Genomic DNA, 144,179 nt, shown 5'->3' on the forward strand with positions numbered 1-144,179 from the left:
GCTGTGATTTACTCTCTGGAGTCTTAAGACTCTAGACATTTGGCACCAGTATTCCAAATGGCTATGTTGCATTTTGGAAAGCAAGTCTTTGACTTCAACACCTATACATACAAACACAGGGGCCCCACTACACAATAAAACTCTAAGAAAAAGCATGAAATTAAACATGCACAACTCAACTCACAAAACCCCAACAGCAGACCCTCAGAGAACATCCCGTCCCGGCCGTCGTCAATACCTGCAAGTACACTCGGACAAGAGACAGGGAAGAAAGAAAAAAAACTGCAAAAGAAAAAAAGAGAGGGTTAGTCTGTGCACTAATGAACTTGATTTCAACATCAAATCAAAGAGTTTCCTTCCAAAACGCCATAATGCATTCTTCGTCACTTTTTGGGAAGAATTTTCCTGGAGTCAGCTTTTCTGCTGTGATTTACTCTCTGGAGTCTTAAGACTCTAGACATTTGGCACCAGTATTCCAAATGGCTATGTTGCATTTTGGAAAGCAAGTCTTTGACTTCAACACCTATACATACAAACACAGGGGCCCCACTACACAATAAAACTCTAAGAAAAAGCATGAAATTAAACATGCACAACTCAACTCACAAAACCCCAACAGCGGACCCTCAGAGAACATCCCGTTCCGGCCGTCGTCAATACCTGCAAGTACACTCAGACAAGAGACAGGGAAGAAAGAAAAAAAAAACTGCAAAAGAAAAAAAGAGAGGGTTAGTCTGTGCACTAATGAACTTGATTTCAACATCAAATCAAAGAGTTTCCCTCCAAAACGCCATAACGCCATTCTTCGTCACTTTTTGGGAAGAATTTTCCTCGAGAGTCAGCTTTTCTGCTGTGATTTACTCTCTGGAGTCTTAAGACTCTAGACATTTGGCACCAGTATTCCAAATGGCTATGTTGCATTTTGGAAAGCAAGTCTTTGACTTCAACACCTATACATACAAACACAGGGGCCCCACTACACAATAAAACTCTAAGAAAAAGCATGAAATTAAACATGCACAACTCAACTCACAAAACCCCAACAGCGGACCCTCAGAGAACATCCCGTCCCGGCCGTCATCAATACCTGCAAGTACACTCGGACAAGAGACAGGGAAGAAAGAAAAAAAAACTGCAAAAGAAAAAAGAGAGGGTTAGTCTGTGCACTAATGAACTTGATTTCAACATCAAATCAAAGAGTTTCACTCCAAAATGCCATAATGCCATTCTTCGTTACTTTTTGGGAAGAATTTTCCTCGAGAGTCAGCTTTTCTGCTGTGATTTACTCTCTGGAGTCTTAAGACTCTAGACATTTGGCACCAGTATTCCAAATGGCTATGTTGCATTTTGGAAAGCAAGTCTTTGACTTCAACACCTATACATACAAACACAGGGGCCCCACTACACAATAAAACTCTAAGAAAAAGCATGAAATTAAACATGCACAACTCAACTCACAAAACCCCAACAGCGGACCCTCAGAGAACATCCCGTCCCGGCCGTCATCAATACCTGCAAGTACACTCGGACAAGAGACAGGGAAGAAAGAAAAAAAAACTGCAAAAGAAAAAAAGAGAGGGTTAGTCTGTGCACTAATGAACTTGATTTCAACATCAAATCAAAGAGTTTCCCTCCAAAACGCCATAACGCCATTCTTCGTCACTTTTTGGGAAGAATTTTCCTCGAGAGTCAGCTTTTCTGCTGTGATTTACTCTCTGGAGTCTTAAGTCTCTAGACATTTGGCACCAGTATTCCAAATGGCTGTGTTGCATTTTGGAAAGCAAGTCTTTGACTTCAACACCTATACATACAAACACAGGGGCCCCACTACACAATAAAACTCTAAGAAAAAGCATGAAATTAAACATGCACAACTCAACTCACAAACCCCAACAGCGGACCCTCAGAGAACATCCCGTCTCGGCCGTCGTCAATACCTGCAAGTACACTCGGACAAGAGACAGGGAAGAAAGAAAAAAAACTGCAAAAGAAAAAAAGAGAGGGTTATTCTGTGCACTAATGAACTTGATTTCAACATCAAATCAAAGAGTTTCCCTCCAAAACGCCATAACGCCATTCTTCGTCACTTTTTGGGAAGAATTTTCCTCGAGAGTCAGCTTTTCTGCTGTGATTTACTCTCTGGAGTCTTAAGACTCTAGACATTTGGCACCAGTATTCCAAATGGCTATGTTGCATTTTGGAAAGCAAGTCTTTGACTTCAACACCTATACATACAAACACAGGGGCCCCACTACACAATAAAACTCTAAGAAAAAGCATGAAATTAAACATGCACAACTCAACTCACAAAACCCCAACAGCGGACCCTCAGAGAACATCCCGTCCCGGCCGTCGTCAATACCTGCAAGTACACTCGGACAAGAGACAGGGAAGAAAGAAAAAAACTGCAAAAGAAAAAAAGAGAGGGTTAGTCTGTGCACTAATGAACTTGATTTCAACATCAAATCAAAGAGTTTCCTTCCAAAACGCCATAATGCATTCTTCGTCACTTTTTGGAAGAATTTTCCTCGAGTCAGCTTTTCTGCTGTGATTTACTCTCTGGAGTCTTAAGACTCTAGACATTTGGCACCAGTATTCCAAATGGCTATGTTGCATTTTGGAAAGCAAGTCTTTGACTTCAACACCTATACATACAAACACAGGGGCCCCACTACACAATAAAACTCTAAGAAAAAGCATGAAATTAAACATGCACAACTCAACTCACAAAACCCCAACAGCGGACCCTCGGAGAACATCCCGTCCCGGCCGTCGTCAATACCTGCAAGTACATTCGGACAAGAGACAGGGAAGAAAGAAAAAAAAACTGCAAAAGAAAAAAAGAGAGGGTTAGTCTGTGCACTAATGAACTTGATTTCAACATCAAATCAAAGAGTTTCCCTCCAAAACGCCATAACGCCATTCTTCGTCACTTTTTGGGAAGAATTTTCCTCGAGAGTCAGCTTTTCTGCTGTGATTTACTCTCTGGAGTCTTAAGACTCTAGACATTTGGCACCAGTATTCCAAATGGCTATGTTGCATTTTGGAAAGCAAGTCTTTGACTTCAACACCTATACATACAAACACAGGGGCCCCACTACACAATAAAACTCTAAGAAAAAGCATGAAATTAAACATGCACAACTCAACTCACAAAACCCCAACAGCGGACCCTCAGAGAACATCCCGTCCCGGCCGTCGTCAATACCTGCAAGTACATTCGGACAAGAGACAGGGAAGAAAGAAAAAAAAACTGCAAAAGAAAAAAAGAGAGGGTTAGTCTGTGCACTAATGAACTTGATTTCAACATCAAATCAAAGAGTTTCCCTCCAAAACGCCATAACGCCATTCTTCGTCACTTTTTGGGAAGAATTTTCCTCGAGAGTCAGCTTTTCTGCTGTGATTTACTCTCTGGAGTCTTAAGACTCTAGACATTTGGCTCCAATATTCCAAATGGCTATGTTGCATTTTGGAAAGCAAGTCTTTGACTTCAACACCTATACATACAAACACAGGGGCCCCACTACACAATAAAACTCTAAGAAAAAGCATGAAATTAAACATGCACAACTCAACTCACAAAACCCCAACAGCGACCCTCAGAGAACATCCCGTCCCGGCCGTCGTCAATACCTGCAAGTACACTCGGACAAGAGACAGGGAAGAAGAAAAAAAACTGCAAAAGAAAAAAAGAGAGGGTTAGTCTGTGCACTAATGAACTTGATTTCAACATCAAATCAAAGAGTTTCCCTCCAAAATGCCATAATGCCATTCTTCGTCACTTTTTGGGAAGAATTTTCCTCGAGAGTCAGCTTATCTGCTGTGATTTACTCTCTGGAGTCTTAAGACTCTAGACATTTGGCACCAGTATTCCAAATGGCTATGTTGCATTTTGGAAAGCAAGTCTTTGACTTCAACACCTATACATACAAACACAGGGGCCCCACTACACAATAAAACTCTAACAAAAGCATGAAATTAAACATGCACAACTCAACTCACAAAACCCCAACAGCGGACCCTCAGAGAACATCCCGTCCCGGCCGTCGTCAATATCTGCAAGTACACTCGGACAAGAGACAGGGAAGAAAGAAAAAAAACTGCAAAAGAAAAAAAGAGAGGGTTAGTCTGTGCACTAATGAACTTGATTTCAACATCAAATCAAAGAGTTTCCTTCCAAAACGCCATAATGCATTCTTCGTCACTTTTTGGGAAGAATTTTCCTGGAGTCAGCTTTTCTGCTGTGATTTACTCTCTGGAGTCTTAAGACTCTAGACATTTGGCAAAAGTATTCCAAATGGCTATGTTGCATTTTGGAAAGCAAGTCTTTGACTTCAACACCTATACATACAAACACAGGGGCCCCACTACACAATAAAACTCTAAGAAAAAGCATGAAATTAAACATGCACAACTCAACTCACAAAACCCCAACAGCGGACCCTCAGAGAACATCCCGTCCCGGCCGTCGTCAATACCTGCAAGTACACTCGGACAAGAGACAGGGAAGAAAAAAAAAAAACTGCAAAGAAAAAAGAGAGGGTTAGTCTGTGCACTAATGAACTTGATTTCAACATCAAATCAAAGAGTTTCCCTCCAAAACGCCATAACGCCATTCTTCGTTACTTTTTGGGAAGAATTTTCCTCGAGAGTCAGCTTTTCTGCTGTGATTTACTCTCTGGAGTCTTAAGACTCTAGACATTTGGCACCAGTATTCCAAATGGCTATGTTGCATTTTGGAAAGCAAGTCTTTGACTTCAACACCTATACATACAAACACAGGGGCCCCACTACACAATAAAACTCTAACAAAAAGCATGAAATTAAACATGCACAACTCAACTCACAAAACCCCAACAGCAGACCCTCAGAGAACATCCCGTCCCGGCCGTCGTCAATACCTGCAAGTACACTCGGACAAGAGACAGGGAAGAAAGAAAAAAAAACTGCAAAAGAAAAAAAGAGAGGGTTAGTCTGTGCACTAATGAACTTGATTTCAACATCAAATCAAAGAGTTTCCTTCCAAAACGCCATAATGCATTCTTCGTCACTTTTTGGGAAGAATTTTCCTGGAGTCAGCTTTTCTGCTGTGATTTACTCTCTGGAGTCTTAAGACTCTAGACATTTGGCAAAAGTATTCCAAATGGCTATGTTGCATTTTGGAAAGCAAGTCTTTGACTTCAACACCTATACATACAAACACAGGGGCCCCACTACACAATAAAACTCTAAGAAAAAGCATGAAATTAAACATGCACAACTCAACTCACAAAACCCCAACAGCGGACCCTCAGAGAACATCCCGTCCCGGCCGTCGTCAATACCTGCAAGTACACTCGGACAAGAGACAGGGAAGAAAGAAAAAAAAACTGCAAAGAAAAAAAGAGAGGGTTAGTCTGCGCACTAATGAACTTGATTTCAACATCAAATCAAAGAGTTTCCTTCCAAAACGCCATAATGCATTCTTCGTCACTTTTTGGGAAGAATTTTCCTCGAGTCAGCTTTTCTGCTGTGATTTACTCTCTGGAGTCTTAAGACTCTAGACATTTGGCACCAGTATTCCAAATGGCTATGTTGCATTTTGGAAAGCAAGTCTTTGACTTCAACACCTATACATACAAACACAGGGGCCCCACTACACAATAAAACTCTAAGAAAAAGCATGAAATTAAACATGCACAACTCAACTCACAAAACCCCAACAGCGGACCCTCGGAGAACATCCCGTCCCGGCCGTCGTCAATACCTGCAAGTACACTTCGGACAAGAGACAGGGAAGAAAGAAAAAAAACTGCAAAAGAAAAAAAGAGAGGGTTAGTCTGTGCACTAATGAACTTGATTTCAACATCAAATCAAAGAGTTTCCCTCCAAAACGCCATAACGCCATTCTTCGTCACTTTTTGGGAAGAATTTTCCTCGAGAGTCAGCTTTTCTGCTGTGATTTACTCTCTGGAGTCTTAAGACTCTAGACATTTGGCACCAGTATTCCAAATGGCTATGTTGCATTTTGGAAAGCAAGTCTTTGACTTCAACACCTATACATACAAACACAGGGGCCCCACTACACAATAAAACTCTAAGAAAAAGCATGAAATTAAACATGCACAACTCAACTCACAAAACCCCAACAGCGGACCCTCAGAGAACATCCCGTCCCGGCCGTCGTCAATACCTGCAAGTACACTCAGACAAGAGACAGGGAAGAAAGAAAAAAAAACTGCAAAAGAAAAAAAGAGAGGGTTAGTCTGTGCACTAATGAACTTGATTTCAACATCAAATCAAAGAGTTTCCCTCCAAAACGCCATAACGCCATTCTTCGTCACTTTTTGGGAAGAATTTTCCTCGAGAGTCAGCTTTTCTGCTGTGATTTACTCTCTGGAGTCTTAAGACTCTAGACATTTGGCTCCAATATTCCAAATGGCTATGTTGCATTTTGGAAAGCAAGTCTTTGACTTCAACACCTATACATACAAACACAGGGGCCCCACTACACAATAAAACTCTAACAAAAAGCATGAAATTAAACATGCACAACTAACTCACAAAACCCCAACAGCAGACCCTCAGAGAACATCCCGTCCCGGCCGTCGTCAATACCTGCAAGTACACTCGGACAAGAGACAGGGATGAAGAAAAAAAACTGCAAAAGAAAAAAAGAGAGGGTTAGTCTGTGCACTAATGAACTTGATTTCAACATCAAATCAAAGAGTTTCCCTCCAAAATGCCATAATGCCATTCTTCGTTACTTTTTGGGAAGAATTTTCCTCGAGAGTCAGCTTTTCTGCTGTGATTTACTCTCTGGAGTCTTAAGACTCTAGACATTTGGCTCCAATATTCCAAATGGCTATGTTGCATTTTGGAAAGCAAGTCTTTGACTTCAACACCTATACATACAAACACAGGGGCCCCACTACACAATAAAACTCTAACAAAAAGCATGAAATTAAACATGCACAACTCAACTCACAAAACCCCAACAGCAGACCCTCAGAGAACATCCCGTCCCGGCCGTCGTCAATACCTGCAAGTACACTCGGACAAGAGACAGGGATGAAAGAAAAAAAAATGCAAAAGAAAAAAAGAGAGGGTTAGTCTGTGCACTAATGAACTTGATTTCAACATCAAATCAAAGAGTTTCCCTCCAAAATGCCATAATGCCATTCTTCGTTACTTTTTGGGAAGAATTTTCCTCGAGAGTCAGCTTTTCTGCTGTGATTTACTCTCTGGAGTCTTAAGACTCTAGACATTTGGCACCAGTATTCCAAATGGCTATGTTGCATTTTGGAAAGCAAGTCTTTGACTTCAACACCTATACATACAAACACAGGGGCCCCACTACACAATAAAACTCTAACAAAAAGCATGAAATTAAACATGCACAACTCAACTCACAAAACCCCAACAGCAGACCCTCAGAGAACATCCCGTCCCGGCCGTCGTCAATACCTGCAAGTACACTCGGACAAGAGACAGGGAAGAAAGAAAAAAAAACTGCAAAAGAAAAAAAGAGAGGGTTAGTCTGTGCACTAATGAACTTGATTTCAACATCAAATCAAAGAGTTTCCTTCCAAAACGCCATAATGCATTCTTCGTCACTTTTTGGGAAGAATTTTCCTGGAGTCAGCTTTTCTGCTGTGATTTACTCTCTGGAGTCTTAAGACTCTAGACATTTGGCAAAAGTATTCCAAATGGCTATGTTGCATTTTGGAAAGCAAGTCTTTGACTTCAACACCTATACATACAAACACAGGGGCCCCACTACACAATAAAACTCTAAGAAAAAGCATGAAATTAAACATGCACAACTCAACTCACAAAACCCCAACAGCGGACCCTCAGAGAACATCCCGTCCCGGCCGTCGTCAATACCTGCAAGTACACTCGGACAAGAGACAGGGAAGAAAGAAAAAAAAACTGCAAAGAAAAAAAGAGAGGGTTAGTCTGTGCACTAATGAACTTGATTTCAACATCAAATCAAAGAGTTTCCCTCCAAAACGCCATAACGCCATTCTTCGGCACTTTTTGGGAAGAATTTTCTTCGAGAGTCAGCTTTTCTGCTGTGATTTACTCTCTGGAGTCTTAAGACTCTAGACATTTGGCACCAGTATTCCAAATGGCTATGTTGCATTTTGGAAAGCAAGTCTTTGACTTCAACACCTATACATACAAACACAGGGGCCCCACTACACAATAAAACTCTAAGAAAAAGCATGAAATTAAACATGCACAACTCAACTCACAAAACCCCAACAGCGGACCCTCAGAGAACATCCCGTCCCGGCCGTCGTCAATACCTGCAAGTACACTCGGACAAGAGACAGGGAAGAAAGAAAAAAAAAACTGCAAAAGAAAAAAAGAGAGGGTTAGTCTGTGCACTAATGAACTTGATTTCAACATCAAATCAAAGAGTTTCCCTCCAAAATGCCATAATGCCATTCTTCGTTACTTTTTGGGAAGAATTTTCCTCGAGAGTCAGCTTTTCTGCTGTGATTTACTCTCTGGAGTCTTAAGACTCTAGACATTTGGCACCAGTATTCCAAATGGCTATGTTGCATTTTGGAAAGCAAGTCTTTGACTTCAACACCTATACATACAAACACAGGGGCCCCACTACACAATAAAACTCTAAGAAAAAGCATGAAATTAAACATGCACAACTCAACTCACAAAACCCCAACAGCGGACCCTCAGAGAACATCCCGTCCCGGCCGTCGTCAATACCTGCAAGTACACTCGGACAAGAGACAGGGAAGAAAGAAAAAAAAACTGCAAAAGAAAAAAAGAGAGGGTTAGTCTGTGCACTAATGAACTTGATTTCAACATCAAATCAAAGAGTTTCCCTCCAAAACGCCATAACGCCATTCTTCGTCACTTTTTGGGAAGAATTTTCCTCGAGAGTCAGCTTTTCTGCTGTGATTTACTCTCTGGAGTCTTAAGACTCTAGACATTTGGCACCAGTATTCCAAATGGCTATGTTGCATTTTGGAAAGCAAGTCTTTGTCTTAAACACCTATACATACAAACACAGGGGCCCCACTACACAATAAAACTCTAAGAAAAAGCATGAAATTAAACATGCACAACTCAACTCACAAAACCCCAACAGCAGACCCTCAGAGAACATCCCGTCCCGGCCGTCGTCAATACCTGCAAGTACACTCGGACAAGAGACAGGGAAGAAAGAAAAAAAACTGCAAAAGAAAAAAAGAAAGGGTTAGTCTGTGCACTAATGAACTTGATTTCAACATCAAATCAAAGAGTTTCCCTCCAAAACGCCATAACGCCATTCTTCGGCACTTTTTGGGAAGAATTTTCCTCGAGAGTCAGCTTTTCTGCTGTGATTTACTCTCTGGAGTCTTAAGACTCTAGACATTTGGCTCCAGTTTTCCAAATGGCTATGTTGCATTTTGGAAAGCAAGTCTTTGACTTCAACACCTATACATACAAACACAGGGGCCCCACTACACAATAAAACTCTAAGAAAAAGCATGAAATTAAACATGCACAACTCAACTCACAAAACCCCAACAGCGGACCCTCAGAGAACATCCCGTCCCGGCCGTCGTCAATACCTGCAAGTACACTCGGACAAGAGACAGGGAAGAAAGAAAAAAAACTGCAAAAGAAAAAAAGAGAGGGTTAGTCTGTGCACTAATGAACTTGATTTCAACATCAAATCAAAGAGTTTCCCTCCAAAATGCCATAACGCCATTCTTCGTCACTTTTTGGGAAGAATTTTCCTTGAGAGTCAGCTTTTCTGCTGTGATTTACTCTCTGGAGTCTTAAGACTCTAGACATTTGGCACCAGTATTCCAAATGGCTATGTTGCATTTTGGAAAGCAAGTCTTTGACTTCAACACCTATACATACAAACACAGGGGCCCCACTACACAATAAAACTCTAAGAAAAAGCATGAAATTAAACATGCACAACTCAACTCACAAAACCCCAACAGCGGACCCTCAGAGAACTTGCCCCTTTCCTTATTTTGTTCCCTTTTGTTTGTACTTTTACTTTTGCTGGACAGCCCCATAAGATTTTGTCAAGGTCTTCGGGCAGCATAAACACTGCTAATAGTGCAACCCCCCCCCCCCTTCCACTATTCCTGATCCTCAATACTTTGTTTATATTTAGGGGATAGAGTGAATTATCTGTTGTCGCCACACATTGTTAAAATAATAACACTGAACATATAAATAAAAACTATAAAATAGGCACCCAATTTCCAATTAAATGTTTTTAACTTTCAGGGCAGCACAAACACTATTAATAGTGCACCCCCTTCCATTGTCCCTGATCCTCAATACTTTGTTTATATTTCAACTTTTTATCAATAGCTCTCATTGGTTTTGCACACAAATTTCAATTGTGTTCTATTGGTCAATCGTGGACCCTATTTTAGTTCCTCAACCCTTTGGCCCTAGCCCACGACTGCCGGTGTTTGTACTCACAACTGTGCAAGCTAGGACACGAGGCGCAAAGTAAATTAAATTCGAACTTTCATCCAAGAGTACGACGATAATGCACCCCCTAAATAAAGTACCGAAGTACTGATAATGCATACGCTCCATTGCAAAATAGAGCACCCGTAGGGCCCGATTTCATCCAAATAATACAGAAATACAAGCTAACAGTCCTGTACATGGCTTCTACTCTACTTTTCCACAAAACCTTCAGTTCATAGGTCACAAAATGCTCTAATACCGGAGAATTTGAGGGCATGCAAATCGTGATTTGGCCGGCGTAGGCAATTTGGGCCTATTTACAGTCTGCACCCTGAATGACTTCACGCGACCAAGCCCATACTGCGAGGGCGCTCTCGTAGAGAACTCTTATAGGTTTTTCTTTACATTGATCTACCGAAGTTTTGGTAGATAAATTGTCATGCAGACCCGAATAAGGCGATTTGGTAGATAAATTGTCATACAGACCCGAATACAAAAGTTCCACTTGACCCGAAAGAGTAAAAAAATATAGAAAAATTCCAGATGTAAGACCAAATTGTTTGGTTCAGTCAGTGCAGGCAACGCAAAATGAACGCAATCTTGCAACTTGTTTTTCGAGAAAAAGTGGTTTAGGCCTACTAGTGTGGAAATCACCAGGGTCAAAAATAATTGATCAGGTTTTCGATGCGGATGCAAAAATAGTTTAACTTAATACGTGGTAACTTGGCAGTTCCATTTCCACCCCTCTGTATGCTAGGGGATAGAGTGAATTATCTGTTGTTGCCACACATTTTTAAAATAATAACACTGAACATATAAATAAAAACTACAAGCACCCAAATTCCAATTAAATGTTTTTATCTTTCAGGACCATTGTCTTTCAACATGTGTTTTCATTGAGAAACCTCTTCTTCTTACCTTACTTATCCTCTTCGTGCCGGCTGGCACATAAGGCCTCCACACTCTTCTTCCACTGTCTCCTGTCTTTTGCTTTATTCCTTTTGCTTTTGAGAAACCTCTTCATGTTGTGAAAAAAAATGATAACGAGTGGAAAATGGAACAAGTGGAATCTCTATATACCAAACGTTAAAAAAAATGTGATCGGAGATCAAACCGATTGATCGGCTCGGCTGTCTGCATACACGCACACTTGTACAATGACGGCACAAAACTTGGTGGTTTGGAATATCACAGTTGCGTCTTGGTATGAAACACCCCCCTCCCCATCCCCCCAATCTTGTTCCCGTCATTAATTCATGTTTAAAGGAATATTACTGCTGCTATTCTCCAGTTTCTGACGAGTTCCACTTCGAACGTTCAAATGTTTAAATTAAATGACCCCTGCCAGAGCTTGAACATGCGACGCCAATAACACACAAGGAACACCATGCATACTTTGATCAATTTTCGGTGACTGACCACCAAGTGCTATAGTGACACTTTTCCGAAAATTTGGGACTCTTAATACTGTGTATGAGAGTCCCAAAACTTAAGGTATTGAAAACATGCAAAACAAGAAAATAGACTGGCACCTGAAACAACCAGTCCAACACTGCTTCAGTACTGCATCAATCAACTGTGCCAAAAGAATTTAAGAAACATGTGGCATGAAGCGGGAACTAGTCTCAATGTACTACACATTTCTCCATAGTCAAGCCACCAGACTAGTTACACTGAATGAAGAGGTCAGTCTTTTCAAATAGTTGGACCATGGTTGGACATGTACCAGTCTAGCATTTAGCCCCATTTTGAAATCACTTAACTTCCCTCTCATGTGCAAAATATTGAAGAAAAGTCTCCTTTAAAAATAGAATTGAGTCTGCAAACTAGATTGGTGAAATACTGAAGACATTCTCTTTGCCCCAGTGGCATTTTTGGAGAAATTTGCTGGCTAAACTGTGGGTAAAGTGGGCCTGATTTAGTTTTGCACATTTCAGAGCACTCCAGAGCCCTGTCTGTAGTGACACAAAGAAGCTTCTACCGTTACTTGAAAACTCACTGACCAAAAAAATCAAAAATAGGGGAAAATGCGACGACAAGACTGTTTTCATGAAATGCCCCTCTGATATCCTCAGAACTGCACACGGTGTTAAACCCACATTTAAAGGGTGCATGGAGGTCTACACGAAGTATACATAATTATTACCCAGCACCATGGAAAGAATATTGCATCCCGACACCAACTTTGTCATTAAGAAATATCTTATCTCAATGAACATTGGTCATTTCAAAAATATTGAAAATAAATCTGAAATTTAGAAAATACTCTGAAAATCAGCTCTTCATAGACTTTGTACACACCAAAAGAAGTACATGCACATTCTTTGTCAAGCAATGTTCGGACTTGAAATTCAATTACACTTTACGTACAGTACACAAAAGGTTGATATTTTTTTGGACTGGTTTTCAGACATTTCTGTCTTAATGTGCGTCGGTGATTTTCAATCCTGGAATAAGAATGTTGTAACCTGATGCTGGTTTTTTCTTCATATATCATCTCAATGAAGGTCAGTCGTTGCAAAAATGATGATAAGACATGAATCTCGGACTGAGAAACATTTTCCAATTTTGTTAGAAAAGACTTATATTATAAGAAAATGTTCACTTTCCATGGATTTTGTACACAATAAAGTTGCGTCAGGTTGCAACATTCTTTCCTCAATCCTTAGTTTACCATTCAGAATATGAGGATAATCATGACTGTAAAATCCTTCTAATAGGTCGGGGATAAGCACATGTGTAGGTGATTGATTTCATATTCAAATCCAAGATGGCGTTTCCCGCGATGTGGAGTGACGTTTTCGTCCAGGCTGTTTGTCAAAGACCAAATAAAACATCAACCAAAGCATTACGATCAAAACTTACCGGCAAGAATATTGGCCATCATATTACCGGGTATAGTGAGCAAGGTTACAAACACTGCACGCAAACACGGAGAAAATGGCGGCGAAACTCGAAAACAGGTCTCAGCAGGAAACGCTATGCAGCGTGAAACTGGGAAGGAAACAATAGACCAAATTACTTATTATTCAGAGTAATTGACATACCTTGTGATGTGTTACCCGTTCACAATACAATCTCGCGTCAAAAGACAGACCAAAACAAGACGTGACTGCGTTTTACTTCACAATTATTGATGGAATGTAACTTAACTTATTTACATTTTACAAGGAGATCTCTCACACAATGTATTACCAATGCATGCCTGGACAAAAAAAAACTGGGCATAATTCCAGTCGGGGGGGGGTGTATATAACTATTTATCGGACTTGTCAAACCCATCTGGTGTAGGCTTCTGTGAGAAAAAAAAGAAGGGGATTCATATTTTTGGACAGGCTGGATACTCGGGAAGGATATAATAACGCAGTCGGGCGGTACGATAAAAAAAAGTTGGGTCAAGGTTCCAATAAAAAAAAAATCTTAGAAGGGGAGGGTTAACTTATTTTTTAGGTAGGCTGAATTCTGGGAATGAATATAATCACAAAGAAAAAAACTTCTGGTGCAGGTTGTGATGAGAAAAAAAGTTAAGACGGAAGGGATTAACATTTATTTTTGGTAGGCTGGATACTCTGATTAGAAATAATATTGCGGTCCGCGAATTATTTTTTTTCCCAAACAACCTCCGCATTACATGTGCATGATTGCTAGCTCGGCGTCCTGTACGATACTGTTATGATACGTACACAGGTATATATATGGCCTATTATTACCATGAATTTCCAGAATTTGTCAAGCAATGCGATCATGAGCTCAGTTGGAAAGGATCCGCGAGGGATGCCCGCGGTATGGGTTCGGATCACCATTTTAACCCGATTTTTTTTTCTAATCTGAGACTTTGGAGGATTTTTTAAAGGGAAATAAAGTCTGAATTTCATCACGTTCGAAACCATTTGTTTTTCTCCTTCTGATGTTATATTTTTTTCTCATGTTTTAAGAGAAGTCCAAAACGTCATAGCGTATACACTCAATACGGATGTTGTTTGGGGAAAAAAATCGCCGGCCGGGCAGGGAAGGGGAAATGTGGTTTAAACTCGAATAGAAAGCCAGAATTGTGCTTGTGGACGAACACAGCTGTTTCGGCTGTTTAAAATGATTCTGTAACATATGTGATGACGATGCTTCAAATTTCATCGACAACACATGATGTCACTAAATATCAACACTATACACCAAGTACAACTGAATCGGACCTTTAGTTCTCTAGATTAGCCCCAGCAAAGTTGTCCTTTTAGGCGAGGTCACATGACATGTGATGACGTCATCACGACGTCACTCAAATTTACATCTATATTTTCCTTTTCCAAAAAAAACGACTTGTAGGCCTACTCTAGAAGATATAGGGCTTAGAAACAGGCACCTTTAATGTGGCGTAACTTGACAGGCTTATGACGCCATCGTGACGCCGGAGAATCGTTGGGGACCATCTGCGGGTGTTGGTCTATGTGTAAAGGCCTACTCAATCTGATTTACAGATGTGTATTACAGAAGTATATTAGTGGAACAAAAACGTGTACAAATCCATAGGAGAGAACACCACCGGCCAATTTCCTAAAATGTTCAGTCACTTCTGAAAATCGGTCATTCATTTTCGTCTGAATTTGAGAATCGCTCTGAACACGCGTTCAGAGCATTCGATTCCATTTCAGTTCAATCAATTGCGTGATTGAGCAGCACCTTAGTTTATGCTCATTCAGATTCGTTTACAAAACTTTCGCTTTTAGAGGGCGTTTTTAAACATTGGCCATTCTATTTCACTTTTAGCTTAATGTTATGTGATGCAATCTGCTATTTTGAATGAGAAAATGTACTTTTGAGTGCACATTCACGAACTCTGCGCGAAGAGGTGTGCTTGCCTAAATGAATGCACAGGTAACGGAATTGGCCGTAGGCTGTTTCTCAAAACCGACTGCACGGACAATGAAAACGATTGTGCATTCATATTCAGACGAAAATGAGAGAGTAATTTTTAGAAGTATTTGAGCATTTCAGGAAATCGGCCGGGAAAATAACCTATATATCAATTTAAAAAAATATTTTTATATGAATGACCAAAACCATGAAAATGATTGGCCATAAACGAAGAAACGAAAAGCATGGTAAGGCCAAAAAAAAATAAGTCTCCAGTTTCTGGTATGCGCGCGCGTCGCCGTAGCCATGCGCGTCGGCAAAATGAAAAAGTTTTTTTCAATGAAAGATGATGTCTCAAAACCACCAAACTCACTGGTTTGACTGGAATCCTGCTGCTGCACAATTTGAACGTGTTTTTAGATGGGGTTATGATCGAAAATAAGCTTTATGTGGCCTCTCTTGACTCCCATATATTTGCACTATGTTTAGTCGGGCACCATTTTGCAGTCATCCGCCGACATTTGAAGCAAAAAAAAGGCAAGCTCCATACCAGAAACCGGAGACTTTTTTTGCCTAATACGTTATAAGCGCACCGATGTTCGCTAATTTGAATGCGTCAACCGTCACAGGTTGAGACTTAAATTAGGAATGCTACAAATTAAGTCTTGAATGCATCAAAACGAAAAAGAAAGTCCTAAAACGAAAACGAACATTCAGTGCATGCAAAAATTTGGCTGCATTGAATGCCCCCCAATTGAAAAAAGAACCCCAATTTAATCACGTGTGGAAAAAAATCACGCGAAATTGAATGGCTGATAATGAAAATGATTACAAAAATTTCGAAAATTGCCCCAGGAAAACCTATATTTCAAAAAAAACAGTTATGCATATTTTGGGTTGAAAATAGTGATGAAAAAAATAGACCTTTAAGAAACGGCGAACGGTACAAACTGCGAGCCGGCAAAAACGATTTCACCGTGCGCGGAGGCGACATTGGGGCCGTATGCTGTTATAGTTAGTTACCCAGACCTCATACTAGGGCGGGCGGGCACGCCTTCGGCATTCATGTGCGTCAATCGGTCGGGGGGGAGGGGGTCGAGACGGGAAAGGACATGTCTCCCCCCCCCCCCCTCCTTTTTTTAATGCCACCGGGTTTTCATATCGTTTGTGTCCCCCCCCCCCCCCCCCCCCACACACACACACACTTTTTTCGTCCCCGAATAAATTAGCCAACAGTTTGATTTTATACATAGCTCAGGATATGTGTAGCTGATTCAATGACTCTCAACTCGAAAACGATATGTAATTAATGATGATCTTTTGCTAAAAAAGGCCGCAACGCTTCTCAAACTGAGAGGGGGGCAACACCAAAAAGGGGCACTTCCTCAGAAAAATCCGTGGGCACCCTCCGTCGGTACGGTGTGAAAGTGGAGGAAAAGAATATATATGGTCCCGTTCATTTCGCTATATTAATATGACGAGGAATGAAATAATCATGTTGTCCATCTTGCTCTTTGTCTTTCCTGGTCCTAGCTCCATATGTAGCTACAGGCCATATTGCGAGCGATAGGGGCACTGTTGCTTTTTAATGGTCATTTATGTGACCATTTTATTCGCGTGACTAGTTTTTCATCTTGGGGGCACAATTGATTTAAGTTGCGAGCGGGGCACTATCTTTCGAGGCGCAACTTCCATCTTGAGAAGTTGCACAAAAAAGCGAGAGGGGTACTTGTGTGTTTGAGGTGCAGTTTTGCGTTTATACAAGAGAGGAGACAATTTTATGTGTAGCGCGGTCATATGCTTTCATACGTTTGCGTTTGAGGGGGCAGTTTTGTTTTCATCTCGAGGCACATGATTAATAACCACGAGAGGGGCACTATTATTGGCCTGGAAAAATCCCCCCGGTTCCGCCGCCCCTACCCACGCTGTTAAGTTATAGGCTTTGCGCTACGCGCTCGCAATACTTTAAATCACATTATGTCCTCCCCCCCCCCCCCCCCTTGGGCGCCACATTTCACGCCCCTTCCCCCCCCCCTTGGAAAATCCTTGATCCGCCCCTGATTATTTTCTTACAGAAATATCAAACTGTATGATACAATCATGCAGGAAATTCCTCCCTGGCCACCCCCCCCCCCCCCCCCCCCCCCGACTCGGTGACAATGGCTCCAATTAATACGTCAGGGCATCTAGTCAGGGAACCAGACTGCGTGCAACAATGGCGACTTCGGTAGCTTCTGCGCATTCGGCAGGAGGTTTGTCTTTTTATGTTATTGAAAAAAATCATGATATTGGTGTATATTATTTGATTTTATTATATCAATGCATAGTAAAACCTCTTTCAAGTCTTATATCATGAAGGTTCTGTAAATAAGGCAAGAAAAAGGCAAGAAGAGAGACGATAGATGTGTGTCCCAAGGCCAGGATTGCCGTTCCATGGCTCTACTGAGTGGAGCGTTGAATTGATTGCAGGTCAACTCGCCCCCTGGCCGACTCGCCTCTTACCGACTCGCCCCTTACCGACTCGCCCCCTGACCGACTCGCCCCCTGACCGACTCGACCCTTACAAGCTCGCCCCCTGGCTGACTCGCCCCCTAGCTGACTCGCCCCCTCGCCAACTCGCCTCCAAGCCGACTCGCCCCCTGACCGACTCGCCCCCTGACCGACTCGCCCCCTGACCGACTCGCCCCCTGGAAAATGATGCACCGTACGGGGACATCGTAAAAAAAAAAATAATAAAGACAGTGGAGGGAAAGACAGATGGTCCAGCAAATCAGCTTCGTTATCTGAGTTTATTGCCCAATTCAAAATTTGGTTCTGAAAGTTCCATTTCTGAGCCTCTTTTATAACTTTTTCAAAACCGTTCGGTATGTTTGATAAGAACACCACTAAACCAAAAAAATGAAAAACATTTTTTTGATTTTTCAAATATACATTATTTTTTCCGAAAAATATTTTTAATGAAACTGAGGACCCAGAGTCGAGATTTACAATTATAACGTTATGTCATTGACAAACGGTGAACGCGGGTATACCTGCCGCGCGCCGGGTACCTGTAGCTGTTGCGCGCCGGCACCCACCGGTACCTGCCGTGCCCGCCGGCAGTCACCGTGAACGCTACTACGCGCACATGGCCAACGGGCCCTATGCCACGGGCACTCCGCGAAAAATCACGCTGCGCTATATCGGTAAAGTTGTGCTAAGGTGTTTCCAACCCAAATTCTTAATAAAAGGATCAATAGTTTTTTGCATTGGTATCGGAAATCCTTCAAACTTGCGTTTGAGTAATTTGGCTCCATTAAGTTTCACGTTGCGACTGGGCAATGTGCTCCACTGTCTTTATTTTTATTTCACGAAGTCCCCGTACGGTGCATAATTTTCAAGGGGGCGAGTCGGTCAGGGGGCGAGTCGGTCAGGGGGCGAGTCGGTCAGGGGGCGAGTCGGCTAGGAGGCGAGTTGGCAAGGGGGCGAGTCGGCTAGGGGGCGAGTCGGCCAGGGGGCGAGCTTGTAAGGGGTGAGTCGGTCAGGGGGCGAGTCGGTCAGGGGGCGACTCGGTAAGGGGCGAGTCGGTAAGGGGCGAGTCGGCCAGGGGGCGAGTTGACCTGACACCGTTGAATTACAGGTACCCCTCCATACAAACGCTCCACCGATTTGCCATACTTTGGTGACACTGCGCAATAGTCGTAGCCTTGTTGCCATTTTGTGATTGGACGATGAACGACATTCGTTTGATGGTGTCTTCATATCTCCAGTGCATGGTAGCTATGCTGCAAGCGTGGTTGCACGCACCTGGGATCCGCACTCGGGTATACCATACAATACAATCATTTTAGTGACGGTCTGTTATCATAAATGAACATCATAAAAAAAAAAAGAATTTCAATAGAAATAGAAATGCATGAAAGTGAATACGGAATTGAAGTGTTAACTAATTAGTTCTTCCGGTCGCATCATCAGTCCTTTTAGATATTATAGGGAGGTATTTTTTAAAAACTTCTTAACTATTTTCAAATTAAAACAATGATTGAAAAGAAAAGCAGGGATCAATTTAATACGCATAATATGCACATAAAATTAAGAAATTTACATTCGTAAAAATATTTTTTTTTCAAAGAAAGCACGAGTAAAGATGAATAAAATAAGTTGTTTTTAAAGAGAGAAGTAATTCTTCCATTCTCAAAGTTTACGCACAGAATTAATGTCCAACGAATCATTGCAGATATCTTGCAATGTTCATTTAAATATCGAGATATATACACAGTAGGGTTTTGTGAAATGATTAAAAGTTTTTCCTTTCCCCCTTTCTGTATCATTATGTGAACGAAATGTGTCACAGAAAAACCTGGTCTTGTACATGCGGCGCCCGTACGTGTACATGTACATGGTACCGTACGCCGTACTTGCGTTCATGTGCATCAACGTCGTTATTATTGTCCAATCACAAAATGGCAACAAGGCTACGACTATTGCGCAGTTTTGTGACACCGTCACAGTAGCATAGTCACAAACCCACGCGAGGACAAAAAGACCCAAAAAAAAAAACGGTAAAGAGAATACAAATGAGAGAGACAGTTATCCTGGATTGATCTATACATTCTTGACATTCCATGAGACCCCTTATATTGTTCCCAAACAGCGAAAAATTTGAAAAAAAAAAACAGCAAAATAGTCTGAAAACTTACAGCTCAATGTGTTTGCAGGGAGGCTCAGTTCTTGAATCGACTTGTCGAATGAGGGCGTCTGACGTGACGTCACCGTCGTTGCTCGATTGAAGAAAAACAAGTCGCGCTTTATCCACGACTGTTTTGTGTAATGATACGTGCTCCTTGGGTGTGTTCAAAGCCCATACTGTCGTACGGCGCAGCGCGGATCGGAGCACGTATTATTACACGAAACAGTCGTTGATAAAGCGCGACTTGTTTTTCTTCAATCGAGCAACGACGGTGACGTCACGTCAGACGCCCTCATTCGACAAGTGGATTCAAGAACTGAGCCTCCCTGCAAACACATTGAGCTGTAAGTTTTCAGACTATTTTGCTGTTTTTTTTCAAATTTTTCGCTGTTTGGGAACAATATAAGGGGTCTCATGGAATGTCAAGAATGTATAGATCAATCCAGGATAACTGTCTCTCTCATTTGTATTCTCTTTACCGTTTTTTGGGGGGTCTTTTTGTCCTCGCGTGGGTTTGTGACTATGCTACTGTGACGGTGTCACCAAAGTATGGCAAATCGGTGGAGCGTTTGTATGGAGGGGTACCCGTAATTCAACATTCCACTCAGTAGAGCTAGATTGTCGTACGTGTAGGCCTACAGTTCATGCCATGCCTCGTTATGTCGTTAATCAGTTAATATAGCACACGTACACGTGTGATGACGGAAATGGGTCAACTCGTACCCGAGTCAACTCGTACCCGAGTCAACTCGTACCCGAGTCAACTCGTACCCCAAAATTGATACCCCAGTCAAGTCGTACCCGAGTAAGGTCGTACCCGAGTCAAGTCATACCCCAGTCAACTCGTACCCGAGTTAAGTCGTACCCGAGTTGACTCGTACCCGAGTCAACTCGTACCCGCAGCTCAAAATAGTTGCCTATTTTCGAAAAGAAAATCAGTGAAACGAACGGAAGATCGGAGGGATATGGTGGTCGTACCGTGCACGGTGACATCGTTTTTGCCTGGCCTGTGCGCGCACTTGCCGGTCAACGTGGTCTTACCGTGCACAGTGACATCGTTTTTTGCCGGGCCTGTGCGCGCACTCATCAGCCAACGGGGTCGTACCGTGCACGGTGATATCGTTTTTGCCGAGCCTGTGCACAGTTAGCCCGACTGCGTCTGGCCGTACAGTACTATCGCAAGCTCTGTAGTACGGCCAGACGCCAAATGCTTCCACAGAGACTGAATTTTTTGGGCCGCTGATGTAGCGATTTTGCTACAGATTTCGATCGAGATTATCTTTTCATCCAGGACACAAATTTCCAAAGTTAAGGTTCTTAGTCGTAGAGCAACTCATACCTTTTCGAAAAAACGTTCTTTGGTCTCAATATTTTCATCCATCTGGCCAAAAAACGACTTTCAGTCGCCATCTTCCACAAATATCGTCCCGAAAATGCTCCCCATGCGATTTCAAAATGGCGGCTGCGCTGTAATGTATGCATTATGCGAGCACGCTTGGGCAAGATAATGAATATACATTATTTAGATCATGACCTCGTGTTTGTATGGCCAGCCGCGCCGAGTGTCCGACAAACGTCATAAACTATGATGCATATTCATTATCTTGCCCGAGCGCGCTCGCATAATGCATACATTACAGCGCGGCCGCCATTTTGAAATCGCATGGGGGAGCATTTTCGGGACGATATTTGTGGAAGATGACGACTGAAAGTCGTCTTTTGGCCAGATGGATGAAAATATTGAGACCAAAGAACGTTTTTTCGAAAAGGTATGAGTTGCTTTACGACTAAGAACCTTAACTTTGGAAATTTGTGTCCTGGATGAAAAGATAATCTCGATCAAAATCTGTAGCAAAATCGCTACATCAGCGGCCAAAAAAATTCAGTCTCTGTGGAAGCATTGGGCGTCTGGCCGTACTACAGAGCTTGCGATAGTACTGTACGGCCAGACGCAGTCGGGCTAGTGCACAGTGACATCGTTTTTGCCGGGCCTGTGTGCGCTCTCATCGGCCAACGTGGTCGTACCGTGCACGGTGATATCGTTTTTGCCGGGCCTGTGCGCGCTCTCATCGGCCAACGTTGTCGTACCATGCACGGTGATATTTGTGCCATGTGCAGTTATTATTCAATAAATGATGCCAAAAATGGAGTGAGTGAACGTTGAAAAATATTACTTTTACATTACAAAATTCATTTTTTAATAGCGACTTTTTAAATACTAAATTCGTAAAAAGAAAACTATGCCCTTGAAACACGTTCGGTTCGACCGAACAAAAGAGACGTAAAAGTTCGCACAGTCACTCCGCAATCTCAGTGATCCAGGGTCTCTGAAAAAAGAAAAGAAATAACATCATTTCTAAGAGAAAATACTACACAAATTTTAAAATAACACATCTGATGATCTGGATGAAAAGTGAAATTTACCGTTTATCAGCGAGGGCTCCGTCGACTCGCAAGTACTGATACCACACTGATGCCGTTTTGAAAATGTTCTCCGCGCGGTACCCGTCGCGATGAAGCCCTTGCCGATGAACGGTACATTTTCCCTTTTCATCCAGATTGTGAGCAACATTTGATACCACCGCCTTCAACTAATCCTTGAACTTTATTTGTATTTCTGGCGGCGTAACTACTATTTCTCAGTTGCCGTTTTAGAGGGTAAAATCGGGAGTTTTTGTTAACCATCCATCCGTACTTCCAAACTAAAAAAGGAGGGGAGTACGAGTTGACCTGGGTGCGAGTTGACTCAGGTACGAGTTGGCTCGGGTACGAGTTGACTCGGGTACGAGTTAACTCGGGTACGAGTTGACCCAAAATCGTGATGACGGTCTGTGTACAGTCGGTAACCGATCACTTCGGCACCTTGCCAACTCGGCATCATGGAGAAAGGAGGGAGCCAAATCTACCTAGGTAAAAGTGTCCCCCCGGACACATTTACCGGGAAGTAAATTGCAGAATACCCCGCCACTCGGGAATACACCCCTAAAATCTCCGGCTACGAGTACGAGGTTGGAATGGAAAAGAAACAATTCAAGTCCATGCCAGCTACGCGGATACTGAGTTGGGGTCCATTATTTGAGCATGAAGCAACACAAAAAGAATGGGAGTTGCTGAAAAAAATTCTAAGTCCAAACCAACCACCCTAGCACTTGATCAACTTTGCACCTTCACAATACAACCAGTTTTGCTTTATTTCGCAAAATTATTGCACTATTTCACAAAATTACTGCATACAAGCCTATTTCACCAAACTATATTTCGCAAACCAGCTCCTTTTATTAAATAATAATTAATCTCGCGGGAAAGACCATCACCAATTTTTCCCTTCAGTGACCTATCAGCCATCAGAATGTCCTAAAAAGTCAAATTTAGCAGGGAAAATATTGAAGTATTTACTGAGAAACACTTACAGAAAGTTTCAGACCAGTCTCATACTGGGTTGGTGCATAGGGTGACAAGTGATGGCCAGATATGGGAATCTTTCCATATCGAGAATCAAAAGTATTGCCTTCGTTATCTTCGAAAGTTAAAAGTGTAGTGCTTGACGAGAATGTCGCACTTTGCCGCTGACCAATAAGGCGCAGCGTGTTTTCGCGTGGGGCAGACCAGGCTATTGTACACACAATCACTGGTCAACGTGACCATCTGTTGAACAGTTAAATCACTTGTGCCGCCGCGGCGTAGCCTGCATGTGATTGCTAAAGCAGTTTTTTTTTTTTTTCAGATTAGCTAATGTTTGTTGTATTTTGAAATGCACTTTCAAAGAAAATGTGACTTTCCTACCTCTTTTTGCCGTCAGAGACGTGAGACCTGTACGTTGTAGTTCTCCCAGTACGCATGAAAACCCGACACAATGAAAGCCTGATGCTGATTGGCTGATAGAAAAACCTAGAAAAAGTTTTTGTTATCATCCAATCAGCATCGAGCTTTTAATTCGGGCGATTCACAATGCAGTGCGCCACCAAGAGTTTGCCACGGAGAAATAATTTTTCCTAGTGCATTGGTCGAAAAATTCGCAACGCGGGACATTTGAAATTGTTAGTTTTTCCGGCCAGAAAGTTCATAAGCATATGATTCAAGTATCTGTTTGCCCTTTTCTTTTTGTTTTATCAATATGGAGTTTTTTGTAAGGCGGCAGAATGCTTTGCCCCAATCTTTAACAAATTAGCTCAAGTTTTCTACTGACACTCGTTCAAATGGGCCATGTTTTGTCGACCGTAAACTTGAAAAACAAACTGTCCGTGGCAAACTCTTGGTGGTGCACTGCATTGTGAATCGCCCGAATTGCATCTAGCTGTTATTGCATCTAGCTTTCAAAGTTGCCATCTTGAGCCTGTTTTCTGGTTGTTGTCGTTGTCTTTTCCCCCATAATTTCCCTCAAAGTCCTGCCCTCTTCACACGAAATTAAACCTGTCAATATTCAAGAAGGTGTCATTACCAGCTGTTCATATGTGTCAAGAAATATCAAAATGTCACTTTTGAGTGTCATTTAGTTTGCTCTATATAGGAACGGAGTCCTAAAGATAGGATTACTCCAGCCCACCTTTCAGCCATCAGAAAGCGATAACATGTCCTAAAAAGTCAAATTTAGCAGGGAAAATATTGAAGCATTTGATTTACTGAGAAAACCTTAGAACTGTTTACAGACCAGTATCATACTAGTAGGGTTTGTGCACAGGGTGTCAAGTGATGTCCAGGTATGGAACTCTTTCCCCTACTCCTTTTCACTGAATTTTGCTTTATATGTGAATCTTTAGGGTTTAAGTAAGTAAGAGGACTAACAGGTTGGCTTGAAATTTCCATCGGCTCATGACTTGGGGACATTCAGCAGTAGGAAGATCTCCCCGTGTCATGAACCTCCCTAGTCCAAAAATTTGCTACTCTCAATAGTGGTGTATGAGAGTCCCAAACTTGCAAAACATGCAATTTAAGAAAATAGATTGTGAAAAATATTGAAGAAAAGTCTCCTTTAAAAATTGACTTGAGTCTTCCAACTGGGTTGGTGAAATACTGAGGACCTTTTTTTGGCCACATCAAAAACTTTCGAGAAATTTGCTGGCTTAAGAGTGAGTAAAATTAGCCAGATTTTGTTTTGCGTATTTTGAGCACACATGGTCCAACACTGGAGCCTCCCCATGTCATGAACCTAAAATGGTTAACAGTGCACTTGAAAAGAAAATTAGACGTGTGGACATCATAACATCCTCCATGATGTCATTGTCATCTACTAAACTAACAAAAAATACTTCTGTCTTTTCTTTTTAAACTAGAGGGCCTAGATGCTGAAAAAAACAGATTCCAAGTGGAGCTTGAGTTCGTCCAGTGTCTTGCTAATCCACATTATTTGAATTGTAAGTATTCCAGACCATAACGTTCAGACTGTTTGACTGTTGACCAACTTGACTGGCAACTTCTTGTCAGTCAGTCAGTCACTGTACACCTTTCAACCTTTGGCAGGACATCCATCGATACAAGTTGACGTTTTGACACGCAGACCAATCAAGCCTCAAGTCAACATCAACTCTGCTAAAACTGACCAGGTCACTTTTCCCGAGACGATAAGTCCAGTGCGGACAGTGCGAGTCGGTAAAAGCTGCTCGGGAAAGCGTACATCCGGCGTACATCATGCATACAGAGACCGCACGAACCAGCACGTGCAGTGGCCGAATATTTTGTAGAAACACGCTGCTGTGTATCACCAAGTCCGAGCAGTAAAATCTCGTTAAAAATATATTTCAACGGAGAAATACATACACAGAGAAGAGAGATCACGTTCTGAGAATTAATTTGCAGAAATTCTCTTTCACCAACGATGTATGTTAGGTATTTTCTCGGATCCAAATTCGTCCTGTTACGCTACTGTAAAGTTATGCACGGTACATCATGGTCCGGTACCGTACGTAGGCCGTAGTCTCTGGTTCCGGTCCCACATCATAGCCTTGATTCTGTTAGCATGTAATGGGAACCAACGAATACCGAAAATATAATAAATAAAATAGAAATATAGGCTTTTTCGTCAAGATTTAGCGTGTCAAGATGAAATAATATCATGTTAACGATTATGTTGTGCATGCAAATGGCGTGTGTAATATTACTGTGCGTATCGGCGGCTGAAAATGTGATCGGCAATTTGTTTTCTGTGTACGGTGAGTCATTATACTGATACTCTGACACTGACAGCTCGGTTACTTCTCCCACGCGGTCAGGGTAAAATTTCCTGTGTCGAAAGTCCAAGTGCGGACAGTGGTCATATTTGACCGTTTCTCATTTTACCATCGTCTCAGTAAAACCTTCCAAACAAAAAGTCCAGTGCGGACACGGCTTGTAACTGGTGACAGCATTTCCAGCCAGATTAAGTTTACACATTGGCTATGGGTGAATTGTAAAGTAATTGTCAACATGGCTGGTGCTGTGCAGACCGATGGTCATGGTAGACTTGGTCTGTTGTTCATGTTTGCTGTACAGTGCACAGCGGAACTGCAGACATACATATAGGATTTGGCTACTGCTGGATGCATCCAGTCAGATCAGATTACCAGATACAAGGGTCTGACACCACAGTTACCATCAACTGCATGTTTCATTTTTTGCCAAAACTGTTTGTTGTGGAAAACTATTGAGATGCATAAATTTTTGGAAATTTTCACCAGCCAAACAACCCCAGTATCACCGACCTGACAACATAAGAATGTCCATACTGGTACCTACAAGTTGTGCTTTTACATAGGTGCCTCTACAGCATCATTCATCAGTACGAATGGTACTGCAGAAATAAGTAAATCATATTAATAAATACCTTGGAGAGTTGATGGTTTCTGATTGGTCGAGACTCGATCACGTGGCCGGGCATTAACGGTGATAATGGACCGGCTTCAAAGAACAAGCGAATAAATGGCCCCTGAACCAGCATTGATGCAGCCCCGTTCAGCCCCATGCAAGCCAATGATTGGTCCAAATATAGTAACAGTCCTGCGGTAGCTTGTAACAATAGAGCACTGCACATGCGCTCAACCCCCATCGCGTGAGACTGACGCACGCGTACGCAACACAGTTGCTAGGGATGCGTGCGTGCACGCGCGTAAGGAAGTTTTGAAACGACATCGTGCAGCAGTGCAGTATATACTGAGGATGTTTACGACGAAAGCATAGATCTACAATTTATTTTCTTTGAACACTTCACTCACCGACATATTTACCTTTCCTAAACCAAGCATCTTTGTAATTCCGGACACAAGGAATGTGTAAACGAGATTTCAGCTTCCTCCATCAGGTAAAGATATGAAAACATTGTTGTAATTTGTTTCGCTACGGCAGCAGTTTCTGTTGAGTTTACGTCGTTATAGCTGTTAAACTAAAATATGGCCCATGAACATGAACACAAAAAAGTCTGGAAATATCGCCGAAAGAAAGTCACAAAATTGGAGCATTTTAACTGTTTATTTCGTTAAAAAGGTATTTATTAATGGGAATAACAGTGTGAGGATCCGGTCTTCACTGCGTGATAATGACCGGGTATGGGGGTGACCGCTGTTAATGGACCTCGACTTCGTCTCGGTCCATTAACAGCTGTCACCCCCACACCCGTTCATTATCACACAGTGAAGACCGGCTCCTCACACTGTTATTCCCTTAGTAAAGACCGGCTCAGCAAATCACTTTCCACTCTATAAAATAATTGATTAACCAAGCTCAGGCTGTTCACACCCCCTAGGCAACCACAGCCCCACCAAGCCAACTACTCGGCATCCAGTTGACCAGCAGTGGCAGACACACAAAGGTTCCATGAACCACAGAAATAGGAAGACATAATTGTCTCAACAGACGACTGTTGTGATGTAGTAAGGGAACTCGGAAAGAAATAGCGGCACAATTCTATTCTTATAAGTGCTTATTACGTTTTATATTGAAATTATTGACAAAGACCAATCCAATGATACTATATTGTTCTAAATAGCCAATGAGAAGACAGGAGTGTGGCCATACATATTTTGTGTTTTGTGTGCTTTAATATGACAACATTCTTATGTGACAACCTGTCTTTTCAGTCAAGCACACAGCAGTCAACTGTCGAGTTACCACAATGGTTCAGTTGTCTCAATAGTCAAAGTGGCTCAAGTATTTGATCTCTGTTACAAACCATGTTTTGTTTTTTATAGTACCATTTTTCTCTGCCCAAATTCCATCTGTGCCTGCCCCAAGTGGAACATACATGTTACACATTTAGGCACACGTTATAATAAGGGAATAACAGTGTGAGGAGCCGGTCTTCACTGTGTGATAATGAACGGGTGTGGGGGTGACAGCTGTTAATGGACCGAGACGAAGTCGAGGTCCATTAACAGCGGTCACCCCCACACCCGGTCATTAGACCGGATGTGAAGACCGGATACTCACGCAGTGAAGACCGGATACTCACACTGTTATTCCCATTAATAAATACCTTTTTAACGAAATAAACAGTTAAAATGCTCCAATTTTGTGACTTTCTTTCGGCGATATTTCTAGTTTTTTGTGTTCATGTTCATGGGCCATATTTTAGCTTAACAGCTATAACGACATAAACTCAACAGAAACTGCTGCCGTAGCGAAACAAATTACAACAATGTTTTCATATCTTTACCTGATGGAGGAAGCTGAAATCTCGTTTACACATTCCTTGTGTCCAGAATTACAAAGATGCTTGGTTTAGGAAAGGTAAATATGTCGGTGAGTGAAGTGTTCAAAGAAAATAAATCGTAGATCTACGCTTTCGTCGTAAACATCCTCAGTATATACTGCACTGCTGTACGATGTCGTTTCAAAACTTCCTTACGCGCGCGCACGCGCGCATCCCTAGCAACTGTGTTGCGTACGCGTGAGTCAGTCTCACGCGATGGGGGTTGAGCGCATGTGCATTGCTCTATTGTTACAAGCTACCGCAGGACTGTTACTATATTTTGACCAATCATTGGCTTGCATGGGGCTGAACGGGGCTTGATCAATGCTGGTTCAGGGGCCATTTATTCGCTTGATCTTTGAAGCCGGTCCATTATCTCGACCAATCAGAAACCATCAACTCTCCAAGGTATTTATTAATATGTATTACTACACCTCATAAATGTTCATGATCAAATTGGAGCATGTTATTTGCTGTTTTCGCTGTCTGGGAAGTAAAAATGATACGCGCCCAGCAAACCATGCATGTACTACCACACCTACTTTGTATCTGTACTCTGTATGTAACCAACATTTTGTTTCCTTGCTTACAGTTATTGCACAACGTGGATATTTCAAAGATACCAAGTTTGTCAACTACCTGAAATATTTGCAGTACTGGAAAGAGCCCCAGTTTGCCAAATACCTCAAGTAAGTTTGTTTGTTTAAAATCCAAGGGTTCACTGGATTCATTGTTTCTTTCTGCATACCTTGATTGTCAGGGTTTTCATGGCTTGGTCTGTTACTCTTTCTCAACAAATGTTAACTCTTTGCACACAGCAATCCGTTATAGGCTGTAAATGGCACTGTCTATAGATAAGCCTATGTATCAGCTCCAGCATCAGTGTGTATTTTAAAGGCAATTAGTTCCTTACTCCATGAGTTAGGGGAGCTTTGAGGATATTCCCCTGGAAAATTGTTAGAATGAGGATGGTACTGACAAATCTCAAAGAAGCATTTAAACTGAGGGCCTAGGTGCTCCATTTTGTTGTGAGAATGAAGGGGAAATAGCCCCTAATGTAATACAAAGGCTTAGCATTGAGAGCCTGAACTGTGATGCAAAGTTGAAGTTTGTCTTGCAATGTTCTCGCACAGTTGGAAGATTCATACCTGCTTCTTTAAAGGTAGAGTACCGTAATTTTCGGAATATAAGCCGCGCGGCGTATAAGCCGCAGCATAAAAAAATCTGCAAATTAAGATTTGAAGTCGGCGTGTAAGCCGCACCGGCGTATAAGCCGCACCGACCGCAGCGGTTTCAATTTTGTAAGGCCTCCAAATGCTAGTCAAAATGCTCTGAACCATTTCCATTTATACTAAAAGGGCCACAAAAGTTATAAAATATCAAGTTATTTACAATCGATACTCATACAAACAAATGTGGAAATAAATTGATGATGAAAAATAAACACCGGGAATTGCTGCTGGCTGCCCCATCATGCCCGTCCTGGCCTGCGCCGCGCCGGCGAATGACAACATTTTCCCTCAGCACGTGAGAGAGTATGCAACCCACCGTGTGTTGTCTGGACTGGAGCGCTACGTACGTACAAATCTTGCTTTGTGGCAGCAGATGCTGATTTGTTTTGTCCTAAGAATAAACAGTTTCGTTTTTACCTCAAAACTTATCGATTTTGGGATTACCAACAAGTAGTAACGTTAAAAATTCAAGTTTCGATCGTAACTTTCTTCAAAAATAGTCAAAACGATGCTGACATTTTTATGGACGAATCCATTAATTTTGTAAGGGGTGATTTAGTCCCTGTTTTGAGTTTTACATCGCTTCTTGAATACATTTCAAGAAAAAGAATTATATTGTGACATTGAACAACTGATTATCGAATATAGAAATGTTTCGAACACCATAAAAAGTATTGGTCGTCTTTTTTTCTTTTTTTAAACAGCAGAAATATTGGTAATTATTGTTCCCAAGAAAGTACACCCCTTTATTACCACAAATGGTGTGGTCCGCTAGGGGAAATCATGCTGCATGGCAGCACTCGTACTATCATGTACGGCTTGTCGCATAGCGTCGATCGGAGACAGCTTTCACCGTACTTTTCACCGCTCGGTACCTTTACGTGGGACGTGGTTTTGGTTTGTTAATGACTTTCTTAATTGATAATTCATTTCAGCAACAGATCTCTTCTTATACCAGTACATTAAATACACATGTGAATCTCATTTTTATTCTTCAAGGCTCTGCGTATAAGCCGCCCTGTGTATAAGCCGCAGTAAACATTTTCATGGGTAAAATCAACGTATAAGCCGCGGCTTATATTCTGAAAATTACGGTATATCATTTGTCATTTGTGCGTTTTTTTCGTTTGAAGCAACAAAAGTACTCAAAATAAAGAAGGGCACTTGACAGCTAACCTGATGAAGTTTTAGCTCAATGAATGCACATATATTCCAAGAAAACAATATTCTAGGATCACGATTTCAATTCAAAAGTTGCCAAGTCATGTTTTGATCATGAATTGTGCCCGAAATCAGCGTCGGGACACGTTCTCATTCAGCCGATCAGCAATTGCAGCTACGCAATGTCACGCACTGAACAAATGAATAATAGCAACTGCATGCACATGTGCATCGTGTCAACGCTTTGCGCATAACGGACTACTAACAGAAATTTCCTTTGGAAGTGAACTTCTTTTATTGTTTTCTTGAAAATGACAGCATGCCAGAAAGAATCATTTCCCAGGGAGTTTAGTGCCATTACTATTTTCAAACCAAGTATGCTATTCAACAATAATGTTGTCAGTGACTTTTTGGATAGCTGCACATAACATACTCTACCTTTAAAAATGAAAAGTCATCCAAGGTTTGGGCATCACTTGATTGTATCGTTTAAGTCGTAGATGGTTTTAAATGTGTGAGTCTGAATTCGCCTGATCTACTTTTGATATATAAACCCAAATACAAATATGACACACAATGAATTCAATACAATATGTAACAAAAATTGCTTATAGATATTCCCCTGACTGTTCTTTTAGTCTATTTTTCACTGGCTTTTCACAACATTACCATTCACTGTTACAGTTCCCAAGGCTAGTACCATATTATATTTATCAAACTTTTTCCCTTGCCTTGCCTCTCTGTGGCACTCCCTCTTTGAATCTTGCTTCCTTTCTGCCTATAATGTTTCACAATTACCTACTTTCACAGTGACTTCTTCCATTCTTTTCTGTACTTTCTAGTTTGAAACCCATACCTTTGAGAGGCCCTGGACTTGTGTTAGGGCAACTTCCATAAAAACATAATGTGCTTATGTAGATGTCAAGACTGATGTGATATATACATATACATGTACATGTAAAGAGCTGTGTATGCTCTTTCTAGTAAATGCATTTGAAAAACGTATCAGTGAAAAGTGTCCTCAAGACCAATTTTTTTGATTTTGTTGCAAGTAGTTAGATGGATTCAGGTCTATGTAGACTAATTCGGTGATGGCCATTATCTGTGGTGGCACCAGGGCCGTGGGAGTCGTGTCTCCGGTAGTGCGCATGCACCCCGGTCTCCTTCGACCAATAGGTCTCTCTCAAAGGCAGCCATCTCTGTAGGAGAACTGCAACTGCGTATTTTACACAATCAAACACGCGCGCTTGTTGTCGAAATGTGAGTACGAAGTACAACTCAGCCGATGCGCGTTATGCAAGTTGACGCTCAAAGTGCTGATGCACGTGGCTGGTCTGTAGGAAATGACGTCATTTGAGAGAGACCTATAGGGTTGCCAAAATGCATGCTCATCTTGTCTTTAAGAACATGTGCGGTGTATGCGTGTGCAACGTACCACTGCAGTAACAGCTTTAATTTTGTTCGGCGAATTAAACTTCAGACCACTGATTATCCTAGACATGGAGCTTGATGACCGTTAAAAAAACATAGGATTGTAAGGGCGTCAGTGCATGGGCTCCGTGCACAAGTACCCCCTCAGCGGCAAGAAGGAGAGAGTTGGGGGAGACCACTGCGAGAGACATTGTATTGCTGACATTGACAACACCTGATGCTCACGCGAAAACACCATGGCTTATGTGCACATTCATTTTAATAAAAATTGTTGGTACCTTGCGCGAACCACTACGCACATATGGTACATGTATGTCCAATCCACTGGGCTCTCAAAAGTACAAGTGTTGGATTTAGTTGGATCCAGGATGCTTCCTTGGAAAACAACATTGGGAAATTGGGTTTGTTGAGTTGATTGACTTCACAAATAATGTGCCTTTTCTCATTACAATTGACAGATACCCCCAGTGTCTTCACTTTCTTGAATTGCTGCAATATGAACATTTTCGCAAGGAGCTGGCCAACGCCCAATGTGCACAGTTTATTGATGACCAGCAACTATTGCACTGGCAACACTACACCAGGAAACGCATGCGACTGCAGCAGGCTGCAGCTGAACAGTTTCAACAGCAACAGCAGCAACAAAAGCAGCAGCAGATACAGCAACATTCAAGACAGCCACAGCAGCAGCAGCAGCAACAGCAGCAACAACAAGATCAGAAACCACTACAGCTGGTCCAACAGAATCAGCAGAATCAGAAATGAAGAATTCAGTTCGGACGCATGGTTTCTGTTGCCTGAGGTTTCAAAGACAGGATCGTGGTCATCGGTGAAGCTAAGCCTGACACAGACGGGATGCGGATGTGTCTCAGAATTGACCATGAAATCTGCTGCTTCTTATGGGAATAAGGAGAACACCGCTATACCAAACACCACTATACCGAACATTCGTCTATACCCAACATCACCCTTGGCTCCCGAGCAATTGTTGTTCGAAAATGTCAAGTGCTAAAACCTCAAATCTATGGTGTAAATCAAGGACTGTTTGGGCCATTTTCAATTCCCAAACGTCAAACGGCCAGTGCTTACATCAGGCTTTATGTTGAAGAGTGACAGGTGGCTATTATTTCTCCAAGGAATAGAAGGAAAAAGCCACCAAAACCCTCCTGTAGGTTTAAGTTGAATTGTGGACAAGATTCGCGACTCCCCGTACGGAATGAGAAATGCCACTACACACTACAACAATTGTCAAAAGAGGGCGCCGTTGATGTGTAAAAACATCAAGCCATCAAGCCTCAACCATCAGAGCACCGGCAGCTTAAAATCGCTATACCGAACGATGGCTATTATGAACAATTTCTGTGGATCCCGCGATGTTCGTTAGCCGCGGTCCACTGTACTGATACTTTACTTTCCACCAACATGTAAAAATCCAAGATATTAAAGTCATAAATTCTGTATTGGATTTGCATATCATTGGAGAGAGAAGAAAAAGAGCTTGCTTATATTTTACTCCGCTTGCTGCAGGAAATCTGACAAAACTGAAGTTCAACAGAATCTGTTTCAAGAGAGTAATTGCCAGTAATACTTTGCATATTTGCACACACTTGCACAGCAAATAAGATGGTCTTGAGTTGTCTGATCATGCCAAACAGTTGCTCCATTTTGTTCATTGTATAAACAGGTATCATACCTTCAGTATTGACATTTTGTTAGAACTGCCCATTCCAAGCTCAAATGTGTCTCATTATTTGCTCATTTTTCACAGAACTATTCCATGAATATTTTAGTCGTTAACTAGAAGTAGAACTTCTATCTGCAGTTTGTAATTCCCAGAGGATAGTCAAGGCAAATCCTAGGATGATAATAATCTGCATTAAGGAGTACATGTGTAGGCAATGATTCATGTGGTTGGAAAGTCTTCTGTACCTGATTTCATGAAACTCATTTCAATTTACAATGCATCACATGCCGACCAGCGTTGGTAAAATACCAGTTTTCTTGAAAATGTCAGCACACCAGGAGCCACGATTTTACAGGGTGCTTTAGACTGTCATTCCCTATAAAACATACAGTAAGATATTTTGTGATAATTTTGTTTTTTGATGTTGAAAATGTTGTATCTTCCCTTAAACCTACCGGTAATGATTGTTGAATTGCAAAAAAAAGTTGAAATTTGTAAAGTCATTTGTAAACGTGGGCCATTTTTTTTCTTGTGGAATGCGTTTCTTTCATCCCTGTTTGTCTTCCTGTCTTCATTACAATCTTACAGTCTTTAGGCACTGCAAATAGAAATGATAGAGGGTTGTCTATGTTTACCTTGTAAACTTAAGATTTTTATCTCAACATAAACAACATTGCTAGTCTAATTTTCCTTTTTTTGAAATTGTACAAACTGTAATAATTGTAAAGACAAGTTGTGAACTTGTGCATTGTAATAAACTAATAATGGAATTGTTGCTTTCTATGACCCTGTGTGTGAAGTGAAAATTGTTCCAGGTAGAATGTCCAAATGTAACTGGATGCACTTTTGCCGAGGGGGGGGGGTACATAAACCTTAGGGAAACGTAAGACTTTATTTAAAGGGAGTGTACAACATTTGCTTTTGCTGCAATTTTCAGAAATAAATGGATTTGGAAGATTTAGTATGTTAAAGCAAATATTGTTAAAATGATTTGTTTTACGTTTGGGCTTGTAGATGCTAGAAAAACCAAGAAAATCATTCATGTTCTTGTAGTCTGACTCCCTGACCCCACTTAAGATGAAACGGAGAATTTATAGACTTTGGGGAATTGTAAGGTCAGAGAATCAGTCCAGCAGGCTTGTGTAATCAATTGCAAAGAAAACACAAAATAACTAATTATGAAAAAATAGGAGGAGTTTTTGAAAACAAGCCAGTTTTCTCCAACGCTGGTCGGCCGACCAGCGTTGGAAAAATACCATTTTTCTTGAAAATGTCTGAACACCAGGAGCCACGATTTTACAAGATGCTTTAGACTGTCATTCCCTAACAATCCAGTAAGGTATTTTGTGATAATTTGATCATTTCATTTTGTGATGTTTGCAAATGTATCTTCCCTTTAAGGGAGTTGTCTTGTTTTTTTGATGCATCAGTCTGTAACTGGCTTTTGCTTTTATAAGTTGCTTGCTATTTATCTAGCACTACAAAACTCATTTTCTTGAATGAGACCTATATAACACAACATCTACCTGTTTTGTAAACTAAACACGGGCATATTGTATATACTTTACAAATTTTGAATTATTTGCAACCTGACAATGAATACCTGTCTTTTTCGTGCACTACGACTTTTGTGCGACCCAAGTAAAAGTGTATTTTTTCAGAGGATTGAAAACTCCCAAAAAGAACCCCCAAAAAGTAGATTTAAGGAAACATGACAGAAATTGAAAGTTTGTAATAGGGGTACTCAGTGTAGCACCTCTTCAGAAACGCTCATTGACCAATGGTTTGGTTCATCATGTTTTTATACATGATACCGAGCCTCTTGTCGGTGGAGAGTTGTTTTGTATCATGACAAATGAAAACCTTTTGGTGCCATTCCTTTCTCCATGATCATGGTGGATGGTTTAATAAATAAACATTATTAAGCTGGCGATGTCTTTAAACTGTTCGTTTTGGCACCCAGCATCAGCCTCGGGTAATTATGACAGAATGTGGGCGGCTTGGGCAGGGTGACCTTTAGGTAATAGCAAAATTCTGCTAAATGCACCTTAAAAAAATTAATCTGCTAGATTCAACAAAAATCTGCCAAATCATTACACGACAACACTTAATATATTGACATGGAGATGTAATAAAATTTTCATAAAATCGTAAAATTTTCTTTAAACAATTTAAAAAGTAAAATTTTCTTTTAACATATTAAATTTATCTTTTTTTTTTAATTTGTAAATGTCCATTTTTTTTTCTAGCCTGGCTTGCAATTGTCTGAAAGTACTTTACTGTGATACTTGCTTATACACGTAAAAGAAACCTGAAATTGTAGCCTTTTTTCAAAACTAATTAGGGTCATTTTTCAAATCTGTCAAAAAACAATCGTATTTTTCTGTCAAATCACCAATTGTACAAAACTCTGCTGGAAATCTGCTTTAAAAAAATTATTCTGCTAAATTTTCTGTCGAACTCGTTTTTTGTTGAAAAATTCTGTCACATTTAGCAGAAATTCGGCTAAAACGGACAGCATCGATTTGGGTACTGAAAAGATTACCGCTGGTTCCTTCATTGCACACGTACACCGCCAGCCTGCATGCATGGTACCCGTACCCATACCGGTGTCACGGTCTCGCTTCTCCGGCGTGCTAGCTTCTCCAAAAGGAAAATTTCGCTTCAACACGCATGCACAAAATTGCGCAGTAGTGTACATTTTCGTCACTGTATTAGTGTGCCGAGTTCCTCGGGGTTGTACTTGTGCACGTAAGATCTTATTTGTATGAATGGTTACAGGGTATCAGTCGAATCCAGAATTTTCGTGGCACGCACTATTAACTCCCAATAACAAAAAAAGACTTGAAATGCACATTTATTTTAAGCCATGGTTGCAATAATAAAGACAAAATGGACCACGAACGAGCAAGGAACACGGACCAAGGAGTTCGTTCTTAATTATTCCTCCATGAACACACACACATGCATGACGCTGGGAACACCAATCAGAATGCTTGCAAGACCATGGAATGACTTGACCCACAGGAAGTGTTACATAACACATTCTTAGGTGTCCTTCACTGTGTTATTAATGGGCTTGGTAGACTTCAACAGCCCTAGGAAAAGTAAGCACAGTGGACACATGAGCATGAATCGTGCTCATGTAACGTGCACTATAACGTGCTCAATTATCCGCCGAATCCACCCGGAGAAGCTAGCACGCCGGAGAAGTGAGACCGTGACACCGGTCCGTGTAACAGTGACTTGCACCTTGCATATGCGCATGCACAAGTGTACGACGTAGATCAACAAACATGATAAACCAAACACTGACTGATGCTGACGATTAACGACGAACATGACGAAACCTCTTCTGTCATGCTCAATAAATGCTTTTTATCAGGAACTGCTTTTCAAAGAAGGCCACCGGTACAATGTATTGAGCACTTACCCAATGTCAATTGAGTTATAAACCACAATCGTCGTAACTGTCGTACCCCTAACAAGAGCTCAGTCAGAGGAAGGAAGGTAAATCTAACTGTATGTCCTACCGCACGGACATGACGGATCTAGCGTACATCTTCATGCCCATTGAAAAGTTGAAATATCAAACATACAAATCTAAATCGTGGGCATAGGCCCCCTAGTTTTTTCAGTGACCTATCAAAGTATCAGCTATCAATATCAATTTGTCCTAAAAAAGTCAAATTTACTTACATGTAGCAAAAACTATCAAAGTATAGAAAACGCTTAGAAATTTTTGGTAATCCTTACTTTTAGGACCCCGTTCCTATGAAGGGAAAGACTCACCAAGTTGACTAAATAAATGACACTCAAAATTGACATTCTGATATTTCTTGACACAGCTGAACATGGGCGTCGCGAGGGGGGGGGGGGCAAGGGGGGCACTTGCCCCCCCCCCCTGGAAAAGTAACACAAAAAAAGAAGCGCGAAGACAAAGTGGTGTAAATTTAATGAGTTGATGGGGGGGGGGGCAAAATGTCCCTGCCCCCCTCTAAAACGGATAAATCGAGAATGTGTTGAGAAATACAAGCATTTTTTGGCAAAAAAAATTTTTTGCCCCCCCTGTAGAAAAAATCCTGGCGACGCCCATGCATCTGAACAATTGGCAATGACACCTTCTTGAATATCAGTAGGTTTAATTTTGTGGAAAGAGGGCAGGGCTTTGATTTATGAGGGAAATTGAGGGGAAAAAGACGACGATGACAACCAGAAAACAGACTCAAAAACCAAGATGGCAAACGTGAAAGCTCGATGCAATGAAAGCTCGATGCTGATTGGCTGATAAAAAATAAACATCTTATTTATTTTTTTCAGCAGCCAATCAGCATCGGGCTTTCATTATGTAGCGCTTTCACTCGTGTTACTACAACATGCACGTCTGACTGCAAAAAAGGTAGGAAAGTCACATTTTCTTTGAAAGTGCTTTCAAAATTACAACTAACATTAACAATAGTAACATGAGTTTATATGAAGAAAAAAGACTGCATTAGCCTGCAAAAGTCATTTTGGTACTGGACAGTCATCTGCGAAAGTCAGTTTTGAACCGAACTCGTAAAAAAATAGAGGTGTCCTAAAGATAAGGATTACCAAATTTTCAGACCAGTCTCATATGGTATGTGCACGGGTGACAAGTGATGGCCAGATATAGGAGTCTTTCCATGTTTTTCCCCTTTGATTTGTGGCTCTGAGTCTGACACGTCTAAAGGATTTTTTAACGTAGTGTAGTGCGTGGCAATAGTTATCAGGTTATGGTAGACCTGTGAACATGGCGTCAATAAACGATGATGCCACGTACGTTTACGGGTCTATCGTTGCTGCAGCTATGTTAGCTTGAAGCTACAGCTATGTAATTGGAAAGAATGGTCATGATGGTGCAACCATGGGTGCAACCTGACGCTACTTCAGCGGTTGTGCACAAAGTCTGTGGAGAGTCAAGAACATTTTCTAAGTACATGTATTTCTTAACAAAATTGAAAATGTTTCTCAGTCTCAGATTCATGTCTTATCATCATTTTTGCAATGACTGACCTTCATTGAGATGATTATGAAAAAAAAAAGCAGCGTCAGGTTGCAACATTCTTTCCATGCAATTTTCAACCCTTCTACCTTTATCGTCAGACCCCATAAAGCTACGCGGTCATAATTCTACGCTACGCACTCACCTTCAATTTGTGTGTGACAATGTGCGCATGTTGCAAACGTTACCTGAACAGATTTTGGAGGGTAGAGGATACTTACGGCAGTTAAAAATGTTAAAAAACGGTGATCATTGCAAATCTATAATCATTTGTATCATTGTTATGCCCCAACTACGACATTGATCTAACTATACCTGGGCTGTCTCAAACTGTAGTTGGGAACAGTTCCAACTGCGAAAGAGTACATGAACGCCTAGTTGAGAAATCCCAACAATCCGTTCGTTAGTGTGACGTTGTCTCAACTTTGCCATTCAAACAGTGTGGCATTGCAAGAATGGAACCGAAAGTTAATGCAACTTGAATGTTTAGCCAGTGGGCGCTTGAAAGGCCAAACAAAAAAATACCTTTGATTTGGGTCACATGATTAGGAAAAAATTGGGTCGGTTGGTTGGCATGACATTTTATTTATTTTATTTTTCTGGAGCCAACACATGTGAGGAACCATACATGTTTAAGTAGTCCCCAGTGTCGACATTCTCTATGCTTCTCCGTAGGTCGTCAGGTTGGCCTCTATCTTGCGCGTATGCGGCAATATTAATTGAAAAATCGTCGTCAACTTCCCCATTGTTTTTCACGAAGAATTCCCTGATTGTCATTTTGAGATTTCACTGGAAGAATTTCCTCTTTGTTTTTGGAAAATGTTTACATTCTTGGATGTCTTGGGCAAATAGCAGTCTTGCACGTGTATGACATGTATGAGAGCCGAACCAAAGGTATTTTTGTTTGGCCTAAACAGTGGTGCATCCGCATATGTACGATGGAGTCACAAACGAACCAGATAGTTGGGATTTCCCAATTGCCCGGTTCGAGTTGGTACCGCCCCAACTACAGATGGGACTGGCCCAACTATAGTTGGTACCGTGACCCTTGTTACTATTAGGGCATAACATTGTCAGAACATCAATAGAGGGTCTAAGCAAGCTACCCAGTCCTATTTCTACACACTCACCTTAAATTTGCGTTTGGCATCGCGCGCGCATTCAAAGTGTTACTTGCGCAGATAATGGAGGGTCGAGGATATAAGTTATAACTACATGTAATGTTTGTAGTTGAAACGGATAAGGTACTGGTAGGCCCCCTAAACCACATGGGACAGTCAGTATGTGCGGAAGGGTGACTGCTCGACAAAAATGTATGTTCCAATACCTCTATGTTCCGATACCCCTTATGTTCCAATACCTCTATGTTCCGACAATCTGCACATTAGATTGTGTTACTCCCGGTTAGGGTTAGGGCTAGGGATATGAATATGTGCAGTCAGAACATATACATGTGTCAGAACATAGGGGTGTCAGAGCATAGGGGCCGAATGTGGGACTGACTCCAACTGGTCTTAAACATAATGTTTTATACCGGCCAAGCTATGAATATTTTTTCCCAATAATAAGTAATTCTGTAATTTTCAGGTGTAAAATGGGCTTAGTGATTATCAAGTGAAAAACAGTCCTGAATTCCATTTCCTCAACCAATGCATGCATTGGTGTGTGGCTCACAATATGGAAAAAGTCAAATATTTGTGCAACACTTATGGGATGTTCATCTGAACATGCCCACATAATGTACGTATGTACAGGGTACATGTATGTAATATAATAAATTGTGGGATCAAACCAAACAAATGTGTGGCTTGACTGCGGGTCTGCTGTGTGCAGTTCACTCCAAGACTTATTTTAATATTTTTTTTCTTTACTTTTTCCAACGAGTTGTACAACATGTTTTTGCTGTATTGTTTTAAACCAAATCCTACATTTTATTATACAGTATTTCATCTTTTCTTTAGCTTGGGAATCCCAGTTCTAACGCTTATCTGAAAATTGTGAATTGTTCAGTTTGCAGTGATTATCAGTTTAGCAACACTTATCAATTGCATGCAGTTTATGCAATTGGTTTGTGTTGTCAGACATTGCTGATTGCTTTAAACTACATGTACATGTGTTCTGCCTTCATACAGACAGAAGTACATACAAATGCATAACGAGGTGTTACATACATGTACATGTACAAATGTGTGTATTGATTATCTCTGACCAAAGGCCATGTTGCTGCACAGACAATACATTGTACATGTCCTGGCGATACATGTACATGTATGTAAATGTGCGGAAATCCCCATGAGGAGAAATACATGCAGTTCTTTTATGGAATTCTAACAATAGTGATCTATCTGGGTGGCAGCTGTAGACTTGACTCTGTCTGGCAATTGCTACATGTTTGACCCGTGTCTAGATATTATTACAGTCGATTTCCTAGTTCCAGATTTTTCCTAGTTTCGGATCGCTTCAAATAAAAACCTACCTCTTTTGGATTAGTCTCCAAAAAAAAATTTTCTGACAAAGTGCATATTGAAAAGGAAAATGTAAGCTTCTTGATACACAAGTTTGGCAGTGTATCTTTTGGATACAATCTTTAGAACAGGAATTTTGGCCAGATTTCCGACTTGCACTTTGACATGTTTGGACGGTTTGCAGAAAATCGCGGGAGCTGGGAATTATTGGTACAGCTATTGATCTAACAATGCTATACTGCATTGAAAATATTTGTAATCAGACTAACCAAGGTCTGGACATTGCTCATTTGAAAGGCCTGCATGCATGCTCTTTGTGATAATACAGTATGTGATGTATGCATACTACTGCACTAAAGGACACACATGTAAGGTATTATGTACAGACGAATGCTATTGGTTTATTAATGAATTGAATTGTCCTGTTTTCTTTATATTTGTAATAGGCTACACTTGATCAAAAGCGGGCTTGTTAACAATCATGACTTTATCTTAAAACAAATCAGGTTTGTTTTCTTAATTAGCTTCAGATATTTTCAGCATATTTATTTGTCTTTGGTTCTTAGGTTTCCTTCCATGGGTTCAGCTGCTGGAAAACAAGCACAGGGGTCAGAAGCATTCAGCGGCACTATCTCTCAGACCACATCCTCACGCCCCCAGAGCAGAACCCAGCAGACACCCCAGGGCAGATCACATAGCACACCCCAGAGCAGACAACCTGACATATCCCAGGGTAGACAGCCAAAGGCACCCACAGGAAGATCCCATAGCAAACCCCAGAGCAGACAACCTAACGCTCCCCGGGCTAGCTCACAGGACCCAGGTCATAGCAGCAGGAACTTGTCCTTCATATCACTTGACGAAGACGAGGAGGTCAGCATGGTGTGTGAATCCTGCTCTGCCAATTTCACTATCTTTAAGAGAAAGGTGAGAGTCTGTTCATGTCTTGACTGTGGCAATCCACAAACACAGCTGCACAGAGTCATGTTGTCAGTAATGGCAGAAACATAGTGTTTCATGATTGTTAAGTCTCTTAACAGCGAGTAAGCACAATACATGTACATGTACCTCCCCCATTACTAGGGATCACAAGGACTATCTGCACTTGGAATAGTTTATGACAGCTCCAGCAGCATTCACTTTGCTGCGGTAACATCTGTCCAGAAAGTAATATTTATGATATTCTAAAGAGTGAATGAGGTTTCTGTATCCGGTTCGTTAGTAAAAACGTCATACATGTGCATGCACCACTGATAACTAGCGCCCATTGGATAAACACTCGAGGTGCGTTAACTTCCGTTTCCAATCGTGCTATGCTACAACGTGTGAAGTACCCATGGTTGAATGGAGATGACGTCACACTAACGAACCGGATACAGCTATGTACATGTATACTCCACAGGGGGTCTGGATAGATTGGGACATTCTTTATTAGGGCTGTGCATTTTCGAATAATTTATTACTAAATTATTCTAACTTGAATTTGATGGAATATTCAAATATTCCAAATGCTCTGATCAAGTTTAACATGCGCTACATGTAGCTATTATAATAGCCTTGGTCAAGGCGTTCGTCATTCGTCTGTACGCGGTAAACGATCGGCGGCATATCCTCGTTATGCAGTGCATTAAAAATACAGCGCGAACAGTGACCTCATGCGGCCACTATTTTATGCAAATCATTTGGATCCAGACAATTGCCTTGGTCCAATCATCCGCAAAAGCTTATGCTTTTCTTTATTTTGGGCTAGATTTCCAGCGCATGACCTCATATGTGAATACAAATAAGTGTAGACGGGGCTAATATGTGAAGTGTCCAATCACACCTTAGTAAATCTCGACGTCATCAAATCGTTTGCAGCTATTCGCCCTTTGTGGACGTGTCAGAAACCACATTTTTTTGTGCATTGGTGCTGTGTGTAATGTAAGACATCGACACACAACGTGTGTGTATGTATTATGTACAGTACATGTCTCGCGAACTATATGCAAGTTTCCCCGCAACAATCGACCAATAAGAAAATAAGTTTTAAGGTCAGCTTAGGCTATTAGCATAATGAGCACCACCCCCAAAACCTTACATGGACGATTGGACCAAGGTGTTCGTCTGGATCCAAAAGATTTGCATAAAATAGTGGCCGCATGAGGTCGCTGTTCGCGCTGTATTTTTAATGCACTGCATAGCGAGGATATGCCGCCAATCGTTTACCACGTACGGACGAAAAATCAAACGCCTTGACCAAGGCTACTATTTTACAAGGCTACTATTGACTACAAGACTACTATGTGGGGCGCTGTGGTCCAATGGTTACGGTGTTCGACTCGTGTGCCGTGGTGCATGGGTTCGAATCCTGACCGTGGGACATGGTGCTTGTGCTCTTGAGCAAGGCACTTTACCATTATTGCTTCGTCCTTTGGATGGGACGTAAAGCCGTAGGTCCCGTGTGTTGTGTAATGCACGTTAAAGAACCCAGTTACACATCGCTAAGAGAAGGGGTTTGCCCCGGTGTTTCTGGCAGTGGCTGCAATGTGCGCCGCAGCACCTTGTAAACCATTATAAGGTGCTACATAATGGGTCTCATATTTCTCATAAACTTTATTTACCTTTCTTTAATAATTGACATAATTTCCAGCGCCTTGAGTACTTAATTGTTGGTAGATACATCTACGTGTGCTATATAAGACTCCGTTATTACTATTATAATTAACGTAATCTAAAGATGAGGTAGTGCAATGATATTTGACCGATTGTAAGACAAAATACAGGGTTAGTAAAAAAAAAAAAAGGAACCCAAACCCCCAAAAAAAATTGTTTTAAAAAAAATGTGTAGCACCAAAAATAATAATGACTGGGAAGCCAATTTCATAAGCTACTTTTGGATAAAGAAATTACTTAAATTACTCAATCTGTTCAAAGAATATCACTATTTAAACACAATGACCCTAAAACCCGTCTCGTCAAAAAAAAATGTTACTGTTTGAAAAAACACAGAAAATGACACAGAATACTTGTTTCAACAACTGTTACCAACTTTGATACACAATATCTTTATTAACAACCCAGGTTAAGCAAACAATATTATTTATAAAATCTACTTTTTCAGGCATTTTCTGTAGAAATCCATGAGCTGACATAACGTTAGCTCATTGACCAGCTCAGCCAGCTGTCATGTACTAAATTAACAAAAAGCCCATTTGACAGAGAGTTAAGACCAGCAAACACTAAAACTCCTGGCAACCCTTGATACTGAAGCAGCTGTATTACTGAAGCTTTTGCCTTACATGAGATCACCGTGTTGTTTGGCTCATGGATATGAACAATTACATTATCATGAAAACAAAAAGGGTCTATTTCACCCCAAGAAAATGTCAATACAAAGATTGTTATGAAGTAAAATTGAAAACAGGTGCATTTCAACTATTCTTTTTCAAAATTTCTACTGCATGATCCTTTAACCCCGACTCCCTAGGCCTTTTCACAGGGATGTAGCCTCAATCCTGCAAATTCCTAAATTAGGCCTATTTCTTGAATATGGTCCGTGGAGGGGTGACCACTGCCTGAATCTTGCGCCAGTGACTGTCAATGTGTTGAGGCTTGGCCAGTGACATCCTGGAGCAGTACGGAGGATTTCAAGCATAATCCAGGCCTATATTTATGCATGGCTGAGCAAAACAACACAAGGTCCGGCCCAAGACCTTGACAAAGTGCATCGTATGAAATCAGTAACACACTTTTGCCATGTAACTTAATTCCCCAAATTCCTCAAAGAGGATTTTGAAGGATTCAGGGCGGGTAGGGTTAATCACTCGACACACAGATGTACGTGTAGCAGTTGATAACCCATTTGCAGACAGAAGATGGAATTTTGTTTTGGAATACACTATATAAACTTTGATCAACAATGATATACTGATTCTCTGTCTGATGTTTCCTATATGATCCGCAAACTTTGTAAACATTTCCCTCCTTACCCTTTTTCCACTTAGAATCGATGCCTGGACTGTTCCAAGTTGTTCTGTACTAACTGCATGCGTAAAGAGCCCCGCAAGTGCTGCAAGATATGTCACATGTTCATGGGCTCAAAGGATCGGAGTCAACTGATGCAGTTCAAGGTTAAAGATTGCTTGGAATATAGAGAATATCTGATTTGGATAGAATTTATCCCTGATATAGGACATGTTTATGTGAACAGAAGTTGTATCATTGTTGTCTTTATCCCTGTCATTGTTATTAGCTTATTGACTATGAGTTGTGTTTTTTCCTCCTTGTCACCTCTGTCCTGTTTTTCCTAATGTCTTGTTTTGTCATCTTTGGCATCCGTATTCAACCCAGTTCATCTTGATAACAATCATTGTCAATAAATGTCATTATTGTCGTAGTGTCAATTGGATTGAAGTTATCATTCATCAGTGATGTCTCAGTCATTAACTCTAACGTACCTGAATCCATCAAAATCCACACCCCTGATTTAGGGGATTTTGGCAGATTCAGGATACCTCCATATTGAAAAAGTTGGGGGATTTTGATGGATTCAGGACATGAAGCCTAGGGGTACTGTAGGATATTGATGGATTCAGGATAGCTCCATATTGAGCAGTTGGGGGACTTTGATGGATTCAGGATCTCAACAGATTTACTCCCGGCTAACTGGTGGATTTTGATGGACTCACTGGCCACCAAAATTTGTTTGCATGGCAAAATTGATGGATTTTGGTGGATCCAGGATACTTTCTAGCAAATATACCCAAGGGGTTAGGGTTAATGTATTCAATGTTGTCATTGACATTGTCCCTGTCCTCACCACTCTTATCCTTCTCTTCTTCATCTCAAATTTCTCTACCACTGGTATCACTATCATTGCTACTTTGGATTTTTCATTGTTAGGATTTTGTTGTGATTCTTTTGTTAGGTGAAGGACCTGCGTCAGTATTTAGCTGCCCGTGACATCAACACGGTGGCCTGTCGAGAAAAGGGTGAATTGGTCGACTTGGTTGTGCAGTACTTAGCCACGCGTAATGGCGGTGCATTCATGGTGACTGTGAATAACTTAGAGGATGCATCAGAGCCCACATCGACAACCCCTACTACTAGTCAGCCTGAGACCAGTCATGTAGGATCAGGTAGAACCGACTCCCAAGGTCCTCGGGCACAAAGCGGGGATGCTGCAGTGCAGGCAAGCCAAGAACAACTCAACCGTAACCATGTGAGTAGATGTCATCATCTCTTGCATACAGACAGATGTTTGTTTGGGTTTGCTGCCTGCTACAGTTGCCAAATCTCTGAACGCAGAGAGGGGCTGTCATCTTTTGACAAGTTCTCTCTTTTTTATGCCATTATTGTTCTTATTTATAAAACACATTTCTTTCACCAAAAATGAACATTCGATCTGCCCTGAAAATGTACACGTAATCGGTTTTAATTTCAACAATATTGAAAACCAATGCACATTCTTTGTTCATGAAGTGAAATTGGGTATCTAGCCCCATGTAAAGTGTCTGAACCTTTTAAACCCTTCAAATGCACACAAGATGTTGGATTTCATTATCAGCATTCCAGACTCCTACCGGTCTTAAACAGAGTGTTTAATAATAATAATAATAATAATTAAAATTTATAAAGCGCCGGTATCCGCCAAGCACATATTTATTCCCATTCATAAATACCTTTTCGGGCAAAAAAACAAATCTTTTCAGTCAAGAAATCAAAACAAGTCAAAAACTAGACGTTGCCAACCATTTTGTTCAACAATTTTACTTCATGGTTATGAAACACCCCTCTGACTATAATATGGAATGTCCCTCTACAACTCCTTACCTTATAAGGAGATTGGCGTGCGCGTCGCACGTACTGCGCAAAGTCGCGCAAAACACAGCTGGGCTGGTGTAATGTGAATTTAATGTGAAATACTGATTCACTGGTAGTATTGCGCTTGACTACGTGAGGAATGTTAACGTTCAACCAATGAAACGTTAAAAGGCACCGGATTTTTGGGAGTCCAAATTTCATGTGACACTGGAAAAGTGTTTAAGACCAGCCAGCCATGTCTTTATCATCCGCGTTTAAGACCGGTCACATGACGGGCTCTTGACCAAAGGGTAAATTGTTTTAGGTATTTATGAATTAAAAACAAAAATCACCAGTGGACACGTACCCAACTGAGTTTTGATTCTCTCCTCAGGATGCACCAGACATAGGTGTGACAAGAAACACCTGGGTGGAAGGATCCAGTAGCAGTGAGTCAGAGACTGAGCGTAGTCCCATTGCTAGCTTCTCAAGCCCTGAGGAGGAACCAAGTAGTGCTACTACTACTCCTCCAGAACAATCCAAACAAGTAAGGAACAAAACCTTCAAATTAGAGTAATATGACTTGTGACTTAGACGCAGCCCTTTTTTTAATCTGCCTAACTGGGGACAGGGCTCACGGTTTGAGGACTCAGTGCGCCTGTACAACAAAGATATTGTGTTCATGCGTGTTTGGGGGATTTGCTAGACTTGATAACAAGTCGTTAGATAGTCGTATTTTGTACGTGAACTTCAGTCGAACTCAAGCGGCACGGTTGGTATTATTATTATTATTATTATTATTATTATTAAACAAAACGAACCAGGTAGAGTGGGAAAAGTGCAAGCACGATAAGTTGCTTTATTGAGCAACCCCCACACACCTGAAGCGTCGACGAAGAAAACAAAATCAAGAGACAACAATAAAAAAAAAATTTAAAACCGAGAAAACAAGAACACGTGTATAAGACTAGTAAGTAATCGATATTTTGCATGCGTTGAGCCATTACTGGTTACTGTACGCAAAACAATTACTGACTTGGCACCAAGTCTAGGGATTTGCAAGCAGCTGCAGTACAAGGATTGTGTTAGGGAGAAAGGCCCTAGTCAAAAGGAAACCCTCCAATGAATGAGTGGGATGGTATATTGTTGTATTGGACCGCTTCTTTTAATGAGTTTACATAGTATGTTATAGCTTTAAAATGAACAGAATTCAGTCAAATCAAACAAAATTAGATGGACAAACGTTTGATTGTAGCAAAATCTTTGTCAAAGGCAAAAATTCAGTCAATGAGATGCATGCATGGCAATAAATGGCACTAGTGCTGACAATGAAAAATCTTCAAAAATTCAACCTTTTAACAAATTGACCTGTCCCACTTTTGACTCTACCAAACATTTCACCTTACATTTTATTCTAACAGCCACCAGTAAGACATCGAACCTCTATCAGTGATCTCAAGACAATAGATGATATAGCTGACCTGAGTGTACGACAGCTCAAAGAAATACTAACGCTGAACTTCATCAATTACAAAGGCTGTGTGGAACGCTGGGAACTGGAAGAACGAGTCAGGAGACTTTATAGTGAGAAAGAGGGCTACAAGAGCAAAGGTTAGTCTGGGGACTAAAGGATGGCTGGCTGGTTGGTTGGTTGGTTGGTTGGCTGGTTGGTTGGCTGGCTGACTGGCTGGTTGGCTGGCTGGCTGGTTGGCTGGCTGGCTGGTTGGCTGGCTGGCTCCCGTGCTGATTGGCTGGATGGCTTGCTTGTCTATTTGCTGGTTGGCTGGTTTGCTGGCTGGTTTGCTGGCCGGTTTGCTGGCTGATTGGCTGGCTGGCTGGCTCCCCTGGCTGAATGGCTCCCCAGTTGGCTGGTTGGCTGGCTTTTTGGCTGGCTAGCTGGTTGAACTATAGCTGCTTGGAAATTTGAAGTTGTTCTTAATTTCAACTTGATCTTTACTTTGTTTCTTCTTTTGAATGATATTCGTTTCTTTTTTTTGTTGCACAGAACAAGCTTCTGCTGTAGCTAGTACTGATTCCAATGGTGAGTAGACTGTCTATGATTTGTATGCAATCAGGAAATATCAAAGGAAATTGAATGCTTTGAACCGATCCTTTTTCTGTACTAGGATTGCCAGTGATGTGTTATTGCTGTGCATGCTCAATGCACCTGATAGCCTTGTAACTCTGACTGCAGAACAAATTGCTTGAATTACTGTCAATGGAATCAATACAATGCACACTGAACATTGAACCGATATCATCTCCTGTTGTTGCCACTTTCAGTGGAGATATCAAAAAGTGTTCAAATTTGAAGTTTATGTGTTGTATTCAGGGGCGTAAATCCCCCATATGTTGACCAGGGGGATGGCCTATTGAATCATCCCCCCCCCCCACTTTTTCGTGATGAGAAAAAAAATGCGGATTTTGAGGTATTTTTCGAACATTCCAGCAACCAAAATATATTCAATAGCACTGAAAAGTGGAGAAGCAAAGTACAAAAGTTTTTATAATGCGCCGTTTTGATGTGAGAGTGAGTATACATATTAATATACATGTATATCCTGAAGAGCGCCCCCTTGTGTAATGTGGTGTCCAGCCCCCCCCCCCCTCCTCCATCCCCCCCCCCCCAATGCATCCCCCCCCCCCAACCAATCCCCCATCCCCCCCCCCCCCCCCAGCCCAACTCGCCAGCACAGATTTACGCCACTGGTTGGGTTCCAGACAATGACCTGCCATTACATATCTGAACCACTTGGTCTCAAAGTGTTGAATCAGATCAATTAAATTGCTGTCAGTTAAAGAGATGGAATTTGAGATTGTGATGATGTCAGCTGTATAATTAACAATGTATTAGCAGGCAGTGATCAAGCAAAGCTTGAATTCACATTACCAGTGCGGTGGTATTGAAAGCTCTTTTCTTTCACTTGTTTTCTCACAGAACCCAAACCAGCTACATTGGAGCATGATGAAATCGAAATATGCAAGATCTGTATGGACTCTCCTATCGATTGTGTGCTGTTAGAGTGTGGTCACATGGTCACATGTACAAAGTGTGGCAAACAGTTGGCTGAATGCCCCATGTGTCGTCAGTATATCATCCGCGCAGTGCATGTCTTTCGCTCATAGAACACATTGGTCAATTGCCTATGGATATTTCCATTGCCTTGCGAATGGTATGTACAAACATCACTGTTTATGTCAACAGATTTGGCCACCACTTGCAATACAGGTGGTAAAATATAACTAGCGTAGGTAGAAACTGTCGTATGATTTAATGCATCGGACGCTGTCAGACATTCTTTGCCATTTGTTGTCACTTAAAGATAATATGAATGTATGATTGATGATCTTGATAGGCTTCTGTGTAGATACAAGATATTGGATGGTGCAAAGCAAGGTGGTGGTTGTAATTTTTGGTTTAAACAAATCGCAGCACACATTTTTCTTTTGAGTTTACAGTCTTCTCCTGAAATAAAATGATTTTAAAAAAATTTTATTTCGGCTGCAAAAAGAGCTTCATTGTTGCATATTTCCTGAAAGTCAATCATGGAATATAAAGAAATGTATTTTTTTATAAAAGTTTACGATGTCAACGATAATTGAGAAAACTAACCCAGTAATAACAAAGTTCTTTTTGATATGCCAACCAACAATCATGGCACTTGGTGATTTTATTGTTCAGCTCATAAGGCAAAAAACATAATATAATTCTACTTCCGGTTACCCGACCGACCTTATTTTTACGGCACGACCCTAAAATTGTTATCGGCAAGTTAAAAAAAAACTGATTGTCTTTTCTGTCTCTCAGAAACGCCTCTCAACAAACTTTTCACGTAGAAAACGCTTGTATTTATTTGTTTGCTTACTTACATTTGCTATTTTTGATAAGAACTTTCCGTTGTTTTTACAAGTTCCCTTCGATTGGGCACGATTGCAAATTTCCTGCACGATTTGCTGTGATGAAAACACGTGCGTAGCAATGCTGTACTGGATCCAGCCGCGTCCTGCACTTGCCAAAAAAAGGCATGATGGAAATGTCCAACCTACCTGCCCTATTTTTGAAAAGTTTATAATCAGAAGCAGAAGTACTTTTTTTTTTGGCCCAAGTGAAATTCTTTGTGGAAAGTTTGAGTAGATCATGGGCGTGTACATATACGTGTATTACCAGTGCCTACATGTGGTTCTTGATAAACACATTATGAACAAAATAACAAAAAAAATTCTTTGTTGCTTGTCGCCAAAAGTTGTATGCTTTATGTTTTATATTTGTGACAGTACTCTATATTTAAAAACAGGAAATTCCCAAAGCCCTATTTGATACACATGTGCATGCTCTCTGTCTTTAAACTATCCGATTAAAAGGGCCAATAAGGCACGGTACATATACCTGACTTAATGGAGGTAATACAAGGATATTCCATACTGTTAGCCAGCATTTGCCTCCAAGAGGCTACATTTAATACTAATAGTTAATGGTCGACATCCTGAATATATTGGCCAGCGAGTCATCATCCGTCCATCATTCATATCATTGTTTTCGTGTGGTACTACACAGATCGTAACTGTATTTTGAAGCTTTGTTGATGAAACCATTGTCATCCAAAAAAATTAATTAAAATTCATGTGAGGTGCATGGCAAAAAGAATCCACAAACATATGTTGAGTTTTGACCATAGTGTAGGTAAAGTAGCATGTATTTCTCTGAAAGCAACTTTTCTGGAGCCCCTTGATTAATACCACCATCACCTCTAGTTTTCAAATAGACGGTTTCTTTTTTGAATGAAGGTGTTGTTAAATTGCTGTGCCCTAAGGTCTTACATTGCATTAATTGGGACGATACAAAGACTGGCTCTATGGGCTCTGTGTGTGAACAAGGGGGGGGGGGGGAATCTTCTGAGCTCCAGCCATCTAATTTCATTCTGAATGTGCACAAAGCCATAGCATCTCTGCGTGAGTGTCGGGCGCCGTCGGCAATGCACTTGAATGTCTCTCCCAGTGGTCTCCACCAACTCTCCCTTCTTACCGTTGAGGGGGTACTTGTGAACAGAGCCCATATGTCATGTCTGGACTTGAAGCGGACCTGTAAAATGAAAGTTCCATTGAGTTCCAGATCCAAGTGAAATGTTTCTGGATATAATTGCTTAAACGTGTTATAGGATCAAATATATATGTGTATGAAGAAAAACTTTGATTTTCAAATACCTAATTGCAATGTATGTTTTAAATGGTAATTAGTTGTTCCCTGATCACTGCATTTTTTCCTTGTATCCCTAGTTAATAAAATTGATCAACCAAACACACAGGCACCAAGCAATTTTGAACACAAGCCTGAATAGAAATGCTTGATTAATCATATGTTTGCGGGGCATAGGGCTTGTTTGCCTGACCTGCTTCGCAGGCGAGAAGCGGCTTCTTGCCCGCTTTGCAGGGGAGTCTGCAATGCCGCCTCGCCGGGCAATCAACTTGTGAACACATAGATATATACACACTTTTTTTTCACTTCATAGTACAATGCTGATTGTTAACAGCAAACAAACAACCAAAAAAAAAACAAGAAAAAAACACCAAGTTGCTGCATTTATTGATTTAAATGGTTGGTGAGAGTGTTGAAATTATGGGTTTCACTGATTTAAATGTTTATTTTAGTGTGGTATATGTACTCAGATATTATTACATCTAACTTATTAAGCAATTCTTTGTTTGCACACAGACAAAATACAAAATATATGCAGCCATTGAAACCAATTCTGTTACGGAACTGTGCATAATATCTAAGTCTTCTGTTTGAGTCGTTAACAGAACAATTTACTTTTGAATATCCTGGATCAAAACATCTGAAGCAAAAAATGTTGCAACCTGACGCCACTTCTGCGATTGTGTACAAAGTCTATGGAGAGTCCAGAAAATTTTCTAAGTATTTCTTAACAAAATTGGAAATGTTTTTCAGTCCACGATTCATGTATTATCATCATTTTTGCAATGAAAGACCTTCATTGAGATGTTATATGAAGAAAAAAGTGGCGTCAGATTGCAACAATTTTTTTCCCAACTGAAAATTGCCCTGAAACTCTAACTCAGCAATACTTTCCAAGATTTTGTACGAGTCTTTTAGTGCCTGTGTGCGTTCTATGCTGAGACAGATTATGACCTTGATCACAAGTTTTAATGTTTGTGATACTGTACCGAATACATAGAAATTGTGGTTTATTTTGTAAATTGGAAACTTTATACAGATTTACCATGATGTCTTGTGCCTTGTACATGAATATTCATCAACTCTAATACCTACAGTAGGCTAATTATAAACACTTAAAAATGTAAACATATTGTTAAAAGGAATGTCATTTGAAGTTGTTCGGTATGTACATCTGAAAGGTTTATTGCTGTATCAATGTTTTGTTCCAATGCATTTGTTGGGTACCTAGCCTGTAAAGGCTGCCATGTTCAATTTGCTTAACTAACATGAATTGATGTGTTGGAATATATTTGGGATTGTGGCATGGTTGTTTGCTACGCATGTGACAGCGACACATTCTTTGTCCATCAACAAGATTGGGACACAAAGTTCCATGAAAAATAATGGTGCTATGGCGTATGCAGTCCTGAAACCATCAAGATCAATTAATTGCAAGTGTTGGGTTTTGGCAGATTGAGACAGGAGAATTGGGATGATATGTCCATCAATCATACAGACATACCCACTTTTATGTATATACATGTACAGTAACACAAACACACGGTTTTGCTTGATTTTGTTTTGTTTTCACAATCCCTGCCTTATACGTGGGAAATCAATGTTTTTATTCCTTGCGCAAAAGTTATGTTACAAATGTGAAAGCATCGGTTAATTACTATGTCATGACAAATCTTGTTTGAATGAGTGGCAATTTCCTTGGGAAAAAAATTGAACTGATTTTATTTTGAAAATGTAGTTTCAATCTTATCTTCAACATTTGTAGACTTGTTCCATTCATTTTCTCTGAATTGAATGAGTAGTCAAAGTTGTCCCATCTTCTGATCATTACACTGTGTCGTAATATTTCTTTAAAACCTAATAATATTGTACTAAATAATTTTTTCAGTATATGGGAATATAATTATATTTGTAACAAAAAAGCAACACACTCAATCTTAGTGTCTTCTTTTCGGTGTTTTTTTTTGGTTTTTTTTATTTATAATCACGTCTTTAAAGGGAATATACAACATTTGCAAACATCGAAAAATAAAACTACCAAGATTTTACGAAATACTTTACTAGGATGTTGATAAATGACAGTGGAAAGCATCCTGTAAAATTATGGCACCTGGTGTGAAGTAATTTTCAAGAAAATAGTATTTTTGTATAAATTGCCAACGGTGGTCGGCCAACCACCGTTGGAAAAACCTGACTATTTTTCAACTACTGATCCAAATTTACCATTTTTTCAGTCCAAATTTTGTTTGCTATTGGTTGCATGTTTATGAATGAGTGCAGGTAGGCAGGCTAGACTGGTTCCCTTACCTTACAATTTTCCGGCATCTATAAATATTGATCTATTTCATCTTGAGTGGAGTCAGGGAACCAGACTGCTTAAACATTTTTGTTTTTCTTGGTTTTTCCAGCATTTTCGAACACAAAACTTCAAACAAGTTAGTGTAACAATATTTGATCTATTATACTAACCCCTCAAATAGTTCATTTCTAAAAATTACAGCAAAAGCCAATGATGTACATTCCCTTTAACTCTTGCTTTCATCCAAACTTTGGTGTTTTCGTTTCCCGTCATCCAGCAAGCAATTCAAATAATAATCTTAAACAGTTTTCGTAAAAACACCACCAAAAGCAATGATTATTAAAAAAAAAATTCGATTATGCCTAATCAATAATCCATACAAAAATGTAAAAACAAGACCAGCCAAGAAAAGCTACAAAGGAAAGCTGGTCCCAGAGTGCACACAATTCCAATCAATCGATAGAAATGGCCGACTCTAAGGTGGTAAATAAGCGCCCTCTCTTGTTCGCGCACGGAGCCCATGCATACATTGGAAGCCTTTTCATGCATCTGGTTTACACAATGTTACGGGGTAATACACAATGGCACAGCTAGCCACGCTCTCTTCAGCCAACAACCACCCAACTCTCAAGTGACACCGAGTTTGGCAGTCAGTGAGTCAGTAGCCTTTAGCCAAGGCCATCGTGCTTTAATAATTAACCGGCATTATTAGACGGAGCGGCGAAGCCGCGAAGTGACCGGAGCAGAGACCACACGCACGAGTGGCGAACGCTGGCTTGCCATCGCTTCGCTTTTTCGCGGCTTCGCCGCTCTAAGCCACGGTGGCCTTGGCGAAAGGCTAGTGAGTCAGTCACTTAGATGCATGGATGTGCAAAGAGGACGATAGGCTGGCCCTCTGAGACCAGCAAAAAAAAGAGGGCGCTATCAGAAGCCAATTTGCGCTGTATCTAAACTTGCTGTGTATTAACGTTAATTGTATTGACAAGGTCTACCTTGTCAATAATTATTCGGAAGATAAGTTTCACGATTACATATTTGAGACACCTATTTTCTAAACCTAGATGAAAATAGGTGTAAAAATTAACAAAAAGTGATAACGTTAGGGGGGCCTATTTAGAGAGTTAATGGATGAGAACTACTTAGGCCCCATTTGGCAAAAAAAAATCACAAATTCAGTCAAACGGTTCATTTTTATTACACACTGCTCTTCACATCTTGCCCATTGAGAATTAATCCAAGAGCATCTCATATTTTCACACTTATCACCTAAAAATTCATCAGGTTGCAAAGGCCAGGATGACTTAATTAGTTTGATAACGTTTAACATTTTCGTCTGTTGGCATGGAAAAGTCACTATACCCAAGTTAGAATGAGTTTCATCCTACATACTTAGTCTGTAATACTCTTCCCTTGTACGCATTATTTCTTGCAGCACTGAAACGCGGCTTGGCAAGCTTCCCGACATTCTCGCCTGAACTCTCCGTTAGACAGTACATATATGAAGGGATTCAGCGCTAGGATCACGTAACACAAGTGATCCACTGCCCATAACGCTACATAAAGTCTGCTGTTCTTTGAGAAATCTCCATCATACACTGCCTCCACCACACTGAATGACACGGGCAGATACCAAGAAATCAAATGGATGATGGTGGTACAAATCAGCATGGCTGAAATCTTGGCTACTAAGTGTTGCTGCGGGCCGCTGCAATTACAGCGCTGTTGGGATCTAGGAGATAAAGTCATTGGAGTCTCAGCCTCATTGGTCAACACCGTGTCCTCTTTGGCGCAGATAGTTGAAACTCCTGGTACTGCACTGACTGCTTTGGGGGTAGTTTCTTGCGCCGAGTGTTGGGCGCTGCTTGTTCCTGGCGAATCGTGATTCAATTTGACGATTGAATTCTTATCCGTCGAAATGGCTACCAGTTGCGAAATGGTGTGAGCCCTGCCGTTGTCATTTGCCCCATGAGTACTTGAGAGTCTCGGCATTGCATGGATTTGTGGCGGTTGGGGTCCATTCTTTGCTCTCATCTTACTCGATACACGGCATGTACATTGCCGCATTCTGACTCGGGCTCGGTCCCGAACCCGCTTGCAGATTCGTACATACAAAACAACTACTAGTATCGGAATAAAAGTGAACAGAGCTATGTCCAGGTATATGGTATTTTCTTTCCAGGAATCGACTTTAAAAGTTCCGTAAATGTCTACAGCAATCCACACCAGAGTTGTAATTCCTAAGAGTCCCACTACAAGTTTCGCCTTAGCGAGCGTAAGCGACCGTCTATGAGGGCGACAGATAGCCTGGAAGCGGTCGACTGCAACGAACGATATGACACCTGCCGAACATTTTGTCAATCCTCCCACCACCTGATCTGTGATGACACCTTCGACATCTTGGCAATTTCGGCACTCACTGGGATCGTACAGGGAAATATACATGATCAAAATCAACTCACAAACGATACTAACACCGATAGCTAAATCGCTGACCAGTAGAGCTTTTATTAGAAATTTGAATGTCGTTTGTCGTCCAAACCGGCTAAAAACCCTCAAAAGGAAACAGTTGATCGGTATGATTATTACAAAGCAAACGAACAGAATTATAGCTACCGTTTTCCGGACACTTAGTAGCGTCTCGTCCATCTCCATTCCCTTTTATTTGCTTACCAAACGTTTACAGAGTGTCAAAAAATTGCACTTCATCCAAAATGTGTGATGACTGATATGATGGCTATTGTCACTAGAAAGATCGCAGTGGAAATTGGTCATAGGCGATAGTAGGAGCAAGTGTGGTTGAAAAAAGTGAACGAGTCGCGTTTCACACCAAAAGACGTTGTGATGGTGTAAAAGTAGCTGTATGGATGAGCAGATCAAACCAACGATCGGAAGATTGCCGTATAGATACTGCTTGACCAAGAGTCTTCCTGCATATACACATCTTCCTTGATCAGGGAGGCGTACCACTAACTATCCGACGCAACTTTCTGCTCCAGCAAAGACATGGGCGTATACCTTGCAAATGGTTGCTGTGTCGCATTTGAAATGATAGATTTGTACTCAAAACCACGACTGCTGCATCAAACACTTCAAAATGTCAGCCCTTGATCATGCCAAGAGCTTTAATTACGCGTGTCTGCCAGGTATACGTCTTTGTGATGTTTGCATATGATTAAGACTGACAAATTACCGTTTGTAATTTGGTTGACATAAAAAAAAGTGGATTGCACTTTCGGTAAAAGGTCAGCATTGTCATCGATTTTGAAGATAAAGTTTACTTGGGATACATGCGCAGATTATATTTTTGACCAGGATTTAGTGAATAAAGTGCCCGTCACGTATACAGTTAAGCCCCAGTCCCACATTCACGGTTTGGAGCTACGGGTCTCCACGGTTTGACATTCGTGATAAACCGTGGGAGCTTCCTTGGGTATTCGTGGAGGGGCTACGGACGTTTTAAACTGTTCATGACGTGGTGAACCGTCATGAAAATTAATCCGCAGTGCAACCATTTTTGCAGAATTTTGCCCGAGATCTGCCAAGAAAATCCATTCTGTCAAATTGTCTGTCAAACTCGTTTTTCAACAAAAATCTGTCAAAGTTAGCCGAAAATTGGCTTAAACGGTCGCTATGGTGGCAAAACAAAGGTTGTTTATATAGTGTTGTTAATAATTATGTACATGTAGATTGCTTAGCTAGATCGAGCCTACGTGAGAATTATAACAAGCTTGAGCTGGCAAATTCCGCTCGAGCAGCTCAACCATGCAAAGTCCCAATTGTTAAACTCCAAAATCACGTCTGATGGCACCCCGACATTCCCGCCGAAACTCCTTATTGGACAAACCATAAATGAACGGATTCAAAGCCACATTCACATAACACAGATGATCTAATACCCACATAGCAATGTGCATTGTGCTGTTTGGTGGCGGTTCGTGTATAACTAACACCAAATCGTATGCCAGTGATGGACACCAAGATATGATATGAATTACTGTAGTTAGGATTAACATCATGGATATCTTGGCAACATTTTCTTCATTAACTCTACAGTCAGAACACCTTTGTGTCCTAGTTGACGTTTCTTTTAGATGTCGCATCTTCGAGTTGTCCATGTTCATGGTGTTTTGTGTGGAAGTTGATGGTCCAGCTGCTTGTGTTGGAGAAGCGTTGGTGTTGTCCATGTTTGAGGTGTTTTGTGTGGTATTGTCAACACAAGTTGAAGGCCCAAGGGCTTCTGTTAGTGAAGAGTTGATAGACTCTTGAAGGGAATGAATCGATGAGGAACCTACGAGTTTGTCACGGGCTGATATAACCTGGATGGTTGGCGTGGCCCATCCCAATACTGCAACATTGTCGGCATTTTCCATACTTAAGTTGCCATCCAAATGACTGTTTGCATGTCTTGTAGATGCAATGATTTCTAGGTTGCTTATAGGTTGTTTTCTCCGAAGAGCCACGATTGAGGTACACGTGCGGCAATTCCGTTTATTGGCGCGCACTTTGGCTCGGTTTCGCACCTGTACACAGATTCTAATGTACACGCAGGCTACCAGGATCAAAATGATGGCGAATACAGCTGAAGTGATAAACACAGCGACTCTCTGCCATAACTCACTTTTTATTGTTCCGACGGTGTCACAAACAATCCAGACCAATGATGCGATTCCTATGAGCAGGACAACACGCCTGATCTTTGCGATGGTCAGCGATCGTCTGTGAGGTCGGCATATCGCCTCATAACGATCGGCAGCAATTGCTGCGATTACTACCGCCGCACACATGGATTGTCCCTTGATTGTCTGAGTAAGAATCATATTAATCATAACACCATCTCCGATGTTTAAATGTGCAACCAAGCACATGTAGACGATTACTCCGAGTCTACTAATGCTAGTTAGGCAAATAACCAGATCAGTTATCAATAGTGTCTTGATCAGGAACTTGAAAGTTGTCTGCCGACCATACTGTCTGTGCACTCTAAACATGTAGGCGTTGACTGGGATGCTTATGATGTATACACCAATAAGGACGATTGCCACGATCATTTTTATCTCCAATACTGCTTGTTCATCTTGCATCTCCATGATAATTGACGGCTGAGGTATCAATCAGTTCCACAATACTGTTCTTGGTTGTATGGTGTCAAAATGGGATGCAGATGACAAAGACGAGGGATCTCCTAGTTAGGAGTTTGCGCAGTATTCGACGGATGCAGATAAAGTCTTCTCGAAACTTAATCTGCAAAATCAATGTTCGCTAATGCAGAGAAATTTTCCGTCACAGAAATAAGTCATGCCTCCTCATGTCATTTTGAATTGTGAATGTTTCCCTCTCTGAACGAGTTGAAATGGCAATGTCTCTCCAACGATTTTACAACGTGTTGTGACAAAACAATTATGCCGCGGTCGTGCTGAATATGATTCAAACTGACATTTAACCAGTTTTATACTCCCGACCTGAGAATATTGCCACTTTTGATGTCATTTCATTTGATCATTTAGGGACACTGTTCTGCTTAATGATCCACTTTCAGAATATACAACCCGGGGCAATATTGCTTTCTTAAGCGAGCATTCGCATCCAAGACAATTATTATTGTGTAATTACATCCAAGACAGGTATCAGGGTTTGAAAACTGATTGCAGTTTGTGATTGATGCGTTGTTGTAAAGCCACAAAAACGATTGCAATAAAACCTCATCAACTCTTAATCACCTCTCTCGAGTTTTTCAACGTTCATTACACTACTCTGCCAAAGAAAAATTGCATATGAAGACTGATGGTTAGATTGGTCTATTAGCTCCATCCTGGTGTAATGTACATACAATAATGACATGGTAGGGGTAGTTGGGCCATCAAAATGATATCATTTGTCATATTCTTTAATAAGCAAGTAATGGTCATCAGCCTTTATCTTGACTGAAGTGCACTTTGCAATAACCCGGAGAACTGCTTGACATAAGCAGTGATCAACAGAAATGCTATAAAGAGATAGATTTCACTTTACTCTACCAGTACTGTCAACATCCATGTAGTTGTTGGTTTTTCTCTGAATGAAGTTTCAAGTTGCAGTTTCAAGTTTCTTAAACTGAATTGAATTGAACTGATTGGTTTATTAGACCCGACAAATAGTGGCCCAAGGCCAGATTACCTGCATTTACAATATATTTAAAAAAAAACCAATTCTATAGGTTTTCCCGGCTATTTAAAACATTTTCTTTCAAATTCACTAACTCTGACATTCAATTTTGTCCAAGCAAAAAGAATGACACGCTTTTGCCAAAATCAAGTTAGTCATTCAATTTCAATGTTTGGTCACCCTCATAAGTCATCGTGTCGAGAATATTCGTCATTACAGATCAAATTCGTCTAGGCTGTTGTGGAATGGCAGCATTCAGAGATCGAAGTGAAGAATATCTTTATTTATCTTTATTAATGAATTACGGTTTAATTAAGAGGGACTTTAAACAAACAACTTTGACTTAGCAAAGAACAAAGCATACGTTACTTGACAATGCAAAAATGTCCCACATCTATAACTACAAACTAGTCGAAAATGCGTTTTGAAAAAGGGGCTAATTCCACATGCGATTATCTCGGGATGACCTTTTTGTAGGATATTGAGGTTTTTGTCACTTCGTGAAAACACCGTCGAAATGTCAAACGGCACAAATCGATAACCCATAAATCCCCGTGTAATGTGCCTAAAATCGCTCTCTATTCTTTGCTGTGTCTGTGAGATCGAACATCAATTACTTTTTGTCAACTAATTAAATTGAATGTCATCAATTACGTGAACGCTATGAACGAGTTTCAAAGGTCACTCTAAGAGACACATCTTTAGAAAAAAAACATGAATGATTGAACACAGCATTATTATTCAGCAATTTCAGCATTTATTCATAACAAATCAAACAAATGTAGTGAACAAAGCCACACAATTCAAGTAAAACCCAAAATTTGAATAAATCTAAATAAAATTTGAATATGAAAGTGCAAACACTTTTTATTCATTATCAATAAATTATAATCCTTTGGTGTAATCATCTTCTAGCATAATTGCATAATTTTTAAATCAAAATACATGTACTGCATTGCTGGTAGCCTGATAAACGGTTCCAAGCAAAATGCATGAATATTCATTGTTCCCTGTCATAATCGCCTCAAGTCTAACCCACCGTATTTCGGTTTAAGGAAAGACTGTCATTGAGACAGGAACATGATAGAGGGCGCTAGACCAGTCACCTGCCCAGACTGAATACAATCAAATGAGCTCAGGATTTAATCGCCTTGTCAATGACTCATCATGACTGGCAACTATTCAGTAATTATTGTCAATATGGACACATCCTGTCCGAATATCTGATGATATGATTCAATAATACAATAGACTTGTAGCTTTGCGTGGTGTGAGCATAAACTACTTGATCCAGAGCTACCTGCAACCTTAATGTGTCTGTAAAGCAGCTGTAATGACTGGCTTAACACCCTACAATCATGCAGATTACTTTTCTTATTTTACAAAAAAAAGAGACTCCCTCCTCCTATCTCCCACCACACCTCTAAACTTTTAAAATGTTTTTCCAAATTCCTGATGCATAATTTATGACAGCTTTTCACCATTTAATCGAGACGATGATGTTCCAAAGGGTACATAATTACAAAAAAGACTAAAAATCCACAGTGCCCATGAAACTGTCTGTGGCTGCTGAGTGTTCCCAAAACCCAGAGTGCACAGCAGATCTGTTATTGAATGGAGCAATATCAAATGTTCATTGTAATAAAGGGATACCATTTCACTGTTTCATGGGGAAAAATGTGGGGAAAATAGTAGTTCAAGAATGGTTTGATAATTCCGTCTGACAGCTACGTTGACTGATTTTGTAGGAGTCATGATTGGATGTTGATATTTTCATTTAAGAGGCCATCAAGATGTTTACATAGTGTGAAAAGACGTCAATAAATCAACCAATGCTATAGACCAAAACATGTCATATTTGGCAGCCCTTCTGGTCCACAGGAAACTAGGAAAGGAACACAAATCACATATTCCACAGAGCAATAGTTTGAATTCAATATTCTTTGGTTGATTACATATGACATAATACCAATTTCACTATGAAAACTAGAGGTGGGTTGATGAGAGAAGGGAGTGGCTTAACCTCAACATCCTGTGACTGTAGGGTCTAGTCCTGACCGCTTTGTGATATGAAGCTTGACAAGCTCCTCTGCACAGGTTGGGTGAACACCCACAGTGGATGCTAGCTGCCTGTAGCTCACACCACATCTGCCAAATACACAGACATAACTAATATTGATTTCTCTTCTCTAGGCATGATTTGATATGACCAAGGGATGCAAATGTTATTACCTTTGATGACTGTTTGAGTCAATAAAAAGTAACAATAGGAGGAGTAACGTACTGTTTTACCAGTTTTGTATTCTTCACTTTAACACCCCTACGCATTTCTAATTTTGAAGTTAAATATTTGGGTCATAATGCAAATCTGCATTCCAGGCATGTTGGCATGTGGTCTATTCCAGCTGTGTTGTGCAAAGCAGAGAAGAAAGCATATTCATGTGTCTCTGAGAATGATGCAGTTGATGCAGCCATGGTACATGAGGGGATGCACTCCACACAGTCCATTAGGTCACTATACTATTGATCAGTCTATAAAAATGACTGTTAACAAAAAGAATTGTTGACTGCTGTGATATGGGATACATCTTTTTAACCCCATCGGTGTGCACAGTATCCTTGGTGCACACCCCTCGGGTGTTAAAAATGCCATATCCCACATCACAGCAGTCAATAATTGTTAAATGTTATGAGGCACAGTGAGGCAAGGTAAGGGCAGGCCATAGACCTTTATCATGCTGCCACCATTTCAGTCATGTTCCCTGTATCCAATAACAGTAATGAATGATGTTTTTATGCAAAAAGGAATCAGACTATTTTTCCTTCCAGCCTCGCTTTAGTTACGTTGATTTGAATAGGGAAAAATCACGATGGTCGCAACATGATAATGGTCTATTACGCAGGGTCGCACAGGCTGGACATGAGTGTAGTACGATTAGGAGGGGCATTCCTAGGTGCGGCAGTGTAGGCTGTGGAAAGTGGGAGGGGCAGTGAATGAGAGGTGGGGTGGGGCAGGGCTGGGCAGGATCGTGCAGGTTGGTCAGACCATTTGGCAAATTCTCACCATACATCAACTTACTTGATGGCTACTGCAAAACCCTGTATTATCTCTCCAGCATTGGGTCCTACTATGTGCAATCCCAGGATCCTTTGCTCTCCTTCCCGTAAACATATTGCCTGCATGGACAATAAGACAATGAAAAAAACTCATTTTTTAAGAAATCTTTCCTAACTTATGCTGGTAAACTGGGCGGGGACTTGGGGAGAGTTTTTTTGTTTTTGTTTTTTAAACTTGTCTGCGCTTGGCCTAGTGATGTACATGTACAAACACTACTAGCACGGTGCCGTTTGTGCACAGCAAACATCCTTTAGCAGGATATGCATCTGATATGATAAGCATACACATCTCACATGTTGTATATATGTTGACATGAACCACCATCTCAGGTCAGGGAACAGGCCTGCTACTCTTAGTGCAATGGTACAGCATTTGCCACTTCAACAAAGTAAACTTAGTTTCCTTAGATAAATAAAAACACACGATTGGTGGCACTAAAATATTTGTGAATTGTACTTATTACGAGAGGCTGCAAATAGGTATAGTAGGACTCCTGTATAGTTACCTTGATATAGCACTGGTCAGATGACCTGTCAGCTACAGAATATTCCAATGGTTTGTAGAATGCATGGTAGATCTGAACAATGAAAATCACAATAAAACTTTATTGAAAATGCAGATATGTATGTAAAAGCAACAAGATATTCCAAACATTTGTAGAATGTATAATCCATCTGTAAAACATGAAAGCATGGCAACATACAAATTGTAGTGGACTGAATATAAGAATTTTTTCTCTAGAAATGGAAAAATGTCAGATCAGATTTTGTATCAGTATTTTTCAGTTTTTAAAAGTTGATAAATCATATTGACACCACTCTTACAATGAGCCATCAGGCAAACAGGGAAATAACCTGTATATGAGGAATATTGTTTGATAAGGCTGACAATTTGTGCATGCATGCATATTTGGACAGGATTTCAAGGGGATGACCTCTGAAACCATATCCCATAATACCTTAGTCTTCCTATTTATTATTACCTCAAGGTCATCTTCTTGATATCTCTGTATGGCATCTTCTTCTGATAGTCCCACTGTACCATACTCCAATGGTGTGAAGACAGTGGTTGCAACCTACAAACAAAAAACAGTTACGTTACATTGCCAGGCAATATACCTCAAATATTACCTGAAGGTCATGAATGTGGCTGACTCAATACTATCTGTATAATCATTTGTCTATCTTTGCTGGAATTGAGAATTGGGCCAGGTTCGTAAAAATAAAACTACCGAGCGTTCAGACACCGTTTATTGTACAGCAAGTTCAACTCAAAGTGGTTTATATCGGTTTTTAAGGTCACGTAGAACTTCTGTCTCAGCCAAAACAGCACGCTAAAAGAGGCTGCACATTTCTTCCAGTTTTTTTACCAGTTTGCTACAAGTGGTCGGAGCCTCTCACCATCGCAGAGATGCCACAGGGTCTGCTTGAAAAAACCAGAACTTTATTTTTTGTGACACCTTTCGTGGTGCAAAAAGACGAAATTCTGACGGAAAAAGTTGGATGTTCAAAACCAGTGTTCGAAACTACACAAACGGATATTTTGCACTCCAGGTTTATTGCATCAACTTGCCCGCACATCATGCCAGTCAAGTGAAAATACATGAGATGTTAACGTTGCAACATTGACCAATCAGTGCCATGGTTTTCCTGGTAGTTGAATATATATGAATATTATGGTAATTACTCTCCGGTTAGCAGTTGTTGCGTTGATATCTTCAAGTTCGTCATCGTGTGTGCGAATGAGCACGATGTTAAACTAAGGCCATGTGGTAAAAAAACTTGCAGAGATTGGACTTGAAGTTGGATTTTTGTCGTGAATGTTTGATGATACGAGAATTAAGAGATTCACGGGTGCTTTGTGCACACCATGTAGCCCACTGTATGTTGTTTGTTTAATACAAAAAGGCACCACTGAAAAGGCATTACGTAACTCCGCGTCACTGCGCTGCCTAAAACAGGAAGGGTTTTAGCTAAAACTGTTCATACATCGTACTAGGAGATTAACTCGTTCTGGTTATGCGCTAAACCCTCCCTCCGAGGGGGTTTAACTTGTTGTTTAAGCGGCGAGTTGAACTCGATTTGGTCTAAATATAAAACCATTCATACATCATTTTAGCAATACAGTTACACCGAATCAAGTTCAACCAGTGTTTTATGGGAACTTAAAACAATTTCTGAACAACCCCTTGAACCTATACTGTGGCTCAGCAGATAATAACTCCCCCACCCCCCCCCCCCCCCACCCCCCGGCATGGACTCATATACACACCTTTTCATAATCCATGACCTCTGACCTTCCTCCAAACAGTCGATGTGCTAGCAGCTTACCAGCTTTAATGGCAACCGGTGTCAGCTCATTACAACCCTGTCCAGAGAAAAGAGCAAGTTCCTAACTGTGCTTATTCATTATTAGCTAGCAACTAATACTTGATTAGCTTCAAAGGAAGGAAAATATGTTACCAGTTTTATTTCAATACTCAACCAAACAAATGACACAAAAAACACAAGACTTTCATTAATTAATGCGAAACCAGTTTTTAAAATAAAAAGAAGTTTGAAACTGTAAATTGATACATGTACACAAAGTAAAATCTCACCAAATGCAACTCAGAACTAGACTCCTTCAAATAAAGATGGCATGGTATTTCAATAAACATTTCCCATCTTCTTACCTCCAATATATCGCCAATGGCGTAGATGTGTGGTACAGAGCTTTGCTCATTTCTACCCAGGATCTTGCCATTGGAATGAAGCTTTACACTTGTGTTTTCCAGACCAAGTTTTGTTGTTTGAGGATCTCTTCCTGCATGAATTGACCCAAGACAAAATGATTCACATTAATAAGTTGGGCATAGCGACCAGCAGTCTGGGAAGGTCGATCGTTATTGTTAGTATAAATACAGTAAACTCCGGCCAAGTCGGCACTCTCGGGACCCGGAAATTTGTGTCGACACCTGCTGTAAGTCGTCATTTTGCCGACTTTAAATGAATGGGCTATATGCAGATATGATTCACTGCACCAATTGGCTTCGATTAACGCTGGTTTAACTTCTTAATGCTTGAGTTGTTTCCAGCAAATTAATCCTTGAATATTATCCTCATGGGCTGGGGTATTGATAGTGGAGACCACGTTTACATAATAGTAATACCTGTACGTGTACATCAGTTACAAATTAAATGCGTGCATGGTGTTGACTGCATCATTCAATAAGACGACCCCCAAAATGGACAGAGCGCATGCGTGCAGGAATAGAGGGGGTACTGGTATTGATATGCTCACGATGCAGTACTGGGGAAACCCCTTAGCTTGGCTGTGCAGCGACACCGTACCGGTGCAGCGATCACGGACTGTGCCAATAAAACAGACATCAGTTAAAGCAGTGTGTGACTTTCCACTCGACAGCTCTTGCCAACCGCAGTGCAGGAAGTCGATGCCAATGCCGACTTACACAAAGGATTTTGTAATGCTTTTTATGGATAGGGGACCGAGAGTAACACGATGACTTGAGTGAAACTTATAAAAGCCGACTTGGAAATAAATATTTCAATGGAAATGCATCACAGACAATCGGGACTTTAGTCAGACAGCCGACTTGAGCGATTTGGCGAGCTGTACGATGTCGACTTGGCCGGAGTTTACTGTACAACCAAATCAGCTCTGCCCTACTTGCTGATCATTGTAGGATATTCAGCAGTTGGTATTTTTTTCCCAATCATATTTTTAAATGTTCAAGCTTCAAAGTTTCCTTAGTCACAATTTCAATTGCTTTTGTGTACATGTATTCAATCAAAATTGTTCAAAAATCCACTGATGTATTCCCACTATTTCTACATTGAGTCACACGTTACATTCATTGTACTAAAATGAAAAACTGGCCTTTTTTATACCTATAGCAAAGAGTACAGTGTCAAATGTGTCCATCTCTTCATGTCCCCTGCAGTCACTCCATCTGACTGATATTGTTCCATCATTGTTTCTTTCAAGACTCTTGGGTGTAGACTGCCAAAGAAATTCAATGCCGGTATCCTCCATGTAGCCGGTGACCAAACCTGCCATTTGCTTAATGCATGCAGCAAACGAGAAAAAAAGAAACAAATGCACTTCCAGAACTACAGTGTTGCCACAGTTCTTGGTGTGTCAACGTGGTACTAATACTTAAAAATCAGGGCGAATCCCTGCACCAGTAATGTATGGGTGTGTCAATATGCTTCACAAGGGCAGAATAAGGTTGTGCATACCCACGCTTGGGCATGTCAATGTGTTTCCATCACAGAAATAATAGGTGTACTATCAATAATGCACATATGGCTCTGTATTAGTCATCAAGCGTGGATCAATGTTTGTCCAATCAAGCAGAGTAAAGGCAAAGGGTGTGGCACTGCAGGAGTCTGGTGATCTGAAACCTCAGACAGTACGCGTGTGTTAGCATAAGTATAGGGGCTTGACAGGGCTCGCGAAATCACCTGCCGGACGTCCCGGGACAACCAAAATATTTTGTCGGACAACCAAAAGTTCTAGGTCAACCACTTTTTTTCACCAATACTCACACATTTTTACACTTTATTTTTGTCCATGGGATTTTCAAAAAGTTCCAGCTGTGCACAGCGTCGAACAAGAATCATCAACATTTTTAACTCGGCTGCTGCGCTATTGCCATTTGATGTTGGTAATCTACGCATAATGCGCATAAACCAATAATGGATACCAGCCAAAACAAAACAGCGGTAAATCTCAATCTGTCCATACAGTCCGGCTACATCATGCACTAACGTTTGCGTAAGTAATGTGTGTAGGCAGCAAATGCAATCCTATGTGTACGTGTGTTCCAATACTATTATGACCGGACCACTGAACACCATGTACCAGCGCGGCGCAGAGTGCGGATACTGTACACAAGCACGCAGCCACGGTCGGCCACTGCTGGCCACACACACTTACAAAATGGCGATAGCGCAGCAGCCAAGTACAAACTATTTTGGTTGTCCCGGAATGTCGGACAGCCAATTTTGCAAGCCCTGAGCCACTTCAAGTAAAGCAGCCATAACACTATTAGGATTTGGCCTGCTGTTTGGGGCAATATTAAAAGTTCTTTATTGGGCAACTAAAATTTAAATTCGGGCAACCAGATTTTAAGCACCCCTGCCCGAAGGGCAACTACATTTGTAAACATTTTGCGAGGCCTGCTTGATACAAGTGACTAATGATGGGATCCGCCGCTCCTTCATGTAAAACTATTCACAATTCCAACCAACCTGGTCAAAACCTCGGAGGCATATGGACCGCACCATCACTGTGACAGGTAAATCAAGCCCCTTCAGGAAACCAGCACACTCTAAAGCAACATCTGAGTATTCATAGGTTAAGCTTGATTGCAGCTTGTAGTGTGGAAGCTAAATCGCGTATACATGTCTTTCAGATACTGAGCAATATAATTAACTTACCTAATGCTTATAACAAGAAGTCATTGGCAGGCTGATAAAGCACATAATAAACTACATGTGATCTTAACCGTTTGTATCTTTGCATTATGAATGTGAAGGAAAGTGGTTCCATTCCTCATTGTGCATTTGGAGTCATTTTCTTGGTTGAATTGTTTCACAAAGTCAGATCATCTGCTTCTACTTTTTCTTTGTTACTTTATTTCAGTTTCCTCTTTTATAAACTAATACATTTTTCATGAGTTGCATGACTGAAATACAGACAACCAATTAGAGGTTGTAATGAAGTCAATTCTCTTGTTTAATAGCCGTGGCACTTTTAAGGATACAGCTTCCACCTATAACAAGCCTGTGGAAACAGAACATACAAAAAAAACCACAAATTAATGTCAAAAGAATGTCTACATACAAACCTATTCAAACCAATAGAAGACAAGTAAAGACTAATGAAAAGGAATGTGTATTAAATAATTTGTAGAATTTTAGTTCTTCTGAACTCACGTTTTTCCAGGTGATTTTGTTAATGAGAAGAGGTCATCACTAGTCATGCTATGCTCCACTGCCCCAGGAACCTGGGCAAAAAGGGGAAAATGAGATTAGTACGGTCATGTACTGCTTCGGAGGCATGGGCTCCACGGGCCAACAAAAGAGGGTGCGTTTTTACAACTTTTGAGAGCCCCATGGACGGGACACACAGCATGTGCGTACTGTACTGTACTGGTTCATGCTCGAAGTATGCACAACTTTCTGAATGTGCCAAAGCTATTAGCCACAGGCATCGTCGGCACGCGAATACGTTAGAATTTAACTTGCGATGGTCTCCCAGACTAATCCCCATCCCAAATAACTTTGGATCATTCGAAATACACAGTGGATGGACCAGGAACCAGCCTAGGTCTCCCCCAACTCTCCTTTTCTGGCCGTTGTAGGAGTACATGTACTTGTGCACGGACACATACTATTTAAAATCAAAATGCTGCAAACTGATAACTATGTATACAATTAAAAGACTTAAACATATTTACCCTACATCATTGTATCTCCTTCCTCTAATCAACAACACCCTAGACAACTATCAGCAGTTGGCTACAGCAATCACTTACATTTGTTGGGTATCTTGGTCGCATTCCTGTTGCAAGGACTATATTACCAGCAGTCAACGTCCTCTGTGGAACACAAATACTGAAAAGTGTCTTCATGTGAGCCAGAATTTCACCTCTCAGTATTTCAGAAATACCGACTTTGAGAAATCAGGCAATGCCACATTTAACAATTGTTTGTTATACCTCTGTCTTGGATTCTTTGGATTTTGATGTAAAAATCACAAAAACAACCAGCAGTAAACGCAACAATCAAACGCCAACTCACATGCATGTCGCATGCTCGAAACAGCTGATCGTGTTCTAGTTCGCTGCTCCCACTCATGCGTGAAAACATGGTGAAAATATCGTGGGTACCAACGATATAAGCGTTTCACACCGTACCGTACGTACAAAGTCATAGCACACTCCCTGTGGGATATCACGTACGTGGTTTTCCCCAGGGAGTGTGCCATGACTTTTTATAAACTTAACGCGTGATAGTTCTAGGCCAATTAAAAATACAGTATTCAATACAGAGGTATAACAAATATGGTTCCTAGCCATGACCAAAGACCTGGAGGACAACATCTTAATACATTTCCACAATTTCAAGAGAAAACATTTTGCAAGATGCCTGCAATGCAGCTGGGAAACTCCAGACTTGACAAGCAGTTTGCATGATTATCCGGTTCATAAGTGTGACGTCATTTTAACTTAAACCACACCCACTGCACACAGAGTATCATGGAATCATCGGAACCGGAAGTAGTGCAAGGTGGCGTGTTCAGCCAATGGGCGCCAGTGGTGCGTGTGCGTGTATGACGCAGTCACATATGAACCGGATACTTTCATTCAAAGCAACTGATTCTTACCTCATCTCCATTTCTCATGACAGCCTTGACAGTGTGCTCATCTACAAAGGTGCCTTTTGCATTTAGATATTCAACTCTCCTGCGAAAAGTTTGGAACATTTCCTTCATAAATGCAGTGCTTTTTGACAAAAATGTAGGTGTACAACACTGCTGAGAAAATTGGATTTCTTGGAGAAAAATTGTTGTCTTGTTATCAGTTTACGTCAGTTTATCAGTGTTTCAATTTGTGCTCCATACTTTCAATCTAAGAGATGTCTATAATAAGTTATAATTACATGTACTTGTCTTACTGAGACTTACTTGTCTTTAAGTTGCACTCGATGACCCCAGTTCAGTGACCTGACATGATTCTGCACTGCTTCCACCATCTCTTCCCTGAAAGCATTTTGAATAACATAGAAATATAGGTAAAACAATTTTTTTTAAATGCAGTAAGAATAATGTTGCATTTACAAATTGCGAACACCACCATGTATTTGATGGAATTTTACAAATTCACCCAAGGCAAATGGGGTAAAGTTTTGAGACAAACTGGTGCCTACATGTACAAAAATCACAAGCATTACAATACAATGAGCCTCTGGTTACCTCTAAATGTAACCAGAATCCAGACACAAGTCCAACACTGTTCTAGAAGATGATCAGAGCACTTGAATTGAATGGTTGTATGTTTACCTATCTCTACCACAAAAAGGAAACAGTTAAGTTTTACAAAAATGCATTCGGGAGAACTGACTAAGAGCCAACAACAAAGTTATAAAGAATGTAAACATGGTCAAGACCAATCACGGCACAGAATCACTGTACACTCATGGATGCCCCATTGATGACACAAGTGCCAGCTATTGATCAGAAGAAACGTCATGGAGTAGCTGCTTTGTAAATTACCTAGCACTGGTTCTTCTTGGTACCACACAAACACACAAAAGAGTTTTGATTTCACATGGTGCCAGGCAAACTTACAATTATCACTAACTTCACCAAGTCAACCTTCAAATCTTAACTAGCACAATAATCTTACCAATACTAGGGAGCTTTCAGTGCACAGTGATTGAGTACTAGGATTTGGTGTATTAGGATCTGTCCTATGGTTTACCAGGAGTGGTTGATGTCGGTAGGAACCTTCCATCCATAGTGTCTAGAATCCTCAATGGCTTCTCCTAGTAATGAAGCCTGATGCATTAGCTTCTTGGGAATACATCCAACATTAACACAAGTACCTCCCAGACCCCACTGAGTACCTGCATTCAAACAACAGACAGGAATCGTTATCCACCAGTCCCACCACCATTGGGAATTAATTAATAAAAGTGGCTTTACTGTAACCAATTATTAATGACATTTCAAAGTAATAAGGTTGGAAAGTCTTCAAAAAAGTATATGTATTATTTTACTAACATTACATTGCTCTTTTTTTCGTTCTGACTTGGATTTGATACAAAGACACTGCCATCCAAAAGTACTATTGAGTGATAAGACATCTGCACTAGAAAGCAGGAGGTCATGGGTTCGAGTCCTACCCGAGTGATTGTTTCGAACTTTCACTCGGGAGGTAACACACTGAGTATACAGTGTTTATATGTCGGTGAAGGGCAAAACCTAATTTGATTTACTATTAAAGGTTCATCAAAACTGGTAAATAATTCTGGTCCGGTCCAGTCCACACAATAATAGCTATGCACAAATCTAATCTAAATGTGAAGAAGAAATAGCGACAGAAATATTGACTTAAATGTATCAATGCCATCTGGCAATGATATGACTCAAAACAAATAGGTCTCGTAATACATGTATAATCCTTATTTACACACAGCAAAGATTTTCTAGTTTACTCATCAAAAAATATCTATCACTTATCACAAACAAATGTAGGATGTTTCAACGTTACCATTTGGCGTTGGTTCCACATAATCCAAAACAACAATCTTTTTGTTGTAAGAAGCAGCTAAAAAAAAATAACAGTACTTGTTTTTAAATCAAGCTAATTGTTACATCCATTGTGGTCAGTTTTACAATACACACAATAAATATTCATAGTCTTTAATAACTAATCACAAAATACATGATGTTGTGGTCACATAATGCCAACTTGATAAGCAAACTTTACTAATGTAAATGTATCTTGAAATATGGATGGTTCAAAACAGTTGAAATTTACTGTTTAACCATCCTATGCAAACATACATTCTGTGCAAACTTCAGTCACAATCAAACATGTGACTGTGTTCAACAGTTAAGAGCTTCCTGCAGGATTGACTAACTGTGACAGTTCATGTAACTTGATACAGCTATGCTTTGAATCTAGGCAATTGACAAGTCAGCTGTGCCTACCACTTGCCTGCTTTTGTAAGTTGACTGAATTTGAATAGTCACAGTGCTTGCTTGAAGTATGATCTGACTGTTGACAACTAGACAGTGTAAAAGGCATGGCAAGGAAGAGGATTTGTTTGACTGTCTGTGACTGTTCATACAGCGAGAGGGTTTTAGTAAGGTTAAAATAATAAAAGAAAGATGTATGGCTATCTGATTTGCCTGTCCGGTGCCTGTCAGCATGGTGCTACAGATGGCACGGTCTGATGATATTAATATGGCATTCCCAGTCACAGCATCAAGGTGTACAGGTATAGAAATGAGACATCATTGCGGTACACTCACCTTCTTTGGCACAAGCCAGTCCCCCTGATCCACCTCCAATAACTGCTAGATCATAATCATGGTGTTCTACAAAACAATTATCAATATATGAAATTAATGACAACGTACATTGGATGTGTGCAACTCTTGCAGATGATATGGAGGCCTACATATACTACCGGTATTTTATTTCTCCTAGCATCACCCACAGCCCTAGGAATACGGCTCACTACATACCGGTAGAAGACCACCCTTGGTGCCGGCTCATTGCTTAGTCACCCAAGCATGGTCAAACAAAAATTATAATATTGGGAGTAAGATTTTGTAAAAATGCAAAAATGAATGAGAGCAATGAAATAAACACATTGAAGGCTAACACTCCGACTTTCCTGAAAGAGAAAGAATGAGGAAGCTAACAATTTTGGAAGCAAATGGAGCACAGTATGGAGTGACCCCAAAAATGTGGCTCAAATACTGGACTTCCTCCGTATTGTGAGTCACACACCAATCCATGCACACAAAAAACCTGAAAAGTTGTGTTTCCTGAATTTGGTATGTAGACTGCTGTTTCACTGTTATCATTGAAGCTATTCACAACATACTTAGTTAAACAATACAACGTCAGTGTTATTGTCACAGTCATTGTCATTGACCAATTCATCATTAATTGTTTGTGTTGAGTCAACTTATGTTGAGCACCAGAGCAGCAGTCTTCAGGGGAGGATCTAACTTTCGAGGGGGGGGGAGTGATATCAAGGGGGGTTTAGTGAAAACACCAAAAAATAGAACTTCTAACATTTACGGAGCTCCAGAGGTGCCATCCTAGATGTTGAGATCCTGACACAATTTATCACAGGATGACAACATCTTGCACATAAAATGTCGACATCCTAAGATAATTTATCACGGGATGACGACATGTTTTAAGAGAGATGCCAACATCCTCAGATAGATCTATCATGGGTGATACAATGTTGAAAATAGGATCCCGACATTGTGAAACAATTAAATCACGGGATGATGACATCCTGAAAAGTAGGATGTTGACATCCCGAGATACCTTCGAATTCTGTTTAGTGGAGTGAATAGAGAAAGCAATCCTACTTTCAGGATGTCGCCATCCCGTGATGAATTTTCTCAGATTGTCGCCATCCTACACTTGAGATGTTGTTTTCCCTAGATACACTATTTTTGTAGCTGAGGAGTGAAGATGTCGACATCCTATTTTTACATTGTCGTAATCCTGTGATAAAATATGTAAGGCCAAGTAAACAAAAAATACCACTTGATTGTCCCCACCCATATCCTTTTCTTTTAAGCCGCATCTAGTAGTTTTAATTTTTTTTTTTTTTTCACCTCAAAAGGCAATTTTTTTCATGCTTAAAACATGCATAAATTGAGTAAAATATGTAGAACATTGTTTAACATGAATGTTTTGACTCTACTTTCTAGAAAGATAGCTAATAAAAAGCTGGAAGTCATTAATGAACTGAAAAGTTGGAGGCCATTTTTAATTTTAAAACATAGCGGCCATCTTGGGGAAAAAATGAAATGCCCCTCATCCTCCTTTTCTTGAAGAAACCTGGACGATCAACTGGTGGTTTTTTATTTTACTTGGCCTAAGGACGAGGACATATTACCAGTAAGATGTCGTGGGTTTTTTTTTACTTGGCCTAAGGACGATGACATATTACCAGTAAGATGTCGCCATGAAAAGGGGATTGTATGCTTTTCATCATCGCACAACAGTATTTTGGCGAGCTGAATAGATCGACCATTTTCTCATATTGATAGTCTTTGATGATCAGTGATGATACTCTAGTGGTAGCCCTAGTCTATGGCCCGTACTGAGTAGACTCTACATCCAGCATGTAGAGTCCATGGTGCGGGCCATAGACTAGGGCTAGTCTAGTGAGTAGTGTGGGCGTGTGTGTACGCGTGTGTGGCGGTGCCGGCAGTAGGGCATGGGGGCTTAACCCGCGATCACTTCGATTGAAATTTACAATGAAAGGTAAAACCACATTCACAGAGAAATGCATAATTCCTACCTAAAGAACTCAAATATCTGCATCTTTGACATATGACTCTTGAACGTCCACTCATCAACAGAGAATTACTTCGATTGATGTGGTGAATAAAACTAGCAAATCGCCGCATGGGCGCTGCCATCTTGAATGTAAAAGACAGCGCCCTCTGGTGGCAATTCGTAAACTCGTGCAGCAGCATTTTACATGTGAAACTAACTGCTTGTTTCATGCAGTATATTTGACGTTATTAAATGTTAGATCAGGAACACGCAGCTCCGCTCCAAAGAGGCAGTGGCGTAGCACGGTCATTTTTTTTATTGGGGGGGGGTAAAAATTTCTTTAAAAAGGGCACTTGCACATCCGTGCTGAAAATGAAGACACGTTTTTTCCCCCCGGACACTTGGCCTCTGTGAAATCAAAGGGGTGTGGGGGGGCTGGTACCATCTTTGACGGGGGCGTTGTTCAAATCTGACGATTGTGCACACTAATAGACAATTTATGGTGCTTTTCAGGGCGATACATGCACGAAATTCACAAAAAGGCACCCGGAACGGCGGATGGGATAAAAAAGGGCACAACTTTTTAAACAGGGCACTTGTTCAGAAAAAAAGGGCACTTGTTAACAAAAAGGGCGCTCTTTACCAAATATTGGGGGGGGGGTTGAGCGCTGGTGAAAAATGGGCATTTGAATGGAAAAGGGCAGTCTTTAGAAAATATTGGGGGGGGCAATGAGATTTTCATTTACCCCCCGCTGGCTACGCCTATGAGAGGGGCAATATATAGACCATCTTTTCGGCAACAATGGAGGGCATATATGTGGCATATATGTGCTGACCTAGACCCAGTACTTCGGGCGCTAGAACTACTTTTTTTCAAAATTTGACTTAGGTACTAGTTCTAGAGTATGTCTATGGTACCACTGACCCAAGTCCAAATTCAAAAAAAGTTCCAGTGCCCCAGTTACTGAATCTAGTGCTGACCCTATTACTGGAACCCTGGCCCCAGTGGTTTGTACCTCGATCACAAATGTAAGCCCCGGCTCCCGGCTATACAACCACCATTATTTCCTCATGAACATCCCACCTTAAAGGGAATATACAACATTTGCAAACATCGAAAAATAAAACTACCAAGTTTTTGCGAAATACCTTAATAGGATGTTGGTAAATGACAGTCTAAAGCATCCTGTAAAATTATGGCACCTGGTATACTGTCATTTTCAAGAAAAGTGGTATTTTTGTATCAATTTCCAACGCTGATCGGCCGATCAGCGTTGGAAACAACTGGCTTTTTTTTCAAATACTGGCCCCAATTGACCATCGCACTTGTTTACAATCGATTACAAACCTATGAACGGGTACGAGCCAGCTAGACTGGTTCCCTAACCTTACAATTCCCCAATGTATGTAAACTGCTCTGTTTCTTCTAATATGGAGTCAGGGAACCAGACTACAGGAAAATGATCGTTTTTCTTGGTTTTTATAGCATTTTCGAACCCAAAACCTCCAAAAAGTCAGTGTAACTATATTTGCTTTATATTTCCAACCCCCCAATTCCAACCATTTCTGAAAATTACAGCAAAAGCAAATGATGTATATTCCCTTTAAAATAACAAACACAAACACTTTTATCTTTTTTTATAATATATATTTTCTTCACACTTTGTCTTTGACCAAAAACCCCAAAACTAGAAACAATTTTGAAACCAAAAATGAAAATCTCATTGCCTGTAGCATGTGATACTTAAAAACAAAACAAATTATGTATATAATTACAATAATTCAATCTCAACCCTTAAAATTAATTCTTTTATATTATGGATGGTACATGACAGACATGAACAGTCGTCATTTTAAGCAAAGTTACATCTTTTTCATTTCATGTGTCTCTTTTACTTCTCTCTCTGTCCTGCATGCAAAGAACCAAGATGCTGAACCCCTTGGCATAGAAACAAACGTTTCTACATTATCAACTTTCATCAAACTAAACGGAGTGGTTCTGGGATCAATGGCGGCACCAGACTCTAAAATTGGGGGGGGGGGGGGGGAATTGGGGGGGGGGGGGGGGCAAGGAAATATTTTTTTGGGGGGGGCAGTCAAAATAACATCTTCAGCTTGTGTATACGCGCGCATGCCCATTGTCAATGGTCCGGAAATAAGCCACTAGAGCAACTCAAAAGTGAAGTCGTTTTTATGAATGAGAAATGTATCAAACCGCAGACTGGTGTAACAAATGTACAAAGACATTGACTGCACACTATCTAAGGCTATATAAATGCATGTGTGGCGTGTTTTGTCCACCAAAGTACCGATGTTTATAATGCTTTCATTGGCCCAAAATGTGTCCACATTTTATGAATCTTAACAGCGAAGAAAATAAACATAATTAATCTGTTTGTTGATAAAGTGTTGGGAAAAAAACTGGGGGGGGGGAACTGAGGGGGGAGGGGGGCGCGCCGGTTGTTGCACACCCACCCCCCCCCCCCCCCCCCCCTTCCCACCACCACTATCTGGGATACAAATGGATATACAACAATACCCATACAGTAGTTTATCACATATCTCCCATTTAACAAGGTTATTTTGGGAAATAAAGATCATATGTGAGGCTCTTCAGGTTCAAGAATGGCTGAAGTTGATTATTCAAAAAAAGATGTTGAAAGTATCAATTCACTGTCCTACAGCATCACAATAATTCATGCCAATGATCTGTATGTTCAATGTCCATGTCCATATACAATCCTGAGGGGGGAGGGCTGATGATGATTACTCAAAGGACGCTCCTGGTCATTCCACGACTCAATGTCCCACAGCAACAGTGAGATTCTTGATTTCTTTGACTAATGAAGCAATGGCATCATTTCTGTAGAGAAATATAGAAAAAGAAAAAATGATAAGTAACAAAGAATTTGTACAAACAGGGTTCGACCTTAATTTTTTATTTCACTAGCCAGCCGGGCTACTGAAACAGACTCTCAACTAGCCCGCAAGCATTTTCACTAGCCTGCAAGTTTGTTTTTTTTATAAGAGTGTCTCATAAACAACAATGTGCATACATGTAAAACGTGTATCCTGAGGCAATCTTGTCAGTGTTTTTAATAAACAGATCTCCTAATTTAACCCTAAACAGTTCATAAAATTATATGCAAATTGATACAGGTTTGCTTTCTGAATTGAAGGATGTATTTCTTCCTGTCCTTTCATCTTTGCCGTAGCCCAATAATTTTTGACTCGCCAGCCGGGCTACTTAAGGAATAGTTTGACTAGCCCGCCGCTGTTTTGACAAGCATTTGGCTTGCGGGCTACGGCTTAAGTCGAACCCTGATACAAAACACAACAGGAATACATATTACTTGACAATAGCACCTGATCTTCATCTATTATCTTTGTAGTTTCTCAGAACTTGTAAGGGGATTATTTTTTTGGGGGGGGGGTTGAAAAAAATCTGGACTTTGGAAATACCTGTTGTATGATTTTTTTTTAATTCAGCGGGGTCAGGATTGAACATTTTAGCATGCAATAATCACCACTGTATATCTTTACAGGAAAGACTTCAACTCAACAAGTCTGGGAATATTTTTGGTATGGTTCCTTACTCTTCTTTGATGAGTGTCTTGATGTGTCTGTTCTGTCCTTGGCTGAGGGAAGGGCTCTGAGACTTCTGGCTCTGCTCTTGAATCTTCTTCTTACGATACTCATCTTTGACTTTAACCTGACCACAGAGAAAGTAGCAAACATAACCACTCAAACATATTCACTTTTTTTATTTATAGCCAAGTGTCAAATTCTTTTGCTCTCAATGCTAAGCCATGATATGACAATGGGGGCCCTTTTTTAATCCTCAACACAAATGAGAGCTATTAGGCCCTCGGTGTCAATGCTAACTTATTTTCATCTATTCATTATCTCTGTACAGACTTAAAACTTTGGTATCCGCTAACAGTTCATTTGATAAAAATTCATGCATAAATATATTCAGCATCTTCTAAAAGACAACGATTCACACAAATATATGATGCATTTAACAAAGAAAAAGGCATACAAATTGCTCCTAAAATAGTTCAAATTGATAGAGAAGAGTTCATTATTTTTACCAGCCCCTAGACAATTGACTTATCGCTGTTTGCGAGTTGGCTACGTTCCTTAGACAACCCTATGGCATTTTGTACGTTATGTTTTGTTCGTCTCAGATTTTGTGCGTTCCGCGTCCATTTGTATATCATGTAATTGGACAATATTTCACAAGCTGCATTGACGTGATTCTACCGCGATAGGTTAATTAAAAACAGAAACACAGAATTCTGGCTAGTCTTCTGTGCCTTGGAGATCAACATGTCAATAGCAGTTTGAAAAACTGATTGCCTGGATCAACAATGTGAGGCCCAGGATACTGATGATGGATGCCCAATAGACAGTATAAAACCAGTAAAATATTTGAATCAATCCAATTCAGCACAGACTGCCCCACAGATACAGTCGACTCTTGTTAATATAACTCAGACGGACCTAGCCAAAATGTTGTTATATCAGAATTTTGTATTAAGAGGAGCATCAGTCCCATTCATTGTGCACAGTCGCGACCACAGCTTTATGTTTGCTATAACCAGAATTTGTATTAACAGTGTTTGTACTAACGAGAGTCGCCTGTACTCCCCATAAGCTTCAGTCTCAGGAGCGTATGTCAACATCAAAAAAAATGATCTCGGGCATGTTTAAAAACAAATTTCCACAGTGAGATACAAATTCAGTCAATGTACCTGTGCGAATGAATCTTTGAGCTTTTCCAGCTTCTGTTCCAAATCAGTCATTTCTCTTTGTAGACTTTGCTCAGCCTCAGACAGCACCGGTAGTTGGCTTTGCAATGCATGAAGTACAGCCCCAACCCTGTAAAGACAAAGGAAACAGAATATCCCAGTGTGTACAAGACAGAAGTTAACATAGAATTGACTTGATCTGCAGGACAGAGGTTAGAGGGGGTTACATTTTACAATTGTATAGGCAAGCAAGGCCCCCCCCCCCCCCCCCCCAAAGCAGGGACATGCTCTGGACACCCATTCAGCACTTACAATCTTAACGCTTCCTGCCATCCTTCCCTAAAATCTTGATCAGTCCCTGATAATAATGTCTGGCAGGATATGGGAATTTCTTCCTCTGGTGAGCTAAAACAGGAAGCTGCATACTAGAGACAAAGAACCATGATGGGATTGGTTTGTAAGTTTGTTCACACGGAGTTTAAGGATTGTGATCTTACCTATCCATGAGTTGCTCTTGTTTATCTTGTGCATCACTGTATCTAGATGCAATCTCCTCAGCTTGGTTCTGTATATCAATCTTCAGTTTGTTGCCATCTTGAAGATCAGCTTTCTGTTGCTCCTTCTGCTGTTGAAGAATCTTCACTCTGTTTAAAGATTTAATAAGGGAATAAATGTGTGTTTGGGAGGTATTATAACACTCTGTTTAAGACCGGTGGGAGTCTGGATGGGTGATAATTACCTGAGACGAAGCCGAGGGTAATTATCACCCATCCAGACTCCCACCGGTCTTAAACAGAGTGTTTAATACCGACCAAACACATATTTATTCCCATTCATAAATACTTTTACGGTAAAAAGAACAAATCTTTTTCGCTCCAAAAATCAAAACAAGTCAAAACTCGACGTTGCCAACCATTTTGTTCAACAATTTTACGTCATGTTTTACGAAACACCCCTCTGACTATAATATGGAATGCCCCTCTACAACTCGTTACCTTATAAGGACATTGGTATGTGCGTCGCGCGTACTGCGCGATGTCGCGCAAAACGCAGCTGGGCTGGTGTAGTGTGAATTTCGGACCATGAAATACTGATTCAGTGGTAGTATTGCGCATGCATACGAGAGGAATGTGAACGTTCAACCAATGAAACCTTAAAAGGCACCAGATTTTATGGGAGTCCAAATTTCATGTGACACTGGAAAAGTGTTTAAGACCAGCTAGCCATGTCTTTATCATCCGTTTAAGACCGGCCACGTGACGGGCTCTCGACCAATAGGAATGCGTAAACTGTCTTAGGTATTTATGAATGTTGAATGTATGTCATTAGCCTCTTATCATAGTAGGCCCATAGCAGCCATTATCATTATAGTGATGATTGGAACAATCACCAACTACAACCATGACAACATTGGTTTGGTAGAGCTTGAGAAACTCTCAATCATCATAACATAAGAAATACAAATGGCCGTAATTTGCTTAAGTGTTCTTGACGTTCAAAAGTAGTTGAGAAGCATTTTGGGCAAGCATAAATTGACAATATTTAATGTGGTTTCCAAAAATTTGGAATGTTTGGTTCAATTGCACATAGAATTTGTGAGCCAAAGAGGATGTCCATTATAGCTGATTGTTCAGAAGATATTTTAATATTCGACGTATTTTTCTTTGGGATAAAAAGTTTGAACACAAGTTGTCTCATACTAGACTCATTCTGATAATATAATATGATAATACTGCAGTCTTACACAGCCCACGTATCTATCAACAAATAGGTACGCAAGACGCTGGTAATTATGTCTATTTTTTAAAGACGGGTAAATTAATTTATGAGAAATGTGAGACCCATTCTGTAGCACCTTTTAAAAAGGGTTTACAAGGTGCTGTGGCGCATATTGCAGCCACTGTCAGAAACACTGGGGTAAACCCCTTCTCTTAGCGATAAGTGTTACTGGGTTCTTTAACGTGCATCACACAACACACGGGACCTACGGCTTTACGTCCCATCCGAAGGACAAAGCAATAATGGTAAAGTGCCTTGCTCAAGAGCACAAGGACCATGTTTCCTGTCAGGATCGAACCAGTGTACCACGGCACACCAGTCGAACACCGTAACCATTGGACCACAGCCCCCCCCCCCCCCAGGAAGCCACAAATACATACTGTTATGCACTTGTATGTATATATGTCATCTGTATAGAGATACAAAAGTCTGATGAAATACATGTATAACACAGGGAGTCTAGCTTCTTATATCTCTGAGTGGTTTACTGACCGTTTCTCTATTTCATCTCTTGCCAAGTCCTGCTTGATGATATATTCCTCTCGCAGTACCTTAGTGGCACTACAAATCAGCTCCAAACTCTCCTTGGGGCTCAGACTAGTCTTGGAACTGCCTCTGCAGAGAGAAATAAGACAAGAAATACAGTAGAATGTCACTATAACAAACCCAGTGGAACGTCACTATAACAAACCCAGTAGAATGTCACTACAACAGACCTAGTAGAATGTCACAACAAACCCAGTAGAATGTCACAACAAACCCAGTAGAATGTCACTATAACAAACCCAGTAGAGTGTCACTATAACAAACCCAGTAGTCACTATAACAAACCCAGTAGAATGTCACTATAACAAACCCAGTAGAATGTCACTATAACAAACCCAGTAGAGTGTCACTATAACAAACCCAGTAGAATGTCACAACAAACCCAGTAGAATGTCACTATAACAAACCCAGTAGAATGTCACTATAACAAACCCAGTAGAGTGTCACTATAACAAACCCAGAAGAATGTCACAACAAACCCAGTAGAATGTCACTATAACAAACCCAGTAGAGTGTCACTATAACAAACCCAGTAGAATGTCACTATAACAAACCCAGTAGAATGTCACTATAACAAACCCAGTAGAATGTCACTATAACAAACCCAGTAGAGTGTCACTATAACAAACCCAGTAGAGTGTCACTATAACAAACCCAGTAGAATGTCACTATAACAAACCCAGTAGAATGTCACTATAACAAACCCAGTAGAATGTCACTTTAACAAACCCAGTAGAATGTCACTTTAACAAACCCAGTAGAATGTCACTATAACAAACCTAGTAGAATGTCACAACAAACCCAGTAGAATGTCACTATAACAAACCCAGTAGAGTGTCACTATAACAAACCCAGTAGAATGTCACTATAACAAACCCAGTAGAATGTCACTATAATAAAACCCAGTAGAATGTCACTATAATAAAACCCAGTAGAATGTCACTATAACAAACCCAGTAGAGTGTCACTATAACAAACCCAGTAGAGTGTCACTATAACAAACCCAGTAGAATGTCACTATAACAAACCCAGTAGAATGTCACTATAACAAACCCAGTAGAATGTCACTTTAACAAACCCAGTAGAATGTCACTTTAACAAACCCAGTAGAATGTCACTATAACAAACCTAGTAGAACGTCACTATAACAAACCTAGTAGAATGTCACAACAAACCCAGTAGAATGTCACTATAACAAACCCAGTAGAATGTCACTATAACAAACCCAGTAGTGTCACTATAACAAACCCAGTAGAGTGTCACTATAACAAACCCAGTAGAATGTCACTATAACAAACACGGTAGAATGTCACTATAACAAACCCAGTAGAATGTCACTATAACAAACCTAGTAGAACGTCACTATAACAAACCCAGTAGAATGTCACAACAAACCTAGTAGAATGTCACTATAACAAACCCAGTAGAATGTCACTATAACAAACCCAGTAGAATGTCACTATAACAAACTCGGTAGAATGTCACTATAACAAACCCAGTAGAATGTCACTATAACAAACCTAGTAGAACGTCACTATAACAAACCTAGTAGAATGTCACAACAAACCTAGTGGAATGTCACTATAACAAACCCAGTAGAATGTCACTATAACAAACCCAGTAGAGTGTCACTATAACAAACCTAGTAAAATGTCACTATAACAAACCCAGTAGAATGTCACTATAACAAACCCAGTAGAATGTCACTATAACAAACCCAGTAGAACATCACTATAACAAGTACAGCTCAGGCCAGCACAGCACAGCCCAGCACAGCACAGCCCAACCCAGCCAAGCCCAACCCAGCTTAGCACAGCAAATAGATATCCAGCACAGCTCAGGCCAGCACAGCCAAACCCAGCCCAGTGCAACACAGCCCAGCCTAGGCACTCACCCAACTCCAGCTAATCCAATTACACTCAATCAAAACTAGCGTTTATAATCAAGTCTTACTTTAGAATAGGGTTGGACACATTTCTCTGCAGTATTTTCCTGATATGACTCTGGAATGGTTCTGAGCTGAGATTTCTGAGCGGTGACTCCATCTTTTGAGAACCTCCTTCAGATATCAGGGGTGGAGCTGATGGCACCTCAGTGTTTCTGTCAGAAACAAGTTCAATCAATTGCAAATTGTGAGCTTGGGTTAAAAGAAAAAATCACATTTCATCATCGTGTCATATATAATGTTAATCTTTACATCAGGCATGCAACTGGGAATTTAGAAGAAAAAAACGAGGAAACTCCAAAGCACACAAGACTTTGTACAGTATTTTCCAATTTGTAATGGCATTCATGAGAAGTAAAAAATGAGGAAATCAGTGGATCCAAGGAAAAGTTGCATGCCTGTTACATCTCAAACACAAATTAATCTAAGATGATTGAAGGGACAGGTTTGGAGCACCTACTTGAGAGGAGTGACAATGCAGTCATTGGTGGATGTACGACACAGTAGAGCCTTGCCCAGTAGATGATCAGTCACTATAGTCAAACCCAGGATGGGAGCAGGTGGGCTGAATGATTCAGAAAAGAAACACCAATATCAAGGACATACAAAATCCTTTCAGACTATCATTTCATTAATCCTAACAGAACTCAACTCATCAAACCCCAATGGCATGTTTTGCTGGAATCTGTCAGGATGGGTACAGTACCCCTAAACTGACAGTCTTATTGGGTTGGCACACCTCCAGAAACAAAGTCAGAAATACGTGTGTGCAGTTTCCCATATGGTGTTGGAATTTGCCAGGATGGGTATGGTTCATAGTAAATCATGCTTGGGACTTGGGGTTAATCACTCTATTGTTTCTTTCAGACAGATTCTGCAAGGATCAACATATCAGGTCCCCTAATCATTTAATATGTTAATATACATGTATATCTACATGTATTTCAGGTTGCTTCGGTATCTTAGCAATTTGCAGCAAATCAGTTTCTCTCAGGAAATCAAGAAAACTGCAGAGCCAACCCATTCACAGGATTTCAAGAGGGGGAGGACTTAGGCTCAAGACATTGGACTAACTCGTGCACATCATTTGAACTCATTCACACAACTGCTACATGTTTTGGTTACTTGTTCTTAATTCTTTTAACAATGTGTTTCTATCTTTTTATAATATACATGGCATTTTTAAAGTTTTAATTGAAGGAGAAATGTCATCTTCTAATTGGCGCTGGCTCTTATGAAGGTAATAGCTAAGTTATTTGACAAAAAGAAAGCTTTTTAAAAAAAGGGTTTCTTTTATGGAGGGGCAGGGAGGGGGCAATTGTACACACCCAATTCATACCCCACCATGATACTGACCAAAGAGCAAGTTTAAAGAAGTAGACAGTTATATCATCAAATAACATCCCAATCAAACAAAGAACCATGGTAAGCACAAAAGTCAAGTACAGAGACAACCGCTCCAGTGAATGTTAGCCAGAGGGGGTAGGTTCAAGTCCCACATCAGCATTCCTTTTCCCCCGAAACTGCACTCGGAACGTGCTCAGCATAATTTGTAAATAGTATGTAAGACTATGATCAAATCCCACGACAGGAGCCCAAAGGACATGTTTTCACCACTCAGTTTTCATATACAATATGAGAGGCATGCTCAATTCTTCATTTAGATGTTCATGTATCACTCAGTCCGACATCTTAACATAAAGGTAAAATGTGGACTGGTTTGATTTCCATAGTAAAGATTTGTAAAAAAAAAACGTTTTGAAAACTCCAAAATAGCTGTGATAATTTGTTGGGGTAAGTCACAATTCTGTCACTTTGTGTTTATGCTTACCATGATTCTGATGGCTTGGTGCATATCATGTGTGCTACTATGCAGGGCTGGTCTTGATTGATGACATCCATGACTGTACCATCTTCAGTCCCTTCACGCTCTATAAGTATAAAAGCCAAAAAAAAAGAATCATGTTAATCTTTGTTAAAGCTCCTAGGCATGATAGTATTTTATTGGGTCATGTGCATTGTGTGATCCATTATTTCCAACTAATTGAATATCCAGCTTGAAAACAAGAAACACAATTAATTGGGCTAAAAATACCTTTTACAATGGAGCAGGTCCAGTGACATATATACTAGTTAAAAACAAAAATAGACTGGTGACTGATTTAGTGATCACTATTTATTCAGGGTTCCAACTGAAATCTTACAACGGAACTCCATGACTTTTCCAGGGGAAAAAACTTAGGGTTTAGGATGACCAATATATTCTTATGTTGTTGGTATTTTAGAAGCCCATGTACAATACATCAGCTAGTCATCACAGTGAGGCAAGGGACACCACTCCCTTTCAGCCATCCAGTTTGACATCAGACCAAAATACATCACAATGGTGCATTCGGCATGCAGCAAGTATAGAGCATACACGAATAGAGGAAGTAAAGTGAACTGGAATGCAAACTGGAAGATTGTCATATAGCCAAATATTACGCATCATTCATCACATATGGGTTATGCAGGATTCCATGAGCTTTCCATGACTTTCCATGTAGCTTTAAACTAGTGCTGCAAGTGAGCCCTCAGGTTCAGTTTGGGTTCGGTTCCAAACTTTTATCTGAATATTGGTTCGCTTCAGGTTCGGCAGCAAATTAGAACATCAAAACGAGTTGCTGCGGGACTATACCTGTTAATCGTATTCATGAATAATAAACCTCTTTGACCCTCCCTCTCAAAGTGTCAAAATCTATCAAGTGACAGGTTTTAACAGTTTTGTAAGTGGGGCTCATATTGGTACAATGGACAGGCTGTGGCAGTTTTGTCAACTGAAGGTACCATGCCTTGACTGACAGTTGATAGCAATGAGTGAAAATGTTCATGTACATTACTTTACAAGTCAACATCTTTTTTAAATCAATCCGATAATGGTTTGTTCTTATTATCTGACACGAGACTTGCTAAAATGCATCTGAGATTTTTTATTTTTTTCATGTAACAAATCCTTTCATCCGGTGAATAGTCAACCTAAATGTGAACCCTACATTGATCAACATAGAACAGTAAGCTGAAGAGTTCATTCACCTGAGGAACAGTACTGTATGAGTTTCTGTAGCCAGGACAATGTGACACAGTGTACACCAGCACTATGGGAACAGTAGTACTCACACGGTGAGGAAGGATCTGCCAGGATAAGAAAAGCAATCCAAATTTGTAAATAGTGATCTTTAGTTGATGACACGTATGAATTTGTTCAGTGGCATTGTAGAAAATTTGTTTTTATGATACATCTTTATACTTACAAGCATGGCAGTTCAAAATATGACATCGATGGTTAAAAAAAAAGGGCACGCGTTCATGGATTCGGCACCCATTCATGGATTCGTCAAATTACAAACCAACTACTAACAGAAATTTTCCAAAAATGTGTCACTTGGATCATCTTTGGAAATGGCATTTTTTTTCCTCCTTCAAAATGACAGCATGATGACCTCAATTGACCCCCGGATGACCTTTTGACACTATAACCTCAATGGTAATCCACTGCCGCGAGAGGGCGCTATCATGACCAACCAATATTACCCACGAACCCGTCAAAACAACGTCTAGGACATTTGCTATTAGTTGTGTAATGCGAGCGCACCTGTTTGGCCTAATATATGCAGCACGCAATTCAAAAAATTCATGGCAGTTCCGAAGCATACTCTCAAATTTCCTCCAGTAGTATAAAAGATGCAGCAAGAATTTTGTGCAACTTCACTGGTCAACTCTTTTGTTGTGTGTATAATATGGGTGAGACTGAAAATGGACCGTAATTGCCTGCAGAAGTCGCGCACGCACACTAGTTTCCCCCATTTTTCCGGGGGAGATTTTAGGAAATGTCCTAGACGTTGTTCTGACGGGTTCGTGGGTGATAATGGTTGGTCGTGATAGTGCCCTCTCGCGGCAGTGGATTATCGCGTATCAAACCATAACAACGTCTAGCCCCTAGACTACAACACAACACATCAGCACCCCTGAACCTTAATTCTCAGCAACATTCAATATTTGGGAAAATGAGAGTAATTTGTTAAAGATATTTACACCTGGATATGGACGTTCCAGTTGATGGAAGTTGGAAGAAGCATTGTTGTCCTTTTATCCCTATTTCTAAAGATTTCACTTGTGGGGTACCATTCCCTTTGTTTGAGGATATGGTCATCTGCTGAATACAGAATTTAGGACTTGTAACTGTCCCCCAAAATTATCTTAGGGCGACACAAAAACAAAAGTAAAAACACAAAACGATAGCAGTAAACACACTGACCTTTGAGTAGAAGAATTGGGTAGGCAGTATCCTCAGGATATTCATCTGATAATACAGTGAGTGATAACTCAACACTCTCATACACATAGAGAGATGCATCAGACTTGCCTCCAACACTACCAATGTCTGACAGGGATGCTGATGTTACAGACTGCAAACAAGTATGTAAACACTATCTAGTCATTCAACAGCTTCTGGCAACTAGATAAGTGAGAAATTACTCATAGCAATGTGAAAAGCTTGCCAGAGAGAAGGGATACATTTCATATGTTCAGAGATGAAACTGGCCTTAGCAAAAAATCGCAAATTTCGCCTAAGCAAAATGGAAATGTGTGCCCGACCGCAGTCCCTTCATGTATAATTTTACCGAGAACGATATCCACAAGAACGATGTAAAATCTAAAAAACCTCCCTGGTAAATGCAGTTTTCTAATGTAAGTCGAGAAATAGTCCCTGTTGTTATCTTTTTCCTCCAACCATTGCCACTGGAAATTATCTTTAACGCCCGTTTCTTTTTCGGAGAGATTATCCTTGCGTTTGACCATCAGTAACATTTTTGTAGCGGCTATAGCATCGTACGTGTGCATGCACGCACCATGCACGATGTGTACCGTGTGCCGCAGTGATTTTTCCGTGTCATAGGTCAATGTTTAACCTGTTCTCCAGCCGGAAAAGGGTCCGATCAATGTTGGCCTAGGTGTTTCTACCGGAGAAACACTCAATTTGCGACTGGTGAAAGAGATTATAACTACGCTCGCGATTATTTTTACGTGCCGTTTTCATCGACTTTTCACATTTTGTGAAAAAATCGTTACAAAATCAAATTTTGTGGGACACATTTTAAGAAAATCGGAAATTTCGTTGGAAAAGTCAAAAAGTTGGTTTTCCGATTAAAATTGGAAAAGTTTCATCTCTGCATGTTACCATTTTGAACACTTTTTATTACATAGCCCTAACAGTCCTGAATCCTCCAAATTCAACACGATTTTACACACCCCCGAGGGAGTTAAGGTTAAATGTGCGTGGTAAGCAGAAGCAGGGTGGGTAGTCCAAGACGGACCTGTGGGTAAATACTTGATGTTTCAATCGGTACAATGTGATCATTTTCAAGAGAGATATTTATCTTTCCATGATGTCACCAAGAATCTACAGTTTACTCTTTTTACATTCAAAACTTCAAATTCACTATGGGAAGTGGGTGAATAAAACATATCCATGTGAATATCATCAATAATATTATGAACTGCAAGCAAACTATACAACTAAGCATCTTACGTGATCATCTTCATCATCATCTTCATCCCCACTCAGTACAATGCAATGATGTAGTATACCACCAGAGGTTGCCACCACTAGTACAACAGGACTAGTATGAAGGCACATTATACTGCAGGCATCTAGGCCATAGTTGTCTTCTGCTGGTGGATGCATGGTCAGGGGCCCTTGTAGATCTGTATGGACATACCTATAATTGCCACAGCATTTATTTATGGGATCACACACGTGATACTGAGACAATGTACACTATTATAATTTTCAAAATAGTCATATAATCACTTCAATTTGTTTTAGAAAACACACCTTAATTCACCATTTGAAACAACAATTTTTATTAAAACAAATGTGCAAACTCCTGAAGAACAATTTTGCCAATATACCCTTTGGGGTTTATATCTTCAACCCTAACAGAACTCAACCCATCAAACCCCAATGGCATGTTTTGTTGGAATCTGTTAGGATGGGTACAGTACCCCTATAAAACTGACAGTCTTTTACACTGGGTTGGCACACCTCCAGAATCAAAGTCAGAAATATGTGTGTGCAGTTTCCCATATGGTGTTGGAATTGGCCAGGATGGGTATGGTTCCTAGTAAATCATGCTAGGGAGTTAGGGTTAAATTGTTTGTGAGGTTGGAGAAATTATTGTTCTAACGATAGTTTTAACTAAACATCTTTAAAGACACAAAAATGGTACAAAGTGTCCTTGAGATTTATTTCTCATGATCCAGTCACATACGTCTTTCATAACCAGCTGAACTCAAGTGATTTGCAAACACGCATTCCTACCTTGGTTCTGATAAACTCGTCAGGAGTAAAAAGACATCTCCATTGCCTTTTAAGATGTAAATTGGGAACAAGAACGGGACTGGAGCACTGGGCCTTCCTATGATGAAACAAACAGAATAGATGAATGAGTGTGATATTACTATTGAGTGTGATATTACTATTCAGTGTGATCTCTGCATAAGGTCCTTGGTGTATACAAAAACCCAAGCATATTAATGTTAACCCAATACCCATTGGATTTGTCTAGACCACCCTGCTGAATCAAACAAGGACAGAAAACAAAATCAAGCAGCAAGAACAAAAGGTCGTTTGTCTTTTGAGTCTATCGTTACTCACCTCAATAGTGCAAATGCCTTACTTTCAGGTCTGCATGTTGCTAACCCCAGCACACAAAGTCGGAATAAAGTATATGCACTTTATTCAGACGTCTTGTTTTGATCAACTGATCATAAGCAGTCAGCTATTTTGATTCAAACTGGCTAGCTTTCCTTAGCAAGCTCAGTAATCACATCCATAGTTAAGTCATCTGCACTAGTAAACAAAAGGTTGTGGGTTCAAGTCCCACCCAACGAAGCTTGTCAGTTGTTCTAGCAAGCTCTCAGACAGCATGGAGCACACAGTGCTTTAAAACAATAGGTTGGTGGATGGTAACAATCTGAGAATTCTTACTTCCAGGTCTTGTAGGTTCTTCCATTGCTGGTCCAAAGTCAAATGCCACAGCTATATCTCCTAGAGCCACCTCAAACGTTGACCTGTTGGCCGACAGTGAGTAGCTGGTGGAATACTCCCCTAATCTGTGACACTGGATTGGCTTGTGTGGTGAAGTCATGTCATAGATCCTGTGCACAATTATTGTAAATTTGATTAGATATGAATAACTGTCAATTACTCCCCACTGACATATATTTAGTTAACATGTACAAGAACTGTTAAAATCTTAGGACAGATCTTAAAACAATAGAAAAACTAACACTTACATTTATATGTATGTGCGGCACTCAACACAAAATGTGAGAGTTATCTGGTGACAGTTGTTTTCTTGGCATGCTTGGTAGATACATGTGTAATGTGCTCCACTACCATTTAATCAAAATTCACTTTACTTACTACATGTACTTTGTAATCCCTACATTTTCCCCCGTGAGATTGTGAAATTATGGTCAGAGTCAGATTTGAATCATGGCAAGGCTGTATGCTCCCCATGATGACACACCCAACAATTGTGGGCGATGAGCATTCAAATAATAACAAACAAGTTTTGGGGTATTCGGAACGGATAACAGATGAACATGCAGGGAGCAAGGCCGGAAATATCTGTCAGCAACCAAGGGCGGATCCAGAACACAATTTGGGGAACCAAAGAAATTGTTGTTCCCCAAAAAGTGGGTCCAAAAAATTAAGGCGTGGGGTTCGGGGCCAGCTTAAGGGGCCCCAATTTTTTGGATTCCAGATGCTCTATTGGGCGATACGAGGCAATTTCTTACTGCTTTGACCATTTTTTTTTAAGGAAAAGATGAGGGTGTACGCAGTGCCCTTGTCAGCAACCCACTTGCAGTGAGAGAGGCCAGAAATATAAATGTGCTGCCCGAGGGGGGTGGCTTCAACCCACCTGGCTTGAGGTCGAATGATAAGTAATCCCGCCCCTCGTTCCTTTCTTGTCAAAATTATCCCGGCGTGAACTGGATAATGGAAGGGACAGAGACAGTGTTTACCTTAATGTGTTGTCAGAAGTAAGAAGAACCAAGTGTCTATCAGTGTCACTTCCTGGGTACCAGGCAGCTTGCAGCAAGCGTAGCGTACCACTTGACATCATAAATCTCTCCGCCAAGATTGCTGTTCTAAATGCCACCAATGTAAGTTGTGATTGTCAGTCAAAATTAACAAACAAAATTACACTACATTCATTCAATGACCAATAACTGAACAGCATATCATTGATTATGCAAGTGATCTATGTAAGATGCAGTACATGTACCTGCAGTTGATTTGTTCCTTTCCTGCCTCAAATTGTCCATACTGTCCATGTCGTCTTGGAAGTGTCATCACTGATGCACCTTTGGCACCCCAAAGTAGAACATGATGACCTGTTGCACTCAGGTCAATATGCTCAATGTCAAACCTTGGTGTGTTAGTGCATAGGAGCCTCTGCAACAAAATACAAATGTTCAGGTTTTACATTTTCTCCTTTAAATAAAAGGGCAATGATTCCATTTAGATGTAATTCCAAAGCTTACATGATTTGTGTCTCCGAAGGATTCTTTTAAAGGGAAATAAAGTCCAAAATTGTAAAATGGTCTGATTCCCATCTTGTGAATAGTACGCAGTCACAATGACAATGTTGGCGCCAAAAATAGTCTCCTAAATAGTCACTGCGACTGTTCAGTGCGACTGCGACTGTTCAGCTGCCAAAAATATCATTTAGGCCTAGGCTAGGGCCTACTTAAATTAAGCTTGGGCCGGCTAAATGCAAATTGTCAGTGTCACTGCCAATAAAAAAGTACATGTAGCTTGTATGGGTGACAGGGTGCAAGTGTGGCCTACACTTACAGAGGTAGTCCAGTAAATTGGCTACATGGGGCTATGCCTAGGTAGGTTACGGAAACTCTGACATGCCAGCCCGACTGCCTCTGGCCGCACACTATCACAAGCTCTGTAGTACGGCCAGATTGGCGTTGCTGCCTGGCCCAACACACTGAAAAGTGATGCAGTGATTTTGCTACCGATTTTGATCGAGTTAGGGTTCTAGTCATAGAGGAACTCATACATGTTCAGAAACACATTCCTTTATCTAAAAATCTTCATCCATCTGGCAAAAAAACACGATGATCAGTCTTTAGCTCGTCTCAAAAGTGTTCCTCCATGGGATTTCAAAATGGCAGACTGGTTTTGGCCGTCGTTTATGTATGCATTTATGCGGCCATGTGCATGGTTATGAATTTGCATTGTACAGTTCATGATCATGTGTTGTTAGGTGGCGCGTGCGCGGCGCGGCCGGCCATACAAACACGAGGTCATGAGCTGTAAAATGCATATTCATAACCTTTCCTAAGCGTGCCCGCATAATGCATACATGTACATAACAACGCGTCTAGCATTTTGAAATCCCGGGTAGACACACTTTCGAGACGATATTCGCTTCAGTACAGTACTTGTTCTGGCATAAAGGGAGTTCACTGTGTAGTTCATTTAAATTAACACCCTCCTGTGACATCACACTACATGTGATTATTGTTTTTTCTCATCATTATTGTGCATGAATGGAGCATGGCATGCCATTCAGCTTCTGATGAATGGTGTATGGGGCACATATTTTTTGACGTAGGTAGGAGAAGCCACCTATGTGTAATTCACTCAGTAATTTAACAGAATCGAAGCAAGGCACTTAGGTTTTCGTTCTCTTTTTCCCCTTCAATTAAAAAAATGGTAATTGGAAAAATGGACATAGCAGGATTCGAACCAGGGACCTTTCAATCCATAGCTCATCTCCCATCAGGCTACTGTGGCAGCTCGACAACTGCCGTTTTTTGAGTTTTAAATGCTTTGAATGTAACTAATTCACTAAATAATAACAAAGATGTTCATGATGTTAGTCCGAGTATAAACTAGAACTCTGCGAATCGCCTTTTTTAACATTTGGACATGGTCGGGCGAGTACAGCGCGGCGCGCTCCTCCTGTTATCCTTTAAAAGTCACAAGGTTGGGCCACTAAGACTAATGTTGTCGAATAGAAAACACGAAACGCCCGTATAGCCCAGCAGAACTACAGTTGGGACAGTCCCAACTAATAGTTTGCACGATCCCAACTATAGTAGTGGGGACCGATCATGCGATGCCATAGTTTGGGGCGTAACACGACTACAGTCAGATGAAAATTGAAATATCACGACTGGTTAACCTGCATTCTGTTGCACGACTGGACGTCGTCTGCGTCGAGCAGATCTTTCAAATTCATCGTCAAAAGGCGACTTTCTCTAGTGTCCCAAGCGAATAACTGGCCTTCCCGAACCACCAACAGTTTCTCTGGTTCTGTTCTATGAGGTGCATACTTTCCGTTGTGTCTTAAGTTGTCAAAAATCGGATGAGAATTTAAACTTTTCCGCCACAACTCAATCCGCGAATCTTCTTCGAAATCAGCCATCTTGATATCGATTGCTACATGTATACATGTGTACGTACGTACGTGTACTGCGGCCGGTATGCGGGCTTTCTTTGGACTCGACCATATTTTTTCAAAGGGCAAAGGTAAAGGCTAGGCAGGATCAAAGTGTAATATCTTTTATCAATAAAAGATTCATTTGGTCGATCATCAGGAGTTTATTAAACACAATTTAGGGAACAAAATTCAATTTTTGGGGGAAAAAATGAAATTGTAAAATTCCCTCAAGGGATCGACCTTGATGAAACCTCCAGCAATCAGCGATTTCGGCGGTGGTTATCCAATGGGCGCTATAATCAGTGGTGCGCGCGCGTGTATGACGTTTTTACTGTGGTCATTGACTATATTAATTTAATCAGTTGCATACAAAATATTTGCTGCCTACACATGACAACTCCCCGTCATCTGTTTCGTGGGTCGTTGATCACATGTCATTGAATTATTGTAACCCCTCCCCCCCCCCCTCAAAAAAAAAAAAACAAGTGCGAGTGCACAATAAGCTCTGGCCGTGTTGCAACATCATTTTGCAAGACGGTACTGCCTACCAAAAAAACAAACATAAAAAAATGATGCATGCAAAATAGATACGGGCTGCAACGTGAGTTTTTACTTTTCAAATTGTATAAGACCATTGATATGTCCCTCAACTGTTCCGATGTTGTGCCGGTACTCCCTCGGACATGCAGATGTATATATATGTGTGCCTACGTCAAGATTATTAATTAATGTTTTAAACCGAGTGAACGTGTGGCTCCAAGGGAAAACGCTGGCTTCCATTTGCACTGATCCTAGTACAAGTCCTACACTCAACATTAAAAAAAAAATTCATTTTCCAAAAAGTACAAGTTTTTGTTCCAAAAAGTACAAGTTTTTGTTATAAATCGATTTTCGATTTTCTCTTTCTCATCTCAACAGATTATGCGATGTGTCTCCAAGTCCACCCAGCAAACATGACGGTACTGGGCCGATGCCGGCTTGTAATGGGCTTGTTCTGGCAGTAACTTACAGTTTGAATGGTACAAAACCAGAAGCGGGCCATAACTGGCTTGATGGCGGCAATGCGGTTCCGTGTTGAGTGTATTGGTCCGGTGCTGGCGCTATTACGGCAAACCATAACGGTAACACATTGCAGAGCCTGAATCGGGCCGGTGCCGATTCTCTTACGGCGAACCATAACGGCAAGACCGTACAGAGCCTGAACTAGAATCGGGCCAGTGCTAGCCCTCTTACCACAAACCATAACGGCAAGACGGTACAAAGACTGCTCGGGCCAGTTTTGGCTCTCTTACGATAAACCAAAACGGCAAGACGGTGCAGAGGCTGACGCGGGCCAGTGCCGGCTCTCTTACGTCAAACCATAAGGGCAAGACGGTACAGAGCCTGAGTCGGGCCAGTGCTGGCCCTCTTACGACAAACCAAAACGGCAAGACGCCACATAGCCTGAATCGGGCCAGTGCTGGTCCGCTTACCACAAACCAAAACGGCAAGACGGTACAGAGCCTGAGTCCGGCCAGTGCCGGTCCAATACCACAAACCAAAAACGGCAAGACGGTACAGAGACTGAATCGGGCCAGCACTGGGCCTCTTACAACAAACCAAAAACGGCAAGACGGTACAGAGCTGAATCGGGCCAGCGCTGGGTCTCTTACCACAGACTTAACGGCAAGACGGTACAGATCCTGAATCGGGCCGGTGCTTACCATGGGCGTCGCGAGGGGGGGGGGGGGGGGGGGGGCAAGGGGGGCGCTTGCCCCCCTCCCCCCCCCCCCCCCCCCCTTCCTGGAAAAGCAAAAAAAAAAAAAAAAAAAAGGAAGGGAAAAAAAAAGAAAAAAAAAGAAAGAAAAAGAGGCGCGAAGTCATAGTGGTGTAAATTTAATGGGGGGGGGGAGGGGGCAAAATGTCCCTGCCCCCCTCTGAAACTGATAAATTGAGAATATGTTGAGAAGTACAGGATTTTTTGGGGGGGGGGAATGTGTTTTGCCCCCCTTTAGAAAAAATCCTGGCGACGCCCATGGTGTTTGCCCTCTTACCACAAACCATAACGGCAAGACGGTACAAAACTGAATCGGGCCAGTGTTGGCTCTCTTACGATAAACCAAAACGGCAAGACGGTGCAGAGGCTGACGCGGGCAAGTGCCGGCGCTCTTACGTCAAACCATAAGGGCAAGACGGTACAGAGCCTGAGTCGGGCCAGTGCTGGCCCTCTTACGACAAACCAAAACGGCAAGACGGCACATAGCCTGAATCGGGCCAGTGCTTGCCCTCTTACCACAAACCAAAAACGGCAAGACGGTACAGAGACTGAATCGGGCCAGCACTGGGCCACTTACAACAAACCAAAATGGTAAGACGGTACCGCAGAGCTGATCGGGCCAGTGCTGGCCCTCTAATACCACAAACCAAAGCGGCAAGACGGAATACAGCCTAAATCAACAGATTCTGCAATGTGTCTCCAAGTCCATTTTGGCCATGGTTGGCAGACGGAAGTAGAAAACAATTTATTCCACGGTGGACATCATTGCACATGGCTCCCTCCAGAATATTTCCTGCAAGTGTAAGAAGGGACGATGCACCTCAAGAAATTGTTGCAGTCTGGCTGGGGAATTGCAATTGCACTGACTTGTGTCATGGCACTGATTGCCAGAACACCACTTCTCAGACAATAGACCATTATCATGTTGCAGCCGTTAGATTTTTTTCCCATTCAATGTAACCAAAGCGAGGCTGAAAGGAAAAATAGTCTGGTTCCTTTTTGCACAAAAAAACACACATTATCATTCAGTATTGTTATTGCATACAGGGAACATGACAGAAATGGTGGCAGCACGATAAAGTTCTATGAATGCCTGTCTAGCGGTGATGATGACAGTATCTATACTAGACACAGTTTACATGTAAAGGCCCCATGTATTTTTCAATGAGTCGGCTCATACCACCTGTAAGTGTAACTATAAAAAAAAAAATGTACATGCACAGTACGTATGAACTATGATTTGAACTAAATGTGAACTGTGATCATGCGTTTCATGAAGAATATTTCTTTGATTTGTATTTGAAAGCGAAGTTCCAGTTTCAAAGAGCTTATTGGCTTAATGGCAATCCAATCATCTACAAATAGTTCGTCCAGCTCCAAATTTAAGAGAAAAACTAAATGATGCCTTGAAAAAACATTATGTTGCGTACCTACATAATTAATTACCACATTTCTGATATGGAATTATAAAAGTTCCAGTTCTATAGACAGTAGTCAGCTTCACATTCGTGTAATTTATAGGAAGTTCAGTGATCAGTTAATTGGCGGTTTGCGGTACTAAGCACCATGTGAACGATATCTCTTGCGACTCTTGGTAAGTTGTGTGGTTCTGACTGATGTTTCGAACAGTATGCTCTGCTCGTCATCCGAGGATGCCTTGAAAAAAAAATAATTTGTAAGCATAAAACATTGCATAATATGGTCATAATATTCATACTTAATTGCCATGAAACCTTTAAACGTATGAGACTTTTGGCATCAAATTACCTCATGTATTGACGTAATTCGGTCATCTACAAAGAGTTCTTCGAGCCATGCATTGTAGAAAAATAAAGCTTTCAAAAAACAAAAAACATTTAGTTGCATAATTAAATAATAATTTTTCATAATTATGAAATCTTTGGAATTCCAGTTTTAGACAGTTTGTTTAATTTGGATAAATGACATAATTCAGTATTATTCCAGCATCACAGAAAATTTCAGTGATATACTTTGGAAAAACACTGTTTTGGCACTACACTGACTATGACCAAAACGTTATGAGTGATACATAATTTTCTACTTAATTACCAAAACAATAAAAGAATATGACATTTTGGCATCAAAGAATATAGTTTAGGTTAATTATACATTTTATTCAGTCATTCACATTCATTCATTTTATGCAGTCATTTACATTTATGGAAAAAGTTAGTTAGGGCCTATGCCTTATGGATTTATGATGCAGTTATGCCTCAAAATCAGTTTGAAATAAAACATTGCACATAATACAGTCAAAGCATTGTTTTTGCATTATTAATTACCGTTATTATGAAACCCCTTTGGCTATGAGCCTACATTCGTTTGCAGTTATTTATCATTACTTATTCTAAGTGGGTGATAATCTGCATACGGTAATCGAAGGGGATAGCTTTCGCCGTCGATTGTCAGAGGCCCCCAAAATGGACGTTTTTTTTGCATAAAACTTCGGACGAAGAAGTTGTGCTTAACGTGCCACCTGAGAGCTTGGCAACAGACAGAATTGAATTCAGTACCCTCGAATTGACAAAGAACAAGTATATTTTTGTTGCCACCAAAAGCTATGAAGGGACTTCATTTTCTAGACGAAATAGGATTTCTGGCCCACGGTCTAATATGCATTATGGTTGTTGAGCGTCCTCTGCGATAATTTCATTATAGCACGCAGGTATATATTATCATGAATTTTTGAATTGTTGAGCAGCTCGATAGCTTGCGTGCATACATATGTTCCCCAATACCTATGTTCCCCAATACCTATATGTTCCCCAACCCTAACCCTAACCCTAACCCTAAGGATTTTGGGGAACTATTGGGGAACGGGTATACTGGTAGACAGCTCAGTCGATAGGGTCGTGATTTTGTACTACGGGAGATCCTTCCCCGAATTTCTTTTCTTTTCTAATCTGAGGATTTGGAGGAGTGTTTAAAAGAGAAATAAAGTCCGAATTTCATTACGTTCGAATTCATTTCTTTTTCTCTCAGTTTAGTATTTTTTCTCATGTTTTTAAGAGGAGTAAAGTCCAAAACGTCACAGCGTATACCATATGCGGATGTCGTTTTAGGAAAAAAAATCGCCGCCAGTCCTCACTCGCATCGTCAGTTCCCTACAAACTTGTAAAAATGAAAGAGTATTTTTAGATTGTTAACATTCGATTGGTCAAGCCATTGCAGGGAATAAGCCTCTGTACTGATGACGTCACAATTTGTTTACATGTGCACTTTCCTATGGAGCCAGTGGGGCCCACGGTCCACTGAGCACCATAGGAAAGTACAAATGTAAACAAAGTGTGACGTCATCAGTACAGAGGCTAAACCCTGAACCGGGCTTGACTACATGTATGTTCATAGGCATATACAGTGACGAATAAAATGCACCGGGGAGGGGGGGGGGAGGTACTCGTGGCAGGATTGGCACGTGATCACTGTACACACACGAGGCTAGTCTTGGCCCAAGACGTCAGTGTTTAATATGCACTTTTTTCTTTTCTTTCTCGCACTTACGTCTTGGGAAATCTGTAGCAATGGGGCGTGGCCATTTTATGTAAATTAGACCGTTGGTGTTAAATATGGATATCTTCGGCAAAATGGCGCTGCGCGCGTGTGGTGACCATGCATCGCAGTGATACCCCCGGCCCGCAAGATCGAGACCGACTATAAACAATTTCGCGATGCTGATTGGTTCCCTGTGAAAGCCTAGGGAGAAAATAAAGAAAAGGGCCCAAGACGTTAGTAGTGCGAGCAGGCGAGCGGCTAGTCTAATCATAAGTTAGATATTCACAAGATAGCCCACGAGGCCCACTTCAATGGAAAAACAATAATTGTATGATTGTTCATTGTGCAAAGCAACTGTCCAAGTGTCCATCATAATGACGAATTATCTAAACAACTAGCACAATTATTGAAGAACGCTTTCGTGATTTATTGATAGTTGCCGGGATTTGTCTACAGACCTTCAGTACCGTGTCTGAGAGCTTGTTGCGAGATAATTCAAAAGCTTACTCGGGTGGGACTCGAACCTATTGCAGACGTTTACTCGATGACCGTCAGGGAATCATGAGTGTGTCATTTCGCATCTGCTGACCGCGCCATCATGATATGTGGAAAAAATAAATCCTTCAAATAAAAACTTGCATGCGGTTTAATACCGCAACCCCGTTCAATATCACTATTTACCATCCCCGACGCAAATGAGGCTACTATAATGTCGGTGTTTGAAACTGAAGAAAGTATACATGTACATGTACATATCAGTCAATAACAGTGTCTAGAATAGATTATTACAATTTCACTCTCTTTACTTAAAGCATTTTCGTCCGACTTTATTGGCCAAGCATCATTCTGGAGTAGCGATCTTGAGGATAGCCAATAGCACACGTATCATGCAAATTATAATAATATATGATTGGAGACCGATACATTGCCGCATTATGACGGAGATAGAATTCCATGAAATTATTTGAAAGCTATTGAAATTATCCAAAATATCTTTCCGAGATATCTAATATATTGTTGTTGCTATTATCATTCGTATTATTATCATGATTATTAATATTTATGTGTATTTTCTGACAAATGTTGTCGAAATAATATAATAACGATTGTATTTTTCCACGGATGATCAATTATACAATATCACCCCTCCAATAAAAATGGTTAATGCCAGTGCTGGTTTGCCGTGTCCGCGTACGCGTACGTCCACGTCCGGATCCGAGGCCCGTACGTATGTACGTCGTCGACCCTCGTCGAGCTAGCAATGCAATTTTCGTGCACAAAATCTAGAGTTTGATTTCTTTGTTCAGTGATCGATCAACATGGCTGCGGCCAACCTCTCGTCGATGTTTCAGTACTGGAAAAACTTCGATTTGCCGGTTTTGCAGGTAAGTTTCCAGTTCTAAAATGACCGCATAGTACCCTCAGGTCCCCACAGAAAACTTTTATCTCAATTGTTGGTGTTTTTGCCGAGTTCTGGGCCCTTTTCTGTTGAGATAAGATTGACAAGTATCAGAAATTGATCGAACTGCTATTTTCTGGTTCAATATGGAGTGCACACAGCGCTGTGCGGAGCATTGTGTACATGTACATGTACAGTACGTATTTTGTGTAGTGTTGGCACAGCGTGCATAGTGAATGGCCCCTGTCATTGTAAACAACTGTGTCCCAAGGCTTGGCCTTAGGTCGGGCCATTGGTCTGCACTGATATGATTGCGTGACTCAAGATTGAGTGAGTGTAATTTTAAACGGGCGCGGTCTGAAACTTAATGTCCAGCTTGCTGACAATGAGTGATAACAGCTGCTTTTCTGAATGTTTTCTCCTTATGTCTGTCTGTGTATGCATGGAAGTAGAATTACAACCCTCAATACCTCAACCGCAGTACAGTCAACATGTACATGTACATCTAGGCCTACATGTACAGCCTAGCCATGGTCAAGTTTGGATTCATGCTGTAGCCTAGTGTGTAGTGTAGGCCTATTAAAATTTAATGTTTGTAATATGTTTGGGAAAGAATGTTGCGACCTGACGCTGCTTTTTCTTTCGTTGCAAAAATAATGATAAGACATGAATCTCGGACTGAGAAACATTTCCAATTTTGTTAGGAAATACTTAAAGTTTTTCTTGACTAGGCCTATAGACTTTTTACACAATCCCGGAAGTGGCGTCAGGTTGCAACATTTTTTCAAACTGTGTTCTTATTTAGAAGCATGCAACTCGTACAACAAAACAAACAGAAACTAGTATTTCGCATCAGTGTGGTTCTCGTAAGAAACTACTTAAGAAACCAACACAAACAGAATATTTTGTTAATGACCATTGACAATTTTAATTTGTTGACTTATTTGTTTACAACTCGGTCCACAACTGAAGCAGAACACAAACAATCATAATTTCAAAAATATTGATTGTTATATATTACTTTCATTATGTAGTAAGTTTGACAGATTAAAACCTAACTTGGCAAATGAAAAGTGGTGGTTTTTTTAACTGAGGCATGCCTCGCCTTAGGCTTATATTATTCAAAATCCCAGACTGCCTGAATATTAAAATAGTTATTGATTTATTTAATGTTGAAATTGTTTACCTAAAAAAGGATCATGTCTGTAAACAAAGCAAAGACATGCCAAGTATCTCCATAGAGAAGTCATCCAAAAAGTACCTTGGAATTGTTTTAAAAGGTCATAGTGTATCTCGGTTATCCTGTATCCAATTTCAAAAAAAAAACTAAATGTAACACCTAAATGTACATTGATTGTATGAGCTCAGATTTCCTACTCTTTTTGTCAATTGACTCAAAAATTACTATCAAGAGTTTTTCAGACAAACTTTCTCCAAATTTCCCCCGAAAAAAATCACATGGTTTTTAGATGTCTATGGAATGCAATTTATTCCACTTTTTAACCAGGTACCGGTACATGTACGTAAAGTTGAATACAACTGGAAAAACAATCTAGATTTCAAATTTAGGGAAGACAAGTTTTCAGGAAATGTAGCATGTAGCCCTGCATGGCTTACAATATGGAGAAAGTTGATAGTTAATTTTTTTATTAAACAATTTTGTTGTATATTTTACATGACAAAATATAGAAGCATTAGGCCTACCTTTCAAAACCTGATTTGTTTCTGGGGGGGGGGGGGGGTGCCATCGCGGTCACATGAAAATAAAGTGCCATTTAATTAATTTATGTGCTTTGTACAATGTAGGGCCTATCTGTGTGTATAAATAGTCAAACTATATTCACATCCATATTGTATCACATCCATATTTTGTCCCACAAGTGCATTGTAAGGTATCATTTTAAACCTTTTTTTTTTAATCTATCTTTTGAGATATGTACGTTTTTCTAATGAAAATCTAACGGACAGATTGTTTTTTCAATCCTGTGTTTCCCTGAGGCAGGAAAATAACTGGCACCAAATTGTATGAATTGCCACATCTGTACAACACACCCCCTAGGCCCTTTCTGCTAGGAACCATCCTATATCCTCCAAAATCTTCCAAACCGCCAAAATTTTGTACTTACAGTTACACATACAATGTTCAAATGAAGGATACCCACTGCCTCAATCCTTCAAATCCTCCAACAGCCCTGCCTCTCAAAATGCATTCATACTCAATCCTCCAAAATCCTCCTTCTCTCCAAACACCGTACACTGTACATCCTCAATCCTCCAAAATCAATCGATACTGAATGTTTGTTTATATTGGTTTATTTTCATTCAACTCGTGGCCCTCAGGCCAAATTGCAAGATTGTTACAGTAAAAACATTATAAAATACACAACAATATAGTCCAAATGAAAAAGAAAAAAATGCAAAAGTAATGGTCCAGCCAAAAGAGCAAAATCCTCCAAAATTGTATGTTGCTCAATCAGCCAAAATCCTCCAAAACTGCCCGAAGGACTTTGGAGGATTGAGGAGGGTTAGTGTTATGATTATGGGTTAATTATTTATTCGTTGATACGTGTACATGTACGGTATGTTAGTCATTAAAAAAAAACCAAATATTCCTTATCACTTTTTCCCTGTGTATTGGTAATTTCAATGACAAAATTGACTTCTGACAGTCTTTTGTCTGAAGAAAATAATCTGTTGAAATAATCAAAAATAGTAAATCTGTAAGCAAATTAACCAAGTGGTGATTTGTTGCATTAGTCTTACAGTACTTTGGTGGCTTTTTTTAATTCACAGGCAGAAAGTTGTGAAGTTTTATTGGGTCAGAAGTGATCATGTGAAGTCCTTATGTTTATTTCAATACCAACAACAGTTGGACATTTTATGTATCGGCACAATGTAGGCCTACCCACCACCAAGGATACCGGTACACACCTTTACTTTAGGCAACATTGACCCATACATGTAGCACAAGTACATGTATTTAATTGCACATGTATTTATTGTATGTGAAAATATAATAAATCCTGTCATTCTCAAAACCTTTATTTAATAACCTGACAATTATAAAGGCTACAGCTTATTTTTCTTCATTGTAATAATAATGTTGTAAAACAAGTTGCTTGGTCGTAATTTATAAGAATCCACGGGTTTTAACCTCCTGATCTTTCTCTGAAATTTAGATGATGTAGTACATGTACACATATGCACCTCTGTCATGTCTGTGAACACAACTTCCAATCCAGCTTACATGAATCTCCAAATAAGACAGAGACCATATTGAAATCCAAATTCAATATATTGCAGTGCGTTTTCTATTCATTACCAGACATTGTACGTCCCTCATCCCCTCCCGTTTCCCTTGATCAGTCTGTTTGCACATCAACTCTGGAGGAAATTCTGTTATTAAGTCCAGGGGATGATTGATTAGCCTGCCTTGCTTTTTTAATATGAGCAAGAGGGAAATAAATTAGAAGGTAACCCCAGGATTTTAATAACCAGACCAAAATCAGATTAGCCTTGTATTTTTTCTTGACTGTGATCAGTTCTGGCATAGTCATTGTTTGGCGTCTCGCTATGGAACGGTATAATTGTTATGCCAGAATGGTTGCTGAGGATAAAATGTAGATCAGCACACACTCCTTTCAGAAATCAACGTGTGTACCGTATGTACAATGTACGGTATATGGCCTATTTTAGAAAATAACTTCAACACAATTGTTGTCATTTATGTATGTTCTTTCCTGCAGTTAGATTCTTTTTTCCTGTTTTCCCTTTAAAAGGTTTCCCTTTTCAAGCACTTTTCATGTTATGGTTTAAAAGACATGCGTTCGTGTGCATAAGAGTACAGGTAAAAATAAACACAGGCCTGGAACAAATTTGACAAAAATCTGTTCTTCAAATTACAATTTCACTATGTTCAATTCAGCCATTCATTAGCATCTGAATAACATAAAGGGAATACAGAAGCCTTATTATTTTGCTGCCTGCCACTGGCAAATCCAAATTTGTTCAATTTCCTGCGTAACGAGTCAGTGTGATGGGCCCCCACAAATGCAGCTCATCTAAACTTCATTTGCATGGTTGCCTGGTTCCTAGTTTCATCAATAACGTTCATTTCCTCTAGATGGCTTACCTCGTTATAAACCCGTCTGTATAAATAGGAAGCCTGTATCATGTGGTATTGATTCCTGGGCCATCATCACTTTCTTCATATTGATTTCGGCTCTTTTTATCCATATCTCCTGCTCCAAACCTCACAGAATAAAAGTTCATTAAAACTTCTTACCGTTGAGTCTGTTAGGTGCTGAGCATCTTGTTCTTGAATTCCAAAACACAGTAGTCATGCAGTTCTAGACCAAAGAAATACATGTACATCCAGTAGACTTGTATAAATCATAAACGGCTGGAAGAAAAACATACTTGTAAAAAGTTATAAACTTGTATTGTAGATAGTGATGAGCAGATACAAGAAGCAGAACCACTGACCAGTAAAACAAGTGGTCAGGTCAAAAGTGGGCCCTGATTAATATTTGGACCTCTTTTATAAATGCAATGTTTGCTCAGTTATCCAGGACAGAGGACAGAGGATATCCTGGCCTTTTTTCCTTGTACATGTAGTTGCCTCTTTCTAAAATATTCAGTATATTTCTTATAATTTATGTGTGAAAATACATGTAGGTATCTTTTTTTCTTCTTTTCTTTTTGAGACACCCTGTAGAAAGATTTAATCAAACATCAGCAGAGTCATTTGTAAGACAAGAAATAATGTAAAATTACATGATATGGAATATCCATTCATAAAAATATTGAAACTTCAATTCTTGTCATCTCCTACCTATTGATGCAGTTCCAAATTTATTCTCACTCCAGTTGGTTTATATATTTAGTACATTTTTAAAAAATTATTTTCATTTTTACTAAACTGTAGGGGAGGGTAGAGAGGCTATTTTGCAAATGAAACTTGGGGCTTATTAATGACTAAGACTTTTTGTTTGCTTTTATTTAATTTCAAATGAAATATAAATACATAAAGAAATTGGGGGCCTGGTCCAAAACCATCCGTTTGAATGTACCGGTACTACTCCCTCAAAATAAACATGCTATTTATATTGCAAACCTAATTTTGAACAACTTACATGTACATGTATGTTATGTTTGCATGTATTTTGGCCTACAGTTTATAAGTTATTTATTACATGTATTTTACATGTAGTCTGTTTCCTCAATCAGCTTTTTATTCAAGGATCTTTTGAGACTCTTATGAGGCTCTTATATTTCTTAATTCAAGTGTATTTTAACACATGGCCAGCACTTTAGTGCTGTAACCTTAGCCAGGGAGTTGATCCATGAATGATTGAATGCAGGCACGAATGCTGGCTCACTACAGAAGCAACAAAGACCAGTTTGTACTGCACTTCCCCACAGATTATTGGAAAAGACATTTTTTTGCCTGAGAGTTGTCACCTCCAGTATTCTGTTCAGTTTGGTCTCCACGTCAGTGCACATTTCTGCGCCAAGGATTGTCCTCAAGGGAGCTAATTAATGCCAGGACCAAGCAAGAATGAATGATTGCGCTCACCCTTCAATGTGATCATTAAAACTCACTATATCGGTAATTGTCAGAGCTGTAAATGCAAGGCAATAAAGAATGGATGGATAGGAAAACCTTCTTACATGTACATGTACATCTTGGCTGTTCTTTCACATTGTGATTGATGGGGATTGCGATTGTGTTTTTTTTTTTTTGTCAGTTAATCAGAAATTATTTTTATTTGAACAAACCCTGTACTGGACACTGTGTGCAAGTCATTACAGACATTATATAATACATACATTGTACCAATTTGTTATGTCAGTGCATTGTCAAGGCTGTATTATTTTTTAACTCTGTGCCAACAGTACAATGTACATGTACGTTGTGTATTGATGAACAGAACAGTTGTGTGGTACATGTAATTGTGGTAGTTTACATACATGTACATGTATAATGTACATGTAGATGTATTCATTAGGCCCCCCCAAAAAAATACTTAGCTTCCGATTACATGACATTTGAAAATTGGTAGGTAGGGAATTTTTTTTTGGGGGGGGGCCCAATTATTTTTGTGTTGATCATATGTACAATGTAGTCTGCGTGTAGTCAGTAGTTAAAAGAGAGTAAACTTATTCCCTTCCCCCCCCCCCAAAAAAAAAATAGGATAGGGGCTGTCAAAAAAGAGTAGGTACTGGTAGGGTAACCGGAAGCAGAAGTATTATTTTTGTGGCCTTATTAATCAGTTGTGTTTGATTATTTCAGTAGTCAGGACTGACTTAATAAAAAATGTTGTAGTGTTCTCAGGAACTGACACACATGTACCGGTACACATGTATGTTTACTGCATTTGTTGATGAGTTGTGGGCACAGAACGGCCCTTGTGATGACAATTCTGAAACTCGTTTGATGCATTCAATTATATTTTAAAGAAAAACAGCTACATTAACTTGAACATACCGGTACATACATTTATCAAATTTATCAGAGCTGATATTTGAAATTTACAAATACATATAAATGTACATAAGCAAAGGGGAAAAGAATTGGACTGACTTCAGGTGCTTTGTTGATGTGTCAGATTTTGAATGGAGAAAGAAGACAAAAGATATAAAGAAGGGATGGGAGTTCCTGTAATACAGTGTATGTAAAATGTTGAATTGATTCTTTTACTTTCAATTGTTCTATGCATGTACATGTACATGTACATACATTGTATACGTACATGTAGTAATAATAATGACAGTGGGTATTTATAAGGTGCACGTATCCACCAGGACTGGTGCTCAATGCGCTACTTCACTATGAAGTACAAAGGAAACACCATTAAACACTGATATCATCAGTACGTGTATCCCACATACACTAATTAATCTTCTTGCATTGCTCATCTTATGATAGGTTATTACATACAGTACATATAAATAGGTCATTACTAATTAACGGCAGGGGTGGTGTTCATTGACTAATTTGTACACGTATACATGTACATACATTGTACAGGTTCATACGTGTAATAACAGGCTATTACTAGTAGCCAAGTGTATGTGTTTTTTTATATACCATTAATGATGATGTTGGTGAACACAGTAAAGGACATAATGATACGTGTATACATGTACTGTGACTGTGAGTATTGTGGTAGTGGATCAATTATCTGATAAATCACCCCTCTCTAGCAGCCAAGGCCAAGATTTTTATGAGTCAGATTGGGAAACGCACTGATGAATTGCTAGTCTTATAGATAAAGTAAAAAGAGAAAGCATGGGAAACTACAATGCAAATTCAGCCACAAACTAAACTTTTCCAATACCAATAAGCTATTCACCAGTAGATTTTGGACTGGAAAATAAACTTGCATTTGTTTCTGTTTGAAACCCAAACTGATATGCTGGTGGTTATTTAACGGTAGTTCACTGCAGCAATTGGAGGTCTGGTAAAAACAGCTTCAACCCAACAGGCCACATCTTATTATTGCAATTTCTTTCACTAGAGATATAAAAAATCATATCATTATGAAAATAACCATTGAAAGTTCACTGCATTTATTAGTAAAAAAAAAAAAAAGGAAACGCCTGAGTGGTCGGAATTGCTATTCCAAAGTCAGGCTTCATTAGGTCGTAAAAACCGTCTGCAAGAGAGGCGGTGGGAGAAAACTGAAATGGAAAGAGGGAGAGTGGCTTTTCTCCCAGCATGTTGACAAAAAAATAAAAGAGAAAGATTAATAAAGTCCAAGGAACTTGCATTGAACGGGCTTGGTGCATTTGTCATATTGATTGGAGCGGTGCCATCACATCAATTACGTCCATCCATTAACCTTTCAATATCGCCCCGGTCTCGTGCGCTATTGATTTGTCAGGATGCCGTTTCTTTTTCTACTAGCCGCGGCCGACCGTTCAATGATTGAATGGCACACGCACTACCCCAAGTCCCCCCCCCCCCCCCTGGGCATTGCAGGGGCCTCAGAATCATAATAATCAGTGAGTTTCCTGTTTTTTATTATCCATACTCCATACATAGGGCTGTTTGTGACCCATTTTTTTTCGATAATGGCCATTTTCTATGCTTTTACCAGGAACGTTCCATCCATTATAGTTCAGAATATTGCCAGTATTAAGTGGCTAAATGATAGTAATACATGCAACGGTGACATCAGTCAAAGCCTTTGAATATAAATTTATGGCTATCCATGTCTGTCAAGGTCAGTGTGGCATATTAATTTCTTGTGAAACCTTTTATCCAAGGTGCTTTTAAGGGGCAGATGCGTTATTGTAAGGAGTGAGGTTTTACTAAACAGGTTGATAGCTTTGTAAAATTTGAATGCCAAAACTTTTAACAAAACCAGTCAAAGAAGCACATCTAAGTGAAACTTTGGCTTTATTTTTCTATTCTAGTGATCTTAAATTTATTGACAATTTATGCATTTCATATTCAATGCAGAGTAAAAGAAGACTATCGTGATGGATGTAGTCCACAACATGAACCAGCTTAGGCACCACTACACAGGACTTGATCAATCCCAGTTAATATGGAACAGAGAATATCAATATATGGCAGGCTCTGGATTTTAGTGCATTCTGGAAACTGTTTGATGAGAATGAATAGTGGTTGCTTGAACTTTTTCACTGTATCTAATCAGCAGGTCAAAGGTTTCATCTGTCCTTTTTGGGGTACATGCAGCACTTCATGTATTGACAGTGTTTACACATTGCACATGTATGTGCATGTTTATGGTGAAAATCGAGGACACACACGTGCAACATCATCGGTGAATGGAGGACAGGAACCAAATCGAAGACGACCTCGATTAGAAAACGTGTACAAGACCAATGAGAGCTGTTGCAAAAAAGTTAAGAGTATAAACAAAGGAAAAGGGAAGAGAAACAATAGAAAATGCTCGATTACACCATAAACAAACCTGGATGTGGATGTAGATGTGTTGAAAAAGGCATCCACGTTTGTCTAGATAGTTATAAAATCAAAATTCAAACACTGATTGGAGTTTTGCAGACTGATTATCTAAGGGAAAAGCAAGCATACATGTATGTGCAGTGATTTTTCCCAATGAACATTTTTGTCTTGTTTACCAACGCAAGCCGTATTGGGACGTGAACCATTATTAATTAACATCCCTATAAAGCACAATTTGTATCTTTTTCAAATGAGTTTACATGTATGGGTAGGTTGACATTTTTTTTCTTTGGCTACAGTTACCATACATGTACTTCTCTCTCTCTTGTTTATCTCGATGGATTTCAAACAATGCAAAACTACATTCTGAGGTGGGGTGACACAAGGGCCCCCATTATAAATACAAGTGCTACTGTATTGGGCTGCATAGTGTACAATGTACATGTATGTGTACTGGTAGGCACATTTTTCACTGATAAAGCACCTTGTGGCTTGACATATTGACATACATTACCACTTTCCAAAATCTGGAGAAGGCAATAATCTTGCATCTTACAAAAGGTATATAATTTGTAGTTAAAGATTTACTGTAATTGTACATCTACCGTATGTTATTATGCCTGAACACAAAGAATTTTCAATGTTACATATATCACGTGTACGTAACTTTGAAAATACAAGTAGATACTTGAGTTCCAGTGTGTACAATGTAAGTAGATTATTTCCAGTTTAAGAAACAAGATTTAGACATGTTTAATTACCACAGAAGACAAACTGAATGTGTTTTATCCTCATATCTTTCAATGGCATTATCCATTCAGAGCTATTTAGTAACATGGATGAGTGTTTTTAATACTGAATCAAGGATTCAGTTCAGTTTCCCTCTTAACCATAAACCAATAACTGGGGAACATCAGGCTCCTCATAAAACAACACCGATCAATATCTCATCAGTTTTTGCTTTCCCCTCACCATCTCCTGATGCTATCCCATGAGACTGTCCCAATGTGTCGAAGCAGGTGCAGATTCAGCTAGGGAAATTTTATAGGTGACGTGTTCCGATAATTGAGAGAGCCAGTCCGGGGCCTGGGCTGTACGTGTGCATGGGCGCTTAGTGGGATTTTTCAGCTGCCGTTGGCTGCCGCAGGGGCCCCCTGGCCTACCCCCTGCTTCATTGGCAAAAGATGCTTTCAATTTCTGTGAGGTTATTGAATCTATTGATTAATGGGATCGATGGTACCTGACAGGCAGAAGAAAATAGAGGGACGTTTGCTTTGGCTGGCAAGCCGGCTTGGCTGGTGTGTTATTGATTGGTAACCCTGTCCCTTACTAAGATTGGGAAATTGAACCAGGAGCTACATGTAGAGCATGTTGATGGTTAGATTGAACTTGGTCGTGTGCTGAGTGATACAGCTCTCTTTGTTTATCAATTTGCTAACTTTTGTACTGTTAGATTCAAGTGGCAGGTGATTTAGAAGCAGAAGAAGATTGAAATGGTTTGTACATCACCATTGATGTTGGTATTAAGGTGAATTGCCAAAGCTCTTTTTGAAAAGACTTTCTTTTCTCATATTGGGCTGTATTTGATGTATTTATTATTCAGTTTTAATTGAAGTACACATGTAGATTTAAGAGTCCTTTCTTAACAAAATAATGTCAGTTTTTCTCTGTACTCCAGTACACACATTTGAAGGTTGATGTTTGCTTTAACATGTTCGTTCAGAAACCAAGGAGGGAATAATCAGGGGGATATATGTACATTGTACATGTTTTGGGGCTGTAGGTTATGACTGTTTTTAAGGTTTTGTTTTTGAATTGTCATTTTTCAATAAATACAATAGGTATTCACTTTGAATGAAAAATTAAGTAAAAACTAGTTCCTGTCCCCTTTTAGAATCATTCATGTGAGGAATGCTGACCAGTCTACTCGCACAGCAGAATTATGAGAGGGTTTCAGATGTATACTGTACCCAAATTATATATCAGGAAAACAATTCTTTTGGGAGACAATACATGGATTTGTCGAAGAGCACCAACAGAACATCTTTACAAGCATAATGATGTTGTGAGCATGGCCAGAAACAATGTTAACACAGAAAAACATGAATAGTTTTCATTTGATGAGATTTTCATATTTGAGATTGATATACAGTGACAAGTCTTGATGACCCATCAGATTTGATGGTGGACCAAACTTTCCTGCAGTCGTTTCTCTGATGACTGGACATCCATCAACCCAGTCTGCAGAAAAGAAAAGTTCATTGGCATCATCCACAATGTACAGTGCATCTAACCCCTTCGGTGTATTACACCATGTCCTTTTTGAAGGAAGAAGTACATGGACATTTACATGTAGTCGGTCTGTAGTTGAAATCAAATAGAATGCTTGTACATGTAGGTTCTGTTGCACTTGTATCTGTGACCTTTTTGCTTTCATTGTGTCTGTAGCAAAATAAAGCAAATTCACATAACTTGGGTAAGATTTAAACTCATCACACCTTCTTACCCATTGATATGTAAGGCAGACTGGGTACATGTACATGTACATGTATGTTTGCTGCATCAAGAAAAAGGAGAGCAGTACAGTTGTCTGCTGGAGCCTGTGATGTACAATGTAGTCCACAGCGTTTTGTATGCTCCAGGTGTGCAAAAGCCTCTTAACCTATGGACTACATGTACATGTATATCACAACAGACAACAATTGTTTTGTTATACCACGCTATTATCTTTTACATGTGTAACACTCTTGATATGTAAGGCTCCGCAAACTTCTTTAAAAAAAATTTTGCTCAAGAAATCCAACAATGTAAGTGCCCAGAACATAGAGCAAGGAATATCCAGAGTAATGTATGTTGTGATGACAAGGAAACCTAAGACTCCTGGACCCAATGCCACCTGATCCCTCACTAAATCCATCTTGGATAGATCTCCCAACCATGGAATTAACAAACTCAGTGGAGTCAATCAATCATGCAAGCCCACAAGGCAGACCGAGGCTAATGTTTCACACATCACACCATTTGAAACTTCCCCAACCCCAACACCCCCCCCCCCACAAAAAAATTCCCCGCCCCCAGGGAAAAAACTCTTTCATGAAGTTGAATGGTCTTTCTTGAATGACAGCCCAAGTATACGGAAAATACAATTGGCACATCTTGATATATTATTTTTTTGAATGCATTGCAAGGCTTTGCATAGTAAAGAGTCGTATATTGTAGTATTTGTGCACATGTGGGGAGAGGTTTTTGCTCAGAGTACAATGAATAGAACTTGAAAGGGCCCATGAAATAAATTTGTTCCCGGTGTAATCTGTAAATTTTGTGTACCCTTGTGTTCCATTAAATTTTATTTTCAGATTTTTATGCTAATGAGATTTTCCATATTCATGATGTCATTTTAAGAAGAAACATAAGGGTTAAAGCTGTTTTAAAGGGAACATTTGCAAACATAAAAAAACAAAACTACCAAATTATTATGAAATACCTCAATAAACTGTAAATTTAGGACAGTCTTAAACATCCTATAAAATCCTGGCACCCGGTGTGCTCTCATTTTCAAGGAAAGTGGTCATTTTGTATCAATTTCCAACGCTGGTCGGCCAGCCAGCATTGGCAAAAACTGACGTTTTTCCAAATATTAATTATTGTACATGTATATGCACATACGTATACATTGTCATCATACCGGTACTTGTACAAAAAGTATGTTGATCTACGCAAATGCACATGTTCATGTATGTTCTTTCCTACTGGGTATGTTCTATGCTAGGGAGAAGCTAAACAGGCCCGCATGGTCCCGCCCGTTTGCGGAAGGGGGAGGGCAGATGGAAGGAAAGGAGGCAGGATGTTTCTCCTTGCTACATGTACATGTACGTTCTGGTACATGCCCGATACATCAAAGCCAGTTTAGCTTCAGTCACTACATGTACATGCACATGTACATGTACATGTACATGTGCACCATACAATATTGACTCACTGACATGCCCGAGTCTGAGGCATGTTCCCATTCCTTACATTCTATACCTGTACTACTGTTGACGATGCATACATGTACATATTGTACATGTTGAAAATCTGAAGCCCATCCACAAGTCCAACCAACTGTCCATTTCTGTAATAAAGCCTCCATTTATACACTGTTACATATATGGTGAATGGTGTGAAAGGTACTAGTACCTGGGGTCCCAGTCTCTAACCTTCCATGTTAATGGTTCAAGGACCTCACAAACAATTTATAATTGCCTAGTCACCTTGCATTTTTCTTATGAGCTCTCAATTACTCCATTACCAGTGAATTGGAAATGTAATGTCATATATACATGTATGCGAGCACATGAACCGGTATGTTGTTTGTGTATATGCTTTACCATCAAAACTTCACAGAAACATAGGAAAACAAAATCTGAAAAGCAACAGGATAAAAATGCAATTGACTTTGATAAAATAACCCTTTTCACAAGAAACCCCATTGCCACTTTTAAAATTACGTGTCGGGGGAGGGGTCACCATATGTATTTGTCAATTTCTTCATCCTGCCTTCCTTGTACCTGATTTGCCTGAGCAGTGAGTGTTATTTCCCTCAGTAATGCATAGCTAGCTCTTGATTGTTTATGCAGCTGCCCCCAAGAGCTCTGTAGTAAGCACATCTTGCTCAGCCACTGTCACAAACTGCTATTGACTGCTACATATTAACGGTGTCTTCTTTCTGATCAATTTTTCAATCAATAAAAAGCTTCAAACACACAAAAATTGATGTTGAATGTTGTTGGGCATTTAATGAGGGGATGTGGTACATGTACCGGTACGTACAATCTTTTTGTTCCAGAAGTGGTTTGAGAAAGTTACCAATTCAATGGGTATACCGGTATGTACATGTATATGTATGTGTCATTCCGCCAGATTGGGAAGCAGTGCATGTTACATGTACATCCATATATGAGCAAAAATGTATTAATTCAGACGTAATTACATCCAAATATTTTTTTTTGGCCATTTTTTACACGCACGTACATGTACATGTGTAAAATATTACCCAAACTATGTTGCATATTTATAACTGGACGCGTAATGCACCAAGAAAAGCTTTTGTTTTGGTAAAGTCAGGGCTCAAATATAGCAGAAGCAATACCTCAAGTGTGGATGTAACGGTGTCAAAATCACTCAATAGAAGTGTGACATTTGGGTTTGACACCCGTGTCAATGTTACGTCCACAACCAAGCTATCATTTCTGCTCCATTTGTTACCTGACTACCAAAACAAAAGCTTTTCGTATTGTGTTGCATGTACATGTATAGTGAATTTGGGTAATGTTTCACAGAAATTTAGAAAAAGGTACAAATGTCATATGGACATAACATTGACACGGTGTCAATGTTACGTCGGAAATGACAATTTTTGCTCATATTTTTGGCAAAATACATTGAAATGATTTGAAACTTTCTGCAGTAGTGAAACACCCAACCAACAACAAATATTTTGTAGAGTAACTGCTAGCAAGGCATTCATGTTTTTCATATTAATATGGTCATATGTCACACATTGTTCCCCAACCTGGTGGAATGACCCATATACAATGAACATGTACGTGTGTATTTGCAGACCTATTCATTTTATTTGTTAAAATGTTAGTCTTCAATACATGATTAGGGACATACTGTACAAGATAATTGAGTGATCAGCAATCAGAACGAAAGATACACAGGAATGGGTACACGAATGTATAGATAGTACTAGTGTACCAAACTTAAATTCGTACGTATACATGCAGTTCTTACATGCTCTTGTTTAACTTTTATCCAAAGTATTTTAAACACATTTTCCTTTTCATACTTTGTTTGCTTCTTGACGGTATACAAAGAAAGTCTAAAATTTGATTTGAGATACCGGTACTGTACTGTTGTGTCTTAGGGCTCCACAAGCGCAGCATGACAAGTGTACCTGTAGTGTAAGATGCTGGGGTAAATGCCCACAACTCCAAATGCACTAGTGGTATACTACTACAGGATAGGATACCACAATGCACTGCATTACTGTAAAACATTTCTGTATTATAGTATTTTTTGCTCCTATTTGAAGGTAATGTAGCACTGTTCTATTATCAAATTAAACATCAAGGACACAACTTTTTTCTCAGAGGATTTATTTATCAGCCGAGAAGTTGACCTCTCTCAATAGCAGTGATACTAGCAAGCAGGCCTAATCAGATCAGTGAGTGAATCCTAGCTGAATTATCCGGGGTTCAGTTGGTTGTGATTGGAATTAACAAGTCTGTTATCTGCCTAAGCAGCAGGTAATTTGACTTCTTGTGCCTCAGTAAATGTTGCAGATGGAATTGGATACACATATTAGATGGAGGTCTAATTGGCAAATGAAATTGAGACTTGGTCACTAGAGTCTTTGCATGGATAGCGTTGCAGAACACTTTACCATCAACACTTTACCGGCAACATACAATGTACAATTTGTACATACCGGTATATTTCTGCAAAATTCAGCAAAAAGTTGGCAGCATCTGTATTTCAGGATTTGGAAAGATGGAAAACTCAAAATGAAATTAGCAATTTTTGTGTGTACAATACATGGATATTATTCTCTGTGGAGTGTACAGTATGGGCATTGTTGAGTAGGGTGGATTTTGTAATGTGTACATATAATTGTTTATTTGTGCTGAAAGAAAATGTAAGTACCGATTGAAAAAAACTTAACGGTTAAACTTTTTTATTTCAGAAGGTTTTATTTCGTTTTTCTTTTTTCTTTCAACAGAGGGAGCTAGACACAACTGCTACTGAGTTAGCAAGCAGACAGGATGAGAGTGATACATCAAGAAAACGACTGGTGGAACAGAGTAGGGAGTTCAAGAAAAACACTCCAGATGTAAGTCATTGATATTCAGTCCTACTCCTACATGTAGGTATTATCTATCAGTTTATCAAATTTTGTTTTGCTTCCTCAAAAATGCAATGTACATGTACTTACCTGAAAAAAAGCTTTAAATGGGAAGAAAATAAAGAAATGTTGGATTATAGAGGTTGGAAGAAACCCCAAAATGATATTCATGGCAAAGCAGGAAGGAACTGAAAACTCAATCCATGTATGTTGGCTTGGGTGGGATTCCAATGCGGAACACAAGGCAAGGTGTGAAATATAGCAAATGAAGTTGAATTTCCAGTAATAAATTGAATTTGATGGAAACTTGAAGTCTTAAATAAAAAGAACCATGTTTGTACTCTAAGTGATTGTAATAATAATTTTGAACCCTCTTCAGAACCTGTAACTTTATGATGTTTGGAAGCGGCTGTGTGCAGAAACATGTATGTGTATAAGTAAAGTACATACTTCTGTATTATTGTAAATGCAAATGGAATTTGTTGACATCCATGTAGGATATCCGCAAGTCAGTGGCACCCCTCCTGAAGCTGTTCCAATCAGAGATTGATGCCCTATCCAAGCGTAGCAAGGCAGCAGAGGCCTCCTTTCTTTCTGTCTACAAGAAACTTATTGACTTGCCAGGTGAGTCCTATCCAAACTATCACCATATCAACAATTCATTATAATGTGATATATGCTCAAGTATCTCAATTATGGGATCTGTGCCTAAACTCACCAGACTGATGTGTGCAGCCTAACAACAAGACTCAAAATTATCAAACTCTTTCTGGAATATTTGTAACTTGGAATGGCGGAATACAGGAACTGTATGCATACATGTATGTACTGGCAACATTACAGAATCTAAAGTGGCATACCAAGGACTTGCCTTTTTTTCACTGAAGTCTGAAGAGACAGGTTTTGTACTTTCAGTTTCAATGCTAAAGGGCATCATTTTGTGTAGCAAAAGAAGCCAGGGCTGTGCCTGTCCTTGATTCCAAGTGTCTCGGTATTGGTCACTGTGATTTGTCTTAATTTGTACATAAGAAAGTTTTGGTTTAGATGCAAATGCAATTTTGATATTCTCAAGACTTTTTTGTGCATCCATACTTTTTTAATATACTCAACAAGAATAGGTTTGCGGACTGTAGGAAAGTTTGAATCGTGTGTGTAATATTTTCTGGAGTCTAGAGAATATCTGATTTGAAAAATTGAAAACGTACATGTATTTTTACCAGCTTACACATATAGTCCGCAAATCGGTCTATTAATTTAATAAAAACTCTTGTTTTACTATACTCTCGAGGACAATGCTTTGTGTTTCCCTTTGTTACTGTAATATAACACTCTCCCATCTAGAGACTAAGCACACAAACTTACTACAGAGGACCATTTCCAACAAAAGACCCAACTCCCGAGGACTGAAAGGATCTGTTGTTCTCCCTTTGTGTGTCGGTCCTCTGGGGGGGGGGGGGGATTGTAGAACATGTACATGCTATGTATTGTGTGTTTATGGTAACCCAACCTACATGTACCTGGATTTTTTAAAGGCCAAAATGCCAACCTCCAAACTTTGTATTGCCGCATTTGGCCAAGAATTTTAAGTATATACCGTATATCCTACCTATGCAAGGTTTTGTGTGTTATTTGTTCATTAAACAATAAAACAGGTTAATTAAACAGAATAGGCTACTGTTAAAGGAGTCCCAAAGTAAGTATAAAAGACCCACAGACAACACAGAAAGAGTTAACAAAATTACAAAAATTCCCACCTAGCTACCTACCCTGGATAATTTTCAGGGTGTTACCGTAAACACAATATTTTTTCTCAGTCTCAGCTTTGATAAATGTACAATTTACATACTGTACATACCGGTACAATGTGAATGTACATGTATGTTGTACATGTAGCTGCTGTTCATGTATAGATTTTATAGAGTAAACATGGTAAATAATCAATAGCCGTGAGCAGTGTCCATGTTTGCTTTGTCATACTGTATTGGTTTGGGAATATAGGCTGTATGGATTGATTATCACAAATAATCAATTGGGGTGATTAGCATATTGATCAAGCAAATCTTCTTGATTGTTGTTTTTTGCTACCAAATGAAGGGAACACAATGAGGTTTAGCGAATTTGATTACGTTGTCGTTAGATTTTATGTTGATTTTTGTTTTGCATCACATCCGTACTACCCATACCGGTACTTACCATGCAGTTGGCGTAAATACAATTGTTTTCAACTGACAAACAGGTTTACATCTGCACTTAACAACACTGAACAATTACAAAAAGAAATCCATAAATGTAAATGCATGAAAATACTGTAATTGATATAATCTTAATTACATGTATTTTAATTTAAAAATTCAATTAACTGAAAACACCGCAGCTGTCATAATAGCCTTTTTAAAACCACCATCTGTTGAAATTTGCAGAGAATGATCCGTTCAAAGAGACGATAATTCACGTATTGATTTTGTTCTCAACTTCAGTGTGTAGTCAATAAGACAGAATTTCCAAACAACACTTTGAAAGGAAACACATTGAATCTATTGGGAAATATAATCAATGTCAGTTGCATGAAGGTGTGTCTCAATGCAGCTGCCTGTCCTTAAAGCTAAGCCTTTGTTGACTTTATATTGTAAGTTTGTGAAATACCGGTAAAGTGTTGTGGCTTTTATGTATACATGTAGCACCTCAACTTTTTTGTAACCACAAAGCGAGGCAATTAAAATTTGCCTTGCAATGGCCTCCAAGTAGAAATTGAATACTGCCTAATGCTAAATGTTCCAAAATACTCCAACTCACTTTTGAGGCATTGAAGCAGTGCGGATGACATGTGGGCCTACGTGTACATGTACATATATATGCATGGCTGAACATGAACAATGCAAGGTACATGTAGACACAAGCATTTTCCAAAATTGACTGCACTTCAAAGAAAAACAGCCTCAATCCTCAAAAATCCTCCAATGACGGCTTGGGAGATTTGGCAAGATGGAGAAGGGTTAGGATCAATGAGTGTAACTATTAAACTGCATGTACATGTACGGTAGTAGTACTGGTATGTATGTGTACTCGTTTCAGAATTCGAACTAAGGGCCGAGGTGAACGTTTCTGGGGGGGGGGGGCTACTCTGGTAATCAATTACCATGATTACATGTATTTCTCATATCTGAAGGGCTCAAGTCAAGATGTTCCTGTGATTTGTGATTCTATTGTGTATGAGCCATTATCCTTGTGAGGGTGTTTCTAATTAAAGAAATTACTAACAGGGGAAAATATATGCTGTACTGGACTATATGCTGTATAACCGGTATACGATTCCCATTTACTTACATCCCATACATGTACCGGTACATGTCGACTGGATATCCCTTTGACGCATACAAATTGTGTTTCCAATAAGAAGGGTCAAAGGTCGGATTGCATCGAGACATGTAAGACTCTGAGGTCTAGTTCAAGATCTATGGCATTCATTATTTAGTGATTTGAGGATAGACATCTGAGTATTCAATCACTGTGTACACATGGTACATGTGGACTGCAGAGATCATCAATTATGTTGAATTAAAGGGTGCAATGTGTGCATACATACACGTGTCTGGTAGGCAACAGTCAATCTCTAGGTTGATCTTCAAGAGAGTTTATGCTGGTTTTGTTCATGATTCAAGCAGTTTTTAACCCTAACTTCCTACTTTTTACTAAGTACTGGACCAAGTCTGCCAAAATCCATCAATCACACTGCTTGCAATGCATGCTTTGCTTCAGGTCTCCAGGCCCAAGTCCATCATACTCCATCAATATTTAGTCACACCAGGCCTGCAGGACTGTCACCCGAAATCCACAAAATGGGGGGATGGATTTTGATGGAGTTGGGGGGGTTAGGGTTAAAGATAATTAATTGATGCATTTCTGGGTATATACCGGTACATGAATCAGACATCCATCTGAATAACCCAATTGTGTCCACAGTTGGCTAGTGTTGGATAAAGCATGTAAGTATGCAAGTTGTACTTACACCATTGTCTCCTTCCAGATCATTTATCAATCCTGGAGCACAGTTCGGTGACAAAGCATTGGCTGAGAAGGCTCATGATCTGCTCCCTACCCCTCCTGATACATGATCTTCTGTTCATCCACTCTGCATGCTCTGTGATATCATTCTTCCCATTAGGACGCTGTGTCAAATTGAAGCATTCTTCTTATTATTTGTTATTAGATCCTGTCTCAGTCCTGGAGCACAGTTTGAGCTTACAGAAACGGGCTCAAAAGGCTCAGGACCTTGAGGTTGAGAACCAGAAGCTGAGAGAGACACTGGAGGAATATAATCTAGAGTTTGCTGAGGTTAAAAATCAAGGTAAGCAATGCCATCAGTCTTTGGAAAAAAATTATACAAAATGTATGTATGTTTCATGGAATTGGTTTGGATAGGCTAGCTTGATAATATCATTTGTAAAGTGAATCAAATTGTTCAGGTTGACTGTTAGTTTGCAAACCTATAGAGTGGCATGTACACACTAGTGATGGGATTAAAATCTGGATTTTTTTAATTCGGTTTGAATTTCACTATTCAGTTTGGGTTTTGGAAACCGGATATTCAAAACCAAGCTTAAAAAAAATTATGGCCTTCAATTTTTTATGACACAAGCTGAAGACAACAACTGGAACATCCCCCAATTTGCTCCATTGTCTCTGATTGTAACTGCATTCACTCACTAGCTGCCTTCTTGGTTCATGAATAGCCTGCCCATTCATCTGATCAGAGAGTTCCCATCCATTTTTTCAACATTACAGCTCTGGAGTGTTTTTGAAAAGGCCCAGTGGTCATTCCATCCTGCACACTATACCAAACTTCTGAAGCTTGACTTGGCCTGAAACTTGTTTGAACTTGTTTGATACTGATGTATTTCAGAGGTGACAATCAAGAACTTGAAAGAGAAGCTTCGTGAGTATGAGGAGCGCATGGAATCAGCCGCTCAGAGTCGAGCTAGAGAGAAAGAGAAGGAATTACAGAGGGAATTCCAAGACAAGGAAAGGTACAAATTAGTGAATGGGGGGAGGGGGGCTGTGGCTATGCCATTTTAAGGCCAAGGAAAGAAATACACCAGTTCCTCATCCCCGCCCGCATCCTTTTTCCCACCCGAATTTTGTTATTGGTGCTATAACGCATCAGCAACGTGGTGTGGCTGTTTTTTTTTTTGTGGTTTAGTATGCTTGGACATTTGCTGCTGAACTTGAATCGCTAAAAACTTCTGAACCAAACCTGAACCAAACCTGAAGGTTAATGGGCAGCACTAATGTACGGAACATGTACATGTATGGTTATGCTAATCCTGTAATGAATCTAATGATACATTGAATAGCTAGTGCATGATGGCCTACATGTAACCAGTGAGTAAGGAATTACTCCATCTGGCAAGGTAGTGCCAAGGATAGCATCCAACATGAAAACTCTGGAAACTGTGGCTGTCATAGAAACATTCCTGCATAGTCTGCAGTCTTAGTTTCATTTCCCTTCTTGCAGATTATTTGAAGCTTGTTCTAAAATTACTCTAACCCAATATTTGTTGATTTGACATTAATTTATACAGACAATTGAAAGAAACGCAATTGACAGTGGCAACCAAACTTGGAGAGGCAGAACTGAAAATACAGACACTTCAAAATGGTGAGTGAGATGTACTTGATTGCCACCACAAATGTACAATTTGTGTACGAGCATTTCTCTAAGAGTATAAATTCTGAACAGTTTTAAACTAATGTCATTTGAAATTTGTATTGCCTTTCAGCTTTGGATGCTAGCCAGTCTGAACTGTTTGATCTAAGGGCAAAATTTGAGGAGCAAGCTGCAGCAAAGTAAGTAGGAAATTGGATAATAAAAATATTTTTTAAAAAGCAACCTACAACATGTACATATCCAAAACATGCACCACCTCATAAAATATGATTCCTGGTAAATCCTACAGACCCCAGCAGCAAGGGGTAAAGTGATACCACATTTGTCATGATAAGACATGAAGCATAATTCTGAGGTCACGATACATCATGATACTTATCAGGAGGTTATGTACATGTATGCATTGAATGAATGGCCTTTTGTTGACTGCTGGGATTCACAAGGAGTGAATGGGATTATCTGCTGGGCAATTTTGATGTAGGAAGCATGATCATTCATATAGCTTTTGTTACAGGAAAACGTCTTTACAAGAGTGTCTAAGAATGTATAAGTTGTGACGGTTTGAAGTACATGTAATTGACCTATATAATGCTTGGCATTGTGGAATATTGAATCCGACCCTTTGTATTCTATCAGATCTGATGAAGTTGACATGCTGATGACAGACTTGGAGCGGACCAACCAGAGACAGTCTGCCAGTGAGAAGGAACTGGAAACATTACGAGCACAGCTAGCATCAGCTACACAGGCACTACAGCAAGCTGAACAGATGCAGAAAGCTCCTAGTGTGGTGAGGATTAAAGGGAATATACAACATTTGCAAACATCGAAAAATAAAACTACCAAGTTTTTACGAAATACCATACTAGGATGTTGGTAAATGACAGTCTAAAGCATCCTGTAAAATCATGGCATCTGGTGTGAAGTCATTTTCAAGAAAATGGTATTTTTGTATACATTTCCAACGGTGGTCGGCCGACCACCGTTCGAAAAACCTAACTATTTTTCAACTACTGCTCCAACTTTACACTTTTTTCAGTCCAAATTTTGTTTGCTATTGGTTACATGTTCATGAACGGGTGCAGGCCAGCTAGACTGGTTCCCTTACCTTACAATTTTCTGGCATCTATAAATTGATCCATTTTATCTTTAGTGGAGTCAAGGAACCAGACTACTTGAACATTTTTGTTTTTCTTGGTTTTTCCAGCATTTTCGAACACAAAACTTCAAACATGTCAGTGTAACAATATTTGATCTATTATACTAACCCCTCAAATAGTTCATTTCTGAAAATTACAGCAAAAGCCAATGATGTACATTCCCTTTAAGGCATTCTCTCATAGTCACACATGCTCAGTAAGATAACTGCAAATGACCAAATGCTTTGTAAGATTACCACAAATGACCACAAGACTAACTGCATTGGTCTTAATGTGTAGAAATGACACACGAGAAGTCATGTTTGCATGGAAGAGTAACTTGAATGTAATTTACACCAATCAGGATGGCATATAGTCATGCTTTGAGTTGTACAAGCCTCAATCGTTGATTAACCCTAACCTTCCCAACTCCATCAAAATACATCCCCCCATTTGGGGGGATTTTGGTAAGCAAGCCATGAGTACCAAGTCCATCAAAATCCACTTACATGTACATAGCAGTGGTGGATTGGTGGTACATTTTGGCGGATTTGCTTCTGAAGCATAATGTGAAGCAGAGTCAGTGATGAATTTTCTCAGACTTAGTACTGTTCTTATTGAAACTCAATAGGGAATTAGGGTTAAAGGACTCAAGCCAGTTCTAAAATTCACTGCTGCCGTTATTTCTTGTTACATTTAGGAGCAGGCCATTGATATTTTGACAAGGTCAAGTCTGGAGGTGGAGCTATCTGCAAAAGAAAAGGAGGTATGTCCAACCTTGGATAGTGCTATGAGAACAGAGCATGGGTGGATAGCTCTGAAGATATCAATGAATGTATTACAAGGCCTTACTGTCATGTCATGATGACCACAAAAACTGTCTCTTGATGACTGCCAAGATGTGTCTATAAGGGATATAACACTATTGGTGGGACTTGAACAGTTCCCCAAACTAAAGAAGTCTTTATAATACACTTCATCAAAAGGAAGCCAAATGGTTTTGAACCTTGACAACCAATCCTTTCGGTAATAGATGATTGTGTACCGGTATGTTATGACAAAGCTCATCCCTTAATCACATTCATACTGACAAGTTTATTATGATGTCTTTACTGTAACCTTCAAATATATGTGCTGAAGTTGGCATTCATACATGACACATTTGCACACGTTTAATTTAGGTAAATGAAAGTGCAGAAAGGAATTATGGAGATAACACTAATCAATTCTTGATCACGCTGAAACCTTAATTTTTGGGCAAACATTTTCCAGGTATTATTTTGAAGATTTGTGTTGACAATGATTGTTACAGATTTCACAACTTGTTGAGGATGTTCAGAGATTACAAGCCACTAACACTAAGCTGAGAGATGGATCAACCAGCCAGATTCACAAGTTAGAAGAACAAGTCAGCCAAAAGAATGCTACAATACAGAAATTGGTGAGTGTGATGACCAAGTATACACAAGCCACAAAAGAAGGCTTCAGTGTTCTCCACAATGAGTTCTAGGCAGGTGGGCCACCCTGCTGAAATATTACCCCGCCCTGTATACGTTTTGCCGCCCTGCTAAATTTTTTACCACCTTTATATTTCTTCATGGATTCCTGATCATGAACAATATATGTAAACATGAAACTTGACATGGTGTTTTGTCTACTGAGCCAACCATCGTGTTTTGGATGGGCAAAATATGATTTGGGACGGACACTTTGCAAAATCAATGATTAACAGGAAAAGGCAGAACTTGTATTTCAAGTGTTCTAATTTCACATTTTGTTGTTTATTTACTATAAAATTTCCTGGATTCCTTGCGTTAACGGTCGGCCAAATTGTTCTGTAAATTTCATTGTTAGCATGGAACAGCAAGGGAACCAGAGTGTGCATTGATATGAACACGCTGGTACCCACTTCGCTGTTGCGTGAACAAATAAGTCAAGTAGCTTTCATTTACTGGTTTATTCCCCAATGATTTTGTTGCCATTGGACGTGGTTTGGTGAGTGTTTGTGAAACAAAAACACAGGGTGCCACTGTAAAATACAATTGAAGCAGCAACAGAAATAGAACGCGATGGGGGAAAATAATGTGTGTTTTGATTATCTGTTTCTGTCAATTTAGATGAACAGCAATATCAGTAAAGTACATGTAACCGAGGTGATCAGTAATATCGTTGCAGAGCTGACAAACCGGCAAATCGACCATTTTTTGCGAATTTCAGATTTTGTTATTTTTGTGGTTTGTAAAGGTTGCTCTTTCAAGTATTTATGCCAAAATTCTTAATTCTTGCCTGGATTCTGAGATTCAGAGCCCCTTCTACGGCGAATCAATCATAATAACAAATACAGAATTTGACATAGTGACGAATATGAAAATTTGCTGGTAACCGTCTAATGTAAGGTGTGCTTTCAAAGTACCAACAAATGATGTGCTACTGTGGTTGTCAAAATGTCATGTGAAAGGTGACTTTTTAAGACTCAATTCATTTTTTGCTTATCTATTATGATCAAAATAATATTGCACGCTACATGTACAATGCTGTAATATGTTTTTATTTGATCGTATTTGATTGTATTCGTCAGTTTGTCAAACTACAAAATCTTCCATAGCTGATTGTTCTTCACACTGTTTGTATGCTATTCGTCAGTTTGTCGATCAAAACTCAGTTTCGCGCGCGCACTGTATACAGCGCGTGCTTGAAATGTTGTAATCCGACAAACTGACGAAAATCATGCAAACAGTGTGAAGAACAACCGGCTATTGGTGATTGTGTAATTTGACAAACTGACAAATATGTTTACAATCAAATAAAAACATTTCACACAACTTCTATGATTAAATAAGTAACCTGATGGATACTACGTTTCCTATTTTAATTCGAATATACACCAAAAGGGTTATTATCATTAAAGGGAATATACAACATTTGCAAACATCGAAAAATAAAACTACCAAGTTTTTGCGAAATACCTTAATAGGATGTTGGTAAATGACAGTCTAAAGCATCCTGTAAAATTATGGCACCTGGTATACTGTCATTTTCAAGAAAAGTGGTATTTTTGTATCAATTTCCAACGCTGATCGGCCGATCAGCGTTGGAAACAACTGGCTTTTTTTTCAAATACTGGCCCCAATTGACCATTGCACTTGTTTGCAATCGATTACAAACCTATGAACGGGTACGAGCCAGCTAGACTGGTTCCCTGACCTTACAATTCCCCAATGTATGTAAACTGCTCTGTTTCTTCTTATATGGAGTCAGGGGACCAGACTACAGGAAAATGATCGTTTTTCTTGGTTTTTATAGCACTTTCGAACCCAAAACCTCCAAAAAGTCAGTGTAACTATATTTGCTTTATATTTCCAACCCCCCAATTCCATCCATTTCTGAAAATTACAGCAAAAGCAAATGATGTATATTCCCTTTAACATTACGGGTGAAAATACGACGCCCAGAAAAATTTCAAACTTTAAACGCGAATTACTCGAAACAGGGTTTTCGCTTATTCGTCGGTATGTCAGCTCTCAATATGTAACATTGAGCAGTAATGAGCTACACTTCTGAATTGGGCTGATATGCCATTGGACATCCTTACCAGAGAATGAGTTATCAATGTTCACTCTCTATGATTATTGAATTATTAATTGTTAGCACTGAGGGACTGGTAATCATGATGTCATTGTCTTACTGTTGGATGACTGTTGATATCTTCCCTCAGGAAGAACAGATGCGTAGTCGGAGTGACTATGATGAGATCAAGCGAGAACTCAGTGTGCTCAAGTCTATTGAGTTCAGCACCCATGGCAGTGATGTGTCTGAGAGTGGTGAGCAAACTGACGGTGGTACAGCTACACCCAAGTCACTGGAGATGCTGCTGTTGGAGAAGAACCGAGCCTTACAGTCAGAGAACACAACACTGAAAGTTACCAAGTCTGAAATAAACAGTGAGTACAAATCTTTTCTTTTGACTGTAAAAACCTGTACTCGGCAGTCCAAAATAGCAATACTGAAACGATTGACAGTCAGTAATAAACAAGGAGTCTCCAAAGCACTTACAATCAATCCTTTGTTTTTCAGGGCATATATCTGACAATACAATTGGCCATGAGAGTCTTTAAAGTTGGCATGTTTTACTCACATTTCTATCTCATATGAGCACAATTTGTATTTCACAAAATGTACTTCATTGCTGTGTTTTTCTAGCTTCTTCAATCTTTGGTTTTTGGGGCTCATATTTTCTTTTCATTCCGTGAAAACAGTCTGCTTTATTCATCAATTTCTATAAGAATTTGTTCAAATGAGTAAATAGTATTTGAACATTTTTTTGTGCGTAGAAGGTAAAGTTAACTGAAAGCACATGATTAAGTAGCCCTTGCGTATGTTGCCACATGAGGGCAGTGTGTAGGGTAGTGCCTGCAGCAAGAGGTAAGGGGCAAAATGCATTTGGAGTGTGTTGTGTCATGTCTATAGTTGTCCTATGTAAGAAGCATGAACAGTAGATCCCGATTCTGTCTTTGTTCAACATGTGTTACATGTACAAGACCAAGGCTTACACAGAAAATGAGTAAAGAGTTATTAACATGCATGCAAATTGGAAGCACTGAAAAGATCTTGGAGTGGAAAGTCCATTGATTGAAGTATTTGTGGTAGTCTGTTGTACTTTGCTAATTTGTGGCCAAAGTCAGACTCATCCAATGTGAAGGAACTGGTCCAAGTGAGCAACCACCCCACAATGCATTTTGCCTCTCTTCTTTGCAACTGCAGGTCCCGGGGGGATATCCCAAGCGCAGGCGTTTGCATCTCTTATTGGTCAAGAGGTTGCGGCTGCCTACAGCCAGCAGGTGATGTATGCTCAGCAGCAGGCCCAGCAGCAGACCCCTAGTGGCTCTCAGATCATCCAGCCAATTATTGTCATCCCACCATCACTCAATAGTGCTGCAGCATCCTCACTGCAGCATCTACATATGCTACATCATCACCATCAACAACAGCAGCATCGACCACATACACCCAATCGACCACGCACCCCCAAATCTGATACGCAGGTTAACCCTGCTGTTACTAACCATGAATGGCTTGACACGATTCAGATTGCCAGACGCGTCAAGGAAGTCCTGACTGAGCATAACATTGGTCAGCGAATATTTGGAGAGCATATTCTTGGTTTGAGCCAGGGATCTGTTAGTGACATTCTCTCCAGGACTAAGACATGGGATAAGTTGACCCTAAAAGGAAGAGAACCATTTCTCAAGATGGTTCAGTTTCTTTCAGACAGGCAATATGTGGAACAACTCAAGATACTGTCCCCTCACAAGAAAGGTGAGCAACTAATTCTAGTTGTGAATTTTGATTATTTAACTTAAAAAGTCGAAAACGATGAATTTGTTGCCTCTCCTTTTAAACCCTCTTATATTGTTACTCTAACAACTGTATGACATAAGTGCTGGATTTGTATACATAAATCTTGTAGCATCATTCACCTTGTACTTTACTGATTATTGAGTGTTTTTATTTTCAGTCATTTGTAAGGTTATTATATTTAGACTTAAAAGGTTTTTAAAAATTGCAAATTTTCTTTAAATTTCAGGCAAAGAAATAATGGCTACACCTCCGAGTAGTACTGCCAGCGGGGATGGTGGTGACATCTCAAGTCCCTCCATAAAAACCTCCACAGAGGAAGCCATTAACAACATTCTGGCTTTAGCTAAGCAAGAGATGGAGAGTAAGAACATAGGTCCAGGGATGGTCAGGCCTGGTGATAGAAGGTGTGATAATCCAAACCTTCACTCCCTCCACCGACAGAAGACACCACCAAGTAACAATTATAGCCGGGGAGGTGGTAGCAGTAACCCTCGACATAACGGCCACAATATGAAAGTTGAACGTACGAAAAGCTCAAGCTGTGCTCTCACTCCCACTAATCAGATCCTAGAGGAACCATGCGCAAATGGAGTATCCTCAGAGAGTGCTGACGAGGGATCATCATCCCGGGATGATACCGGAGATATCAAATCCACCTTTATGTCCATCAACCCACGCATGCCTCGCCGCACTATGGCAGCGCTGACTGTCCAACAGTGCGAGTTCAACCGAGACCTAGACACTCTGGAGATAGCTCGACAAGTCCGTGAGCGTCTAGCTCGTGGCAATATCCCACAGAGGGTCTTTGGATACCATGTCATTGGGTTGTCTCAAGGAAGTGTGAGTGATATTCTGTCCAAGCCTAAACGATGGGACAAGTTGACGGTCAAGGGAAGAGAGCCATTCATTAGGATGAGACTGTGGCTTGAAGATCCAGATGGCTTGACTTCTTTGAAAGAATCTGTCAGGAAAGGTTGGTTGGATTTCATTTCTTCTGATGGTTTTCTGTGTTTCTCCAATTTTTAGTGATAGACATTTTGGGGGTTCAATTGGATGCTGTACTTGTGTTTGATATACATAGAAAACAGTCCCAATTCTTTCATGAACTTCTAGGGTAAAAAATGTTTTCATGACTGTTACATTCTTTGATTTTTCGAGACAAAAATAGAATATTCAAGTTCCATTTCTTAGTGTTAGAATACCTCCCTCAATACTAGCGATGAAAGTTGATCATCTTCATGTTACTCAGTGAAATTCATTTTTTTTCCATGCTTGTGTAGTTATTAACTTACACATGTATGTAAGTTGTAGATTTGCTTTCATCCGTTGTGCTGGAAAAAAATTGTGGGAATGAGCTACATGCAAACTGATAAAACATTCTTGTACTTTACTTATTGTACTTGTTCTGCAGCATCTGGGTTCTGGATGGAGCAGCAACGACCACCATCAACAGGCACAGATACCTCCGATCAGCATAGTGCATCTGAGATGTCTCCAGGCCCTCCTACTCCTAACCAACCTCACCTAGATAACACCCAGACACCAACTCCTACCCAAGCTTCTTCATATCTAAGCCAGCAACAACCTGCTAGTCCCCTGAATCTGACTACACCTGTTGGCTCTAACACAAATGCACCTGCAAGTACCCCAGGCACTCCTACACCATGCAGTGCTCCATCTACTCCTACCCCACCCATTCAGGCACCCAGCACTCCTCATGTAGAGCTACAGACCCCCTCACCTCCTCAGCATTTCCCTGAGCTGCCACCAGTCCATGAACAGGCTGCTATGATTGAGTTCCTGGATACGTTTGAGCTCACACGTCAAGTCAAAGCAATCTTACAGCAGCATGGTGTCGGTCAGAAGGCCTTTGGGGAGGCTGTTCTAGGATTGACCCAAGGCTCAGTCAGTGATCTACTCTCCAAACCCAAGATGTGGTTAAAGTTGAGTATGAAGGGGAGAGAGCCATACATACGCATGTATCTGTGGTTACAGGATAAAGATGGTGTGGAGAAAGTCAAGAACTATCGACCTATAAGAAGACGTAAGTCATAAACATAGATGTATCAATAATCTAGGGCATTTAGTGGGCAGTGATCTTGTCTAAAACAGTTTTTATGTGGGAAAAAGAAAAGATCAAACGTATACATTTCTTGGCCTTGTACAAGTTGTGTTTGTAATTTGGCCCATCTCTTTGACCAGATTTGCAGTATATGGATAGTGGTTTTAATTCTTCGTTGTCACAGTGTCTAGATATTGATATCATTGTGGAGATGGACTTCAAACCGATGCCTTTGCTTACTAGCCATCCAGTATGGCCTTTACAGTTCTGTTTACGCCGCCTGTGTGTGGTTTCCCTATTACCATGTGTCTTGCATTATTGGGATGACATGATAGTCTGCCCAAAAATACCTGGTAATACCAGTGTTCTCCAACCTGTAAAAATAACCTGGTGCCCCGCCAAGCTTTCCGAGTCACCCGCCAAGCTTAAAAAGTTGCTGCCATGCTTAAAAAGTTGCCCGCCATGCTTTAAAAAAAAAAGGAAAAAATAATAACAAAAGGCAAACAAGTGGGACTACCCTTACCCTCCAGGGTATATTTTGGCCAGAAACTCTGCCAAAGGCAATAACATGCAACACTTGTCAAACTGACAAGCCTGCCCATTGTAGCAATCCATCAGATCAAAAGTCTCAAGGCCAAAGTACCTCAGAGTCCCTGGTCACTGATGTATTAAAAAAAGATGATGCTGAGCCAGTATTGTACTTAACTGTTAGTGTTACTGTGTTAGAAATGGCCTAAAAGCTGTTATCCAAACATAAACTACATGTTCATCTGCAAATAGCGCCCCCTAACATAAAGAAATGTTTGACTTTGAATAGCGCCCCTAACATATAGCCCCTCCCCCCCCCTCCGCTTTTTGACGGCGCACCGACCTTTAATTTTCAGAACACTGTATTACAGAAAACCAAAATAATGTATGACGGTATAACGTGGACTCCCAAAATCCAATAGTGCACAAGCCTAGTATGAGATACCTATCAAGGATCAGTTATGAGTAGATGAGTCTTTATAATGCTCACAATGAACGAAAATTTTTGTTTTAATCACAGCCAAACGCTTCAGCTTTGTCGATCCGAGGGAGGTGAGTGTGGCCGGTACACCAATGAAGAAACCTCGTATTCTACTCTCCCCTGAAGACAAAGAAGCTCTCCTGATATCCTATAACAATGAACCCTACCCATCACAGAGTGCCATTGAACTCATTGCCTCTGATCTGCGACTACCTGTCTCAACAGTCATCAACTGGTTTCATAACCATCGGTCACGACTCAAACGAGGTCACACACTGGTAGAGGATGCTGCTAACTTCATGATTCAGACAGCAGATGGGAATATCATTGGTCCTGATGGTCTGACAGCTACACATGCCATGATGTATGGCGCAGAAACGACTACACAGATGGAATCCTCATCTTCACCTGTTCACCCTCATGATGAGGGTAATCCATCGCCTTCAACCTCACCGAAAGTTGTCAACGGTGATGCAGTGGTTTTAGAAACCACTGATGGACAGTTAATAGAGACAAGTAGCTTGGAAGGCACACCTGATCTAACTAGTAGTCATAGTAAAGTAGATTCACCATCACATCAGGATGCCTGCGCTAAAACAATGCAGATCCAAAGAGAGGATGGCCACCAGGCTAGCTCCGAATCCTCTGATCATGAGGCAGTGAGGAATGGCAAGACTTCACCTGGCCAACACAGAGAGCCAAGAGCTGGTCGACAGGGGAAAAAAGCAAGTAGACGAGAACGTGAACCGACGGGGGATACTAGAGGAATGAGTGTGGCTGAGAACAAGATGAGTGAGAAGGATGCTTATAGTATCCTACAGAAGTTAGAGAGTGGGGTGCGGGATGGGTCTGGAGATGAGTGGGAATTCTAATCTTCCTACGTCTATGTACACCACGTAGGAACTAAGCACCGTCGATATTAGAATTTTCAATAATCGATATATCAAAAATCCAATATCGGGAATATCTGATATATCGATTATCCTGTGAAAAAGTTGAAGACCATAAAGATGACACTCTGATTAAAAAAAAAAAAAACAGTGTTAAGTCCCCAATTTTCCACGGCTTTCTCTGGAGCATATTGCTCAAACTTTTTAAAACAAATCTCAGCACTGACAGTTTATCCAGAACGAGCGGTTTCTTTTGCGGTTTTACGTTGGGGGAGACCGCAAATTCCAGCGAATGCAGAGCACAAAGCGACGCCGCTTGGCATTTCAAGATGTTTTTATTTTGATTCACAAGCACAAGTTGCCGCCGAGTTTTGTTTCATTATGTACGGCAAATGTTAAACACAAAGTAAAAGCACAAACGGGAGATTTATTTGACGATAATCTGACGCACTTTTGATATTTTCGATATCATTCCTCACAAAATCAAAAATTTCGATATTTCGATATGATTAAAAAAATCGGCAATATTGATATCAAAATAAATATAGTATAATCGAGTAATATCGATATATCGACGGTGCTTAGTAGGAACTGTAAATGGGTATTGGGTGGCCTAGTCACCTGAGCCAAGGATGGGCACGTCATGTACGCTTACTTGTCTGTACGTGTGAGTGATGTGTTTTAGCATGGAAGGAATGTACCTGAGCATGGGTGGCACTACACATGTGGTGTTTATTTATCTGTCATTAATACTGATGTTTTGCATTGTTACCTCTGAAGTACCAGATGCACATACATTGATGTATGAAGTCCATAGCATGGTTCACTCGGTCATCTTGAGGTCATGATCCAACCATTGACATCTAAAGAGATGTCTTTTGTGTTGTCTCTTTCGTGCTGTGAGTGTGTCTGCTGTTAAACACACAATGTTGCTAATTTAATGACATTACACTTTTAGGTTACAATCAAAAATGCCATTAGAATATGTTGGTTATTACTGGAATCTTAGTGACTCTTAGCAAGTACATTGTATGTTAATCAAGCAATATTATTTATGGTTTGTTGACATGATATGTAGCTGTGTACCGCATAGGCAGTGTTAGTTTTTATGAAATAGTATTCATAAACATGTGCTGCTAATCTTCAATGAAAATGAATAAGTCCCCAAGATGGCTAGGGGAGCTCAAAGACCCTGGGCCCTGTGCCGCACCTTGAAATATGGGGTTTTTTGTAGATTTTTTATGGAATCAGTGAAGGATAGTGGTATTAGGGCTTTATTTTGTGTTGGCCAAACTTCGTAGAGGAGTAATCATTACAGATTTGACATGTGAACTGTAAGCAAGCAAATGCATTTAACTGAAATGTTGTGTTTTTCTACTTTCTATAATCTACCTTAAAACACTTGTCATAGTCCCACACACGCTTTCAGTATTTGGCACTTATTCTCCTAATATTTATTTGAAGAGCAAAACTCAATTTCTTTTTGTTACCATTAAAATAATCTTCTCTGTCCAAGTATTATGTAAACTGTTGTATCTGACTTTGTTTGCTGTTTCGGTTTCCCTTTTAAAATATTGTTTGAGTTTTACATGTACATGTATGTTTCAAAGGCAGGACCAAAGTTTGCTATTTTTATTAAGGCCCACCCTATAGTGCAATAATGAGTATGTATTACATACATGTATTTACCAACAAACATTGAAAACTACAGTATTATTTTATTGTTTTTACTTCACAGAAGCGCCCAACTTTTAATTAATGTCTTTCAAAGAGATAGACTTTTAGCTTTATGATACCATTGGAATTAATTGCCAAATTGAAATGGGACTCACTGCAATGTCCTGGCTGGTTTTCTCTCAAGAAGAGGTCGGGGATGTGAGGAAGAGACTGGGCACAGACCTGGACAAAATAACTGGCTCTTTCTTTCCTGTTATTGGCAGGAGTTTTGAAGCATTTTTATAATTGTAATTGTATCATATATTACAAGGTAAAAGATTACCTGCATGTATTTGAAGGGAAAAAGTCAATTAGTTTCTAAAAAAAAAAAATGCTTGAAATACATTTACAATGTATGTGGCTTGGAAAAATGAGGTTCATTACTGTAAACTTTTGTTTTGTGGGGGGAGGGGTAATTTGCCGGCAATTTTATGGGCCATATGCATAAGTTATTCAAAAGTATGTTTGGGAAAAGTAACATGAAGAGTAAAATACATTGTATTTTGGATTATTATCAAAGAATATTTTGTCATTGATTTTTTAGTGAGTCATAGATTAAAAAAAAAGATAAATGTATGATGATTATAATAATCATGTTTGCCATCAGATATCGGAAAACAACCATGTTTTATTTAAACATTTGAAGATGTTCTGTTAATTTAGATAGTGCAAGTTTTTTGCAACATCACTTGTATTTAGAATTATTGTACAAGATCCTTTATTAGGGTCCAGCAGGCTGGACTAACTATGTCAAAGCAGGGAAAATCACTGTTTTTGCATTTTGATTGTATTCCTTTTTCCATATCACCCAGTTAATTTTGACAATCAGTTCAAGAAACAGTAGTTGATCAAGTTGATAACAGTTAGACTTTTATGCATGTATACTCCTATAGCTGAACCAAGTCTGTAGTTTTACGTGTATCTTTTGTTAATTATCTTAATCCTTTAATTGTTGATTGTTGGAACACTTTAAAACTTTGTAAATATGAGGACTATAGCAAACTATATGAAATGCGATCCCTGTAGAAGTGTTAGTCACTATTTATCATGCATGTATTGTACATACAGTTTTGTACTCCTGTGATATCGCAACACAGTTTTTCATTACAAAGAGAATTACAGATGTTTCTATCTTGCCAGAACCAGTCAATCCTACTTATATTATACATGTATCTGTTGCTGCATGGTAAGCATTCAGAACTAAAGCATTTTATATTGTCTCATATACTCTCTAGTCGACAGCATTTTTAGGACCTATTCTTGATATTGTTGTCTTGGGAAGAACAAGGCGGTTCACTTTTTGTACCCTGTCTTCCCACAATTCACTTGTACATGTTCCCATTCTTCCCCAGTATTTATTAAAAATTGTACAACTACCATTGAATACCTTTCAGTGTAAGTGCATGTGTTTATTTGTGTCATGTCTTAACGGAATATTTGCTTGTTTATAAAAAGAAAACCTTAGCTACAAATGATAATATTGATATCTTTCATTGCTTTGATTTTTTTTTTGGGGGGGGGGGTGTTTTGCACTGCATTCATGACATACATATGGAAGCGTATATGACAATCCAAGTTACCGTTATCTTTGAATTGTCTTTGCTATGTTATCTTTGAAATCTGCGTTTCCCTAGTAAGTTATCATTGACATGTTATCATTGATTTTTTTTTTTTTTTTCAGAAAATGGTATCAATGAATTCCGTATTTCAGAAATTGTTTATTGTTGAAATGTGCATTACCATGATAACTTGTCAGTTAAATTCCGTAATTTTCACTTTGGCATGCAAAGTACATAAATCAGAGGGAATTCAACTTTTTAAAATAGGAAATGATTCGCTCCTCAAGGACACCTCAATTGTAGAATCATCTACAGTCCAAGGACAAAAATTGCTTTTTATGACAAAGGTAGGTATTAACCCTAAAGGGGCCGGGTTATTTTGACCAACTCTCAGCCGAGATCTTAGGGGGGGGGGGCGGATTCCGCCCCCCCCCCCTAAGATCTCGGCCATCGAGTGACGAAAAATTTTGAAACTCAGCACATGCATAGAGCAACTTTTCCTAAACATGCCCAAGAAATTTCATGACTATAGGTCAAAGGGTTTTGGAATTATGGCTAATTAATTATTCATATGTATGAATGGCAATTCTGCTCGGTGTACACGACGTATATGCGAAAATTCATTTTTCATGGCGCGTAGCGCCGGAAAATTTTTCGCTACGTGCCAACCCGTGGTCCGATTTTCATGTTTTTGGTATCAAAAGATGCGCAAAGCTCGAGGCTAAAAAGTCATAACAGCTCGGGTCCTGAGTGAATACATCAAATTAGCATTAACATTCATGCAGTGTCATTCAGATTGGCACAAAATTGTATGATTAGCAGCAATATACATTTATTCAGTAAAACAAACATTCAAAAGCATTAAGGAGCATGTGATCATGCTCATTATGTGTACATAACTCAAAAAATGTCTGCATTCAATTTAAGAAAATTCCCTGAGCAGCATTCAATTTGGCTTAGTCTTCAGAGGTAATGGGCAAGCTGCTCGAACACTTCACCAAGGCTTGACCAATCACTTTACACAAAAAAAGTGAATGCTGATTTGATAAATGCTGCTTTAAAACCTGTATAAAGTTTTTGTTTTCTTTTTCGTTTTTAAATAGTCCAGGATTTTGGCTTAACATATAAAGTGTCATTATTTTGAACTTGATATGATGGGTGAAGAATTTGACATCTTTTCCTATGGAAAGTTCTAGAAGTCATATAACGGAGCTATTGCCAGTACATTATGAATTTTAAATCCATCCTCCCTGCCTATTTCAGGTTCAACGTTCCGAACCGACAAAGGTCTGAAGTCCATCAATGACTGTGATTTATTCCGGATGTGTCGTTCATGTTTTCTATCACAGAGCATTACAGTGAGCTGCAAGCCCAACACACTGAAGTGGTCCGAACCTCGGATGAACAAAGACAGTTGATCAGTAAATTGGAGAAGGACCTACTGAGTGTCAACACACTGTCTACTATGTATGTCAGAGGGGAGGGTGAGGTCAGTATGAAGTCTTGCCATTATCTTGTCATACAGGGGCAGATATGGATCCAGAGTCAAAGACACACACACAAATGTCCAGACAAAGAATAATTTGCTTACCCATGTTAAAATCAACATGGGTCACCCTGAGCAGACCTAGGGTTTGCATGTAGGTCAGCCATACTTCAACAATTTTCTACCTGGATTTAAACAGACCTCTTGTCCTGACCAGAGCTGGGGGTTTCATGTACATGTAGACCATACTTGTGCATATGCCGTGTTTGATTCTTGCTTGTGGAAAGTGGTTCTCAAACACACACATTTTCGATAGTGTGGATGAAGGGCCTAAAATTTTACAGAAAAGTGTCTAAACTTCAGCAGAACTGTTGAATATACCGGTATGCGACATTGGGATTTCTTTCCAGATTGTTATTAATATGATATGTTGTTTTTGTTAGGGTCAAGCAACCCCGTCAAGCACTGAGGCAGGCTTTGCTGCAGAGGCAGTCAGAGAAACAGTGCCATTAGGTAAGTGTAAGTCGACATTTCTCTTCATCGTTTCAGCCCATCTATGTACATGTATTATATACCATTGTACACGAAAACAGCTCCAGCTAGATTCCACATAATCCACATAGTCCGGGATATCCCAAGTGCAGGATCGCATGACATGCATTGTAGAATGAGGTATTCAAGGTAGAGGATTAAAAGGATTAATCCAACTTGAACTTGGATCAGTAGCAATCACCTCAACAATACCATGAAAGTAAATCCTGTTATATATTTTATGCATAATAATGCATAGTTTAGAGCTGAACAAATTTGTATTATGTCAGATGTCAAAAATAAATTACAATTGTTGACATTCCAAAATGTAATTCATGCAGAGTATGAACTGACACTGATGGCATTCTGTTTATATTATGAATGCTAACTTGGTAACTCTGTGAGCACACCTGTGGGCAACTTAGTGACTGTTGTGATTCTGTATGATAACCATCCACCATGATGCCATGGACAGTTGATCAATGGTTGATCCATCCGTGGTTTGATTTACTCTCTTGTTTCAGGCAAGTCCGTGTCAGACAACAACCAGGGTGCTGCAGAGTCCCTGCTACCTATTGTATCTAGTCAGAGGGAACGATTCCGACTACGCAATCAAGAACTAGAAGCAGTGAGTTATGATTAACCCTCATAAAATGATGCCCTGAATCTCACTTGAGTTTGATTAATGGGTCTAATTATTTGGGCAGACGTTGAAAGAGTGGCCAAAACAAAGTGGCAAACTTTGAGGTTTTTTAAAGTCAAAGAACTCTGTTCATATTGGTTCAAGAAAACTACTTAAAACATCACCACCGGACATATCAACAAGTTAACAGGTATGGATCAAATAAATATTCTGTACATACTAATCTCTTCAGTTTTTGTACATATTTTTCCTTTTTTTTGTGGCAAGTAAGTGTTTAATGCATGATTTTAAAATGAAGTTGTTTTTTTTTCCCTACAGGAAAATCGACAGCACCAGCAACAGGTGAACATACTGAAAGAGGAAACTGACAAGCTACGTACGGATAACATCAAGCTGTATGAGAAGATTCGATTCTTGCAAAGCTATAAAAAGAGCAAGGTAGTGGCTTTTTCTATGGCACAAACCAAACAATTGGAGGGATTGTTTAACCTGACATTGGGACTTGGGCATGAGTAAAGCCTCATGATGGGGTGTTCTTGTATACAGGATGGATAAAAAAAATGAAACCGACATATTATTGCTAATTGGAACAGAAGTAGGGCACATGTGAATCAAAGGAAGATGTCCTCTATTAGGGTTGAATTTCCTCTTTAAAATGACACCCTGATCATGTCATTACATTCACGGTTGACTGAGCAGTGACCAATTTTGAAAGGGTCTATTTTAGAGACTTGTGCCACTTTTCAATTGTGGGTTTTGTTGTGTCATTTGTGACAGAGTGAAAGGTTATGGTTGCCAATCAAGGCAGGTGGGGAAAAAAAGCGATTTCACCATGAAAAGTGGCGCAAGTCACTAAATAGACCCTTTCATAAAGTTGGTCACTGCTCAGTCAATCGTGAATGTAATGACATGACCGGGGTGTCATTTTAAAGAGGAGATTCAAACCTAACAGAAGATATCTCCCTTTGATTCACATGTGCCATACTTCTGCTCCAATTATCAATAATATTTCGGTTTCTTTTTTTTATCCACCCTGTATAATAGTCTTGTTGTGGTCATTTTTCCAAAGATACATCAAGTAGGGAGACAAACATGGGTCATCCCTGTATTGCACTGTATGCAAGTACAAAAATGAATGTTATTTGAACGTTGTATGTGCATTGTATATAGGGTTCTACTGGGCCTGATGATACCGAGAGTCGTTACTCAACTCAGTATGAGCAACGCCTCGACCCATTCAACTCATTCAGCAGGAAAGAGAAGCAGCGTAAATATATGAATCTCAGCCCCTTTGACAAGGCGACTCTCAACATGGTATGTACAAACTGTCCAGCACCCTGAAGTGCAACCAAAAATGACTAAATTTGACTTTAAATAGCAGAAAATAAAAATGTTGAAAACATTCCATCTGATTTTCTGCTCCTTGCACAAGGGAAAAATAGAGGTCCACTTTTCGGTTGCAAACAAAGGAGGAAAAAGTAAAACCTGCATTTCAGATAGCAGCAAGCAGAAAAGCAGAAAATCAGAATTTTAAAATATAAATTCTGCTTTTCTGGTAGCAGAAAGGCAAAAAAGCAGAAAAATGGAACCTTTGAAAACGCTCAGTCTGTTTTTCTGCTGTTCTGACAACAGAAAAGCAGATGTCCACTTTTTGTCCTCCAAACTGGTATTGATGCATTTGGATATACAAATATGAAAGCTTTATAAGAATACTAAAATTAACCATAGCATTTAATGTCAATTATAAAATAACATTTCACTTGTGAATAGGAAATGACAAAGGCAGATTTCAAACTTCTCAAATCTGGAACACTGTATCAAAGCAAGAGGTTTATCTTGCCTTGTACGTGCGTTGGTGGTCTACCATACATTTTCATGGATATGAAGGTGTGATGGTTGGTTGTAGAATAATAGAGACGTCGAGTATAAATTTAAACATTGAAAGATAAAAGGGCAGGTTCAGAATTCATCAGATGACAACCTGTGTGAGTATTGTAAGACAAACTAGTTATATCAAGTCTGATTGGAATGCACTCCGACTGATTCTTGCAATGCTGCTGGGCCTTGTCCAATCAGATTACATATATGATAGCATTCTTTCATTTCTGTGACATGCTTGCAGGGCCGACTGGTCTTATCCAATAAGATAGCCCGAATGATAGCCTTCTTCTATGTGATAATCCTACACCTGTTGGTATTCTTGGTGCTGTACAAGATGGCATACACATCGGCCTGTAAGAGAGACTCAGCTGCTGATTGCTACCATCAGTAAGTACACATTGAGCTGATACACATGCAAGGTTTGATAGGATTCTGAAAACTGTAGCCTATTTCAGGCCACTGGCTGGGAAAACTGTAGTCTATTTGAGGTCATTGGCTGAGAAAACTGTAGTCTTATTGAGGCCACTGGCGGGGAAAACTGTAGCCTATTTGAGGTCATTGGCTGGGAAAACTGTAGCCTATTTGAATTTGTCATGACCCATGAGCGCCTTAGAAATTATCTTATTTAGTTCTATCGTCTGTATTTTACACACAAAAAATAACCTCGATTTTCTTCCAAATTCTCAAACGCTATCCTCATACCAGTCAATTCTTTTTCAGCCTTTTTTTGATAGTCAGTAAAAACTTTAACTAGACATTATATTGTGGTACCAACTTTTTTAGTTTTTGTTAATACCCTGACTCGTATAATTTAGAAAAGTACTTCATCAATTGTGACAGTAATGTCATCTCACAGTCCTTATATACGACCCTCCATCCAGTACAAAACCAGTCAGGAGTCGCACGGCTGTCATTCAAGATGCAGCCTATAATACATAGTACAGGCAAACAGTTATCGAAATTCAGATGGTAGAAGCTAGAATAATACATACATTTGCTAACTGAAGTCAAGTTGTAAATTTTCTAATAGTACAGCAGATTGGTGATAAGATTGTTCATATGATGATAAAGGCATGACATTTGGCACACAGTCAGAGTATGTCATGGGAAAGATATTTGGCTATAGGGCCATCGCAGATTTGTCCTTTGTATAAAATATCATAGGATAACAAGAAATTTTCAAGAAATGTTATTCTGTGATATTTTTTCAAAGGACAAATCTGCGATGGCCCTATAGCCAAATATCTTTTCCATGACATACTCTGCCTGTGTGCCAAATTTCATGCTTTTATCATCACATGAACAATTCCATCATATTGTCCACCAATCTGCGTGACAATAAGGAGTTCATTTGGAAAACTGTAATGACCAATTTTCTATTTTCTCTGATTTTGTCCAATTCCCATATTCTATACATCATTGCAAACCTTATTCAATGTCCTTTTCAATGTGGAGCCCAAAATCCCACTTTTCAATAATTGGTCCAAGTAACTGCTTTTGTGCTACATATACACTTAATCCATATATTGCTTTCTTTCATTCATCACAGTTCAATGTTATTGATATTATGTTTTGTCTTGTTTAGGTTTCAAGAACACATGAATCATTTCCATCCTGGAGACAAGGTACCAGCAGACATGTTGGATGGTCTTGGACATGGTTGACTACAACGAAATCACTGACAGCAACATGTAAAGGACATTGTTAGGCTTGGGCAACTGTGCCACAATCAAAAGGAATTGCTTCGAAAAGTCCTATCTGCAATCTTAAATGCTCTGTTATGGAGGAATCGACTCAGTAGTAGCTAGTGTTTAATCAATAAAGCAAAAGAAAATGGTAGGGAACCATACATGTACTGTACTATGAACATTGGGCCTGTGTGTCAGTAGTCCATATTCAATATGGTCCTATATGAGCTTGAATTCCAGTCTAGAATGTAATGAGCACATGCACAATGTACATATGTATGTCAAAGAACAGAAATCGATACATACACGT

General features: G+C 40.0%; 6 protein-coding genes across 8 annotated transcripts; 4 read left to right on the plus strand and 2 right to left on the minus strand.

Annotated features, from left to right (window-relative positions):
• Positions 1 to 17,449: 17,449 nt before the first annotated feature.
• On the plus strand, positions 17,450 to 34,913 carry LOC119726944 (mediator of RNA polymerase II transcription subunit 31-B-like). Its single transcript, XM_038198785.1, has 4 exons — positions 17,450 to 17,546; positions 25,234 to 25,314; positions 29,212 to 29,308; positions 32,902 to 34,913. The coding sequence occupies exons 1-4, from the start codon at positions 17,510 to 17,512 to the stop codon at positions 33,206 to 33,208; spliced, it is 522 nt and encodes a 173-aa protein (XP_038054713.1). The 5' UTR covers positions 17,450 to 17,509; the 3' UTR covers positions 33,209 to 34,913.
• Positions 34,914 to 37,396: 2,483 nt separating this feature from the next.
• On the plus strand, positions 37,397 to 54,523 carry LOC119726946 (E3 ubiquitin-protein ligase RNF34-like). 2 transcript variants are annotated; one of them, XM_038198786.1, is made up of 8 exons: positions 37,397 to 37,637; positions 42,182 to 42,542; positions 45,602 to 45,727; positions 46,525 to 46,818; positions 47,794 to 47,946; positions 48,821 to 49,010; positions 49,405 to 49,440; positions 50,338 to 54,523. In XM_038198786.1, the coding sequence occupies exons 2-8, from the start codon at positions 42,192 to 42,194 to the stop codon at positions 50,523 to 50,525; spliced, it is 1,338 nt and encodes a 445-aa protein (XP_038054714.1). In that variant the 5' UTR covers positions 37,397 to 37,637; positions 42,182 to 42,191; the 3' UTR covers positions 50,526 to 54,523. The 2 variants fall into 2 exon arrangements, with proteins under 2 accessions (XP_038054714.1, XP_038054715.1); XM_038198787.1 differs by lacking the exon at positions 37,397 to 37,637 and adding an exon at positions 38,480 to 38,526.
• A 7,244-nt stretch (positions 54,524 to 61,767) lies between these two features.
• Positions 61,768 to 76,385, minus strand: LOC119726947 (thioredoxin reductase 2, mitochondrial-like). 2 transcript variants are annotated; one of them, XM_038198788.1, is made up of 17 exons: positions 76,229 to 76,385; positions 74,202 to 74,267; positions 73,435 to 73,491; positions 72,643 to 72,787; positions 71,847 to 71,921; positions 71,547 to 71,625; positions 70,696 to 70,758; positions 70,094 to 70,164; positions 69,922 to 69,941; positions 69,407 to 69,498; positions 68,042 to 68,213; positions 66,826 to 66,956; positions 66,423 to 66,518; positions 65,134 to 65,226; positions 64,657 to 64,728; positions 64,113 to 64,210; positions 61,768 to 63,181 (listed from the first exon to the last, which is right to left on the minus strand). In XM_038198788.1, the coding sequence occupies exons 1-17, from the start codon at positions 76,347 to 76,349 to the stop codon at positions 63,058 to 63,060; spliced, it is 1,575 nt and encodes a 524-aa protein (XP_038054716.1). In that variant the 5' UTR covers positions 76,350 to 76,385; the 3' UTR covers positions 61,768 to 63,057. The 2 variants fall into 2 exon arrangements, with proteins under 2 accessions (XP_038054716.1, XP_038054718.1); XM_038198790.1 differs by lacking the exon at positions 76,229 to 76,385 and adding an exon at positions 75,875 to 76,041.
• A 2,284-nt stretch (positions 76,386 to 78,669) lies between these two features.
• LOC119726948 (nucleoporin 88-like) lies at positions 78,670 to 95,761 on the minus strand. The gene is made up of 16 exons (XM_038198791.1): positions 95,487 to 95,761; positions 93,567 to 93,736; positions 93,304 to 93,429; positions 92,261 to 92,430; positions 91,592 to 91,688; positions 90,800 to 90,989; positions 89,525 to 89,675; positions 88,303 to 88,401; positions 87,062 to 87,161; positions 85,691 to 85,795; positions 85,239 to 85,385; positions 83,232 to 83,354; positions 81,458 to 81,604; positions 80,964 to 81,090; positions 79,803 to 79,918; positions 78,670 to 79,069 (listed from the first exon to the last, which is right to left on the minus strand). Exons 1-16 carry the CDS (start codon positions 95,727 to 95,729, stop codon positions 79,006 to 79,008), a joined length of 2,175 nt encoding a protein of 724 aa, XP_038054719.1. The 5' UTR covers positions 95,730 to 95,761; the 3' UTR covers positions 78,670 to 79,005.
• A 6,457-nt stretch (positions 95,762 to 102,218) lies between these two features.
• LOC119726950 (homeobox protein cut-like 1) lies at positions 102,219 to 137,465 on the plus strand. The gene is made up of 15 exons (XM_038198793.1): positions 102,219 to 102,398; positions 118,120 to 118,230; positions 118,740 to 118,866; positions 122,450 to 122,587; positions 123,143 to 123,266; positions 123,822 to 123,898; positions 124,020 to 124,086; positions 124,544 to 124,697; positions 125,747 to 125,812; positions 126,359 to 126,487; positions 128,762 to 128,987; positions 129,808 to 130,362; positions 130,631 to 131,377; positions 131,816 to 132,448; positions 133,515 to 137,465. Exons 1-15 carry the CDS (start codon positions 102,333 to 102,335, stop codon positions 134,345 to 134,347), a joined length of 4,053 nt encoding a protein of 1,350 aa, XP_038054721.1. The 5' UTR covers positions 102,219 to 102,332; the 3' UTR covers positions 134,348 to 137,465.
• Positions 137,249 to 143,845, plus strand: LOC119726825 (protein CASP-like). Its single transcript, XM_038198683.1, has 8 exons — positions 137,249 to 137,267; positions 138,990 to 139,129; positions 139,570 to 139,639; positions 140,182 to 140,285; positions 140,619 to 140,738; positions 141,471 to 141,614; positions 142,423 to 142,568; positions 143,767 to 143,845. The coding sequence occupies exons 1-8, from the start codon at positions 137,249 to 137,251 to the stop codon at positions 143,843 to 143,845; spliced, it is 822 nt and encodes a 273-aa protein (XP_038054611.1).
• Positions 143,846 to 144,179: the final 334 nt, after the last annotated feature.

The sequence above is a fragment of the Patiria miniata genome, unplaced genomic scaffold (assembly GCF_015706575.1).
Source record: "Patiria miniata isolate m_02_andy unplaced genomic scaffold, ASM1570657v1 HiC_scaffold_2, whole genome shotgun sequence".
NCBI classification, from domain to species: Eukaryota; Metazoa; Echinodermata; class Asteroidea; order Valvatida; family Asterinidae; genus Patiria; species Patiria miniata.

Bases quoted from the DNA above. Each gene is read 5' to 3' on its own strand.
- LOC119726825 (XM_038198683.1), top strand. The intron at 140,286-140,618 runs GTGAGTTATGAT...TTTTCCCTACAG, and splicing joins GCAATCAAGAACTAGAAGCA to GAAAATCGACAGCACCAGCA. The intron at 140,739-141,470 runs GTAGTGGCTTTT...CATTGTATATAG, and splicing joins AAAGCTATAAAAAGAGCAAG to GGTTCTACTGGGCCTGATGA.
- LOC119726950 (XM_038198793.1), top strand. From the start codon at position 102,333: ATGGCTGCGGCCAACCTCTCGTCGATGTTTCAGTACTGGAAAAACTTC. The intron at 122,588-123,142 runs GTAAGCAATGCC...GATGTATTTCAG, and splicing joins TGCTGAGGTTAAAAATCAAG to AGGTGACAATCAAGAACTTG. The intron at 126,488-128,761 runs GTGAGTGTGATG...ATCTTCCCTCAG, and splicing joins ATGCTACAATACAGAAATTG to GAAGAACAGATGCGTAGTCG.
- LOC119726944 (XM_038198785.1), top strand. From the start codon at position 17,510: ATGGCGACTTCGGTAGCTTCTGCGCATTCGGCAGGAG. The intron at 17,547-25,233 runs GTTTGTCTTTTT...TTTTTAAACTAG, and splicing joins TTCTGCGCATTCGGCAGGAG to AGGGCCTAGATGCTGAAAAA. The intron at 29,309-32,901 runs GTAAGTTTGTTT...TACAATTGACAG, and splicing joins CAGTTTGCCAAATACCTCAA to ATACCCCCAGTGTCTTCACT.
- LOC119726947 (XM_038198788.1), bottom strand. From the start codon at position 76,349: ATGGCAGCGCCCATGCGGCGATTTGCTAGTTTTATTCACCACATCAAT. The intron at 73,492-74,201 runs GTGAGTGTACCG...ATTTTTTTTTAG, and splicing joins ACTGGCTTGTGCCAAAGAAG to CTGCTTCTTACAACAAAAAG. The intron at 72,788-73,434 runs GTAACGTTGAAA...GTTTGAATGCAG, and splicing joins TGTGGAACCAACGCCAAATG to GTACTCAGTGGGGTCTGGGA.
- LOC119726948 (XM_038198791.1), bottom strand. From the start codon at position 95,729: ATGGCTGATTTCGAAGAAGATTCGCGGATTGAGTTGTGGCGGAAAAGT. The intron at 91,689-92,260 runs GTAAGAATTCTC...GTTTCATCATAG, and splicing joins AGAACCTACAAGACCTGGAA to GAAGGCCCAGTGCTCCAGTC. The intron at 81,091-81,457 runs GTAAGATCACAA...TTGTCTTTACAG, and splicing joins CAAGAGCAACTCATGGATAG to GGTTGGGGCTGTACTTCATG.
- LOC119726946 (XM_038198786.1), top strand. From the start codon at position 42,192: ATGGGTTCAGCTGCTGGAAAACAAGCACAGGGGTCAGAAGCATTCAGC. The intron at 45,728-46,524 runs GTTAAAGATTGC...TTCTTTTGTTAG, and splicing joins GTCAACTGATGCAGTTCAAG to GTGAAGGACCTGCGTCAGTA. The intron at 49,441-50,337 runs GTGAGTAGACTG...GTTTTCTCACAG, and splicing joins AGCTAGTACTGATTCCAATG to AACCCAAACCAGCTACATTG.